Source organism: Cynocephalus volans, chromosome 13, assembly GCF_027409185.1.
Source record: "Cynocephalus volans isolate mCynVol1 chromosome 13, mCynVol1.pri, whole genome shotgun sequence".
NCBI classification, from domain to species: Eukaryota; Metazoa; Chordata; class Mammalia; order Dermoptera; family Cynocephalidae; genus Cynocephalus; species Cynocephalus volans.
In genome coordinates, this window is record NC_084472.1 from 31835656 (window position 1) to 31958202 (window position 122547).

Consider the following 122547-nt stretch of genomic DNA (forward strand, 5'->3'; position numbering starts at 1 on the left):
TCAGGGCCCTGCCCAGGGGCCCGAAGCAGGAAGAAGGGGACTGGACCCCCCATCCCACAACCAGGCATACCATGCCAGCACCTTGGGGCCTGCCCGGGGACCTGGGACATGGCAAAGGGGACTGGACCCCCCTCCCACAACCAGGCACACTGTACCAGTGCCTTGGGACCTGCCCTGGGACCCAGGGCATGGAGAAGGGGACCAGATCCCCTTCCTACCACCAGGCACATCGCACCAGTGCCTCGGGTCTACCTGTGGACACGAGGCATGGAGAAGGGTACCGGACTCCCCTCCCACAGCCAGGAACCCCATGCCAGCACCTCAGGGCCCCCCCGGGGACCCGGCATATGGAGCCTGGGACACGAGCCCACCTCCCACAACTAGGCACCCTGTGCCTCAGGGCCTGCCCTGGGCCCCGGGGCATTAAGAAGGGGACTGAATCCCCCTCCCACAACCAGGCACACCTTGCCAGTGCCTTGGGACCCACTTGGTGACCCAGGGCATGGAACTGGGGATCAAAAACTCTCCACAACCAGGCACACTGCCAGCACCACAGAGCAGGCCAAAAACATCTTCTCCATGTGGGTGGCCCACCATAGCTACCACGATAACCAAGGCTGCCGCGAAGGCAACTAGATGCCACAACCACCACGCAGATCATCTGCCAGCCACTGGAGTGAGTTGACACAAGGAGAGTCACCAGCAGAGATAAAGAAAGGAGGAGGATGTCTGTCTCCACAGAGCCCATTTCATAGTGATGGAAGAGACATCTGCTCTGTGATAGTATTGGGGGGCCTGATCATGCCTCTCAGCATTGGACAGAGCATTTGGGCAGCAAATCAACAGAGTAACCATTATTCTTTCAGAGGGAGAGAAGAAATCTAGGGTGATTAGAGGGGGGCCAGGGAGGGAAAGGGGGATGGTGAGGGATTGGACAAGGGGCATAAATAATAATTACGATTTGTAACAATATATATGGTAGTAATGTTGATTTGATCAACATATCTCAATGTTGAAACCCAAAAATATGTATAATCAATTTTGATTCAATAAAAATTAAAATTAAAAAAACTAAGAGAAGTAAAGAGAAAAATAAACCCACATTCATAGTGAAAGATTTCAAGACTCTGCTCTTGATAATTGAGAGAACAACTACACATGCACAAAAAAATGAGTAAATATATAGAATATTTAAAAACAAAACAAAAAAAACCCCAATAGTCCAAAGGTTGAACTGTGGTCTATGGGACAAATTCCACAAATAAAGTTTGGAAAACAGCCACTTTCATTCATTTATGTATTTTCTATGGTTGTCTATGATCTCTCTTGCAGAATTAAGTAGATGCAAAATAAACCATATGGCTTGCAAAGCTTGAAATATTTACTATCTGGCCCTTCATGGGAAAAGTTTGCTAACCCCTGCTATAGATCATCTCAACCTAATTAGTATTTATAGAACACTACACCCAACAATTCCAGAATATACATTCTTTTCAACTGCACATGGTACATTCACCAAAATAAACCAAAGTTGGAATATCTCTCAATAGACTTTGAAAGATTGAAATCTTACAGTGTATGTTCTTTGACCATAACTAAATTAAATTAGGAATCAATAAATATATCTAGAAAAGCCCCAAATATTTGGAAATTAAACCACACACTTCTAAATAGTATATGGGTCAAAGAAGACATCATATGGGAAATTAGAAAATACCTTAAACTGAACTGAAATAAAAAGTAACATACTAAAATTTGTGTGTTGCAGCTATAACAGTGTTTAGAGGGCAATTTGCAGCTTTAAAAATTATATTTGAAAGAGAGAGGCTGAATATCAATGACCTAAGTTCCACTTTAAGAGACTAGAGGGCTGGCCAACTAGCTTACTTGGGAGAGTATGGGGCTGACAACACCAACGTTAAGGTTTTGGATCCTCATACCTGCCAGCTGCCAAAAAAGAAAAAAAGATCCTAGAAAAAGTAGAGCAAACTAAACATAATGTAAGTAGAAGGAAAGAAACAATAAAGATCAGTGTAGAAATCAATGAAATTGAAAATAGAAAAACAATAGAAAAAAATTACAAATCATTAAATAGGGTCTTTAAAAAGATTAATAAAATTGATAAACTCCATTTAAGACTGATTAAGGGAAAAAAGAGACAAAACAATTTACCAATATCAAGAATTAGGTCTATCATGTTATTATTTGTTTCCTGTTCATTTCTTCTGTTTTTGTCCCTCTGTTTTCCCTTTCCAACCTTCTTTTGAGTTACTTGAACACTTTTTAGTATTTCATTTTAATTTTCTACTGTGATTTTAACTATATCTTTTTGTATAGGTTTTTAATGCCTTCTCTAGTGATTACGATGCATATAACAGTTTCGGGATGTACTTAGAGTTGATATTTTACCACTCCAATGGAAGGGAGAAATCTTACCACTATATAAACTCCTTTATACTGCCCCTTTATGTTATGGTGTCTGTATATTACATCTACCCACACTGAAAATCCCATAAGATAATGCTATAGTTTTTGCTTTCAACTATCAAATATACTTTAAACAACTCAGGAGGAGAAGAATAGTTATTATATTAACCAGAATTTTACCATTTGTTATTCTTCCTTCATTCCTGATGTTCCAAATTTCTTTCTAGTACCATTTCCTTTCTATCTGAAAAACTTCCTTTAGTAATTCTTTTAGAACAGTTTGCTGGCAACTGAATCTTTCTTCATCTGTGAATGTCTTTATTTCATCTTTATTTATAAAATATATTTTCACTGGATATAGTCTGCATTAACAGATCTTTTCTTTCAGCACTTTAGAAATCTTGTGCCACTTCATTCTGGTCTCCATTTTTCTGATAAGAAATGTGCACTCATTTGAATCCTATAGGTAATGCATAGATTTTCTCTGGCTGCCTTCAAAAAAAATTTATTTCGTTATTAGTTTCCAGCAATTTGATTATAATGCCTCTGGGCACAGATTTCTTTAATTTATCCTTTTGGGGTTCACTAAGGTTCTTGAATCTGTAGGTTTATATATTTCACTAACCTTTGAAGGTTTCAGTCATGATTTCTTCAGATATTCTTTTAACACCACAATCTTTTTCCTCTACTTCTTTTACCCTGATGATGTGAATATTAGACCTTTTGTATCTTCCAACAGGTCTCTGAAAATGTGCTTATTGTTTAACTGTTTTCTCTCTGTTGTTCAGACTGGATGATTTCTATTGATCCTATTTTCAACTTCACTGATTCTTTCCTAATTTATCTCTACTCCGCTCTTAAGCCCATCTGATGAGTTTTTTTTATTTTAGTTATTTTATTTTTCTATTCTAAATTTTCCTTTTTCTTCATCTTTATGTCTTCCATTTCTTTGTTAACACTTTCTATCTTCCCACTCCTTTCAAGAGTGTGCATGATTGCTTATTGGAGCATTAGTACAATACCTGCTTTAAGTCTTTGTCACATAATTGCAATATCTGCATCAATCTCAGCACTGGTATCTGTTAAATTAAGTTTGGCTTAAAGGTTTCATCAGCCACAGTGAACTGTTACCTAACTTGATGTATAAACAGACTAACATACTCTCATAATCTAACCTAATGTGCAAGCAGACTGTAACCTACTCTTGTAGCAAGTAGCTGAGTCTCAGCCAATTGCAGTCAACTGTTCTGTCCTCATTTCCAGTTTCTGTGTGTCACTTCCCTTTTTCTGTCTACAAATCCTAACTAGCCACATGGCAATGGTGGAGTTGCTGTGAATCTGTTCTGATTTGGGTGCTGCTTGATTCACAAATCGTCCTTTGCTCAAATTAAACTCTGTTAAATTTAATTTGTCTGAAGTTTTTCTTTTAACAGATGGTTCAGAGAAGTGGGATCCAAAGTAGAGCTTCCAGTGACCCCCAGGAGCATTGAGGAACCTGATGGATCTTGGACTTGACCAGCTCCATTGTGCACACAATGAGCACAAAATAGCCCCCAGCCTTGTCTTCCACGCCAACCCCAAACCCCTCCCCCCTTCCCTTTACAAGAAGCCTCATTACTTAAACAGAAACCCTTTTGCTTCCTCAAGGGTGCAGTTCTCCACCCTGGTCACATAGTTTCCACATTAGCATAATGCCCCTCCTTGATGGTATCAGCCAACCCTTGGTGCCCTATATAAGCTCTACCACCCCCACACCTGGTGCTGTCCTCCATTTTGAGGGCAGCCACAGATTGCTGTCCACTTTGGGTGCAGCCTGGCAGATTCTTTTCCTTTAATAAAGCTTGAATGGTACCCAGCATCTCAGCTCACTTTCTTTCAGAACCAAGCAAGGTACCCACAAGGACCCACTGCATCCATTGCTCTCTTGCGGCAACTGGGGATCATGGGTAAGTTCTCTCTTAGATTATGGTTTTGTTTTGTTCTTTTCCTTTTTTTATTATTTTTCTCTCTTAGATTCTGAAGTTCCATGGATTTGTGTTTTGAGCTATCCAAGTTTGAGCAAATTTTTTTATCCAGACTAGGTTTGGAAGTCAAGACAGAAACTGGACTGGGTCCAGGATAGAATTGGACACAATAATTAACTGGACTGAATTCAGTTAGAGGCCTCAGATGGCTGACTGGGCCAGACAGACAGAAACTGGATCGGGTCCAGGATCGGATTGGCTTTTTCTTGGGTGCTTAGGTACGGAAAATTTTTGGCCAAGGTAATCAAGGAGATCTCAGAGCCAAAGTCAAGATTTAAATAAGAATGGGATCCTTAATTTCTGAAGAACTGAGTTCTCCACCTTCTGGCTATGCCTACCTTTACACATATAAGTTTTAGGACCCAGAAGTAGTAAATGCATTCAAATGCATTCAAAAGTAGTAAACTGCATGGTGAAATCTGACTAAAGATCATTTAAAATTAGGGTGGAAATTTGCAAACAAACAACAGCCCACTTAAAATTGAGGGCTCCCAAATTAGGTTTATCTAGGGATGCCTACTGATGTGTAACAGTTACTAATGATTTCAACATTTTTACTGCCTCTTTTAAAAGACTCATTACAAAAGGCAAATAGAAATCTTAAGCGACTAATTGATAAGAAAAATTGAATCTGTTAACCTTTTGGCTCAGTTGCTATTGCCCCTAAAAAAGAAAAAAAAAAAAGCCAGAAAAAATGTTTATAAAAAATAGGCCCTCAGGTAAAGTAGGCTTTTTTTCAGAGCTGCCTATGCTAAGTCCAGGCATAGACAACACTTTCTTTGCCCTATTTGTTCATTAGCCCTGAACGCAATAATTTTAGCTAAGAAACAGAAGCTAAGTTTAAAAGACCTCCTGTTGAACTAAGTAGGTCTCCAAAATACAACTTTCTGGCATTCAACTGGTTATTTTGAACAGACTACTGAATTTTCTTCTAGGCTCATCTGTGTATCTCCTCCTAAAATACTGTGGTGAATTTCTATGATTTTATTTTTTCTTGGCATCCATTTTTTTCGAATCTTTCTCTGTGTTTTCTCTGGCACACTCAGACTCCTTGGGGAAAGCTTGCACTTTTTCTCTGTGCTTTCAGATGTAAATTAGCTACCTTGCTTTCTCTAAAACATGGTGAAGGCTTTGACCACATAGGGCAAACAAACTTTAACATGTTTCATATAGAGACATGATTTGAATCCAATTGTCCTTTTTCAATTAGTGAGTTTTATAGTGTATCTTTAAAAGTTTCTGTGTTTTTTTAGTGTATGAATGTATACGTTGAAAGAAAGTGAGCCAAAATGCTGGGTACCAATCAAGCTTTATTAAGGAAAAGAATCTGCTGGACTGCACTCAAAGTGGAGGACAGCGCCAGGTGTGGAGGTGGAAGAGCTTATCTGAATGGTAGGGCACCAAGGCTGGCTGATACAATCAAGGAGGGGCATTACGCTAATACAGAAGATATGCGACCAGGGTGGAGGACAGCGCCCTTGCAGAAGTGAAGGGGTTTCTGTTTCTCAGAAATCATGAGGTTTCTCATAAAGGGGAGTGGGGAGGGGCTGGGGCCATTTTGTGCTTGACCTTGCCTAAAATGGTGCTGGGTATGTTCAGAACCTATCATTCCCACCTTTTAACTACAGGGAGAAGGGAAAATGGGTGAAGGTTTCATTCTTCTGAAGCTACTTCCTGCTGGAGATGGGCGAAGATATGGAAAAAATAAAAGATTTATGTTGGTGGGTTAAACAATTAGGTGGTGGGGTATTAGTGTCTTGTGGGGAGGCTGTATTCTTCTGGGGAAGGGTCGCTGATCCTGAGGGGCTGATGTCCTCCTCCCATGAAGAATTCAGTGACCTTTTGATTGGTGAAGGCCTGAATATGTTCCTGTAAGAAACTAGAGAAACACAGAAAGAGGCAGGGACCTAGAAGAAGGATAAGTCCCACCGTGGTCAGGGGTCTGATGTGTTTTGTCCTGAAGTCCTCCCCATCACTATAGAGTGGTTTGGGTGAAGCAGAAATGTTTTTGCCAGGAGGGGGCACTGGACTCCAGCAGAATCCCCTTTGGAAAGAACTATCCAGTAGTTTTTACCCCTGTAAAAACATGATGTGGCAGTTGTCTGGTCATACATACTGTGGGAACATATGCCAGGGATGTGAATGTGTCCTGAAGGGTTCCCCTGAGGATTTGGCATAGCCAACCTGGGAAGTTGGAAAGTGTCCTTCCACCCACCAATATGGTGGTTATACATTATGAACAGGGTGTGGCATATGTCTCTGTCAGGAAAAGAAGCAGGAGAAAGGGAAAAGTTAAGCGTTCAGGGGCTGAGAGGTTGAGAAGGTGCATAGTAAGAAAAAGGAGTAGAGGGTAACCTCATTGGGAGGTGTAATCGCAGAGGGCGCCCTGCCAGGCTAATTCAGTTCCCCACTCAAGAATGTCTTCAACACTGGAGGTGGCAGGTCGGGACCAGTCTTGGAGCAGCTCCTGTGTGAAGGACGTGAAGTGGGCCTGCAAAAGGGAGAGGATCATCCTTCTTCTGGGATTGGGGAAAGAGTGCAGGTCCTGGAGATTTTCAATTTTGTGGGTCCTAAAATGCACAAAGTGTGAGGAGATGTTGGGTTGGGGGTTGAGCAGAGGGACCCCTCTGGCTTGGTGTTAGATTCTTTGGGTAAAGTCTCAGGTGCTAGTTTTACCAAGGATAAGTGATACCAAGGGGCCTTTCCTAGTACCTTTACTGCTGTGGGGGTGGTGAGAAGTACTGTATAAGGCCCTTCCCAGCATGGTGAGAGGGGCTTTGGGATTCGGTTCTTAATATACACTTGCTGTCCTGGGCTTAGTTTAAAGTCTGAGGGGGTGATAGGGAAAGGATGAGGTAATAGAAGGTTGGCTTGTTCCCTAAGATCCCTAATGAGCGAAAGAGTAGGGAGATACTGGCCTGAAGGCGATGAGCTGGAAGGGAGAGGAGTGAGAGTGAAGGGTCTACCATACATAAGTTCAAAGGGGCTGAGGCCACTGGGTTTGCAGGTGGGGAGAGCAGCTCGCAAGTGAGTGAATGCTAGAGGGAGAAGCTGGGTCAAAGGGAGGTGAAGTTCCATGGACAGCTTAGTGAGGTGTGCTTTTATGAGGTGATTGGCTTTTTCTACTTTTCCTAATGACTGAGGCCAATATGGTATATGTAAGTGCCATTTGATATGTAATGCCCGTGCTGTGAGTTGTGTAATCTGAGAAATGAATGCCAGGCTGTTATCACACTGGAGGCTGGTGGGCAAGTCAAAATGAGGGATGATTTCAGAGGTGAGAGCATGTATTAGTACTCTAGCATCCTCTGAAATGCAGGGAAAAGCCTCAATCCATCCTGAAAAGGTATCTACTAAGGTGAGAAGATAGCATGTGCTTTTGTGGGGAGGCATGTGAGTAAAGTCAATTTGCCAGTCCTGGCCAGGAGTGTATCCTCTGGTCTGGTGGGTGGGAAAAGACTGAACTTGGAGGCCACCTTGATTGGAGCAACAAGTACACAAAGGACAATTTTGAGTGATTTGTTTTAGTAACTTTGCCATGTGGGGAGAGTAATATAAGCACTAAAGAAGGCATAATAGGGGTTCATAGCCTATATGAACTGAATTATGGAGATCTAAAAGGATTTTCTCAGCTTGTGTGGTAGGGAGGACATAGCGACCAGAGAGAGTATACCAGTTGTCCTTCCTCTGTGCTCCCAACTGTTGGAGGTGTTGCATTTCTTGAGGTGTGTATTGGGGTAAGGGCATAGGAGCCATGTGAAGGACCTGAGCAGGAGAGGAAGAGTGGGGACCAGGTGATTGAGCAGCCTGTTTTGTGGTTAGATCCACCAGTTTGTTTCCCTGGGCTATGGCATCATTGGAGGTTTGGTGTCCTCTGCAGTGTATAACCCCAACCTCCTTTGGGAGTTGTGCAGCCTCAAGAAGTATCTTGATAAGATGTCCATTTTTTATGGGACCTCCTTGAGTGGTCATGTATCCTCTCTCCTTCCATATGGCTGCACAGGAGTGTAGGATGTGGTGAGCATACTTAGAGTCAGTGTATATATTGACTCATTTGTTACTTGCTAGAATGAGAGTGTGGATGAGGGCAATGAGTTCTGCCTGTTGTGAGGTGGTGTTAGGAGGGAGGGGGCAGCCTCAATAGCCTGTTAAATTTACTATGGCATAACTCGCCTGGGGGGTGGACATGGAGATGGCACTCCCATCTATGAACATGTATGTTGGGGCCACATAATGGAATGCAGAGAAATGTGTGGAAAGGGATTGAGAAAGATGTCTAAAGCCTCCATGCAATTGTGTTCTAAAGGTCGTGAGTGTTTTGTGATGAGAATGGTGGGGTTCAAGGGAGGGCAAGGTTTAAAGGAGAACTGGGAATTTTCAATGAAGGTAAGGTAGATAAATTGTAGGTGGGAAGGGGAGAGAATTGACTTGGTCTTATGGCTGAGAAGGTCTTAAAGATGATGGGGGGAATAAATGACTGTTTGTTGTCCAAAAGTTAGTTTAGAGCTTTCTTGTGTTAAAAGGGCAGCTGCCGCAAAGGCCCGTAAACAGGGACCAATCCCCAGGTTGTGGTGTCTAGTTGTTTAGAGAGGTACGCAACTGGGGAGAAAATACTCTTGCCTCTTGTCCTAAAACCCTGACCACCAATCCTTGGGTTTCAGTGATGTATAGGATAAAAGGATGAATAGGTTGGGAGGGATAGAGCTGGGACTGTGAGGAGAGTGGCTTTTAATTGCTGGAAGGGAGAATGAATGGGCTTTATGGGATTTAAGGGAATGGCATAATCCCCTTTGGCTGCCTCATAAAGTGGTTTTGCTAGCATGCCAAAGTTAAGAATCCATAGGTGCAGATACCCTGCAAGCCCCAAGAAAGAAAAGATTTCACCCTTTGTGGTAGGAGTAGGGAGTTCTGAGATTAAACTCTTGTGATCCACCATTATTTCTGTGGTGTTGGGGGGTGAGGGACTCGCAAGTAAATGACTGAAGAAGAAGAAATTTCAGCCTTGCTGGGGGACACTCAATATCCCCTAGAGGCCAGGAAATTAAGCAGAGCAAGAGTGTGGGCCTGTGAATCCTCATACGAGGGGCTACAAAGGAGGAGGTCATCTCCATATTGTATTAAAGTGCTAGAGGTTGGAGGAAGTTCAGATAAGTTTTGAGCTAAGGCCTGGCGGAAGAAATGGGGGCTATCCCAAAATCCGTGGGGCAAAACTGTCTAAGTAAATTGTTGGGAATGGCACATGTCAGGATCAGTCCTGTACTAAATGGTATGAGCCAGTAGGCTTTATCACCAGAAGGATGGTATATTAAAAGGCAAGTGGGTATGAGAGATGAGAAGAAAAGAGTTTGCATATGATGGGTTTTAAGCCTATTAGGTGTTTGTTAGCAATGGGGTATTGTGGGACGTTAGGGAAAAAAGAGGGGTTCCACAACTTAACAAGTATAGGGGAACGGTACATAGCAATGGAGGGAGAAGAAGTGTCCCATACTATGAAACTAACCTTGTCCAAGAGGAAGTGGAAGGTGGAAGCCTCAGGGGCCAGGTCTGGGGCAGCCTATAACAGGAGTGTTGTAGCTGGAGTTAAAGTGTTTAGGGTAAGGGTAGCTTTGAATTTGGAAAGGATGTCCCATCCCAGTAAAGGGGCTGGGCATTGAGGCATTATTAAAAATTTGTGTGTAAATTGGGTGTGATGTAGGGTGCAGGAAAGGGGTTGAGTGATCTGTGGGTGGTATTCTGATCTCATTACCCCTACTATTGTGATAGAGGATGAGGTTGTTTGTCCTGAATATTCAGGAAGGGTAGAGTAAGGGGCCCCTGTATTGATTACAAAAGAGATCGGCTTACCTGCTACAAGGAAATTTTCCCTGGGCTAACACATGGTGACCTCCGTGGGAGCCTCAGGTCCTGGGCATCATCGTTCCTCCTCCTGGGCAATGCCAAGAAGCTCTGGTAGGAATAGCTACAGAGCTAAAGGTTGTGGGTTAGGGACTGGACCACTCCCTCTCTGGCAAGTGGAACAGTCAACCCCCCAGTGACCTGGCTGTTTGCAGTGAGGACAGGGCTTGGGAGGGGGCCTGGGGTTAGGACAGGCCCATATCCAGTGGCCCAGTTGACCACATTTGAAGTCATTTCTGGGTGGCTTGCCCCTAGAGGCAGCCAGCTTTGGAGTGTGTGAGCCATGGATGACATTAGCCAGGAGCTGGTATTTGGCCTGATCTCTTTTGTAACAATCTTTCTTCTCCTCCTCCTCCTCCCTATTGTTAAAAACCTTGAAAGCTGCATTGAGGGGTCTTGTTGGGTCATATTTGGACCATCCTCAAGTTTTTTTTAGTTTTGTTTGTTTTTTGAATATCAGGGGCTGATTGGGTAATGAAATGAGAGTGCAAGTGGGCCATGCCTGCAAGGGAGTTTAGGTCTATACATGTGTATTTATGTAAAACCTCAGAGAGGCAGGTTAGGAACACACTGGGATTTTCAGAGGATCTCTGTGTGATATCTCTAAGCTCGTCATAATTGACCAACTTGTGAGTAGACTTTTGGAGGCGATAAATCAAGTGTGTGATCATGTTATCCCAGATATCCCGATCCCCGTGGCTGGCCTGGTAGTCCCAATATGGGTCCATGTGAGGAACGGCAATGGCTCCCACATGCCGCCTATTATTTTGAGCATGTACTTCATCTGCCTGTTGTTGGGCCATTATCCATACCTGCTCCCTGTCCTTGGGGGACAAAATAGTAGTGAAAATCATGAAAATATCATGCCAGGTGAGATCATAAGACTGGGTGAGATATCTGAATTCCTTAAGATATGTGTCCAGGTTGGACTGGAAAGATCCCAGTCATTTTTCAATTTGGGAAAGGTCCAAAAGAGAAAAAGGGACATGGACTTGGACAATTCCCCCATCCCAGCCACTTCACAGAAGGGGATATAAAGGAGCCAGAGCTTAGATAGGGTTGTTACCTGACAAAGGGGGAGAAAAAGAGGGGTTGGGTGGCCAAGGGCATGCGTCTTGAGACCAGGTAGGGGGAAGAGAGGAAAAAGGTGAAGGGGCTGGTGAAGGATCTGGAGCATAAGCAGGTCATCAGGGAGCAGAGTAGTCTGATAGATCAGAAGATTGATCCAAGTCTAGAAGAGGAGATTGAGCATGAGCTAGGAGAATTTGAGACATAGCACAGTTTTGAAAGAGAGAAGGACATGATTGAAGATAGAGGAAAAGGCTTGAACATAAGGAATTTCTCCAGCTTTTGCTGTTTTGGTGACAATAGCTGTCTAGGTCTCTGAGAGTGTCTAAATTAAGAGTGCCATCTTGTGGCCACTGGGATCCACTGTAATGAGGTGTTTGAGTTTTAATGTCTCCCTGGAGCCAAGAAATTGTAGACAGCCCAGAGGCATAGAACGTGGAGGAAAGTGGCCAGGAGATAGCCCAGAGGAATAGAGCATGAAGGTTTGGATTGTGAGGATTCCGTGTGGAGAGTGAGAAAAGAAATAGGCAGTCCTAGTAGAAGAGTGCCTACAAAGAGCATCCTCTTTGCTGTGCACCTTCTTTTTGAGAGAAAAACCACTGATCAGCTAGAGGAGCATCCTCCAATAGCTGGGGGGCACGAGAGGGGTTTGCTCAGCCAGTTGCCTGGTCTTTGGGAAGTAGACAGTAGTCATAGAGAGTAGTCAGGGGAACCCATAGAAATAGGCAGGACAGACCCACTGACTCACACTGAATTGAGGCTGATGTTGGATGTGTTGGTTTGAAATGGCAAAAGGAGAGAGTCCCAGAGGCACCCAGTTCAGCAGGTCCAGGAAGGGCAGCCAGGAGGGTAAATCAACCTAAGAGAGGGAATCATCCAAAGGTCCTGGCCTGGACCCTTCCTGGTTTTGGCACCAAAATCAAAGAAAGTCAGCCAAAATGCCAGGTACTGATCAAGCTTTATTAAAGGAAAAGAATCTGCCAGGCTGCACTCAAAGTGGAGGACAGCACCAGGTGTGGGGATGGGAGAGCTTATATGGACAGTAGAGTGCCAAGGGCTGGCTGATACAATCCAGGAGGGGCATTACGCTAATGCAGAAGCTATGCAACCAGAGTGGAGGACTGCACCCTTGCAAAAGCAAAAGGGTTTCTGTTTCTCAGAAATCATGAGGTTTTTCATAAAAGGGAGTGGGGAGGCGTTAGGGCCATTTTGTGCTTGGCCTTGCCTGAAATGGTGCTGGTTATGTTCAGAACATATCATACAGGTGTAAGCTGTATCTTGTGTCTACATGTTTTTGTGTATACAGGTATCTGCATGCTGTCTGCACGGTGCCAAATTGGCTTATAAATAATGCACACTTGAGTGGATAGATCAGGATGCTTTTCAAGTTCACATGACTTTAGGAAATAAGGCTTTTTTTAAATTGTTGGTAAAATAATATGTTTTCAGGATTTAAATTAGACATTTTTGCCTAGATTTCTTTATTGATCAAAACAAATTTATAGTATCTCTGATGTTTTAAGATCATGAAACTGTTTTGTGATTTTTTCTTAAATTTTATTTTGTCAATATACAATGTCGTAGATTATTGTTGCCCATTACCAAAACTCCCTCCCTCCACCCTCTCCCCCCTCCCTCCCAACAATGTCCTTTCTGTTTGCTTGTCGTATCAACTTCAAGGAACTGTAGTTGTTATGTCTTCTTCCCCCCACCCCCCGGTTTTTTAGTGTGTGTGTGAATTTATATATTTATTTTTAGCTCCCACCAATAAGTGAGAACATGTGGTATTTCTCTTTCTGTGCCTGACTTGTTTCACTTAATATAATTCTCTCAAGGTCCATCCATGTTGCTGCAAATGGCAGTATTTCATTCGTTTTTATAGCTGAGTAGTATTCCATTGTGTAGATATACCACATTTTCCATATCCACTCATCCGATGATGGACATTTGGGCTGGTTCCAACTCTTGGCTATTGTAAAGAGTGCTGCAATGAACATTGGGGAACAGGTATACCTTCGACTTGATGATTTCCATTCCTCTCGGTATATTCCCAGCAGTGGGATAGCTGAGTCATATGGTAGATCTATCTGCAATTGTTTGAGAAACGTCCATACCATTTTCCATAGAGGCTGCACCATTTTGCAGTCCCACCAACAATGTATGAGAGTTCCTTTTTCTCTGCAACCTCGCCAGCATTTATCATTCAGAGTCTTTTGGATTTTAGCCATCCTAACTGGGGTTAGATGGTATCTCAGTGTAGTTTTGATTTGCATTTCCCAGATGCTGAGTGATGTTGAGCATTTTTTCATATGTCTGTTGGCCATGTCTATTTCTTCCTTAGAGAAATGCCTACTTAGCTCTTTAGCCCATTTTTAATTGGGTTGCTTGTTTTTTTCCTGTAAAGTTGTTTGAGTTCCTTGTATATTCTGGATATTAATCCTTTGTCGGATGTATATCTTGCAAATATTTTCTCCCACTCTGTTGGTTGTCTTTTAACTCTGTTAATTGTTTCTTTTGCTGTGCAGAGCTCTTTAGTTTGATATAATCCCATTTGTTTATTTTTCCTTTGGTTGCCCGTGCTTTTGGGGTCATATTCATAAAGTCTGTGTCCAGTCCTATATCCTGAAGTGTTTCTCCTATGTTTTCTTTAAGAAGTTTTATTGTTGGGCCGAGCCCATGGCGCACTCAGGAGAGTGTGGTGCTGGGAGTGCAGCGATGCTCCCTCCGTGGGTTCGGATCCTATATAGGAATGGCCGGTGCACTCACTGGCTGAGTACCAGTCACGAAAAAGACAAAAAAAAAAAAAGAAGTTTTATTGTTTCAGGGTGTATATTTAATTCTTTAATCCATTTTGAGTTGACTTTAGTGTATGGTGAAAGGTATGGGTCTAGTTTCATTCTCCTGCATATTGATATCCAGTTCTCCCAGCACCATTTGCAAAAGAGGCAGTCTCTTCCCCAGTGTATAGGCTTGGTGCCTTTGTCAAAGATCAGATGGCTGTAGGTGTGTGGGTTGAGTTCTGGATTCTCTATTCTATTTCATTGATCAGTGTGTCTGTTTTTATGCCAGTACCATACTGTTTTGGTTATTATAGCTATGTAGTATAGTTTAAAGTCAGGTAGTGTTAGGCCTCCAGCTTTATTTTTTTTGCTCAGCGTTGCTTTGGTTATGCATGGTCTTTTGTTATTCCATATAAATGTCTGGATAGTTCTTTCCATTTCTGAGAAAAATGTCATTGGAATTTTGATGGGGATTGCATTGAATTTGTATATCACTTTGGGTAGTATGGACATTTTCACTATGTTGATTCTTCCAATCCAAGAGAATGGGATATCTTTCCATCTTCTTGTATCCTCTCTAATTTCTCTCAGCAGTGGTTTGTAGTTCTAATTATAGAGATTTTTCACATCCTTGGTTAACTCAATACCTAAGTTTTTTTTTTTTTTTTTGGTGGCTATTGTAAATGGGCAGTCTTACTTGATTTCTCTTTCTGCATGTTCACTATGGGAGAATAGAAATGCTACTGATTTTTGTGTGTTGATTTTGTATCCTGCTACTGTGCTGAAATCATTTATCAACTCCAAGAGTTTTTTTGTAGAGGCTTTAGGCTGTTCAATATATAGGATCATGTCATCTGCAAACAGGGACAGTTTGACTTCATCTTTTTCCAATCTGGATGCCCTTTATTTCCTTCTCTTCTCTGATTGCTCTGGCTAGTACTTCCAACACTGTGTTGAATAGGAGTGGTGAGAGTGGGCATCCTTATCGATTTCCGTTCTTTAAAAAAAAGCTTTCAGCTTTTCCCCATTCAGGATGATATTAGCAGTGGGTTTGTCATATATGGCTTTAATTATGTTGAGATACTTTCCACCTGTACCTAACTTACAGAGGGTCCTTGTCATAAATGAGTGCTGAATTTTATCAAATGCTTTTTCAGCATCTATAGAGATGATCATGTGATCCTTGTGTTTGATTTTATTAATATGCTGTATCACATTTATTGATTTGCATATGTTGAACCAACCTTGCATCCCTGGGATGAATCCCACTTGATCGTGGTGAATAATTTTACGTATGTGTTGCTGTATTCTGTTTGCTAGTATTTTAGTGAGGATTTTTGCATCTATATTCATCAAATATAGATGCTCCTGAGCATAGGTCAGGAGCAGCTTTGGCCAAGAGGAGAAACCCACTTACACTGAGAGACAGAGGGAGGGGCAGGGGATGGACAAAGGTGCAAGACACTAAGGGAGCCCCTCATTGTGCAGACTCTGTGAACTGGCCACTAAAGTTCATTCCCAACTCCACTAATGGCCTAAAAAAGTAAAAATACTCACCTTTACAGAGCACCTGCAGCTATAGGTAGCCATGTGACTCAGATTTGGCTTCACTTTCTGAATTAAAAAAAAGAGCAAAGGCTTTTGGCCTTCCATCTTTCTGCCTGGAAGAAAGACATGATGACCAGAGTGCAGGAGCCATCTTGCAACCATGAGGATGAATGAAGCCACATGCTGAGGATGTCGGAGCAGGAAGATGGAGGGAACCTGTGTCTCTGTGACCTCCCTCAGCCCAGGTCTTGATTGCCTCCCCACAGACTTCTCAGATTTCTCACTGGGGCCCCTCTGGTAGTTTGGTGACCCTTCCTAAATGACATACACTTGATGGACTCTGGTTTTTCTGCGAGGCAGAGGATGAGAAGGGCATAGGGAAGGACTGAAAATGGCTTGAGGAGAATGGGGACATAACCAAGGACATTTGAAATTGGCAACCCTTTATTTGGCTGTGCTTTTTTCCAGCATCCTTGCTGGTTTGTCTTTACAAACCGCCCTCTACCTCCAATCCCTGTAGACATTTGCTTCAAAATAATCCAGCTGGGAGGTGGGGCAGGAAAGGAGAGTGGAGGAGTGGATGGAGGTACAGATGAAACAAGACTGGTCATTCATTGACCCTTACTGAAGCTGGGTGATGGGCTCAATACACTGTTCTCACTACTTTTGCACATTTGAAATGTTCCACGATAAAGAGATATTTTTAAGGGACAAAAATGAATGAAGCTGAAAACAAAACTACTAACTACTACAGGCAGCACATGATTCATAAGTGTATATCTCACTAAGAAAAGCCTGCCAGAAGCCCAAAAAGGCAGCCCACAGTAGGGTAAGTCTACAAATCTGGGTTACCCACATAGCCCCTCTCCAGGCACTGACCCCCACTCCCGAGTCTGCACTGGCAAAGGAGTGGCTCACCATATCCCTGGCTCTGCTCAGGACCCTGAGCTCTTCTCATCCCCCAAGTCCATTGGGCTCTCCTGAACAAGGTCTGCTCAAGGGCCTGAACTTGGGCCTGACAGTGCTACAGTGCTCTCTTTTGAGCAGCTTCAGCAAACTCAAGCTGGTGAATGCTATTTTCAACTAAGAGTCCCAGTTAACACATACCCCAGACAAAGATGGATTTAAGTAAATGTGATGGTAAAATAATGCAATCATGTAGAGCAATGGCTCTGATGACTTTTGGGTGTCAGAGTGAGCAGTCAAGAAAGTACTGATGTTTCTCCAGATCGTAAAATCGTAGAAGAGTAATTCTTTTCTACATCTCCCCAGGCCTGCCTTTCTTCCCCAGCACCATCAATATTCACCATTGTATCAGTATATCAATATTCCTAATTTTTAGAAATACTGACATGCTCACGCTTGCGTGTTTGTGCCTGTAATTAACACTCCATTCTTCAAAAGAGACCCTCTGGTACAAGTTATTTTTAAATCAAAATTAATTTACCAAAAAAATTTATTTTGTCTCAATGATTCTAACAACTTAATCTTGAAGTTTACCTCTTGAGAGAAGTGGAGTGGTGCTGGCTGCTGGTGATGAGCACAGGGCGCCAGGGCTTGGGGTGGGCATGTGGGGGGCAGCACTGGATCTTGGACCACAGGCCTTCCCTGGGCTGTAGGGACCTAAGTTGCTGGGCAGGCTCCCATCCTTTTTGTGCTCTCCCACAACATTCCAGGCACATGGTGAGTGCACAAATAACACTTGAGATGATCTAGAACCACATTTATAGTTCTATCCCCTTTTTTCAGATGACTAAACTGAGGCACAGCCAAGCTGAGTAAAGTTTGTTCAAGGTCACAAAGCCAATTAGTACAGACCAGAGTCCAGATATACTAGCTGATCTTTGAACTCATCCTGCCTCTTGTTTAACTGAAAAAATTACTCCTGAGCAGGGACTACTTAAATTGCTGGATTTCTAGAGAAAGGAGAAGTGGTGCTGATGAGGAAAGGCTTGATATTTTAAACAGAGGGGTACAGTTGGACTCCTAGTGCAGGTTTTGGAACAGGAAAATGATGCAGAGAAAATTAATATTGCTGCAGAAACCAGGGCTCAGAAACACATCCTTCCCTCAAGGGCTCATGATGTGCTGGGAGGTCTGTAACAAGTGACCCATGCAAGGAGAGGACCTATGTGAAGAGCAGGGACTTCAGAGCCAGAGGGAGCTGGGTCAAGTTCCACATCAGCTGTGTGGTCTTGGCCGAGTGACTTTATCTGTTTGAGCCTCAGTCTCCTAAACTGTGAAGTGGGGATGGCAACTGTGCCTGACTTCTGGGGCCATCATGAGAACCCATGCATTCAGCAAATGCTAATTGATCCACTGTTCTGTGCCAGGCCCCTGGGCTGGGGACCCTGTACAGAACAGCAAACAGCACAGACCAAGTCCTGCTGCCATGGGTTCATTCTGGAGGAAACAGGTAAACAGTGAATGAATAAGGCAATTTCAGATACTAAGGTTACTATAACAATAAAAACCAGTAATGGCGGACAGTGACTTGGTTGGGGGGTGAAGAGAGCAATTCTTTATTCAAGTAGTCAGGGAAGGTCTCTCCTTAGAATGATGAGGAAAAGCAGCCACAGGAAGGATCTTCATTTAAAGCAGAGAACAGCAAAGGCCCTGGGTAGGTCTGCACAGGACATGTTTGAGAAACAAAGAGAAGGCCAATATGGCAAGAGCAGTGTGAAGGTGGGCAGGTGAGACAAGGTGAGGTCTGAGGCCACGGGGGTGGCTATCAAGCCAGACAGGGCCCAGGAGAGCATGAGTAGGCACTGGTGTTCCAAGTGCAATAAGGACCCTTGGGAGGCCTCTGAGCAGGATCACTCTTGTCCAAAAAATAATTTACATTTTAGGAAGGCTGCTGTCTGCCCTGTGGAGAATGGACTGGGAGAGGTAAGAGACGAAGCAGGAAAAGAAGGTAGAGGACCATGGTAAGGGCACAGGTACGAGAGGAAGGTGGCTGTGGTGCTACAGAGAAGTGGCAGAATCATGATTTGCTTCTGGTGGAGAGTTGGCAGGACCTGTGGGCAGAGCACCTGCAAACATGGGAAAGAGGAGGCAGTAAAGATGCTTGTGGGGCTAAGAAAGAAAAATTCTGGGTGGCCGGGCAGGTTGGTGGGGGAATCAAGAGTACTATTTTGGCCACTTTGCATTTGGGAAGATAAACTGCAAAGCAAGAAGAGATGCTGAGGAGGCATCCAGGTGTAGGAACGTGGTGCTCAAAGGAGAGGGAAGAGGAATGCTGAAGTAAAACGTGCTAGGAGGCAGGGGAGCATGCATGTGGGTGTGCGTGTGCTTTACTGGTCAGTGATCTAGAAACAGATGCAGCCACATTAAAAAAAACAACTTCCGAATGAGGAAGTGGCATTTCACCTATGCTATGGGGTTGTCTTGAGGATTACATGAATAATACATATTAAGATGCTTGGACAAGTGCCTGGCAGACATTCAGTGCTCATTGCATATTATTTTTATTTCAATTCAAAAGGAAAAAGACTAGTTTACCTAGTAAGTAGTTTCACATAACTTATCTGTCTCGAAAAAATATCAGATGCTCTACCTTACACTGAAGTGAAAATGTATTTCATATCGATTAAAGCTGTACACGAAAGAAATCCAAGTAGAAATGTATGAAGAAAACATGTGGATGAAAAGTTAGTTGTCTAACCTCGGCATAAAGTAGGTCTTTTTAAGCTACACAGAAAACCCAGACCCAAGAGTGAAAAGAGAGACTTGTTTGACTACATACAAAATTACGTATGGCAAAAAAAAAAAAAAATGCCATAAATCGTGCCAAAAATAAGAGGCAAGTAAGAAAATATTACATTATATATGAAAAGTAGAAAATGAATTTCCCCCAAATACAAAGATCTAGAAACTGATAACCCACCAGAAGATTTCTCTTCAGTGCAAACCACTAAGAAACACATGAAAAGCGGGTCTGCCTTCTCACCCTCCCAGTCGGCCCAGCTTTCCCAGCGGCCCTGCTGCGGGCAGCGCGTCTGCCTGGCGACGCCCAAGTCCACACAAAGAAACACAGGGTCGCGAATCTATAGGGAGTCCACGGCCGGGAGGAAACCACAACCGGGCTGTCAGAAAGGAGGGAAGCAGGGGAGAAGACAGAGACGCGGGTGGCACCCTCAGCGCCGGAGTTTGCCACCCTTGCCCGGTCAAGCTGCTCCTCCGAGCCTCAGTCGGACGCAGAACCTCGCTGCGGGCCTGAGCTGACAGAAGGGACGGAGGGGCGGGGCCCCGGGAGGGGCGAGCACCACCTCCAGGCCGGGCACGCCTGCGCGCTAGACAGGACGCGAAGAAAACCGGAACCACTCGGCCGACGGTGCATGTTTCCGGAGGGAGCGTGGGTTCCGAAGCCAAGGACGGCGACGCTGGGAAGCCGACTTCCGGCGTCTGCTTTTCTCCGCCGGGTCTGAGCAGAGAAGGAGAGGCTGCGGCGGCCGCGATGAGACAGAAGCACTACCTTGAGGCTGCGGCGCGGGGACTGCGGGAGAGCTGCCCGGGCCAGGCACGCTATCTCCTGTAAGAGGATGGGAGGGGAAGCGGGAGGCGAACGGCGAGGAGTTCCTTTGCCCCTCACGAGTCTCTTTCTTTTACAGCTGGGCCTACAGTTCGTCACACGGTAGGGAGAACACGCGTCTGTTGCGGGTTTGGCTCTAGTCGCCCCGCTCTCCTGCATGACACACGGCGCTCGGAATGATGTGAAAGAGAAGGCCGACCGACTCACACCCCTCACTTAAAAGAACGTCAGAGGCTTCTCGGTTTCGTGAATAATCCAAATTCCTTAATGCGCCTCGCCTTGCTTGACCTATTAGCGGCATTTCACACATTGATTAGTCTTCTCGAAATAGTTCCCTCACTTTGCTCCCAGATCATCACGTAGTTTCTCTTATCCTTTTAGCCAGTACGTTCTCGATACTCTTTGCTGGTTTCTCTTAATTCCCCAACCTCTAAATATTGTAATGTCCCCAGGATCCAGCCCTTGGGCTCCTTTTCCAGCTACATTCACTTCCTTGATGATAGTTTTTCATCCAGCTTCATGGCTTTTAAATACTCTACACTGAGGGCTTCCAAATTCATATACCCAGCCCAGATCTTTCCCCCAAATTCTAGACTCACGTATCCAAATGCCTTCTTGACAACTTGTTTTGAATGTCTGGTAGGCATTTCAAATTTAATTAATATGTCTAGAACCTGAGATTTACCCCCAACAAGCTCCTCCAGTTCTTCTCTTTTCAGTAAATGGTAACTGTCCTTAGTTATTCAGCCCAAAAACCTTGGAGCCATTCTTGACTTCCTAACAACCAACCCCCTCCCTCTTCCATTCCTAAGCCCATATTCCAGCAAATCCTGTTGTTATTAAAGTACGTGTATCCAAAATCTAGCCACTTCTCATCCACTACTACCACCCTGGTACAAGTCATCACTGCCTCTCTCCTGGATTACTGCCACCAGCTCCCATGCATTTCTACAGGCTGTTCTCAGCCAACAACCAGAATGATCCTACTAAAAACTATAAGGCTAGACTGTCACTTCTGTGCCACAAATGGCTTCTCAACTCGTGTAAAAGCGAAAGCCCTTCAAAAGGACTGTAAGGCCCTACATCGTAGGCCCACATTACCCCCTGACCTGCTCCCTTTTGTTCACTCAACTCCAGCCACACTAGGCCTCCTTGCTCTTCTGCTTCAGGGCCTTTGCAGCTGCCCTTCCCTCTGCCTGGAACTATTGCCTCACATATCTGCTTTGATTCCTCCTGCAAATGTCATTCATTGAAGCCTTCCCTAGTCACCCTATTTAAAATTATGGTAGCTCTATAGACACTACCTATACCCCTTTCCTATCTTTTTTCTTCCCAGCACTTAACATTTGGTTTTATGTTTATTATCTGCCTCCATGAATTGTCCTTTGTTCACCGCTGTATCTCCAGCACCCAGAACTGTGCCTGGCACTTTATCACTTAGTAAATATGAATGAATTTTACATTTGGCAGAGTTAAGTTACAAATGTGGTCCTTAGCTCTTTGTAGTGCTGTTGTATCTATAGTCCATAGCACAGTGCTCAACAGTAGATACTCAGTAAATATTGTGCTAATTGTTTTAAAAAATAAACAAAATCACAGTGCAAGTTATTTTGTGGTGTGTTAGTAAAATTGGTGAAACATAACAGCGTTTTTTACTTAAGCAGCAAGTAATGAGCAAAAGTTGGAGACTTGCCTATGTGTTGCTGAAAGGACTGAATGGATGGAATTATAGTATTTTGTAAAATAAATTATTGCCAGTTTATCTTTTTGTGAATTTTCATGTTTTTTTTTTTTTTTTTTTTTTTCCCGTGACTGGCGCTCAGCCAGGGAGTGCACCGGTCATCCTTATATAGGATCCGAACCCGCGGCGGCGGGAGCGTCGCCGTGCTGCTAGCGCAGCACGCTACCGAGTGCGCCACGGGCTCAGCCCGAATTTTCATGTTTTGAGTTTGCTTAAGGAGAATGTATATCTGCTTATATTAAATATCAGTATACTTTACATTTGTAATGTTGGCAGTTTGTTAAAGGTAACAAAATGTTGTAATTTGCTGAATTGTGAGTTTCAATTGTATAATCTTAGATGATAAGAGCACTTTTGAAGAAACATGTCCGTACTGTTTCCAGTTGTTGGTTCTGGATAACTCTAGAGTGCGCCTCAAACCCAAGGCCAAATTGACACCCAAAGTACAGAAACTTCTTAATCGAGAAGCCAGAAATTGTACCCTCAGTTTTAAAGAAGCCAAAATTGTGAAAAAGTGTAAAGACTCCAAAAGTGTATTGGTAAGATTTCAGTTCCATTATGTATAAACTAGAATTTTCTTTCACTTAAACTAAACTTGATTAAGAATCCACCTCAGTGTTAGAGAGGTATAGTAGTATATTTGGATTATTGAGATATATACATAAGTTTTTTCTAGTGATTACTTTTTATTAAGAGTACAGCTTATTTTCATTTTTCATGATTACCTAAAACTAAACATTGTGAGTTCTCAGTTATTCGCAGATCTCATTGATGAGCACAATTATTTTCACAAATTTGAGGATTTCTTGTGCTGACCAGTATGACTCCACCTGAATTGCAGTTATCACTGTATTATTTTTTCAGTTAATCATGCTTTTCTTCAAACAGCAGTACCTTATGTCTAGGTACCAGTGTCATTTCTCCAGTTATTTATTCCATGTCAGCATGTTTATTTACATGTGTGCCCAACAAAGGTGAGTATGTCTTGTGTTCATTAACATTTATTGAAAGTCTATCATGAGAAACAACACTGAGTACTGAGGTTATAAATGGAATAAAATAACCAAAATCAAATTACTTATAGTTTACTATATGGAGGCCAGTATCAGATACATTTTATATCCTGCATAGTCAGTGTTTTGCTTTTTTGTGAGGGCAGCTGGCAGGTACAGTGATCTGAACCCTTGACCTTAGTATTACAGCTTCAGTGTTAACATTTAGCAACTATTCAAGTGCTTGCTTACTGCCAGGCACTATGCTGGGCACTTATGAAATCCTGGGCACCTTAAGAAATCCTCAGATTTGTGACAACTTATGTCTGGCCCAAGACTACAATTAGTAATATCTTGGGTTGAAAGCTAAAAACATATTTAGGAGTTTACCATTATTGGACAGATAAGTACATTTTGCTGTGTCATAAAATTGAATATTTAAAGGGAAAGAGATGAGAGTATTGAAATGGGTAGAATTCACGTTCTCTTTGGAGAATTGTATTTTTCAAAAAACATCACTGCCACATATTTGGAAAATGTTCTTAAATGGAAAGATAATAAATGTTGCCTCACTGTCTTCCTGTGTTTTGCCCTCAGGAAGCTTATTACATGGTAATGTATTTTAATCAGAGGTCAGCTAGGAAGGTGCTAGGGGTGTTTGTTTTGCTGATATATTTTAATCTATATACAGCCTCTCTCCAAAAAGTATAAAGCAACTGACACTGAGAACTTTGATATATGCAGATTTCATTTGCATTTTCATCTGTTCATGAACATCAGAGTACTTCTCACCTAAGCCAGTTTGTATTAATTTGCTGAGGTGTGGCTGAATCCTGTGCACTGTGAGTTTGATATGTAAAAGAAAGGCATTTAGCTAGAAAGTGGACCATTTATTGAAAAATGAATCCTGAAAAGAAAGTCAGCCTCTAGGCTAATGATGGAAGTTAAGAGATGTGAGAATGTGATAATCCATTCGGTTATATAAATTACTTTAGACCTATATTTACAGAACTGCTAAGGGTTTGAAGTGTCCACTTAAATTTTCTGTGGTATTCTGCCATGTTTTATTGGGGAGAGGCTTGAAGTTCATCTGCAAAAATATTAAATGTCATACTGCTATTCCAAAGAACATCCTTCCAAATGTTAAAGGGTATCATCCCCAGTCTCCCTGCCAATCCTCCCCAACTAGTTTTATATTGAGAAAGTAGAGAGTATCTTTAAAAAGCTATTTTAAATTAAATATAAATGTTTAACCATTATTTTTTTTAAGTTCACAGCTAGTAAGTGATAGCCATTGATTTCTTATTGAAGGTTTTCTCATTTTAAATTTGTCAAAGTTTTGCTGCTAGATTGCAGGCTTTCCTAGGGCAGCCTCTATGTTTTTTTACCCCTGAAGTACCTGATGTATATAAGAGTTCAATGAATGTGTGGTTAACTGGATTAAATTATAAGAGAAATCATAGGACCAATATTTCTTCTTTTTATGGTAGTTGATTACATGTAAAACATGCAACAGAACAGTTAAACATCATGGTAAAAGTAGAAGCTTTCTATCAGCACTGAAGAGCAATCCTACCACTCCTACGAGTAAGCTCAGTCTGAAGACATCAGAGAGAAAGACTCCAAGTTCTGCAAACCTAAATCATGATATGTCTGGTTCCAAAGGCAAGAGCCCAGCATTGATTTTCAGGTATCTTAACTCATTTACTTTATTTGAATTGCCAGTGTTCAGCAAGCATGTCTTCTGATTTCCTCTGTTTAGTATGCATTCCCTAAATATGCCATGCAGTTCAGGTCATAGCCCCTTTTTTCCTCCACATGCTTTTCTCTCTGTCACGTACTCCCATATCTTCGACTCTCATCTCAATGCATATGACTTTCAGGTGTATCACTCACTTCCAGCCTCTCCCTGGGCCTATTCCCAGCTGTCAGCTTCATCTATCCACTTCAGCCCACTACATGCCCAAAACTTGGTTCATCATGTCCCCACAGCTAACCACTCAAACATGCCCATCCTCTCAAGTTCCATGTTCTGTGAATGAACATGCCCTTCCAGACTTTCTGACCTAAAATGGTGGGTACAGTCAACACTGGTCCTTATGGTCACTTTCTATTCTACTTCCATGATGTTTGCATCTGTTCTCTCCTTTTTCTCCCTGCTGCTGCTATCCTGGTTCAGGTCTTTATTCACCTTTGCCAAGACTACTACAGTGATTTCCTAATGGTTCCTCCTACTTCTGGTTTCAAACTCTTCTAGTCTGATCATCTGCCTAAAGCACAGACAGCTCTGATTAGCTTTTAACACTTTATTCTGTAGCATATGTATCAAATACTCCAGCATGGCTTTCCAGCCCTCACTACCTGGCACCAATCTGTCTGCCTGTTTTACTTTGCTTTAATTCATCCTATATGCCAGTCTGAACCACTCAGTATACTTTCCCACTCTAAACCTTTCCTCTCATTCTTTCCTATCAGAAATTCCTGTGAATTCTAACCAAATAGGTTAGAATTCTGTCAAATAATACAGTTAACTATGTGGCTTAGCATGTGTTTTATTTTAGTAATTCTCAATACTTTATTCACTGTGACAGTCAGTTAATTTAAATTTAATTCCACAGAAACTGTGAAAGGAATTTTGGAGTGCTTTGTTACAAAAGAAAAACTGAGTCTCGTATTCTCTAGAATGTAAAAAAATTTCAGCAGGGACTGGATTACCTCTGCTTATTGAATTGAGTTTTTTATATTGAGCTCGAAGTTTATAAAGCTGGGTAAGAATTAGAATTTCAAGTTCAGTGTTCGCATACTCTTGATTTAATTATTTTGATGTTTGGTGTGATAAAAATTCATCATAGAAGTTTTTAGTTTAATTGGATAAATGTATATAAAAGAAAATTTGGCTTATATGAAACAATTTAGTTGCATTTAGGCCAGGCTACTTCTTAGATATATGCAGGAATGGGAAAGACATTTCACATTTATCATATAGATGGAGAATCAAAAGAAAAATCAGACTGACAGACACCAAATAAAGGTTCGAGGGGATGGAACACAATCGGAGGAAATGAAATATGCACATACCAGATGGGGAATCATTTATTCATTGGATATTTTTAGAATGCCTACTGTGTGCTTGGCACTGTCAGAAAATACTGGAATATATAATTAGTAATACAAAGTGTCTGCCACATGCAGCTTACATTCTGATGGGGAAGATACATACCTAGGTTGAGATCCTTCAAGTTTTGAGAACTGAAGTTGTCTTGAACTGTGAAGAAGGAACATGTTTTTAAAGTCCTTGCTTAGAATTGTCATGAATCTTGATGTCCAGCTTAAAGGGAACTCAGACCTGACGACACTTTAATCTCATCTTTCAGGTATGAGAGAAGCTTCCAGAACCATCCAGTAAACCTCCTAAATGTTGCCTGTAACCTATTCACAGTGAGGAGATTTTTAACAAAACGGAGAGATTTTTAACAAAATTTTTCAGAGTATAGCCACTTGCCTGTATATGGCCACAAAACAAGAGTAGAAAATTATTCTAGTAGTCACCTAGGCTAAGCAGGAAGAGCACTTTTTGTCATTTGTCAATATAACCAAGTGTGGTTTTGTTTCTTTTCAGAACACCTCCATCTGGACAGTCAACACCCACTTGCTCCTCAAAGAATGTAAACAAAACAAAGAAACACTTCTCTCAACTAAAAATGTTGCTTAGTCAGAATGAATCCCAAAAAACTCCAAAGGTGGACTTCAAAAATTTCTTATCTTCTCTGTGAAGGATGGACTTTGAAAATAAGAAATGCCTTATAATGCAATTTCTTAAGCTAAAGTTAGTAAAACAAACTTTTTTTTAACTTTTATTTATTCTTTGAATACATGGATCTAGATCCAAAAGCAAACTTTTCTTGACATCCTTCAGTGTTTTATCGGGAAAATACCTCATTAGAATGAATAACTGAAACCTGCCTACCTCACGGGGTGGTTGTGAGAATCAAAAAGTATGTGAAAGTTCCTTTTAAACAGTAAAGATATATATGGACATTAAGTGGTGGTATTATTTTCTTCTCCCTTAATTAGTTTTCATTATGTCACTTACTTTCAAAAAGAAATTGAGACCTTTAGTGAGGGTCTGTTCACTCATGAAGATTTTTTCCACATGTCAATAGCCTTACTGCTAATTCAGAAGAAGGATCAAGTATATGTCATTTTCTCACAATCATCTGCATAACTGTATTAGTAAAATCTGAACATTCCTATTTTTAGTGCAAAAGTAAGTATCTGGGACATTCTTGATTATAGATGATTCAATAAGATCCTGAAATTTTCGTTTTTACAGCTTTCTATTCCTATAGTAATATTTCACCTTCAAGTGGCATTTTAATTTGCTCAACTGAAGACATTTTTTAAGTCTAAAATTATATCAGAATATAATGTAGTAATGGTTTAGCTACCTTAAATCTTTTCTGGAACATAGATATAATTTTCGGAAATGATAAGCTAGGATTATATTCATCCTGTCTTTTAAAAAGTTCTTTCAATAAATAATTAGGATACTTTGGTTTTTTGGCTGCTGGCCAGTATGGGGATCCAAACCCTTGACCTTGGTGTTAAAACACCACACTCTACCCAAATTAGATAACCAGCCACCCCTGGATAGTCTGAACTATGTTTCCAAGCCTCTCTGCTGCTTAAAAGTTTAACACTTAGGGCTGGCCAGTTAGCTCAGTTGGTTAGACCATGGAGCTGATAACACCAAGGTCAAGGGTTCATTCAGGTCCCCTTACTGGCCAGCTGCCAAAAAAGAAAAGTTTAACATTTAGATTTTCATTCATTAGGGCTTGGCAAACTGCAAAAGTCCAAAGTTAACCAGTTGGTCTTATAATTATATGAAGTGCTAACTAATGCCAGCACCAAAAGCATGGTGAAGTTCATCATTCTGAATTGGGCCAGGCCTTCCCATTGGGTCCATAACATTTAGCACAACACTTTGGTTGTGGTATCCACTTTACCTTTTTGGCTAACTTCTCACTGGAACGTTTTTCTCGAACCTTCTTGCTCTTCTCTTCACTTACCTTTCTCCCACATCACCCAGTCATAGTGAGCTCTTTGCAGTTCTCAATACATATCAGCTTTGGGCCTTTGCACGTGCTTTTCCCTTTAGAACTCATTTGGAGACTGCCTTCCACCCTAACCCAAAAGCATTATGAGGGGCCATTCTTTTATCACAGTACTGGTGACCCTGTGGTTTCCTGTTTCCAATTGTGATTCCAACTGTCTGAGAGCACTTTGCAAGCCTGAGTGATCTCACTTATGCCCCCAGCATCTAGTTTTTTGCCCAGCACATAGCACAAGCTCTGCAAATATTATTAAACTACAACATTTAAATTTGAATTCCTTAGCCCACTTGCTTCACGCTAGGTTTAGAACTAAGGTCCTTTCTGACCACATAACTGGAAAGTAGATAAAAAGTGGGGAATTTTTCACATTACTTCAACTGCAAGTGAAGGACACCGTGGATTCCTGACTTCCTTTTCTGTTTGGCAGAAGAGTTTTGGGGCATCTCTAAAGAGAATATTTAAAAATTACAGTGTGGAGGTAAAACTATAAAAAAAAACATAGGACTGAATCTTCATAACATTGGCTTAGGCAGTAGTTTTAGATATGACAACAAAAGCACAAGCAACAAAAAAAAAAAACTTGTCTTCATCAAAATTAAAGACTCGTGTTTTAGAGCACACGATCAAGAAAGTGAAAAGACAATGCACTGAGTGGGAGAAAGTATTTGCAAGTCACATATCTGGTAAGGGACCCGTGTCCAGAATTATAAAGAACTCCTAAAATTCAATAATAAAAGAGAATTGGAATAGACAGTTTTCCAAAGAAAATGGCCAGCAAGCACATGAAAAGATGCATCATTAATCATTAGGGAAATCCACATTGAAAACAATGAGATACCACTTCCCACCACTAAAATGGCAAATCACAAAGATAGAACAAGTGTTGGTGAGGACGTGGAGAAACCGGAACCATCACACATTGCTCCTGGGGTTGTAAAATGGTACAGCCACTTTGGCAATACCTTGGCAATTCCTTGAAAAGTTCAATTGAGTTATCACATGATGCAACAATTCCACTCCTAGGCATATACCCAAGAGAACTGGAAATATACATCCACACAAAACTTGTCTACAAATATTCACAGCAGCATTATTATATGCCCAAAATAGGAAGAAAAAAAAAAGTATCAGCTGTTAAATGGATAAAAAAAAATGTGGTTTTTCCATACAGTGGAATATCACTCAACCATAAAAGGGAATTACTGATACATGCTAGAACATGGATAAATCTTTAAAAACATGTTAGTTGAAAGAAGCCAGACACCAAAGACCACATACTATATGGAATGCTCAGAATAGGAAATACATGGAAATAGACCAGAGGCTAGGGGAAATGGAGAGTGAGTGCTAATGAGTACAGTAGTCTCCTTGCCTTCTGCAGATATGTTCCAAGACCCCCAATGGATGCCTGAAACCACAGATAGTACTGAAACCTTATACTATGATTTTTCCTATACATACATATCTATGGCAAAGTCTAATTAAGATTAAGTTAATCTGGCAAAACACATTGCCATCAGAACATGTTTTCCATTCATGTCTTCCACCCACAAATGTTATGCCTTTTCCATCTTAACTAAGCACTTCTCATGCTAACTTCTGCAGTTTGAGGTGCGACAGCAAAACTGGCATGAATTTCTTTTTCCTCCACAATTTCTCAGACAGAAGATTCAATCTTACTGTAGATCTCAGCAACCTCAGCATAGGATTTTCTTCTCTTTCCCTATTAAGTCAAGAGTTTTCACCTTTTCACTTAAAGGAAGCACTTTTTGGCTTCTCCTTGGCATATCCAAATTGCCAGCATCACTGCTTTGCACTTTGGGGCCATTATTAAGTGAAATAAGGGTTACCTGAACACAAGCACTGCAATATGGTGACAGCCAATTTGATAACCGAGATGGCTACTAAGCGACTAGTGGGCAGGTAATGTGTCCAGTGTGGATACACTGGACAAAAGGATGATTCATCCTGGACGAGATGGAGCGGGATAGCTGGAGATTTCATCACACTATTCAGAATGGTACACAATTTAAAACTTATGAATTATTTCTGGAATTTTCCACTTAATATTTTCAGACCATCATTAACCTTGGGTAACTGAAACCATGGATTGGAAAACCTCAAATAAGGGGGAGTTTACTGTCTGATTTCTTTTTAGGGTGATGAAAATGTTCTGGAATTAGTAACGTTTGCACAACTCTGAATATATTAAAAATCACTGAATCCTACACTTGAAAAGGGTGAACTTTATGGTTATGTGAGCTACATTTCAGTAAAGCTGTTCTTAAAAAAGTAAAAATAAACACTACTTAAAGAATTACTTAGGTTTAAATGAAAAGGATAGTCTTGTAAAGACAAGCAGCAGAGGTGCGATGTACTTTGAGCTCAGACTTGGAGCAGCTCGAACTTCGTGCCTTTCCTGAACCTCCATCCTCTTGCCATAGGGTTTGTTCATATGATTATGCATGCTACCAGCTACTGCGGTGCTTCCTGAAGACAGCTCCACCTAGCCCTGGGCTGCTTTTGTAGTCATGGGATGTGGAGCCTGGAACATGTGACCAGAGTACCACTGACCCTCTGGACTGAACCAAACCACAGAGGGATGGGGTGAGCAGAACCCTATCTGAGAGAGAAAAACAAGCCAACAAGAATGGGTGGGGAAAGGACAAGAGGGAATAAAGATAAATGTAATGTGCCTCATTAGCAACACAAAGAACTTTGGCATGACCGTTGATGACAATCAGTAGGCCAAAGTCATCGTTGATATAACCAGGTCCATGCTGTCCACTATTCCCTCCCTTTGGACATTAACTGTAAATAGGACAACGGTGACTTGAAATTTGATCCCTAGTCAGATCTTAGAACTCCAAGGAATGTTCCTAAGTGGATCATCTCTGAGAGTGGAAGTACCAGTGAATTAACTGGGACTCAAAATTTACAACTGCATATATTTGAGACATTGCTCTGCTCTAAAGTTGAGTTCTCTCATTTTCTCATTGGTGCCTCTTTTGCTTCTCTCCTGTTAGATGAAGAGGCAGCCTTCCTCCCATCTAACAGGGCCAGTCTGGCCCTCTGGCCCTGGATTCCACCCCTCCTCTGCTTCAGGGCTCTTGGTCTATGGAATATTTCTGCCTTCTTATCATCTTCAGCCTCTCCCTGTACTGGATCCTTCTTCTCAGCACTTTTTTTCTTTTAGCAAACTGTTTATTGAAATATAACACACATACAGAGAAATGCTCAAAGCTCTGATCTCAAATCTGAGCCAAGTGCCTCTTTACTGGAATTCCAAGGAGCCCCATACTTGCCCTAGCACAGCTCTTCTTACATAGGTTTCTGAAGGCCTGTGTGCCTGCAGTACACGAGCTCCGTGAGAGTTGTAACCCTGTGGTGTTAACTCAGCTAGAAAGTGTTCAATATGCTGCTATCTGTCCTGAGACTAAACTTAAAATGAAATATAAAGTTTTTTTCAGAATAAAAATCAATTTGCATATAATACTAGTTATTTGAAAAGAAAACCCCAATTTTTCTCTTTAAAAATGTTATTATGGAGACAATTTTTCAGAGTACTTGTTTTAATTACAATTTTTATTTTCCATTTTGATGTTCAAATTGTTACATTTTGGCCAGTCAGAGCTTCTTGTAAGCTGGCTTCTTTGTTCCTTCAATTCCATCAGAACTTTGAAAGCTTTCTTGCAAAGAAAATTTCCAGGATCAAGTTCATTCCCTAAGACATGGAGCAGACACTGTCCAAGAAATCCTGCTATCTTTGAGCAGAAATTAGTAGTGACATCAAAAACAGGACATTGGGGATACTTTTACTCAGGGATAGTAATGGCATTGGTACACTAGACCACTCCACAGACAGTGCTGGAAAAGATAAATTCAGTTAAAAATCATGAGTTCTCATCTTTATTTTTTATTTATTTATTTATTTATTTATTTATTTATTTATTTTTGGCAGCTGTCTGGTACAGGGATAGAATACAGCACCACACTCTAATGCTACCAGATACCTACTTGAATGTTTTAATGCTTCAACCAAATAGTATCTTTTATATTACAACTTAATAAACCACGCAATTATTCCTTTAACTTAAATTTTAAATTATGACAGAATTATTTGTTTCAGAGGCACTATGACCTACTGGTTAAGCTTGCAGTCTTTGTGGTACTGCCGTGGTGTAGAACCTGGCTGTACTACTTATTAAGTATGTAATCCTTGACAAATTCTTAATTTCTCTGAGTCTGTTTCCTTATATGTAAAATGAGAATAATAATAGTACCTACCTTATAAAAACTTTGTGAAATCTCAAAGAAGATCTTTTCCTAGAAGAGTGAAAGGCATACTACAAGTGCTCAGCCAATTTACACTATTATCATTAATCAACAAACCTATAAAATATTAATATCAACACCAATAATAAAACCCTGAATGAATAACAAGATTTAGCACTACCCTATGGTGGCTGTCCTTTGAACACATCCCACTAATGATGTAGGCAAATTGTTTTGAGGTATCTGCACAAAAATATTTTAGTGACTTTATTGACAGACTCTCTTCTTGGTCAAACTTTAGACAGGCTTCTCTGAGCCCTCTTTTCAACAAGGCCTCATCCTTGGGCTCTATCTGTGGCTTGGCTAGCCCAGTTTTAGCAAACTGTTAAGTCAGCTTAGTGAGAATTACCTGCCCTTGATATCTGATCACCCTGGCCTGCCTTTAGCAAGAATCCTTTCAAGTCAGTCAGCAAAAAATCCCCCTCCCTGTGATGTCTCCTCTTAGTAATTTTCCATCCACTGACCCCTCTACTCTGCTCATTGGCTATTACTCTCCAACTGTCTTTGACATAATGGGAACTGAGCCTTATCTTGCTCCCATGTTGAAATAGTCTTGACACCTATCATAAAAGTCCTGAATAAATTGTTCCTCACTGTTTTAACAATTGTCAGAATAATTTTTTCTTTAACAATATCAACATTTGTCTGATATATCTTTAGTTCTGTTGTTTAAGTTCAATTCAAGGCAGTTTGGTGTTCTAAGTGATACACTTACTTTAGTAGCTGCTATTACCTATGATCCTTTCTTGAGGTGGCATGAAGGTACTGGTCTGAACTATGAATTCACTTCAGGAAATGTAAAAAATCCAAGTAGTTCAATCTCCAAAGTTAAGGGGTCTTTCCAACCTCAACTGAGTTTTCCTGTAACGACTCCATGCAAAATTGTAAGTACAAGATTGATATTTACAAGTTATATGAAATAATTCTAAATCACCTTTTACTTTTCTCAAGGATGGAAATTATAGCAACACTTTTAGAACTGACATAGTCTTTTATAAATTGGGCATCCCAAAACGCTGGTTATAAATCTTGAATACAATTATCAATAGTCATTAAAGTTAACAGATGAAAAAGCATGTAATGGTACTGGTGTTTAAAGTATAGTTTTCAATATATTCAGTTCAACCTTAAGTCCTTTTTAACCTTGTCCTGATATGAAAACTTTTAAATTTATCTTTTCAGATGTGATCTTTTCAGATTAGTTTTTTAGACAATGTTTTCTTACCTTTAATAAACAATTACACACACAAACATACCAAATTAGATATTTAAATTTATAATATTTAAATAATTTTAAAAGCCCTAATTAACAATATAAAAAAATCTCTAGATATATCATTAGACTATGTTTATTTCAGATTAGTTATTTCACCATTTCATTCTGGACTTATGAAAAGAGCAGACAAAGCTCATGTGAAGATTGGGTAATGGAGTTATGTATCTATGTTTTGGGGCTTTGCTTCAATGTATCTGATTTATATTTACAGTGTATAGATCTAAATAATTCTCCCTGTGAGTAATGGCTAAGCATAGTACCAGCTACTTTTCTTCATATACCATCAGGGAAACACCCCCAAAGAGAACACCTGGTATTTAAATAGAATTGTATGTGATTAACAAAAAGAAACAAATAGAATTTTTTTAGGTGAGGTCTAAAATTTTCTTTTAACTTTTTAATTTTGTGGCCAACAGCAGGCCATAAAATTATTTATTACTAATGTAAACAGTAAAATTATTTACTAAATAAGTAAATAAATAATTTATTTACTAATGATGGTTTTTATCTTTTTTTTGAAAGCAGTTTTATGTTGAACTTCCAGTTATTAATACAAGAAATAATTCTGAATTTTAAAATCTACTCAGTCTTCTGCTATACCTTGATCTTTTTTGTCAAGAGAAATATAAAGCAGCAGCTGGGTAGCAGTATGGTTGGCTTCATACTTTTATTTTAAAATTCTAACTTGGACTTTTGGGTTTTGTGGGGAGCACACTCCTCCACTAAGATTCCAATAAGTGCTGTGTTGGTTTTTCATATAAATTCAGTAAGAATTTCACTATACTCCTGAGCTTCAAGTGGGCAACTCTAAGACACTACCTTTATGTAGGCTCAAAGTCCCAATAGGAGAAGATGGCTTACCTAAAGTATCAATGGCATACCAATTCCATTTTTTTTTTTTTTTTTAAAGATGACCGGTAAGGGGATCTTAACCCTAGACTTGGTGTTGTCAGCACCACGATCTCCCAAGTGAGCTAACCGGCCGTCCCTATATAGGGATCCGAACCCGTGCCCTTGGTGTTATCAGCAACACACTCTCCCAAGTGAGCCACGGGCAGGCCCATACCAATTCCATTTTTAAAAAACTCATAAACTCTCTAGCCATAGTCATATGTGCATTAAATATGCTAATATTCTCCCCAGGCATTTCCTTGAATGCTGCAATACCTAAATCCACTCAAGGGAGAAAAATACTCACACTAAGCCTGTTTTTTTTTTTTTTTTTCCTTTTTTTCTTTATTATTTGAAGCCTCAGTTTTATCTGTGGCAATTTGATAACCTTAATGTGTGAGCCTTCAGGCTCATGTAGGAGGAATTGCTAAGGTCAATAAAAACAGGAAAATACTCAGTTAAGCTGTGAACAGAACCCCCACTCAAGTCCTATGCCTAAGGTCCATCTTCTGTAAGATATACAGCCAAAGCTCGTTGAGGGGTGTGAAGGTTAATTCTAGATGTCAACTTGGTTAGATGAAGAAATGGTGAGAAACCTGGTAAAGCTATCTTTTCAGGTGTGTCCATGAGGGTGTTTCCAGTAGAGATTAATATGAGAGTCTGAGTGGCCTGGGTGTGAAAGACCCACCCTCAGTGTGGGTGGGAATCAGAACCATCCAATCCACTGGGGGTCTGGAGAGAACAAAAGACAGAGGAAAGAGGTGAAGCTCTCTCTCTCTTCTCTCCTCTCTTCTCTTCTTTCTCTCTCTCTCTCTCTCTCTCACTCTCCCCCCCCCCTCCCTCCTCTCGATCCGCTGGAGCTGGGATACACTCTTCTCTCCTGTCCGTGGACATCAGAGCTCGAGACTCTTCAGCTTTTGGGTTCCAGGACTTACACCAAGGACACCATCAGCTTCCCTGGTTCTGAGGCTTTTGGACTTGAACTGAGCAGAAAAATGAAAGAAAATATAGAGGAATTTGTCCAGGTGGAGAATAGGGTTCATAAGAGTTGAAATAAGGTAGATGGAAAGCATTTATTGGCTTGTCAGGAAGGCACATAATTACAATTCCTTTTGTTGGGCCAAGTCCTTTTACTCCCTCTAAAGGTTTCCCATATATGAGAAGAAATCTGAGTTAAAGCGCTGGATGCTTAAGACAGTGGTGCCTAAAAGAGATCTGGAACTAGCGTATTTACCATAATTAGCTAGAGGGCTTGTTAAAAAGACACATTGCTGGTCCCCAACTTCAGGTTTTCTGATTCAGTAGGTCTGGTCCTGAGAATTTGCACTTCTAACAAGTTCCCAGATGAGGCTAATGCTGCTAGCCTAATGAACCATTGCCTTAAAAGAAATATGCTAGTTTAAAAACAAAAGTAAGCTTTGGTCAATTCTAAAAATTGTCACTGTGTTCTGTTTCCAGTAGATAGTAAACTCTGAGAGCAGACATGCAGTTGAGTAATCTCTGTATATCTCAAAAGATTTAACACCATGCCTAAACATAGTAGAAATTCATTAAGCATTGTCTAGAATATCCCTATCAATAGTTCATTCTAACTCTGCTTTGTTGATATGAATATAAATAATAGCTTTGAATAAAACATTGGAAGTGAAGGAAGGGAATCAAATATATATTTATACACCAATATTCATCGTAGCATTATTCACAACAGCCAAAAGGTGGAAGCAACCTAAGTGTCCATGGATGGATGTATATACATATAATGGAATATTCAGCATCAAAAAGGAAGGAAATTCTGAGACATGTTATATGGATGAACCTTGAAGACATTATGCTAATGGAGTAAGTCAGTCACAAAAAGACAAATATTTTGTAATTCTATTTATATGAGATACCTAGAGAAGTCAAATTCACAGAAATAGGAAGTAGAGAGGTGGTTGCCAGGGGCTAGGGAGGTAGGAAGTTACTGTTTAATGTGCACAGAGTTTCAGTTGGGGAAGATGACAAAGTTCTAGAGATGGACAGCGGTGATGGTTCCACAACAATATCAACATACTTAATGCCAGAGTACATTTAAAAATGGTTACAATGTTTAAAGTTCACCATGTGTATATACCATTATGTATATTTTAACTAAAAATAAATAAATAATTGTGAGTAGCATCCTTCCACAGTGGTTTTAGCTGATATGTTGCTTTTTAATTTGAATACTTGCATAATGTTAATTTCACTATAACCTGACATGTTATGCAAAATGTGGACTTGGTAGAGTTGCTACACAATATACCATTGTAAGAGGCAGCATCATGTAGTGGTTAAGGAGCACAGGCTTGAAGTCAAACTCAGAGCTGGGTTTGAATCTGAACTTCAACATGTGACTTCTTTTTCAGTCACACAGAACTCACATTGTCTTCGTTTTCCATATGTCAAACTGAAATAATCAGAGTATCTATCACATATGTAAGAGATATGCGACAGGCTTAGAACCATTCCTGGTGCACAGTAAGTACCATATTTGAGTGAGCTACCACTATTATATGTTAGACTATCATTTTGCCTTGTAGGGCATTGTTTCTCAAAGTGCAGTCCATGAACTACCTGCATCAGAATCATCTGGGTACCTTGTTTAAAATGCAGATTTCTGGAGCTATCCCAAATCTTCTGAGATAGAATCTCTGGATATAGGTTCTACTGTATAAAAACCTACTATTACAGAGCAGGGAAAGTGGATAGGAATGGGAAGCATCTGAATTCAGATAAAGTAACCAGATGCTTATCCAGGATTGGCCAGAGGACTACATTTTCCAAACTTTGTTGATGGTAAGAATCACAGAAAATTCTGACTCAGTGGGTATGTGTTCTTTTTGCAAATGCCCCCAACTGAGTCTTATAAAAGCTTGGCAAACACTGCCCTAGAGATTCCCACAGATTTCTAGTATTGCCCAATTTTGCTTTAAATTCAAGGTGTGGCAAATGGGCCATGTCCAGGAAGTTCAAAGTGCCTAGTAAATCTGTTTACTCCAAAGCTGTACTAAGCAGTAGGTCACAAAAGAAGACATGGTCTTGTTCTCTACCCATAAGGAACTTACTATATACTAAATTGTAAAACCCATACTTCATTATCTTATTATCTGGAATTGCTTAAATATTTTAAATCATGAAGCAAGGCATGACTTCAAAGTTGGTCTAGAGCAGTGGTTATCAGAATGTGGTCCCTAAATCGGGTAGCATCAGCATCCAATTGTTAGAAATGTAAACCCTCCGGCCTTACCTCAGACCTACTGAATCAAGCTCTGGGGGCGAGGACAAGTCATACGTAGTTTAATAAGCCCACTAGGTAATTCTGATGCTCCCTCAAGTTTGGGAACCACTAGCCAAGTCAAGTAATCTCCTTCAGAGTTTTTCTCTACCATAACACTGCTGAATACTTCCAGTACTTTGTTTCCCTCCCAGTCCATTAATCTCTTCCCTCCTCACCCCACTTCCAATGAATCAGATTCACAAAAATAACCTACACATTTCAAAAGAACATAAAACTTTATTAAGAACATCTTAAACTGTCATCAGATACAGCCAAAGAAATAGGGGTAAACAAACAGGGAAAGTTCATCTTCCCATGTGCTATTGCCACCTCGAACATACTCACATGTGGATGGCTGGGATTACAGTTGGCAACAAATGCTCTGTATAAATTCATTAACACAATGTTCCCCTGCTATACAGAGAAGAACTGGGTTTACACTTTAAAAAGTGTTGATATAGTGTAACAACTATGAAACAAGACTACATCTTTAGGAGTTATTTCTTAATAGAATACAAAGCAGTTTAGTAGCTTTAAGTTTTCATATCATGTAAATTTTTAGAATGGAAAATTCAGAAAGGACATTCTAACTTTCCCAATTAATTAATTTGTACTTTTGAGTTTTTTCTAAGGATTTCTCAAAACCAGTTCAATTAACTATACTTTAAAAGGTGAGTTGCTCATCTACAATGACAACTGACAACCTAGTTTTGTTCTTTTAATTTTGCAAATCAAGATTACCAGGTCATCCCAGCTTTTGTTGATTCCCAAGGATTTCTTATAGAAAAACTCTGATTCAGAGTGCATGTGAAAAGAGGTACCAAAATAGCTGCATCTCGAGTGGTTTTCCTCGAGGGGGAGATTGGCTACTGAGCACAGCTGATTTTCTCAGACTCCCAGTTCCCCTTTATGGTTCTTCTACTTACTGTAGTGATGGAAAGAGCAGAGGGAGTGCCAGGGAATTTGTTTAAATAGCCACTCCAGACAGCTCTTTGCACTATTCGTGGAGAAAAAAGTGATGGTATCCATTCAAACCACAGTACCCCTCCTGCAAGTGTGGTGACATGCTTTTCTCTTGAAGGGCCAGGCCAAACTGCACTCAAGGTTGCATGATTTGCCTCAGATACACAATGGAGAAAATGCTCATGATTTAGAATTTGGTATTATAGTACCACCATCTAACCCCTTTCTCTAGAAAATTTAGTCTTCCTTTCAGAAAAGAAGACAATTTACTGCTAAGGCTTACCATGTTAACTATCATAAGGCTGAAAACATGACTTCTAAACCAGACCATATTGTTTCATGTTCAATTGGTGAGTTAAACAACAACTGAGGTTTGTAGAGGATCGGTCAAGGGGTGGGATTCATGTTTTTGAGTACTACGACATCACAAATCTCATCAAGCTCTTTAAAAAAATAATGCATTTTTATCATAAATATTTTGAGCAGATACTGGCATTAAAATCAGTATCCAAGTCAGAAGTTTGTCTTAACTGGTGAAAATATTTCAACAAACTTTGAAAAGACTTCGAATCTTCCCAGGAATACATAGTTTATAAATTAGTTTTAAATGGAAAAAAATACTTTTTGAATGGATAAATCACCACTTCAGCAGATCATAAATAAGGTCAAGATAATGAAAATAAGTTAACATACACGTGTTTGCTTTCACATTAACAACAACATAAACTAACTTGGTATACTTTCATAACAGGTATAACCAGGTTTTATAATTGTGCATTTGTTACCTCTCTCCCCCTTTGCTGAATCTTTTTCTTCCATTTCCTATACCTAGGGATGGAGGTACACAGCACAGGCAGACACCCCAATGTGAGAGACTGGCTGCCGCACACCATTTCCTTAGTTAGAGTGACATACAAATGTTGGTCGGGATCCACTATTAGTAATTTGTCAACCACATTAGAAGTTGAGCATTCATGTTTAAGCGGATTAGATTCCCAGGTGAGCTTTCAGTGGTAATGTTCACCGGGAGCCTAACTACTACTGTTTCTGGGAGAAAATGTGCCCTAAGTTCCAAAAGTGGACTAAAACACTGGAATATAAGCCATATGTGAATGGGGACTACTTATAGGTGTCTCTCTGTTTTGGAGAGAGTTCAAATTGTTAAAAGCACTGTTTCCAGAACTATTGGCTATTAAAAATAGATGTTTGCCTTCTCCTTCACATGTAAATTCATTTTAACTGTAATCTCTAATACTGAGTAAAAAACAAAGTGAAGCCATTCAGACCAGTGAGACGTAATTGACTCAAGGGATTTAAAAGATGTTTTATTTACTATCTAATTTGAATCTGCTGACAGCAAGGAAAAAAAATGTCTAATATGTAAAGCATGAATGAAAAAAATGTTTATCCTAAGTTATCGTTGAGTACAAATCCACAGCTTAACAATGTGATTTAAAAAGAAAGCAGGAGAGCATGCAACTGCTCTATCACACAGGGTCAGAAGTGAGAGGTAAAACTACATTTGTTTTGGTAACTAAATATACAAATATAAAATTTACCAGACCTACCCTGTAGTGTAGCACTGCTTAATTTCCAAATATATGGTCATTCAAAAACCTTAAGGAAACAGTAAAAATGTTTCAAGCTACTTTACTGAACAGTAATGAATATTGTGTTCTTGAGCTATGAGAGCTAAAAATACTACTGTTTTTAAAGTTATATGGCTAAGAGAATAATAAAAGTATCATTATTTCATGTCTCTTTTAATCTCACAGATGGCATTTTGCTGAAGGGATCAATTATGTTAAAAGTAGACTGATTTTGACAAATAGAAACCAGTTCCAGAACCAAAGTTGTCCTCTTGGTAGAATGTCAAAATTTATAACATTTCCAAAGCATTTTCATATTAATCTACTCAATCAAGGGAGTCCTATTTAACACTCTTTTTATTTTACATTGGCAGTTGGAATGGAACTCTTACAGTACTACTGGGGAAAAGTTCTCTAGGCTTTCATCTGACCTTCGAAGTGGCATCCATGTTTAGTGTTAAATTACTGACCTCTACAAAATAAGGAATCAAAGGCCTGGAAAGGCACAGAACCAATAATTTGGTTGGGAAGAAGGGTGAAGATCAAGTTGGAACATTATTCCCTTCTACAATCAAGTCTTAACTATACCATAATAAAGTCTCAACCAACTCTTGCTTAGTTCTTCTCCTTTAGGAACTACATAGTATACAGTGGTTAGATACTGAGGAAAATAAACAAAAAACAATTGAAAATACACACAGAAATAGAAACATGGAATTTCTCACAAGGCCCTGGATCAAAAAAATTTACAAAAAGATCTTTCGAAAATAACCAGTATTTGTGAGCTTATTAATACACAGCGATCATCACTTTGTTTAAACTAAGTCATGTTACCTTACCAATAAAATAGTAAACTAACCAACAATTTAAACAATTTTATAAATTACTTGTCATTTCTTTTTTGTTAGTGTTACTCTCTCAACAATATACAAAAATAACACTACAAGACTATCCATCTAACCTTTCTCCATCGCTTGCAAAGTTCTGGGCCCTGGATAGAGACTGGTCATCAATCTTCGCTGTAGATATCTCCCGCAAAGGGCAGGTGCATATGGCTGCCAGTGACATTGGGCAATCGAGATAAGTCTGGCAGGCTCTGGATCCGGGACCTGAGTTCTTTGCGCACCAGGGAAACTCTGGCTAACTTGCGCTTGTATTCCTGTAACATCAAAACACTTTCATTAGCACTGGGAGGTTCAAAGGGCTATCCAGCTCATGCACTGAATAAAATCTGGTACTATATTCAATTAATGCTGAGTAAAAAGAGATTATTCCAATGTGCGGGTTTTAGGATCAAAGGAGGTGCTTTGAAAATATATAACTAGGTAAGATCTATTATTATTATAAAAAACCAAAATCTTCAACTGCTGTTTCACACCTGTAGGAAGAAGAATAACATATTAATATGCTTAACCTCAGCAGATAAAAAAGATTACATATTTATTTTCACAAACCTAAACTGAAATTTAGCATTTTTTTCAATTGTGAATGTTGGCAACAAACTATGGGAGTGTTATAAGTACCTGTAACTTCATCTCCAATAGAAACTGGTTGCTTCATATTACATTCCAGATTTTTACAGCTCTCTGAAATATTGGTTACTTTTACCATTACTTTTAAATTATGGTAATTAGACCCTCCTGTAAATGGTATTCAATGTATTAATAAAGAAACATATTATTGCACAAATTTTATTATTTTGATAACTGTACTTTAATATAACTTGTTTCCTTTGTAATGTTATGCATTTTAGTTTCTGCATTTAAAAACATTAACTTTGATGGCTGGCCAGTTAGCTCACTTGGGAGAGTGAGGTGCTGATAACAAGGTCAAGGGTTTGAATCCCATTAACAGCCAGCTGTCAATAAATAAATAAATATATATATATATATATATAAACATTAACTTGAGTAGGAGTCCACAGCTCCACCAGACTGCAAAAGCAAAAAAAGGTTAGAAAACTATGGGAACAGTAGCCCAAGGAATCAAAGACTGGAAGTATATCAAGATCATCTTTGGCTTTGAGGGAATAGCCCATTTTCCGTAGTTGGAATGTCTCTTTTTAAGTGAGGGTTCCAGACTTCTACATGGGGAAGTAGAGGATCCTTCTATACCCCATTACCTAGTGAAAGTAGGGCGTAAAGCAGGGAATCTAGAAATTACATATTCTTCCTTCTAGAAAGACTAGAACCCTTTCCCTCCCTCTGACCAAGACATCTCATAGATGAGACAGAGCACATGAGTAATAAGGTTTACATTTTGTGTAGACAGCTTACCAACCAAGAGCCCCTTTGCACCAGTGTATCTCAATCCTGGCAGCACATCAGAACTACCTAGGAAACTTCTGAAGAGAACTCACTCTGATTTTTCAAAGGAACTATAGACCCCACTGCACATCAATTAAACAAGAATCTCTGCAAGTGGGCCCAGAGCATGTGAACTTTGTAAAAAGCTCCCAAAAGGACACTAAGCATAGCCAGAATTGTGAACCATTTCTTTAGTTTTTTCTTAAAGAAAATGTAACTTTATTATTTTTTACATTCTAGGATGTTGTTGCAGAGCAGTTGGGAGGGAGGGGGAAAGGGGAAAGGGGAAGTAAATGGGATGAAAGGAGGAGGGAGGAGGAGGGGCAGTATTGAGGCCTGTGGCACCCCCTCATCCCCACATGGGAGACTGGGGGGCTTCCAGCGGTGGCTTGGTCATTGCCAGGCTGGGTGCACATGTCGGGGGTGTGCGGCAAAAGCCCTCATTCCCCAACCGTACCAGCTCAGGAACCCAGGGCCTTCTTGCTGCAGCTTGGTGGTTATCACTGGGCTGGTTGCACATGTTGTGGGGGGCGTGACTGAGGCCTTCAGCCCCAGATCAGGAGAGCCCGGGGCGCTTCCTGTGATGGTCACCTCTGGGCTGGCTGTGTGTGTTGGGGGGGTGTGGCCAAGGCCCTCGTCCCCCACCCTTGGGATTGGTTGCGGGTGTCAGGGGGCACTGCTGAGACCCCTGGCCCTCCCCTTTTTCTGGCTTGGTAGCCCAGGGGACTTCCAGTTCTTCTAGGTATTATCAGGTGTTCTCTGGTGAAATGAGACCTTTACTAACTGTGCTGCAAACACTTCCCATTGGACGGGCCATGCACTGGTTCCTTGTGATGACTCACCAGCCTCTGAGTGTTTCCTTTCTTTCAGTTGTTGTGGCTCCTTGCTCCTATGTGTGTCCACAGGAACCCTATTAGTGGTCTTGCTGGCCTGGGGGCCTTCTCCCCTGCCGCCTCCAAGCAACTTCATCCAAAGGGCACAGCTGTGACTTTTGCCAGCTCCTGCTCCATGCGCTCAGCAGCTCCAGCCTGGACATGGCAGGGGCTCGAAATGGTCAGAGAGGTTTTTTCTTTCTCTCATCGTGGCTTCTCCCACCTTCATGCACTCTGTAGTTCTCTCCTCCTCCTCCCCTAAGCTCTAGCAGCCTCCGCTTGGCTGTTGTTGCTTTTAATAGTTGTAACTTGGTTGATTTGTGGGAGAGAGTGACACTGGGGACTGTCTATTCCACCATCTTGACCAGAAGCCAGCTGAAACTTCTTTTTCTGTTTACAGTTTTAATGCCCAGGATGAAATAAAATAGTGAGGTTTCTTTGTATTATTGAACCTCCTCTTTTAAAATATAATTACATCTGGTAAGGGATTTGTCAGAATTAGTAAAACCCAACTGCTCTAAGGGAATGAAGAGAGGGAGAAGGATTCTAATGCACAGGGAACTGGGCACATGGGCAGACAAAGCAGGTAATGTTGAAATCTAGAAAAATACAAGGATATCCCTGGGCCCATGAGAGAGGTGTCAAAGTTTGCCACGTCCACATGTCTTTGCATTTCCAATCTATCACGAAGGTCAAGATGTAGTAAAAGATAGTTCAACAGGGATCTATAATCTCAAGGTATGATTTTTTCCCTCTTTCTCTCTCCCCTCCACCAGTGATACACATTGGAACACCAGGTAGGTTTCAACCTGGTAGCTCAGAGTGGCAATACAAAAGATAGGCAATGGGGTATTTCACATTCTAGATGCATATTTCTCAGTAGGATCTTGTTATACACCTCCACATTTAGCACGCGTTTCTTCTCAGAATGCAGTGGTATGATAGAAAACACACATCTCCATCTGCATCACATCTGTGAACCCCACTGTTCTTAGGTGACTCACTCTTGAATAATAATACCTAAGGCACTTTGGAGTCAGCCTGATATATTCAGATACTGTTCATACATGCTCAAAGGGAATTTACTCTCTGCTCCTCTTGGAGCTAGATGTTTTGGGAAATGTCATACGTGCCCTTAGTGGTCATTACTGCCCACCCAATTTCTAGTTCCTAGCAGCCAGCTAGGCTGTTTGTCAATTATTAAGACTTATCTTAACTCTTTGATTCAAATGATATTTGGCAACTGAAAGCCTTCAGCCAGTTGGTATATACTGCAAACAAAGAATCAGTAAAAATAAACAAAAGCTGCCATTTATTAATGGCCAGTATATGCCAGGCATTAAAACATGAAATCATTTAATCCTCTCAATAATCCTATGAGAAGAGGAAGGGCCCTTCATAGGCCTATCCTTCAAATCATGAACAAAAGAGAACAAAATACGAACAAAAGTAGTAGTCAAATGCTTTCTGCTTACTGTCACAGTCAGAGTTTCATTCTATTCTAACAATAGAGGATTTAAATAGTTGTGGTAAACTGCCTGATGTTAGCCTGAAAAAGAAACCAGATGAAACTTTATACCTCTCTGACTGTATGATCCAGGCCATAGTCCTAAAAGTTTTAAATTGCCTCACTTCTTGGGGTCTAGAAGAGGCCCCAAGATTACAAAGCCTAGTTCTTATGGCAATGATGCTTACAATATATATTTATTACTTTGGTCCTTTTTTTTTTTTTTTTTTTTTTTTTAAAAGATGACCGGTAAGGGTATCTTAACCCTTGGCTTGGTGTTGTTAGCACCACGCTCAGCCAGTCAGCTAACTGGCCATCCCTATATAGGATCCGAACCTGTGGCCTTGGTGTTATCAGCACTGCACTCTCCCAAGTGAGCCACAGGTCGGCCCAGGTTCTGATGTACAATACTATTAATACTTCCCTTAGTTCAGAACCATCACTACACAATGTATGTAAATTCCTCTTTCAAAGCTTTTTTAAAAAGTGTTGTGACTGCCCATTTACTCTCCTCTCTGACCCACACGACTGTAAGTGTTGTGATGGCACTCCTGACATATGACAGGTGCATATTTATTAAGCGCTGCGAATACATCGCCGAACAAAACAGATTAGGTCTCCTGCCTTCACAAAACTAACATTTCAGGGGGAGGGAGGCATAAAAATATAAATATTATTTCAGATATAAAACCAACAAAGAAAATAAAATTAGGCAATAGGAGAATAAATAGAGCAATGTGGGAGGAGGGGCTAAGGCAGTTTTACAAATAAATCAAAAAAGAGGGGATCAATGGCTCAAAATTTTTCTTTTCTTTTTTTTTTTTTTTCTTAAAAGATTACCAGTAAGGGGATCTTAACCCTTGACTTGGTGTTGTCAGCACCATGCTCACCCAATGAGCTAACCGGCCATCCCTATATGGGATCCGAACCCATGGCCTTGGTGTTATCAGCACCACACTCTCCTGAGTGAGCCACAGGCCGGCCCTGGCTCAAAAATTTTAAGTTTCAGAACCCCTGATCTAGAGGAGACTGACTTCCAGAATGACAGTGTGAGGAGCTCCACTGACCTGCTCCCCAGTGAAATATGAAAACTAAAAAACCACAACCACCATTTAAAGCTTCTGGAAATGGTCTTCAGGGCAAAAAACAAGTGAAGAAACATCTATTCAAGAAAATCTATGAAAACTCAATAAGAATGGCAACAGCGTGTGGTACCTGAACCAACACTGCTCCTTCTCTCACCCCTCCCAACTCAGCAAGGCAGAGACTCCACTCCAGACTACTGCAGCCAAGCACAAAGGAATGACTCTACAAAACTCCCAGTCAGAGGGCTTCATTCCCAGAAAGAGCAGAACAGCAGCATTTTTCATCCTGTCCCCAGCTATCTGGTGCTGAAGCTAAGTCCCAGGCTACAGCAGTTAAGAGCCTGGGGGATCACTTCTCCTGTCCAGCCCCAACAGCCGTTCTTCCTTGGATGTGCAGCATTGAGAACACTGGGGCCCTGATAATCCCTCACCCCTAAGTCATAAGGTGGTGGTTCCATGCCAGGAGAGGAAAGCTGAGACAGCTTCAGGCTGCTGTACCCCTCCCCTTCACAAAGAGCTCAGCTTCTAGAGTGGGAACATCACTCAGAGAAAAGCTTGCCATTGTACCCACCCCCAGTTTCAGAGTCCTGACTCACAGATCTGGTCTGAGGGAAGAAAAATGCAGTAAAATGGATACCTCCTAATTTCAGAGTAGAATAAACACGAAGCAATCCACAGAAACATCATCTAAAAAGTATGGAAAGTCAAAAAAAGAGAAAATCTTGAAAGGGGCAAGAAAAAAACAACCATATTCCTTAAAAGAAAACCCCAGTATTAACAGCCAGCTTCTCAGTAGAAACAATAGAGGGGAAAAGACACTAAGATAAAGTGCTCAAAGAGCTTCCCACCAAGAATCCTAAATCCAGAAAAGCTATCTTTCCAAAATGAGGGCAAATGAACAACTTTCCCAGATAAACAAAAACTGAGGGAATCTGTTGCTAGCAGAACTGCCTTACAAGAAATAATAAAGGAAGTTCTTCAGGCTAAAAGCAAGTGACCCCAGACAAACAAAGACCACCAGTAAAGGTTATTATTATGAATTGAATGTGTATCCCCATGCTCCCAAATCCATATGTTGAAGCTCTAACCCCCAATGTGACTGTATGTGGAGATGGGGCCTTTAAGAAGGTAATTAAGGATGAGGTCATAAGAGTAGGGCCCTAATCCAACAGGACTGGTACTGTTACAGGAAGAGAAAGTGACATCAGAGCTCTCTCTCCACACACAAAGAGGAAAGGCCATGTGAGGGCACAGTGAGAAGAGGAGAAGACAGACAACCGCAAAGCAGGAAGAGAGGCCCTCACCAGGGACCAACTCTGCCGATACTTTGATCTTGGACTTCTAGCTTCCAGAACTTTGAGAAAATAAATTTATGTTGTTTAACTCACCCAGTCTGTGGTATTTTGTTATGGCACCCTGAGCAGACTAATATAGTAATTATGAAATTATAAAAGACTGTCTAGATGCATATTTTTCTCCTTTCTTCTCTTAACCTATTTAAAAAATAATTATATGAATATATATTAATGTACTCTTGGCCTATTACAAATAGGAACATAACGAATGTGTAATGTTTTTGCCAATACCAGCACAAAAGGAGATAAGTAGGAGAAATACAGTGTTAGGTAAGGAAATGACTACAAATGGTAAAGTAATAATTATAACAATGTATTGCTGGGTTTGTAACATCAATAGATGTAATATGTGTAACAATAATATCACAAAAGGAAGTCATATATAGTTATATAGGAGTAATGTTTCTATATACCACTGAAATTAAGTTAGTATAAATCTGAAGCTGATTCTGATAAGTTTAGACATATACAGTAACCCTAGAGCAGCCATTAAAAAAAACCCTCAAAATATAGTGGCTTTCCCACCATATGCTTCACGTACTACAACTATAATCCAACCCTTCAAGAAAAGTACCATTCATATCCATTCCTGAATAACTCAGTAATTATCCTTAAGCAACTCAGAATACCTGCTCTCCAAGTTCTTATACGAGAATTCAATAGCAAATGGGTTGTAATTTCATATTTGAAAAAGGTTTACTTGGAGAACTTCATATTTGAAGTTTATTAGACTCCCACTTAAGTGTGGGCTGTCTGTGGTGACTGACTTCCAAAGAGTACAGTATGAAAAGAGGAAAAAAAGACTAACTTTACAGTAGTGAAACCTGACAAACAATACCTAAACGAGGTGATCAAGTTCACAACGCTGGTAAGTCATGTTTATACTGTAGTATGCACCCTTGATGTGAGATGAAAATGGCACTCTACTTCTGTGGTCTTCCTCCCCAAAACACATAACTCCAGCCTACCTGTGAGAAAAACATCAGACAAATCCCAATTGAGGCACATGCTACAACCAGCAGACCTCAACACTATCAAGGTCATCAAACATGAGGAAAGTCTGAGAAACTGTCATAGCCAAGAGAATCCTGATAACTATAATGTGATCCTGCATGGGATCCAGGAACAGAAAAGGGGCATCAGGTACACATTAAGAAAATCTGAATAATGTATGGCCTTTAGTTAATGGTAATGTATCAATACTGGTTCTCTAATTAGTGAACCACTATTAGTATCATACTAATGTAAGATGTTAACAATAGGAAAAACTGGATGTGGAGTATATGAGAACTCTTTGTACCATCTTCATAGTTTTTCTGTAAACATAAAATTATCCTAAACTAAAAAGTTTATTTTTAAAAAAAGTCTAATGGACAAATAAAATATTTTCAAGCTATTATTCAAGCTATTTTGCATACATTCTTAATATTCACAAAAATCCTGTAACATAGGTATAATGTCTCCATTTTATAGATGAGAAAACTGAGGCTTTAAAAACTGAATGTAAATTGCTCAAGATTCATTAATACCAGACACCATATAACATACTATTCATCAAATTTAATGAATTATAAACTAATAGATCTCAGTTATTCCTGGTCAAATGATATAACATTCAATATTCAATAAGATGATACAACAAAAAACTATTTGAGATGTTTTGCAGAATAGCATTTTTATTAAATTATCCACATTGTGATGTGGATTGGGTTAAAATTATCGCAGATCTATAATTAAAGATTCCAAATAATATATGGCTATAAAGTTATTAAAAAATAATATATCAAATTCTGTACTCTTAAGCCCAGACTGAACACAAAATTTTCTTGAACCCAAATATGATACAAATTCCTATTTTAAATCTTTTGCTCAAATTATTTCTTCCTTATCTGTTCAGGATCCTTATCCAATTTCTTTCCACATTTCAAGTGCCAGCTCAAATCCCAAACTCTCCATTGAAACTTCCCCAGTTACTTCTTCCACACTGAACTTTCACTACCACTTTTTGACCATGTAACGATGTACTACTTTGACATGCTATTGATTATTCATGTATTACACATACAAGATATACTTTTTAAAAAGTGATGAATGAATGAAATGCCAAAAAAAAAAAAAAAAAACAGGCAGGGGTGGGGGGAATTCTAATCATTTGAATGGTTAAAGCACTTTCACATACATGTATATACATATATATTTCTTAAGATATTAAACACTCATAAGCAAGAGAATATAGACTTTTTATTCATACAATGACTTAGCTACATGATTTTAAAAATTATTTTTGGAAAGAGGAAGATGTAACAAAATGAAGAATTTACCAGATTGTCTTTTCTACTACAAACAAATTAAGACCATTAAAGAAGACCACCTTTGCACCTTTTTTCTCTACAAATTCTGCTCTTCTTTTCATGTTATCCAATGCTGGTAAATCAATATCTATTTAAAGTTTTTAAGCTGAGGCACAACATAAAGTCCATAACTATTAAGTACATCCTTCAATCATTATATACATGAGTATGTGTGTATCCACCTATGCAGCCAACACTTGATCAAGATATAGGCTTTTTCAGAACCCCAGGCTTCCTCATACCATCTCTCCCAACTTTTTACCACTATTTTCCACACATCAATTAGCTAAGTGCCATCTTTCACAATGTCTTTACCACATGAGTCACCTATACTATTATTTACTCAATATTTCTACTTAAATCAACTCACTTTCTAACAGATCTTTAAGAAATAAAATGCACGAAGTCACAGGTTCATTGTGCTAGTTTTGATTCTGACTCACACATCAAATTAAACCTAACTAGGGGCTGGCCAGTTAGCTTAGCTGGATAGAGCGTGGTGCTGACAGCATCAAGGTCTAGGGTTCAATCCCTGTACCATCCAGCCACCAAAAAAATAAATAATAAAATAAATGTAATTATTAAAATAAATGTTCTCTGGCAGCACGTGGCATGTGTGCGTTTCGGAACCAATGCTTTCTTTACCTTATTCTTCTCAACTCTGTTGGCGGGAGTCCCTTTATGTCTCCCCCACTATTCTTATTCAAAAAGGCCCATATTTCAGTCCATAATTTACTGATTTACCCTTTACTTGCCAGTGTCATCACTGCCACCCTAAAGCTTGCCATCATCTCAGTATTTTGCAACCCACAAGTCAGTTCTTTCAGTTCCAGCTTCATACCAAGGCTCACTTCCACTGGTCATATCCAAGCCCTCCATTCTTCAAAATTTTACTCACATGTTATAGTCCAGGTAAATTTTCACTTTGTTTAAAAACCCTTCCCCTGGGCCGGCCTGTGGCTCACTCGGGAGAGTGTGGTGCTGATAACACCATGGCCACGGGTTCGGATCCTATATAGGGATGGCCTGTTGGCTCACTGGCTGAGCATGGTGCTGACAACACCAAGCCAAGGGTTGAGATCCCCTTACCGGTCATCTTTAAAAAAAAAAAAAAAAAAAAACCGTCCCGTCTCTGCCATCCTTACTCCAGCTTCCCAGCTGAAACTATCTCTGTACTGTTTTGTTTTTTCTAATATATGTATATGTTAGTCTGTCTTGTCTTCCCAAGGGCAGAAGCCTTCTTTACACTGCCACATTTCATCACTTATGAATTAGGTGTCATTTGCCTTGTGTGCACTGCAAGTGGGTTAGAGCTGGCTTGAAATCTGAACTACCATTAGAAGAACTTTTCTTTACAGCTGAGTATCCAAATCTTATATATTTTGCAAGACCTACATTAAGACCAAACACTGCCACTTTTACTACTCTAGCCTCAGGCTAACTTCCTGTGATATGTTAATATCTCAGTTATTTCCTATGTGTCCCCCCCAAATTATCTAAGTCTCAGATGCTTCCTTTATAAAATGGAGTTATCTATTTTACTGGGCTGTGGGGCTTAAATAAGTTAATGTGGAAGTTTTCGAATTATGAATTGTTACATAACTGCAGTTATCATTCTGGGATGGTATTGGAATCATCTTGCTGTAAGAGCTACGAGAATAAATTTCCTGAAATTCATAGTTCTTATTCATTTTAGGGCTGACCCAGACATTGTTATAAAATTTTAGTTGTTTTAACTATTTCTGAATTTAAATATTCAAAGGGCTACATTTTTCTTGCAGATGCTGATAATTCTGCTCTCCTTTTTCATACATAATTGTGACTTTCAAAAAAAAAAAAAAAACTTGGAGAATTTCAACTGCATCCACATAGGGATCTTTAGTGGCTGAATAAAGGCCGTGACCAATTCTAAGCATCATGCCTACTCTGTTACAGTCTGATGGCTTCCTACCCACTTCCGGAGAGACATAAGCTGTAGCAGATAAGAGGACTGCACCAAACAGGAATCCCAATCCTGATTCTAGTGAGCTTACTGTGTGACTTTTGTAAGGAAGCAAGTATGAACATAGTCCAGATTTCAGAATGCTCTAAAGCAGGCTTACGTAAGTCACTCTCTCTGTTTCATTTTCATCTGTAAAATCAATCTCTAGAGTACCTTTCAAGTTTAACAACATGAATAGGCTGGGCAATACCCAGTTTAAAAAGATGTACTAGGATTTTTTTTCAGCACAGGAAAAGTGACATCCTAGAATGATGGTTAAAGACTACACCCCAAACAGTATTTCTTAAAGATGAAGACAGTGGTGTAGTATTCCACTATGACACCTCTATCCATAGAATTGCAGAAGTTACATCTACGCAAACATCCAAGCAATTTACTTTATCTCTGTGACTCCTCTCTCTCTCTCTCTCTCTCTCTCTCTCTCTCTCTATATATATATATATATATATAAAATCTCCTCAGCCTGAAATCCAATTGCTTCAGTTCTGGCTACTTCAAATTTATCTATTTTATCACTCTTACCAGTTTTCAACTAAGTATTTGAGAATTAAAATAAGTGGGTTCCTGAGTCAGAACAGAGTAATGTTGAAGGTAAAGCTAGTTATCTTCACTCAAAAGTGATATTGAGACATAATCTTCAGAATATATTACAGAAGTACTTAGACTGATGATACTTTCAAATTCTGATTCCTTTCATTCTCCAGCAAACTCCTAAATGGTTTTGTTCTTTGATATGTTTTTCCTCATGTCCTTTGCGTCCCTTAAGAAGTTAACATAAAAGTCTTTCTTAAGGCCTTCAATATAACTATTAAGAAGCTTTGATTCTTATTTTTAGAATCCACCATAATTTACTTCATTTTGTTTTGCCCTGGAATTGGGGCTCTTCCCTAAGTTATACAGGAAAACTTAATTGAAGTAACAATCAAGATTTTAAAAATAAATATAGTTTTTAAAAACAGGACAAGAAATTCCATGACTCCAAGGAGTTTCTGCCACTGTGGCAATTAGTCAATTCTATTACCATTCCCAGAAGACAGAGTGCAAAGCAGATAAAGATCTCAGTGGTTTGCCCTTACTTGCCTTCTAGAAAACAAATGCTCAAATTTAGCTTGGTATCTAATTCTGGAATTGATACTTTTTTGTAAATATAAAATCCAGCATATAAAATACTTTCTCATTTCTTTTCACGTATTATCTTATACCTCAGATCAAGCTATCATTTTTTCCTTGACTGTCTGTAGATTAACTTTTACCTTTTAGTGTGAATTACTTTAGTGTAAATGAATGTCATCTAACAAACTCTTACTTCCTTTAGTTCATTGCAGGGCTTGACTATAATTCTCTTAACAATTCTATTACAGCAAAGTGTCATTAGCCTTCTAGACTGTTAACGAACGTGTGGAAAAAGACAATGTTTTACCAGGTTTTCTGCAAAAAACCTAATGCCTAACTGGATATCGACTAGGTTTTAAAAAACCAATAATGCTAAATTGTTATGAGGGTAGATAATGTAATATAATGAGATTTCATCTAACACACTGTGATCCTAACCAAATATCTACTGCATTTTTCATATGCTTACTAAGTACCAACCATTGTCCTAAGTGCTCCATTTAATCTTCACAGGTAGAGATTACCGGCCATGCATTACAGATGATGAAACTAAATCACAATTAACCGCTGATTAAGAAACTTCACCCAAAATCAACAGATAGGGGTGAAAAGGGGCTCAAACATATGCAGTTTGGCTTCAGAATTCTCATGCTTATCCATTATGCTACCCCGCCTCTCATATCCTGGAATGATTTTGAGGATGGGTATTCTAAGTATGTTACCCAACTGAAAGCAAGCTACTTTATATAAACTATAGGATCACCAAAGTGACAGAACTGTCATGTCCCTAAAACTCAAAATCCAATAAGGAAACAAACTGTGACTTCTATCAGGTAGTCTAATTCTATCATTAAAACATCTCTGGCATTCCTAGTAGTGGAGGGATTTGTCATTTTCTCATGAGTAATGGCATATGGGCCTCGAGATGAATGTCTTCAAACAAGAATAGCAGCAATAACAGAGAAGACACAAGAGAAAAGAAGACATGGATTTAGTCCAATCAGGAATGGTGACCAACATTTCAGGAAACTGAACCTACTGATAATTATCAGTTTTGACCCTGAGCTCTTGTAGAGGGAAGACGGGTGCTTAAACCAGGAGCTGACAGCTTATAACTGGCTATTTCCCTATTAAGCAACTTCAGAATCAAGCAGGGAAAAGGAATTTAAAGGAAATTACGTATAATGATCTATTTTTCTAATGTACTGATATTTAAATAAGAAAGTTGACTTAATCATGTTACCTGTAAATTATTTCCATTTTCTTTGTGAATTTATAGCCTCACAAACCCTTGTATATACAGTTACTACAGTACAGTTACTAAAGAATCACACGATCTTGGGGTCAAAAATGTCATCGAATCTGGTGTTTCCCACGTCGGGTGTCCCATGGAACATTATTCCACAATGTTTTAACAAGCAGGCCAGAGAATAAGAGGTTTTGGGCTTATGTTTGGGAGTAAAAATAGGATTCTTTGCAACAGCCCTGATCAGATCCTCAATACACTGATATTCAAAGTGAAGCTCCAAAAGTAGTCTGGTTTGCAATATTCCTCGAAACCATCGAAACACATTTTTGCTGAACACTTACCAACATCATTCAGATCTAATAGTTTATATACAGAATGCAGTTAGGCAAACACTGGGCCCAACGTTTCTCTTCTCCTTGCATCCAGCCTCTTCTTGACCACCTCCAGCAAACTCATTGCTTATCCTCCACTTTTGATTAATCTCACTGGATACAGAATTCTAGGTTGGTGGTTTTTAATTTGAACACTTTTGGTTCACCCTCTCTTGCTTGCAAGGTTCTGCTGAGTTCACTTTTATCTTTGTTCCTCCATAGATAAGGTATTTTCCCCTCTGGCTTCTTCCAAGGTTTTCTGCCCTTTGAACATGATATGGCTAAGTATAGCTTGTAGGTTTTTTGGTATACTGCCTGTTGTTCTTTGAGTTTCCTGATCAGTAGTTTGTCATTAATTTTGGAAATTCTTGGCCATTACTACTTCAAATATTAATTCTACTTCATTCTCTCTCTGTTAGGCCAAGCCCACGTATGTTACACCTTTCCAAACTGTCCCACAATCCTTGGATGTTCTATTTGTGTTTTTTGTTTTGTTTCAGTCTGCATTTCAGTTTGGGAAGTTTCTACTGATCTGTCTTCAAGCTCACCAATTCTTTCCTCACCAGAGTCCAGTATACACTTTGAGTGCCCATCAAAGGCACTCTTCATTTGCTAGTGTTGTTTTTATTTCTAGCATTTACTTTTGATTTTTTTCTCAGCATTTCCACCTCTCTATTTACATTACCTATCTGATCTTGCATGGTGTCTACTTTTTCCGTTAGAGCCCTTAACATATTAATCAATCATTTAAAATTCCTGTTCTGATAATTCTAAAATTTGTGTCTTATGTGAGTCTGGTTCTGATGATTGTTTTGTCCTTTCAGACTGTTTCTCGCCTTTTAACCCACCTTGTAAATTTTTACTGAAACCTGAACATGCTGTATCAGGTAACAGCAAGGTAAATATATCTGTAGTGTGAGGTTTTATGTTAACATGGCTAAGAGTTAGCCTGTGTTTAAGGTTTGCTAGAGACGCCAGAGACTGAAACTCACTACTTTATTAAATAGCCCTTTCACATTAGGCAGTTTTAACTGGCAGAACAGTTTTGTCACCTGTAACACATCCATTGATCCTACTTCTGCCCTTGGAAGGAAACTCAATTATTCTTTCCTGACAACTTTCAAACCACCTGAAGACAGATATTCATAGAAATTATATGCATCCCCAACTCTGAACTCCTCAGTTCCCTCAACTGTTCTCTAAGGTATTATGTTTCCATTTCCTCTGTCATCCTGGCCTCTGTCTTTGGATACACTGTGGCAAGCTAATTTATTTTGCTAATGTGGAATCCAGAGTTGAACACAAAAATCCAGCTGTGGTTTAACCAGCATGCAATGAAATAGAACTTCCTTCCCATTATTCTGAACGCTTAGTTTATCAGTGTAGCTTAACACAATATTAGCGACATCATCATGCTGATTAATAGCCATTTACGATCAGTACTTTATCCCATGCAGTGATGCTGAGCCAGGTCCTGACTATACTAATCCAGTTAGCTTGGGAACATCTAAATGTAGGAATTTATGCTGGAAATTTTTAGGCAGAGAAAGGGGACAATAAAAGCAATGCAGTGTTTCACAGGGATCCCCATTCAATTTGCACTGGTCAGGGACCAGTGGGCTAACCTGTCAAGAACATTAACTGATAATATATCTTAACTGTGGGGTAAGTGAGTTAATCAAGGGTGAGTTTCAGAGAAAGCCCTAAATCAACTTACAGCTGTAAGCAAATTTGTGCACATATGTGCATTTTTCAAAACTGCCAGCAATTCAAAAAAGATTAAGAACCTACATGTTCTTCTCTTATTCTATAATCTGCCATTCTGATGTTTCACGGACACACGCTTTTTTTTTAATCAGAAAAAACTAAACATATGTAGCTACATTCCCAACAGTCATGTAACTAAAATATAGAGATTAGAATTAAAACATGTTTACTGTAGCACTAACAAAAGTTATCAAAATTTATCAAGTTTACTGGTAATGAGTTGCCTGCTTAATATTTGTGCGTTTCACTGTATGTAAATTATACTTCAATTTTAAAATGCATTATATGTACTAATCCTACAATACTCCCAAGAATATTACTTTATATTGGAATAAGACACCTTGATTTTAGAAAGGCTCCAAGAATGGAACAGGCTTTGCTCTGAACCAGTTACTTTCTCCATAGCCTGACTTAAATATGACCAGATTTGGGGGATGCTTTACAAAGAATTCCAGCTTTAGGAAGTTAAGCGGATTCTATGATATTATGTCAGTCTCAACGACATAAGGCTCTCCTTAAAATTTTGATTGATATAACTGCTTAAGAAGTTCACATTTCAAATAAGTGGGTGTGTGCAATAATATCAAAATTGTCAATACTTAAATTCCAGCTCTAACAGAAATAACTTCAAAAGCTAGGAGGGGTAAATACATTAGATGACTCAGTTACCAATAATACCTCTCTACCAATAAATTACAATGGCACACTGAAGGAACTGGACTTAGGCAACAAGGACTTTTATTAGTCAAATAACTTTGGATATTTTTTACAGTAAATCCTCCCCCACCCCCCACATCCATTTGTCATGTAGATCTAATTCTTTCAAGAGGTCCAACAAGTATAACTTATTTACCCCCATGTGGATAAACAGACCTTTAAAAAAAAAAGTTCCACTCTTGTTTAAAATAAAAAACAACAAAAGATAACAATAAATGCTGACTACCTAGAATGTTAATTTTTTTTTTTAAATCACTTTCACAAACATTTTTTAAAAGATAAAATTGCGTTTATGCAACTATTTAAACAAGAAACAATGTGGAACAAATTACATCAAAATATCAATAATGGTTGCTTTCAGTACTTGGTGTAAATAAACCTGTGAGGTGAGGTTTTTCTTCTATTTTTCAGTATTTTCCGGATTTTCTTATAAGCATGTATCGTTTTTATGATGGGAAAATTCTTAGAATAAAAAGGCAAAGAAAGAAATTTTAAATTCTCCATATTGCTTTTATATGTTGAATTAAACTAAAGTACTCAGAGTACCCAACTATGAGATAGGAAATAGAGAAAAGTCAAAGGCACTGAATTTTAGAAATAGAAAAGTTCTTATAAATCATTAGGTTTGAAATCCACATAGCATACAATTTGTTCAAGGTCACACAATAAGTTCTAAAACCCATGACTACCAATTCCCAACTTATTATTTTACTCCATATTCCATACTCACTGAAAACTAACCAAGACAGACATCTAAGTAGGATGTAAATTTGTACATACAAGATGGCTACAACTATTTTCTTCTTTTACAACTATGTTTACAGTGACATTTTAAATCTGATTTTTTAAAAAACTAAATGAAAAATGTCCAAATGTGATTAGTTTTTTAAATGGTATTTTAATGTATTTTTCAAATTTCTCTTGAAGACAGTATGTTAACACCTCTATGTCTCAGTGCTCTCATTTGTAAAATAGGTACTCTTTTAGTAATAGCACCTACCTCATATAGTCGCAGTTATCAATAAGTTCAGGAAAAGTACTTAGAACAGTGCCTTCACAAAGAGCTTAATTAGTATTATCTTCCTTACAATGCAGTTTAAGTGCAACAGCAGGGTTTCAGGTTGGGTATAAAGACTGGTAATTTTTCACCCATGTGGTATATGGAAATGTTTCCTTTATGCAGTACTGGGAAGTTTCATTCACTCAGGAGACCTAAGAATTCTGAGAATCTCAAAACTATTAAGTTATTGGAGGCTTCAAGGGCAGCATTTCCTCATGAAAAGGAATTTTTTTATCCCATTATGAGCATAGACGCCCAAATGAAAAGAAATGATGCTCAGTGATTAGTCAGAAAGTGACAACACTGAATTACACACAGAATGAAACTAGCAGGCCAACCCTGAACTGACTTCATAGAACTCAGGCTAGTTCACTAGCACTAAACACCCAGATGCTTCAGTCCATCATGCAGATGACATATTCTAAGACAGATGTAGGTAGGGAGTTGAGGAAAAGGGGTCATCTGGCATATGTGATCCCACTTGCTGGATGGGGACACAACATAAAATTCTGACAAGAATGAAGAAAGCTGTGCTGTTTGCTCCTTTGATCTTATTTCCTCTTCCCAGTTTTTTTTCTGGCCTTTCTTCATCTTTTTTCTCTCTTCTTTTTTGTCTTTCAATTTTTGTTCCCTTGCCTCATCCTGTATTCTACTACCAAAGGTAACTCTTAATAATTCCATAATTCACAACTGTACTGTGAAATTTTCAGCATTCTGAATTATCAACAAGGCATCTCCAACTTCCACACAAAGTCCACTTTAATATGCTATACACCAAAAATCCTAAACAGCTTTTCCAATGTCAAATGCAGGCTTCCATACATTAGCTAGCAAAGAGGTCTAAGCTACCCCCATAATGATGCTACTGTCGGTTATTTCAGTTTTGTATAGCAGGGTCTGTGGAGTTATGTGGGTGCTGATACTTCTGACAATCAACAGGATAGAAATTAGATATGCTGAGTCGCAAATATTTAGGTCTACTCAGACACTCACTGGATTTCAGCTGGCTGACTATGCGTTCCATGTTAAAAGAAAATGAGAAGATAATTTTATGATTCTGAATTGGTACTCAGCATCAAAAAATTCCAGTGATCCAAATATAAAGGAAATTTCATGGATTTGAAGAAGAGGACATTGCTTCCTTATATCTCATGAAAAAGCAAGAGATGATAATTGTTACATATCTTTTGCTTGACAGATTAAAGTTCATGAGAATAAGATCACAATCAAAATCAGCATCACAATCTCCAGCTCAATCCAGTAAAAACTAAATCCTTCTCAACTTGCTCAGTTCCTCCTGACTACTAAATGTTATTCCTATTTAGCTGAGAAAGGATACATTATTTTAAAACTGTACTGTCTATATTTAATAAGTTACCTATGATCTTACTAAGTTTGTATTTTTAATAATAATGGGCTTAAAAAGCATCAATAACTACAGTAAGGAATTTTGTAATTTAAAAAAAAAATCTCTAGGGGGAAAAAAAAACTGCCCCCATGACTCTCACTGATTTCGATACATAGAAATTTTGTAAAATTTATTTTTATATGCATTTTAAAAAATGAATTATGTGCAAAGGTAGAGCACTGCCTTACTACATTGTTTGAATTCAATCAGCACAATTCCAGTTTTCCAAAATCTCATGAAGTATCTCACTTGTTCCACTGTTCCACCCTTACCTGCTCTCATTTCACAGCCATTATGGCTTTGCTGCTGTTGCTTATATTGTTTCCTTGTTTACTTGTCTAGAACTCCTAAACATTCCTTTTCTGATTAGAAAAAAGTGGAGATATTCTCAGACACAGCTGTGAGGACAACCTGTTTTCTGACAGCTACCAACTAAGGTGGAAGTGGGAAGAGGAAACTGCCGATGTTTAGACATTTTCAGTAGTGACTTCACATTACTATGACTGCTCTATCAACTTTTTCCTAGGGGGAAGTTCTTCCCTCTGAGCTTGCTATCTCATTTGTCTTTCTGAAAATGCTTGGTGCTTCCAGTGGTACAATCATCTTATTTAACTACAGACTGTATGTACAATCTAGTTGGGCTGTCAGTAAGATGGACAAGATCCAACACAGGTTATTCCACCAACCGATTTTCCACATATAGATGATCCCCATCACACCTGGCCCTCCTTAGCCTTCAGGGGGCACAGCCCTTTTCCTCTGCTCCAAGCTCCAATACAAGCAGACACCACTGCTACCTGGCCCAAGAAAGGGGGATGCACAAGAGTTGACCTTCCTCATTGTTTCCACTGCAGTGCCCTTAGTCACTGACTGTTGTTCCAAGTTCTCACCTCTGGCATGGAACGCTGTGTAAATGCTCCCCGCCTTTAAACAGTACATGCCAGTATGTATATTCTTTCTTCAATTCAATCCTGTCAATATTCCATCGTCTAGAAATATGCCTTTTCTGGGGTACCCATAGCATTCCCTCTCTTACTGGAAAAGAGATATTATATATATATCACACATTATAAATAAAATTTCTTCATTTCCTATATGACTATTTTTTATATATTCCTATTTATTTTATCCATACCTATCTTTTTGGCAATCTGTATCAATCATTATAAATAGAACTTTCTGTGACAATGGTAATGTTCTGTATCTGCACTACCCAACATAGTAGCCAAGAGCCACATGGGGCTATCAAGCACTTGAAATGTGGCTACTGCTAGTGAGGAACTGAATTTTAAATCATACTTAATTTTAATTTAAATAGCACATGTGGCTAGTGGCTACCTCCTGAACAGTACAGCTCTATAACTCCACATTTCACCTTTCTCCAGTCCTCCATTTCATCTGTTTCTCCTCCATTTCATTTCTCTCTCTCCATTATATGTCTTTTATATTTACATAATATATGTGACATAATACATTAAATATATTTACTCATCTTTATTACAGTTATATGATAAAGACAGAATATACTAGATTTTATATATTTATTATATTCTAACACATTCTCTTTTCTATAAGTTCTAAGAGGACAGAAAAGCTGCAATTCAGTCTAATATTTTAAAACAGAAGTCAAGGGTGGAATATCTATCCTGCTTTGGTATTTACTACAAAAGAGGGAAAGTCTACATCAGTAAAGAAAACAAGGTGAACACCACACTTACAACTGAATGTAAGTTTCTTTACCTAATCAACCATATTCCAGAATACTGGAAGGAAAATAAAACACTTTAGACCAATTTTATTTCTGAAACAACTACTTCCAAGAAATCATGAAGAACTACCAAAAGGGTGAACAGCAAATATTTTACCTAATTGTGAAAAGAGGTGACTCCATAAACAGCAGACAAGCAGGCTTCATTCAGATAAGCCAAAATCTCAAAAACACGGTTGAACATACTGTTTTTAAAAAATTTGGGAAGCCAGCTGCAATCACTGAGATATCAGACTATAATGAGCAAAATAAACACTCCCTCTCTGAGAGGACTACTGTGCTGCAGATATAAAAATATTACAGACATCTGACACTAAAAAGGGTATCCCTATAAAACAAGACATAAATTTACTGGTTAAATGACAGATATATTCCAGCTAGACAACCTCCAAGTTTGTTTGTTTGGGGCTAAAACTTCTGAGGAACATATACTGGGCACGGTTTTAAGCACCAAACTCAAATAACCATATAAAGTAGGTACAATTATCATCCCTATTTTACAGACAAGGAAACAGAGGTACAAATGCTTAGCCCAATGTCACTATGCTCGTAAGTGGTGAAGCAGAAGTGAAACTCAGGCAATCTAGTTCGAGTCGCCACTTTCTACCACAAAGCTAAACTGTCTCTCCAAGGATTTGCTGATTTAAAACCAAAGTTAATTGAGAAAAATTTCTAACCATAGGCCTCTGTTTCTGGTTTTATCTCCTCAATATATAAGAATATTTTTAGTAATAACTCAGAATATATCCTTAAGAAATTTGCCGAAGACACAAAGCTAAAAGAGCCAAAACAAGAAATGACAAAAGTTTAAAAAAAAAAAACTCTTCAGACTAAAACACTGTCTCAACAATATAAAAAATATATATTTCTATATATTTCTAAAACTAATTACATTAAGAATCTGATAAACAACTCCAACGTTAAAAAAATGTTTGAAATAGCTCTAAAAGTAACACGAGCAAAAAAATGCCAATGCTATACTGCCAAAAATATGTACACTGCACAAACAAAAAAACTCAGAGCCTAGAAGTAAAAACTAGTTTATATACAGCAAAAATGAATACCATAATTTACGCCATAGTAAAGATTTTACATTAGTCTTCCCCTTATCTGCAGCTTCTTTTTCCACAGTTTCAGTTACCCAAGGTAAACCATAGCCCAAAAATATTATACGGAAAGTTCTAGAAATAAAAAATTCAAAAGTTTTAAATTATGCTCTGCTCCAGTAGCATGATAAAACCTTGTGCTACCAGCCCAGGACATGAATAATCCTTTTGTCCAGCATATCTACATTGTATATATTAACCTCATACAATGAGATTTTATAGGAAAAAACAGTACATATAAGGTTCAGTCCTATCCAGTTTCAGGCATCCACTAGAGGGTCTTGGAACATATCTCCCGTAGATAAGGGGGGGACTACTATATTTACTGGAATTTATTTAAATAGAAAAAAGTAAAGATTAATTATATATTTCACTGTAATTTATTTACTTTGCTTACTGAAATGATCCTTAGTTCCTTTCTCAGAGGCCATTACTTCTACTAAACATATACTTTCAAACATTTATTTCCCTAATTCCTAAACCCACAGATTAAAAAAAGTAACCTAAAAGTGGGGAGAGAAAACACTTGGTAGCAATCAAAAATATAAGAAGCTAACCTACAAAGCATATATTAATGTTTATAAAAAAATAGACAGCAGGCTAAACAGTACATTACATTTACATTCAATAGGTCCAAGCACACCTGTAAGACTTTGCCAAGCTCTGGAGACATGAATATTTTGTAGTCCTTACTGACTTTTCATACTGCTGACTCTACTCCAAATCATTATAACAAGGCAAGCTGTGCCTGCTGTGGCTCCCAAAGGCACAGGGAGGATCCAGGGACTACAACAACAGAAGAGGTACCGGATGGTGTGGCTGGTGAGCTGACAAAAATAGAGGCAAGATTCCAGTCAGGTCTGGGCTGACTCAGCAAACTCACCAAAATCTGGCACTAACATCTCCTGACTCCCAACTCCTTCCAGACTTGCCCTGAGTTGTAGAATCTGTAAACTGGCCAAATAAAGATAATAAATCCCTTTCTTCAATAGAGACCCAAAGAAATCTGACAAAAGTCTCAGCTCCCAACATTAAACCAGCAGATTTCTCATGCTATAAGGAAGAGGTACAACAAAAAACAGCAGCAACAACAAAAGACCGCACGAAATAGTAAAGAAAAATGAAAGAAGTGAGGAAAAATAAGAAAAAAATAAGCAATGTGGAATAAAGATTCACAGTGGTTTCTGAATATACATATAATAGAAATTTAAAGAAAAACTATAAAAAAAATTGAGAAACAAAAATGAAAGACAACTTAGGTCTTTCCAATAAAGGGGCACATCAAATATCAAGTCAATTAAAACCAGTATCCTAGGTATGAGCTAGTCAAAGTTTTAAAAGTGTAGGATAAAAGAAACAAACTGCAATATATAGGCCAAATGAAAAAAAGATATTTAGCTAAGCTGTTGTTCACAGGTGAGCAGAAAGGAAAGCCACTCTCAGACATGTAAGGACTTGCACTATTTTTGTTGCTCTTCTGACTTCTATGTTTCTGTTCTTTTTTTTTTTTTTTTTTTGATGTAGTTGACTGGAATACATTTTCAAGTAAAATTTTTAATGACATAATACATGAATAGTGGTAATGAAACAATAAAACATTTCAAAAATATGACTCCAATGAAAGCAAGTACCTTTCTATTAAAAATAAAAACACATTTGGCCCATCAAGAGACTATAAGAAAGTATAGAACCCATAAGGAAAAGAAAGTGATAAAGGGCTATTATTTCAAGTCATAATTTTCAATATCAATAATAGGTTGTGGATTTTATCTTCCTGTGACTTTTTGTGCATTCCACATTTTCTCCTATGCGTGAGTATATATACACATATACATACACACATATATAAAAACATATACACACTTTTGAGAACTTCTTAAATGAAAGTGCATATTATAGCGATTGTCCAGAAAAAAGGAAAACATCACTAGCAAAACAGTTATGTTCCCTTTACAACAGAACCTTTCGAGCAGAGGCTAGCTAATCTATCTCATCTTTCGAGAAATACTCTAGAATCATTTCCAATACTGGGTAGGTTAGATGATCTCCGAACTCTTTCTAGTGCCAGACTCAAACACATATCATCAACGTAAAGCTGTATCATCACTTCACAATTAAAACAAAACAAAACAAAACTTGATTTAAAAATGGGCAAAGGACTTGAAAAGACATTTCTCCAAAAAAATAAACAAATGACCAGAAAGCCCATGAAAAAGATATTCAACATCAGTAATTATTAGTGAAATGCAAATCAAAACCACAATAAGATACCACCTCTTACCTATAGGATGGTTACTATCAACAAATACAGAAAATAGCGAGTGTTAGAACAATGAGAAATTGGAACCCTTGTGAAATATTGGTAGGAATGTAAAATGGTATAGCAGTGTGTAAAACAATGTGGTTCCTCAAGAAAAATTGAAAATAGAGCTACCATATGATCCAGCAAGTCCACTTCTGGGTAGATACTCTACAGAAAATTGAAAACAGGGTCTCAAAGATATTATTTGAACACCAACATTCATAGCAGCAGCATTCATAATAGCCAAGAGATGGAAGCAACCCAAATATCCATAGATGGAAGAACAGACAAACAAAATCTGGTAAACACACTCAATGAAATATTATTCAGCCTTAAAAAGGAAGGAAACTCTGACACATGCTGAAACATGGATAAATCTGGATAGTATTTCTGCTAAGTGAAATAAACCAGTCACAATGACAAATACTGTGTGATGTCACTTATATGAGGAACCTAGAGTAGTCAAATTCAGAGACAGAAAGATTGGTGGCTGGGCAAAAGGGGAAAATGGGAAATTGTTATTCAACGGTTTTACAAAGTTTTAGTTTTGCAAGATGAAAAATGTTCTGGGGATAGGCTGCACATTTGTTAAATAATGTTAATGTACTTAACACTACTCACCTATAGACTTAAAAATGTTTAAGATGGTAAATTTGATGTTATGCATATTTTACCACAATTTTAAAGAAATAGTAAAAGGGGAAAATAACTATACCATCCCTTTAATTGCACCCCAAATCTGTCCTACCAACTAGTTTCTTCTAGATTACTGTGCAACTTAAACCATCTGATAAAAGGCCAAGAGAAGAAAAACTTATAAAATAAGGGCTTCTGATACTTATGGCCAACTGTCCTCCACAGATCTGACCCATGAATTTACATCAACCATATGCAAGGGTTCCCATTTCCACATCCTCTTGTCATCAGAGGATGTTCCTTTGTTTTCTTAAATTGTAACTGACTTAAGCATGAAAGCCATATCTCCTCATTGCTTTAATTTTCATTTTTCTTTTACTCATAGGAATTTATGATAAGCAAAGTCTCAGTTGAAAGGTGATCTGGAGCAATGTTTTTAAACAGCAAGAAACTGGAAGAAACATAATGCTAAAAAAATAGGTAGCTGGTTAAAGAAATACTACTTCTGTAAAACAATATAATTTAGGTTTTAAAATAAAATTTTAAACCATGTGAAAATGTTTTCAGTAAATGTGCAAAAAAGGCAATTTATGAAATACGTGTGCAGTATAATTCTATCCCTCCCAATCTTGTCAAAAGCTATTTAAGGGGTGACAAAATTTTAGGTGGTATCTGGGTGTGCTTATTAACGGTTTCGAAACCATGATGAGTACATACTACTTTTGCAATTAAAAAAAGTTCACTGCTACTTCCCACTAGTTTTTACTGCCCAGCATATAAATTTTTCTGCTTAAGTCCTATCTGGTCTCTCTATTGCAAATCTCTTTCTATTCTAATCCACTCGACAACTACCACCATGTTTTCAAACACTGCCAATGTCACTGCTCCTCTCTGCCATTTGGACTGTTATAACTATGTGCTCGGCCTGCCATTCAAGTGCCCTCCACAACGCAGTTCCAGTGTACTTCTCAATGTCATCTCAATCCTAAGACTCTCTGCTGCTACAGTAACAACAAATTGTAGCAGTAGTAGTTGTCCTTATGTTATTAAAGACTTCCTTTACTTCAGACGGAGTGTAATTGCTTACATGCGTAATTCCTTTAACCACCACAACGCCTCTCTTGACAAGTATTACTATTATCATTTTCATTCCATAAATGAAAATTGCCCACAAAGGGTTAGACGATCTTTACAATTGCAATGTAATTGTAAGGGGCAATTACAGCTTAAATTCCGCTTTTTAATATACCATAATGTAAAAGAACGAACACTGGCTTAAAGACTGATTTCATTTGTGGCTCCGGTTCTCCCATTAGATAGCACTGTTACTCTTTACAAATTCAGTACTTATGCACTGCTGCGTATTGTTCACTTGTTATTCATGTTATTCTCACCTATTAAAGTTACTCTCCTACTGAAGGAAAAAAGAGCAGACAAAAAATAATTTTAGGGCCGGCCCGTGGCTCACTCGGGAGAGTGCGGTGCTGATAACACCAAGGCCCCGGGTTCGGATCCCATGTAGGGATGGCCAGTTAGCTCATTGGGTGAGCATGGTGCTGACGACACCAAGTCAAGGGTTAAGATCCCCTTACCGGTCATCTTTTTAAAAAAAAAAATAATAATAATAATTTTATAATTTCGAAATGGTCATTTACTCCTTTACTCAAAATGCTCAGCTGCAGTTCTAGAAACTGCGTGCCTTGAACACAGAGCCCACACAGTCTTTTTAAGTACTGGACTGCTGGGCCGAGCCCGTGGCGCACTTGGTAGAGTGCTGCGCTGGCAGCGCGGCGACGCTACCGCCGCGGGTTCGGATCCTATATAGGACTGACCGGTGCACTCACTGGCTGAGTGCCGGTCACGAGAAAAACAAAAAACAAAACAAAACAAAACAAAAAAAAAGTACTGGACTGCTAAGATGACTTAAAAATTAACCAATTATGCTGAATATAATTTTCTTCAAAAATTCCAAATATCTTTTAATCATTTCTATTTATTAAGGTATCATTCTTCCCTAATTTAATTACAAAATAAATTACCAATTTAAAATATAAATATAGACCTCTTGCAGATTACATTTGTAGTGGCATTCATTAACTTATCTATCACTTGAAGGCTTAATATCATTTATTCATCCAACAAAAAAGCTGCCTATCAGGAGAAAGGTACTGCTCTAAACACTGAAGGCAATAAACATGAAAAACAAAATACGGTTCTTCATTTCATGGAGCTCACATTCTAGTGGCAGGTATACATGATAACTAAGTATACAAAGTTTTAAATTGTCAGATAGTGATAAGTACTATGAAGGAAAAACAGGAAAAAAAAAAAACCCAAACTGACAATGTAGTACAGTTGGGGAGCGGGAAAAGGGAGAGAGTAAGTGGAACCAAATTAAAGAAATAAAGGACTCTGAAGAGGTGACATAGGAACATAACCTGAATGAAAAAGGAATCTGCTAAGTAAAAATGAGGAGGCAAGAGCATTCCAGTCACTCTTTGCAATCAGCAAAGCACAAACCCTGATGCGAGAATATGCTTCATCTGCTTGAAGAATAAAATGCATGCCAGTGAGATGATAAAAGATGAGGTAAAATGGAGACTCGTAACTAGGGATCTCATTGATGTCATAGGCCATATGAGTTCAAAATCAGATCCTAAAGTGTAATGGGAAACATTGGACAGTTTAAAACAGGGGTGTGATATGACTTGATTTCTTCTTAAAAGATCCACTGGCCACAGTTGACGTAGGAAAATATGAGAGGGAGCAGGAAGATCGGTTATTAACAATCCAGGCAAAATATGACCACCACTTAGACAAGGGCTATTTGGCATCAATTACGAAACACATATATTTCTATTTATTAAGACTTATAAGAAGTCTTCCATTTATATGATATATCAAACTCATGTTTATCTGTTCCCTCCAAAAAAGCCACTAAAATAATAAAACAATTTATAAAGGCAGAAACCCACAAAGGCAGAGGAAAGGGGACCACAATACACAGACATCAAGAAACACTTGGAAGATGGAAAAAAACTGCAACAGTGGATAATGGCTAAAAGTAATGCAATTCATCCTGAGGAACTCCAGACAGGCTCAGGATTTTAGGTACCAGTCTCCCTGAAATATATTGTTGAGTCTTAAGGTTGACAATAAAAATTAATTGAAAAGCTTTACATAAAGTGTTAAAACCCTTATCCCAAGAGCCAAAAAATGGGTGATAAGAAATTGACCAAAACAAGACCTGCATTAGGAATCCAAGTCACAGAGGTAAGAGCACTGTTCTGAAAACAGGTGCCCCATGTTATTTACACAGCAAATTTTCAGTGTTTTTCTCTGGAGAACACAAATGGCCTAGGACAGAAGATCTATAGATAATATTTAAGAATCACCAAAGAAGACAATGACCTAGTACAATCTTATTAATAGTCATACTGGTTAACAAGTGTAAAGACTTTAACATGAGTGAGTAATTTCATCTTCAGAAGTTTATCACAAGAAATGCTATAGGTGAGCGAAGAGTTAACTAAAGAGATGTTCACTGGAATACTGTTTATAATACCAAAGCAATGGAAACAAACAGTCATAAAGAACAGAGCAGTTAAATAAATTATGATACATCCGCACATTAAAAAGAAAAACAATGAGATGGTAAGATGCATATATTACATGAAAAGGAAAGGATATAAAATAATACCGCCAACAGAGCTAAGTCTTTTGCTTATATAGATTTTTTCCTATGATGAAAATAGATTACTTGCATAGTCAATAAAAATAATTAAAAGTTTATATGATTCCTGAAAAAATTGGATAAATTAACCATAAAAAACATTTTAGACAATATTTAGATCTCAAAAAATAACATAACTACTGAAAAATTAGAAATATTTGTTTCTTTTCTTTTTTTTTTTTTTTTTGTCTTTTTTGTGACCAGCCGCACCGCGCTCAGCCAGTGAGCGAACCGGCCATCCCTATATAGGATCTGAACCCGCAGCAGGAGCGCTACTGCGCTCCCAGCGCTGCACTCTCCCGAGTGTGCCATGGGATCAGCCCGAAATATTTGTTTCTTTGAAAAATCCATCTTATCAAAATATTTCTAAGTTTAAATAAAATAAATATGATTTCAATGGAAAAACAGAGTAAAATAATTATAAAAAATAAATGAGCCAGATAAAAGACTCTCTAATCAGTTCTCCATATTCTTGCCACTATGTCACTGAGTAACATTTGTAGTTTGATAAATTAACAACCATCAAAATGATACATTCAGATAACACTTTCAGTAACAGAGTTTTTAAACTTGCATTTTCAGTACTGTATATTTAAAACAATCTTATTTCCTATGTTAAGAGAGCATGACATTAGAAATTCCTAATCATTTAATGTCTCAAGTAAAACAAAATTTATATTATGCATTTAAAAGATTAAAGTTAAACTTTATTTCTGAAAACCAAAATTTTTATGAAAGTATGCATTCTTGAATCACCTGGAAAATACTGTCTAGCAAAAAAATGTTGCCTTTTAAATATTAAGCATGAGCTGGCCAGTGAGCTCAGTTGGTTAGAGCATGGTGCTGATAACAAGGCCCAGGGTTCAATCCCTACACCAGCCAGCAAAAAAAAAAAAAAATTAAGCACGAAGGCAAAATATGTGAAAATAATAAACATGGGGGAGAAGAGTAAAAATTAGTATATGCAATAATCATGAACAGTTAAAATTATAAACACAAACAATACTAAAAAGTAATCAAAATCTACTGTATAATTAAAAGTTAGACAAATGGGCTAGTAGAACAGAAAAGGGACTACATTCCCATGTATATCATACATGTATATACAGGAATTAAGTATGACAGAAATGGCATTTTACAACAGTAGTAAAAGATAAACTGAGTCATTAATAATCAGTAAGTTGTGAAGAAATATTTTACTCTCATTTTTGAACAGTTAGATCCCTATATCATGCCCTAAACAAAAATTCCAATGGATAAATTATCAGGAAAAAAACTACAGAAAAATAGCAGAGTATTTTTATAGTTATGAATTAAGAAGGCCATCTTAAGTATACCTAGAAAACCCAGAATCTACAAAAGCAAAGACAAATATTAAGACGTAAAATCAGAACCAAATAGAAAAATGGAAGCAATTTGCAGAAATTAAATGGCTAATTAATATTTTTAAAAGATTACCAATCTGAGTGGACCAAAAAAAAAATGTTTAACCTATCAGATATGCAAAAATTAGAGAGATTACCAACATTCAGTGTGGGTGAGGTTATGTAGGAAAAGATGCACTCATACAGCAAGAAGTTTTAAAAGGCAAAACCTTTTGGAGAGCCTGAGTACATTATCAACATTTCAACACACATTCCCTTTGACCTAGCTGAATTCTACTGGGAATCAATCCTACAGATACATCTGCACAACTATGCAAACCTGCATCATAAGGATGTTTTCTGTAATACTACCTACAATGCACAAAATGTTATAATAATAAATAAAAGCAACTGAATGGAGGCAACCTGACCCCATCAGAAGACGGACAGACTTAAATAAACAATAATCATACAATGAATACTATACACTCCCCTTTTTAATGAGGTAGTTCTGAATATACTGACATAGGATTTCAAAAGATAAACACTTGCCCTCTCTGACATGTTTCTGTATTCCGACTTACAGAACGTGGAACTATGATTTGATTTCTTCTTTAAAGAGCCATCAGGGGCCAGCCCATGCCTCATGTGGGAGAGTGTGGTTCTGATAACACCAAGGCCACGGGTTTGGATCCCTCTATAGGGGTGGCTGGTTAGCTCACTTGGGAGCGCGTGGTGCTGACAACACCAAATCAAGGGTTAAGAACCCCTTACCAGTCATCTTTTAAAAAAAATTTAAAAATAAAGAGCCATCAAATTATGATTTGCAATTTTCTGTTGAAATCTGTTCTATAGACTAGTAAATGTATTTTCAACGATGTCTAGCAATTTAAAATAGATCAACATATTACGAAATAAATAGGGACTTTATAAAAAAAAGCATGTTTCCTTGCAATAATTGTATCATGAAAAAGAAGTATTCAAAAGTGAGCAACAAAGGCAAGACATTATCTTATTAAATACAGAAGAATTTCTGATCTCTATATTGCCACCTCTCCAAAAATATCAAAATCAAAATGTCGTTTTAATTACCCTATCCATGTATACTTTCCAAAATAATACGCGTGAACAATAGTTTACACAATATTTCCAAATTCTGAATGGTAAAATGATTCCTACAGCAAGTCATGAAATATATTTTATAAATATAAAATAAATTTATTAGTCTAACAGTTATCTGCCTAATAACCAACTAAAGTTACTCAGAAGTTTAAAAAATAATGATTAACAATTCCAAAATTTTTAAAAACACTTGTTTTCATTCATTACAAATGCTTTAATAGTGCCTTCCTTAAGAAATATGAAATAAGCCAATTCCTGAACTGATACTTTTATGTCCCTTCTCAAAAATAAGAGCAACTAATGGCACATCAAAACCCAATCAATCACAGCTAATGTTTAAAGATGCATGATAACTAAAAACCATTTGATGATATTACAGCTGATTTGGAAAGTATAAAACTTCACCTCTCAGTCTCAACTTCAAAGCAATGCCACCTACTTGGTACAAAAAAATGTCTAAATATCTCAAGTCATTTTCACACTTTCTGACAAAGAAATCACTTATTTCTAAATGATAACTTCTAAGTTTACACAGAATTCTAAATATTTATTTGTAAAAAAAAATGTTGAACGTAATTGAGGTGGTTTCTTTATAATATAAAACACAGTTATGCTGAAAAATAATAAATAAGTTCCTAAAACATACATTTCAGGACTGTGATTATATCTCTGAGAAGGGAGGAAGCAGGAGTGGAGAAATAGGGCTGTAGCTTTTGTTGTAATCTTACATTTCTTTAAGTAAAAATAGGAAGGAAATACATCTTTTTGATGAAGTGCACTGACTCTGGAGGCAGATTCCCTGAGTTCTAAACAATTCACTAGCTCTCTGTGACCCTGGGCAAGATAACTAATTTCTCTGTCCCTCAGTTCCATATCTGTAAAATATGGATAATAATATATTCTGCTGTATAGGATTAAATGAGTTGATTATGTGATATGCCTAGAATAGTATGGACACATGGTAAGTGTTATCATTATTATTAACATCAGCCTCACCATCTATGACTATCAGCAATGAAATCTGGCTGGAAGGCAGGGATAGGGGCGTGGTTGGTATCTGGTATATTCTATTTTTGTAACCAGTGATAAATGACCAACACCATAGGTGATAAAGCAGTATAAAGTAAAATAAGAAAGTTTCAGTCTTCTACTCAGTTTTCAAAAACATGAGACAATACAGGCTTTGGAGTATGATATTTATTTTTAGCAGGAAGAATATGCTAATGGTGATGACATCATTAGAAGATACGCCCATGTCCAATATCTGCAACAGAAGCTCAATAGAAGTTAAAGAAACCATACTAAAAGACTAAAGACAAAAATTGTATAACATTACTTACCCTTAACTCTGGACAATAAAATAAGTAACAATATGTTTAAGATTGAAGTTCCAACACAAGATCAAAAACTGGCAAGTAAACTATCAAATTCATCTTTTTAACAATTTTCACCTTTTCTTTTCTACACAGAAGTGGGCAACCTCCTTGAAGGTAGAACATAGTGCCAACAACCATCCTCTAAGGGTGTTTAGTGAACAGAGGAGAAGCAAATTAAAAAGGAGTATTGCTAAATTAAGAGCTGAGAATTTGAAGTGGGAATAATCAAGTAGCTACTCTCGTAGGTGGCAATGACAATCCAATCTACAAACCATTTTTGGCACAATTAGTGATTGCTGAACCAAGAACTAAATGCTAATAAATAAAGACAACTTAGTAGAGGCCCCATGACATATCTACAAATTTACAGTGAACTGTCTGTAAATAAATGGATCCAGACAAACTAGAAATTCTCCTATATGCTATTAGAATAAAAAATTGTTAGAACAATAAACAATTTAAATAAGAACTAGTGAACTGAAAGATTCTTTTAAAATAAAACCAAATCTGGCTCATCTACCCCTGATGACGGCTACTCTAATCAAAGGAAATATGAGAATGTTTCTTTTTATTACCTCCTATACCCCCAGACTTCTCATTAACAGTATCAATCATTACTAAACTTAAAGGAGCAATGACTTTCTACCTAAGGGTATGAGCCTGGAGGTGGGGCAGAATATGTTAAGCATCAGAATCAGGGGTGGAATAAGGGAAAAATTTGAAGACGTAATGCTATACCTAAAAGACTGCATGTACTCAGAACAGGGATTAAATAAATCCAAAAACAATTTACTGAAGTTAACATCAGACTTTATACCAACTGCTATTTTCCTATTATTTTTGTGCTTGAAGATAACAATTTAAATTGATAAATTATTATTGCATGGAATTTCACATGCATAATTTAAAAATCCAACTGATTCTGTTAATTCCAAATTTTTAAGTTTACTGAGGCAGATTGATTTGGTTCAAGTTGAAAGAAATCCATAAATGCAAGGAGAAGCTTACCCTGGGCCACTGTCTAAAAAGATCTGTGTTCAAAAAATTGAAAATGTGCAGGTACATTAAGATATTTTAAAATTACTACCAAAAAGTAAATGAAATAAGCACTAAAAAAGGAAAAGGTTACGCACTTCCAATTTATGTTCTTTCTCTGCAAGGGCTTCCTTTTGACAACGAAGAAAATCTGCTAACATTCGAGTGAGTTGCTTCCTATCATCTATTTCTGCTGCCAGTCTGCCATTGTAATCTGCCAGCAACATACAAGCATCCTCTACCATTTTAGAAAGCCTTTCTCCAGACTCTTTATCTAAGAAAAGCACAGGATAATAAAATTATTATACAACAAAAACAATGACATGCTGTTCTCTCATCCTGATTCCCCCAAATGTTCCAATCATGTTTTCTTTTCTTACCTGTTATTTTATCTAGTAGGGACACTTCTTGGACTTCAACGGGCAAAGAAGCTATCCTCTGATGAACTGCTGCATCACCTGAAGCTGCATTTTCTAGATCTTGTAATGCTCTAACGAGATCTAGAGTCTAAAAAGTTACACAGCTTCAGAACCAAAATAAATGAAGTTTAAACAAATCCAAAGAATTGAAATTTTATATTCCTTAATCCTTATGGGCTATTCACAAGTTCAAAATTTCCAATATAAACTGCTTTTGAAGACAGCCTATTTCTTTTAAATATTAAAAGAAAGAAGCTACACTACGTTAGCTGTAGTGTAAATATAAATGATAATACACTACATCTGAGGAGATCCCACTCTACTGGTGAAGACAGACAGTGTCAAAGTAATTATACAATTATTAAAATGAGGTAAGTGATTGATTTACATGCCAAATACATCAGTGGTAAAAGGATAAGAAGGCTATAACTTCAACCTAGGGAACACAAGTAATGCATATGATATACTGATTATATTATCGTTGCACAAGAGAAGATTTTTTTAAATGCTAAATTGGATATTGGGGGAAGGGGGATACTAATCATCATCTACTCCAACACAGGAGAGTCTCCTAGGCTCCATTTCTAAATGCTATATAATTAAAGCACAAGAGAAATGTAGTTTTGGAATATGTTCAAATATGATATCGTCAACTATCCTATGATATGTTAATAAGATTACAATATTACAAAATTCTGTATATCTGATGACTAACATTTACATATTGCTTAGCCAATATGCAAATTGTTTTATCATTATAATGTTTTAGTCATACTGTTTTCACAAAAGCTATAATTAGGAGGGAAGAGCAATCAGTATATTTCAGTTGCAAAATTTTCATACCAGCTATAGTTAGGAGGGAAGGGCAATTCTTTGCCAGTGATTTCAAAATTTATAATGTCTATAATGTTATTCCAAAGAAAATTATTACATTTTCCCACCTCATCTTTTTTGTCTTTCTTTTTTTATTATCTAATACTAGATTAAGGTACACTACAAAATTACACATATACTTTAAAAATAGAGGATATCACTAATTCTGTACGTATATTAAGATGACACTGACTGCCAGTTACTAATTTTTCTTTAAACTATTCCCTAACAAAAAATGTGTGGGATCTAACACATAGCAAATGATCAGACAGTTAAGAATAAATAAACCAAATAAGAAATATACTATACTAAGTGTACTTTTAATTCATAAGAAGTATGTTTAAAATCCCAGAAATTGGGGCTGGCCCATGGCTCACTTGGGAGAGTGTGGTGCTGATAACACCAAGGCCACAGGTTCAGATCCCTACATGCGGATAGCCGGTTAGCTCACTTAGGAGAGCATGGTGCTGACAACACCAAATCAAGGGTTAAGATCCCCTTACCGGTCATCTTTAAAAAAAAAAAAAAGATCCCAGAAATTATAAGATATATTGCCTCTACAATGAAAGTGAGCTTAAGAGCAACAATAATTACTGGGAAGCTTGTTTCTCACAATGCCCCACCTAATTGATATAAAATATTATTGTTTAATCAGCCTTTGCAAGTTCTAAAATTTTCTGTAGTTCTATCAAGAAAATTGGCTTTATGATCTTGACAGTGCATGCATGCTTTAACCACAACGTGGTCTCATCACACCTTCACATTCCCACATGAGTTAATTCTGAGTTCCCAGTGGCAGATCAAGCACCAGATAAGAAAGCAAAGCTGTCCGAAACAACACTAGCCTGGGACTTCCTACTAGAAGAGCTAGAACAGAATGAAATGAGTTTAACCAGACACTGAGAAGAGAGATTTTAGCCATTCTTATAAAGAATGACATAAATAAAATGATGTCTACAATGCTGAACCACTGAGAATTAAACAGCACAACTAATCTGAAAACTGCCATCATAAAACAAAAAGCAATACCATTTATCCAAATACTAGGGAAGAGTCAGATGGTTAGTCAAGAATATGCCTAAAAAGTGCAACTGTGAGGCTGCTCTTTTATCAGGGAGAGTGCCCAATCATATATTCAGAACTCAGGTAAAACACTGTTCATGGAATCACAATGGGGCTCTTAGCACAAATTTTGTCATGAGTTATCACCAAATAGGAAGACATATAACATGGAACAACATCTGGTTGTTCCAAATGTTATGTTCTTACCACTTTTCTATTCAAGCTCTTGTCCATGGTGACCAGCAGGCTTCAACATTCCTGTCATTGAGCCAACAAATAGGTTGGCTCAGGTCCTGGCTGAGAGCCTTAATCTGATTCTTTCTGCCTCCCTAGGACTAAGACTGATATACATTCCACAGTTCTAGGTAGTAAATGACTGTACTTTTCTTTCAGGGGTAAAGAGTCTCTCCCTGTCTCTGGTTTCTATGGTGTTTCATGGCGGAAAGAGTCCCTCCCTGCCTCTAGTTTCATACAGGGAGTTTAGGTCCAGTCCTCTAACTCCCATGGAGCACTGTTAGTTCTCATGACCCTAAAAAATACTAATTTCTCGCAACCCACGTCTGCTTCTAGACCAGAGCTCAGCAGGAACCAGGTTCTGGCTCACACATGGAGTTCTGCTTCTGTACCATTTCTGCCCATGAAGATATTTACCTTGTTTAAAGAGTATGGCTATGTCTCCGTTTTCGCCTTTTAAATTTTATCTGTCCCTCCTATATGTTTGAAACCAGAAGGAGGAAGCTTAAAGGCTCAACACCACTTAAAAGTTCAAAATGTCTTTCTGGAATTCATCTGATGGTTAAGGAATGCTATACTGTGCCAATCTGGGAGGACATGGGCTATTAAGATAATGATTCTAACTTAGCTATTTTTCCAGAAAACTGCATGGTTCTATACAGTTACATAAAATTGTATGACCATATACTTGTCACTCCAACACTCATTTTTACATGTTTAAAGCAAAAAGACTTAAAGCAGCAGTGTTTATCTCTAAAAATGGAATATTTAGAGTACTTAAATCATACAACAAAATAGCCTTATCATATAATGTTTTATTTTAAAAAGAAATGCTTAAATGGTGCACACCTAATCACATGTAATTAAACTCAACAATCAGAAATCTCCTTTCTATGCAAAATGATTTCTATGTGAAATATACAATACACAATATACTACATTAAAATAAGTAATTTGCTAACCAGAAAGTAAGAAATATTCATGTAGCTTCTTTCTTGTCCCCAGAATTAAAATAAAAATCATATTATGGAAGTAAAACATTGAAATTAATAAAGCTCGGTGGCCACATGAAGTAAAATAAAACTAACATAACTCTCTTAACAGAAAAACTTCTACCTGTGGTGGTTCACTTGGAGATCCCAGAGAGGAACAGTTTTCATTTTCATCCACCTTTATCTGCTCATAAGTTCGTTTCCTAGGCTTCTTATCACCATCTGAATTGAAAGAACATTTAAGTTTAAATAAAATAATACATTTTTTGTTTTTGTTTTTGGCGGCTGATGGGTACAAAAGAATACATTTTAATGAAGAGAGCAGGATAAGAGATCAATATTATATACTTACACAGAGCTTGCTTAAGTTGTTCTAATACATCATTTTCATAAACAGACCTTTCTTCCCAAATAGATAACACTCTCCCAAGGTGCTTCTTACAACTTTCATCAGTTTCACTAAAGAAAAAAATAATAAATTATTAACAGTAAAATGGTACAGTGCTACGAAAAAGGTAACGGTGATTTAAAATACAATCATTCATTCATTCTCTGGAAAAAAATTGTCCAAATGTTTACACCGTACTTCCCTTAAAGAGCTTATAAACATATTATTAAACAAAAAAATCATAAAAAGCTACAAAAATTTTAGTATTGGCTATGAGGAGTTTACAAAGAAGATGCTCCTAACCTAATGGGGGCTAAACATGAGGCTAAAGGAGAGTTCTAATAGGTGCCTTTTAATTTATTTAACAAATATTTATTGATTAAGGCACTATCTTTGACATGGACGTGCAGATGGAGCTTTATGGCAGCTGTTATTTACAAGTAACACAAAAGAGAACAAAGTGCTAAAGACAGGCATGAGAGAGAGACTAGCCCAGTTTAAAAGAGCCCAGGAAGAGTATTTGAGGAAGTGATAGTTAATCTGAGCTCTGAAGATTGGATACACAGGAAATGGGAAGCAGACTACTCTCAACCATTTCCTACCTCCTTCACCACTACCACTGTACTATATACTGTGCCACTATTACCTCATGCCTGGATTTTTGTTAATAGTCCTCTCACTGACCTCCCAATCTCTATTCTTTCACTCTGTTCTCTACAAAGCATCCTATTAATGTAAATCAGATTATACTGCTCTCGATCCTCCAAGAGCTACCAATCGTACCAAGAATAAAACTAAAATCCTTACCCTGGACCACAAAGCCCACATGTTCTGCTTCCTGGCATTCTCTCAGTCCACATTCCCTAATACCTTCTCCAATACAAATCTCCTTGCTGATCCTCAAACATGCCTAGCACATAGCATCTCATTGTTTCTGCCATGTATTCTCTTTGCCTGGAATTCTTTTCTCCTAGATAGTCAAATGGCTCATTTCATACCTTCCATTAGTCTCTGTTCAAATGCTACCTCCCCAAAATAGTTGTTTTTCATCTCATCATATAACTGAGTAACCTCATACCCTTTAGTTCTTTCCCTGCTTTATATTTCTCCATAGTATGTCATCTGATAGTATAATATATACTCATTCATGTATCTATCTAGTTATTACCTTTTCATCCACTGAAATGTAAGCTCCATTAGAACAAAACTTTGTCTTGCTCACTATCATATCCTCAGGGACCAGTACATAATAGGCAGTCAATAAATATTTTGTTGGATTATAGGGAGAGGCAACATATAAAAAAGCCTTAAGGCAAAAAGAACTAAAACAGGTTCAGTTAGCTTAAACAGTAGACTAAAGACTGTGTGGAAGAAATGTGAGACAGGAATCTGGAGAGTAGGCAGTGCCATGAAGGAACATCTAAGTCTTGCTCAGGACTTTAAACTAGATCTTTAAGACAACTGAGAACCACTCAAAGGCAAGGGAGTGCTATGATCAGCTCTGTAACTCTGGCTACAGTTACCTAATGGTATTAAACAGTACTAGACATTATCGAAATTATACAGAAAACATATTATGATAACCAGTAGGGAAAGAAATCTAAGGAATTGAGGGAATATATACTATATGGGATATGGGGAGTGAAGGCGAAAGAAAAGTTAAAGATGACACCTAATTTCTTGATGAGCATCTGGATAAACGGAGCTGCCATTCACTGAGAGAGTGAAACCTAAGGGAAGAGCAAGTCTGGCAGGAAGCAAAGTCATGAGTTCAATATCAGACACAATGAGTTTGAGATGTCTGGGATGCAAACAAATAGAAATGTCAATAAGCAACCGGACATACAGGTCTGGAACAAAGAAAAAAAATCTGGACTGGAGTGTAAGATTAGTCATTAGGGTATGGATAATAACTAAATGTGTGCAGAGTATGAAATCACCCAGAGAACAAGTAAAGAATATGGCCCCAGAAGAAGGCCTAGGACTTAACTCTAAGAAATGCCAACAACTAAAAAGATGGTAGAATACCTAAATTGAAGGGTAAATAATATTTATTTAAGAAAACAACATGTAGTGTTTCACACTGTAATTTTTTAAAAATGTGTCTACTGTGACTAAAACTGCAGGGCATTTTCATCCTTATATCATTCAACACAGATCATCATCATTCACCACTGAATTCTATAACTTAGACCGATTTAATAGACTACCCCAATAATGTCTGCCTAGTAATCTATCAAATATTTGTATATAATGTTTGCAAATAAGAATTTAAAAGGCCATAAACCAAAGTATAGACTTCTACCCTTGGAATTTTCTGCAAAATTTTCAACAGGTTTCCAATTATCTTAAATAAATATTCTTTATTTCCAAAGCACTTAAAAATGCTATGACATATACCCAAACACTAGAAAGCCTTAAAATCATTATAGGCAATATGACAGGAAAAGATACTAAGTGAATCCGGAAATATTGGTTCCAAGACTGATAGCTTTAAAATTACACAAATTTTCAATTCAGTACCTTCATTCATTCTTAGTGAGGTTCATTCCAATACAGCAGTTGCTTTTGGTCTCTTAAAGGAAAGCTATAATTCAAGTACTCCAAATACCCACACCTTAGCAACAGTTCAAAAACAATTTTCCTCCACACAAGCATTTAACACATTTACAAATCCCATTTAGAGGTAAATCTTTTCAAAGGAAAGCTTCAAAGAAATACAATCGTTTTTATTTTAATGGCTTATGGCAAATTTTAGCAAAAGGACATATGGTGCATTTAAAACAGATTACCTAATACCCAAAACAATTATCATACCTTGAAACATGCTTAAAAGCCTCCACTATAACTGGTGCAAAATCTTTTGTAAACTCCGGCCCCTTCCTTTTGCTGTTCTGAATGACATCATTGGCTAGGTAGAGAAAAGTAAGCTTCCTGTTTGGTTTGGCTGAAAAATAAAAAAAGATTTAAAAATCTACTTAAAATATCCTCACTTAACTTGGACAAACTTTCTCAATACCTGAATTAAGCAGTTTGAGAACTACAATAAACTTACTAATCTTTATAAATCATGTTCAATCCTTGTTTCTCATTCTACTACCAAACATATCAAGACACTGCTGCTAAACTCACCAGGATGACTACTCTAGGGCTTCTGGAGATCAATCATGTGAGGAAAAAAAGAAAACCCAAGAAGCAGAGGTAGGTCAACGATAGATCTTTCTGTCTCCTTGTAGTTTCACTAAGACACAAAGACGTCCTTGGTTCCTAGTCTTATCACCAGTCCCAAACTAATCATTTTTATACACTGAAATCCTCATGTCTGTGTAAAAATGCATCTGTGACTCTATCCTGTATTAAATTTTATCAAAAACGATTACAAACTATATGAAATATAGTCATTTAAAATAAGATGGTGATTGGTCATGTTATTAAGATGGCACCCTAAATCCTAAATTGAATTTAGGATTGTTTTAATTACACATGTTGATTCAAAATCATTATTAAGCCATTGTAAAACAACAAAAGAGTACGAAATGTAAAACAGGTTGAAAGAGACTGCACTTCAATCAATTAGATATTTTTTGTTTATGTAATAAATATTTCCCAAACTAACAGATAAAATGTTAGGGAGACCAAACGGGCAAAGTTTAGATGTTTCACCCTTTGGATTACATGGCCTTAAATAACGGAGTTCATCTTGACAAAAATATACCCTTACTAAGTATACTCTAAGAGCATAGTCATTCTTACAAGGAAGTAGAGAAGATTTTTAAAATTGTGGGCCAGAGTATATTTTTACTGGTTATCACGTTAAGTAGCATAGTAGTACTGAATATGACTCAAACAAGATTCATATACATGAGGAAAATTTAGTTTTGAACATAATCTTTTATAGTGACTATTTTCATAATATAATTTTACTAGAATTGAACTTCTTGAATCATTCAATGTAGTACAATTATATTCAGAAGCATCATATCTTGTGGCATCCATAGTACAATGGTGTAGGGGACTTACGGTCAGGACCAAACGAGTACACTACTCATGTGGGCTAGTTTATTGGATTTAAGACAAAAATCTTGATCAGGCTGCATTTGTTCCTCTAGAATTAGATACTCAATTTATAAATTAAGCATTCAATATATTAAAAAGCCACTTTCGGGTTCACATCTTTCTTGAGAGTAAACTACAAATCCAACCTTCTCACAATAAACTATCAAATACTGAATCACAACTGATCAGACTTTAAAAACCTGTGCCAATTCACTGTATAACCTTATTTGCCTGTCTAAAGTTCCTGCCCACCACTTTTCATGCTTTTGAAAGTCACTGGCATGGAATAAAGATAAGGAAGACATAGCAATAAGAGACCAACTTCTGATTCTTCATGCTCCTTGGTTAGATTAAACCACAGTGTATAACTGGTTAAGATATCAGACCATCTCCCATGAAGAGGATAATAAGGGCAACTTTCTCAACCTTCAGCCTTGTCTCTTATTTACCTACTTCCACCCTCTCAATCCCACACATAGAAATGACTGGTATTATTTACTCCAAGATTTTGCCCTTTCAATATCAAATGAATTCAGAAACTCGAATTTTTATTTTTACCTAATTGGCAGACTGCCTGTAGTACTTTCACATGGGTACCTGAACCAATGGGTTCCTTTTCCTAGTAATGATAACATTTATTTAACTTTAACTGTGTGTTAAACACTAGCCTAAGCATTTTACATATATTATCTAATTTAATGGGAATAATGTAAGAAACTTTCATTAACCCCATTTGGCAGGTTAAGCAAACAAATGTCAAAAAGGTTATCCGCCCACAGTGAAATAGCCAGGAAGGGATCAGCCAGGACTTAAACCCAAAAAGTCTAATGGCAAAGCTCTCCCACTTAACTAGAGTATGCCTTCTGTCATAAATGAAAGAGGATGTTAACTTTTGAGGATATTAAACAGCAACTCAAATCAAAGCATTTTTGAATGTCAGCAGCATTATACACAATAGCCAAAAGGTGGAAGCAACCCAAATGTCCATCGCTGAATGGATAAACAAAATGTTTGTAAATAAAATAACAGAGTCATTAATTGTTATTAAAAGAAACATACAGATAAAACAGAAAGGTCAAACAAACCATTTCATAATCCCTTAAAGAAATACCTCTGTTGGAAACAATATAAGACTAACCAATGGGTCTGACCTAGTCAATTCCCACGTTTCTGTTGTTCACAGGGTCCCATCCAAAGACATCTATTTTGCAAATATTCCATTCATTTTAATTCATTTTTTGGCAGCTGGACAGTATGGGGATCCAAACCCTTGACCTTGCTATTAGAACCAACTGAGCTAACCAGCCAGCCACTCATTCCATTTAAATAGCATTTAATTAATGTCTGCTTATGTGCCAGGGACTGTGCTGAGCACAGAATAAAACTAACCTTTCCATTCAATCAGGAGTTTGCAAGGTCCATACAAATTGGCACATGAAGGGCTGGCTGGTCAGCTCACTTGGTTAGAGCATGATGTTGACAACAACAAGGTCAAAGGTTCAGATCTCCTTACCAGCCAGCTGCCAAAAAAAAAAAAAAAAAAAGATACCAAAATTGGCACGATTGGTCATATCACTAAAATGCTAGCTCTTTTTTCATTTATTTCTTCTCTCTACTAATATATCACACCAACACAGAAGCAATCCTAAGTATTATACCGTGTGTCTGTATGTGCGTATACTGCTATAATTGTACCAATGAAGTATTAATCAAATAAGCACCACTCAACATTTATATTATGAAGTACCATTTTCTTATAGCATCCCTCCCTAAACTAAATTTTAAGTTCCTGTAAGTAGTAAATATAGCCCTTGTCCTGGGGTCTAGTATATAAACAGTTACACCTGAAAAAAGAAAAAAAAAATCTGGCTGGCTAATATATGAGAACATAATATTAACTGAAAAGTTGAGCATTTCCCCCAAAAAGGGTATGGTAATACAAGTACAGTTTATCACACAAGAAATGGTTACATAATATCTCACAAACAACTGAAATAAAAGAAAGATCAATTACCAGGTTTCAAAAAGAAATCAGAGTCTGGGCTATTAGATAAACAAACAAATATGAAACAATCTTGGCCAGTGAAAGGACTAAAGAAATGCTATTTAGTTTCTCTTGTTCATCACCAGTTCATAAACTAGTTTTACTTGTTCATAATTAGAAAGTAGTAGGAACATTATTTTCTTATATTGTAGAGACCCTATGCCTATTCATTTTTATATGATGCAGAATACCATTTCTAAATTAATCACCCATTTTTATGAAGATTGAATTTACAAGTACAGTAGATGATAATGCTAAAATCTTACTGTGTTATCTATAAGAATCATCTTTCCAAGAGAAGCCTTCCACATGCAAAGGAGCAGCAAGAAACTGAATAAGCAACTACACAGGGGTCTTTAAAAAGTTCATGGAAGGATTCATATCATCTTTCTTTTTTATTTTTTTTTATTATACATACATATGAGGTACAATGTTGATTTTCAATAACTGTGTACAACATGTGGTGGTAAGATCAGTATAGATAGCTTATTCATCATTACAAAATCCAATCATTCTTCGTGTCCGTTGACCAATTCCTCATTAGCCCCCTTCCTTCTCCTCCTCCCCTCCCTTTTATCACCTCTGGTTTTCTAAAATTTCAATGTATTACTGTGATTGTTGTTTCTTTCTTTCTTTCACTCTGTCTCTCTTTATTGTTTGTTTATTTATGGATTCAGCTCCCAGTTATAAGTGAGAGCATGCAGTATTTCTCTTTCTGTACCTGGGTTGTTTCACTTAGAATAATTTTCTCCAGGCTCATCCACATTGCTGCAAATGGTAGAATTTCATTCTTTTTTATGGCTGAGTAGTATTCCATTGTGTATATGTACCATAATTTCCTTATCCAGTCATCCATTGATGGATGTTTAGGTTGGTTCCATCACCTAACTATTGAAAATAAAGCTTCAATAAACACAGGAGTGCAGTTATAACTTTGACCTGATGTTTTCCAATCCTCTGGGTAGATCCCAAGTAATGGGATTGCTGAACCATATGGAAGTTCTGTCTGCAGTGATTTAAAGAACCTCCATACTGTTCTACATAATGGCTGTACTAATTTACAGTCCACCAACACTGCAGGAGGAGTCCTCTCTCTCCACATCCTTGCTAAAATTTGTTATTCACTGTCTTTTCTACAATAACCAGTCTGATTGGGGTGAGGTGATATCTCAAAGTGGTTTTGATTTGTATTTCTCTGATGACTAGCGTGTTGAGCATATTTTTAATAAAACTGTTGGCCGTCTGTATGTCTTCCTTTGAGAAATGTCTATTCAGCTCCCTTGCCCATTTTTTTAAAGAATTATTTGGTTTTTTTACTGTAATGTTGTCTGAGCTCTTTGTATATTCTGGATATTCATCCCTTGTCAGATGCATATTTTTCAAATATTTTCTCCCATTCTGTAGGATGTCTTTTCACTCTATTGTTTCCTTTGCTGTGTAGAAGGCTTTTAGTTTGATACAATCCCATTTGGTTATTTTTTCTTTTGTTGCCTGTGCTTTGGGGTTATTCATAAAGTCATTGTCCAGTCCTAAATCCTGGAGCATTTCCCCTATGTTTTCTTCTTGGAGTTTTAAAGTTTCAGGACTTATATTTAGGTCTCTAATCCATTTTGAGTCGATTTTGGTATATGGTAAGAGGTACAGATCAAGTTTCATTCTACAAATGGATATCCAGTTTTCCCAGCACCACTTATGGAAGAGGCAGTCTTTTCCCCAGTGTATGTTCTTGGTGCCTTTGTCAAAGATTAGTTGGCTGTAAATACATGAGTTAATTTCTGAGTTCTCTATTCTGTTCCATTGGTCCACATGTCTTTTTTTATGCCAATACCATGCTGTTTTTGTTACTACGGATTTGTAATACAGTTTGAAGTCAGGAAGTATTACGCCTCTGGCTTTACTTTTTTTGCTCAGGAACTAGAAATTAATAACAAATGAAATCTTGAACAGCACACAAATGCTTGGAAATTAAACAACATGCTTCTCAATGACATATGGGTAAAAGAAGAAATCAAACAGGAAATCAAAAAATTTTTCAAAATTAATGATAATAACAATACATCATACCAAAACCTAAGGGGAAAGTTTATTGCAATAAATGCTTACATCAAGAGAATAGAAAGATTTCAAATAAACAACCTAACTTTACAACTCAAGGAACTGGAAAAACAAGAACAATACAATCCAAAAGTTAGTAGGCATAAAGACATAATTAAAATCAGAGCAGAACTAAATGAAATAGAGACCAAAAATACAATACAAAAGATCAATGAAACAAAAAGTTGGTTTTTTGAGAAGATAAACAAAATAGACAAACCACTAGCCAGGCTTACTAAAATAAAGAAGAGAAAAGACCCAAATAACAAAACTCAGAAACAAAAAAGGGGATATCACAACTGATACCACAGAAATACAAAGAATCATTAGAGATTACTATGAACAACTATACACCCACAAATTTGAAAATCTGGAGGAAATGGATAAATTTCTAGACACATACAAACTACCATGGTTGAGCCAAGAAGACAAAGAAAAATTGAACTGACCAATAACAAGCAAAAAGGTTGAAGCAGTAATCAGAAATCTTCCAAAAAAGAAAAGCCCAGGACCAGATGGCTTCACTACTGAATTCTACCAAACCTTTAAAGAGGAATTAATACCAGTTATTTCCAAACTACTCCAAAAAATTGAAACAGAAACCATTCCCCCAAACTCGTTCTATGAAGCCAGCATCACCCTGATACCAAAACCAGACAAAGATACAACAAAAAAAGAAAACTACAGGCCAGTAACCTGTAGATTCTAACAAGATCTTTCCTTCTCTGTCCATGGCACTATGGAGAAGAAGACATGTTCATATGGATAGATAAGTAGTTGTAAGGCAGAAACTGCTTTAATGTAGTAATTTTCTTTGCCACAGAAAGTATATAATGAACAGTTTGTTTTTGAATGGATTCTATCTGTCCTAGACAGGACAAAAAGTTCAGTCAGACACAGCTGGCTGCTTCTCAATAGCTGAGGTGGGAGAAAAACGGATAGAGCTGATGTATTCCCGTACCACTGCCAGGACACCTCAGATTTTTGGCAGCCCACCCCTTCAAAGAGTTCAGGTTCACATTTCAAATTACCCATACAATTGATCCTGTCTCTTCTTGCCTAAAATCCTTCAAAGATTTTCTATTGTTCTCCAGATAACATTTTAAATCTTTAATACAAACCAAAGGCCTCACAAAGTCTATCTCCATCCTCTACACTACTCTTTGCATCGAACACTAATATTTCCCCAACTTCCCCAACTTCTACTGCCTTACTCCGTTTTCATGTTACTATAACAGAATAACTGAAACTGGGTAATCTGTAAAGGACAGAGTTTTATTTGGCTTATGATTCTGGGACAGTTGCATCTGAAGTGGGCCTCAGGCTGCTTCTACTCATGGCAGAAAGCAGTAGGCAGCTGGCAGGTACAAACAGATCACATGGCGAGAGGAAGCAAGAGAGAGAGGGGAGGTACCAGGGTCTTTTAAACAACTAGCTCTGGTGGGAATTAATAAAGCGAGCACTCATTCACTACCCCCACCTCTTAGGGAGAGCATTAATACACTCGTGAGGGATCGCCCCCATGACTCAAACAGCTCCCAACACTGCCACATTGGGGATTAGTTTGAGGGGGACGACATGTCCAAACTCTATCACCTACCATCCTTCGGCCCTCAGTTAAATGCGCTCCTCTAGTTTTTCCTGACCAACCAGCCCCCATAGGTTACACAGCTCTGGTATGCTCTGTAGCACTCCATACTTTTCCTGTGGCACACTTATCCTAATACAATTGTTTTTATTTAATGTAGTGCTTGCCAACTAAACTAAATTCCATTGAAAGCAATGTCTCATCTACCAATCTACAGAATCAAGCCCAACAGCTGGTTCATAACTTGCTCAGTATTTACTGAATGAGTAAATTTCGGCCTACATCTGTGGCTTTAGTTACTTAGTTTCTGGTCATTAACATCACCCAGCATAGCTCAGTGGGTAACACACGTAAACCCCAACAACTTCAAATTCTGATTGTGAAAGACAAATTTTCTTAGAGCTGTAGCTACTCCTGAATATTTTCAATGTACTGAGTCCACTACTTTCATTTTCCCTCTTCCACTCTAGAGTTCTTACAAATCAATGACCTACAGAAAAATGGGCAAGACATGTAAATAGGAAGTTCAAAAAAACCCCACAGTGTTAAATAATTAAAACCAACTACCATTTTCTACCTACTAGATTGACCAAGATGAAAAGTCTGACACTAACTAAAGTTGTCAAGAATATGAGTAAGATTACTATGTTTAGATAAGTTCAGACATCTGAAAAATGGTTTAAGAATAAATTAGTGCATCCTCTTAGAATAATTTAGCAATATCTATGAAAAATGTAAATGCAACCATTTAAATAGTAATTTGTTCAAGAAAGCAACTTAGTCTCTTGCCAAGATAGCATAGTACAGTGATAGGACCATAGGACTTGTTGCTAGGCTGCTTCTATTTGAATCCCAGTTCTTTAACTTATTTCCTATGTGACCTTAGGCAAGTTACTTCCTCATCTGTAAAACGAAAATAATAGGACCTATCTCATAGGGTTAGGATTAAATATGCAGGCATAAGTATTATATAAGTTTCAGCTGCTCATGATTGTTTTCCTAAGTAAAAATTTAAATGCAAAATTTCTATTTTTCAGTGTGATCTTAAAGGGCCACAAAAAAAACCCAAAAAGTAAATATACGTACCTCTTCGACCCTGCAAATTTCACTTCTAGAAATTTATCCTATGGATATACTCTCACAAATGCACAAAGAAGTTACTAAGGACATTCATGACAAGATGGAGATGACTAAACAAATAATGGCACATGCATACAATCCATACATTAGTATTCAGAAATGAAAAAGAGCTTTACATACTGATATGGAAAGATATCTAAGACATAGTGTTAAGTTACATACACCCAAACAGTAAACAATAGATAGCTGCACCTTTGGGGGAAATCAAGAAAGATTCTGAAAGATCAAAGAATTAAGTCATAAAGGAGAAACACATGAGTTACATATTAAATGATTAACTTGAGTGAATATGCTGAAAAGAGCTTCAGCATTGTGCTGAGCTGGTATTCCACCAATAAACTTTGTGCTGCCGGTGGATTTATCCAGGAGAAATTTATCGTTTCAATGCTGGATACACACACATGCACACACACACGCACACACACACACACACCCAGACAAAGGAACACCTTTCCCATCCTAAAAGGCCAAAAAGGCCAAAATTCAAGTTCCTGAATTTTCATAAATGAAATAATTTTGAAAACCTTGATTTCAGTATGTATATGCAACAAATAAATTCTACAAATTCTGAAAAGAATAAACTTCATCATGGACCATTATCAGACCACTATAAAATACAATGTCAACTAGAAGAGTTCTGAAACAATACACATCAAAGCCATTTATTCTTGCTTCTGGAACAGGATTGAGACTAAAACTTGTTTGCTCTTTTAAGAATGATATTGAAAATATAATATTGACTACAGTTTCCATGACCTGGGTACTGTTCTAAAAGTTTATCATGTATCTCATTTAACCTTCAAAACAACCCTACAAGGTAAGTAACACCTATTTTATCATTTAAACAATTATTAAAGTAATTAAATGCACTCAAAGAAATGCACTCAAATCAATTAGCACTCTCAAGACCCATACTATAGTCCCTAAAAAACATTTCACCAGTAATAGCAGGAAATACACAAAATGCACCTAGCACATCTTGTCATGTTAGAAAAAAAGCTATTTAAAAACTATCCAGAGGACACAAGCAACGCTCTGAAAGGCTGTCACTGCTCTAAGTGGATCAAAAAGAATACTATTATGACAATGTGGTCTGAAACACAAACATAAAAATCCATGAGCTCATACTGACACCTTAAAAAAATAAATAAATAAAAAGAGGCTGCCAAAAAGGTACAAGAGGGAAAAAGTATTTATCCTGTTTTTCCTGTATGAACTATATTTCAAAGTAACCAATGGTAGATGAAGTAAAGTTCCTAGAGGACAGATGCTCAAACTTGAGGGTGCTTTAGAATCACCTAGAAGCATGTTAAACACAGATTACTGGCTCCTACCCATATAGTTTCTTTCTGGGGTAGGACCTAAGAATTTGCTATCCAACAAGTTCTCAGGTAATATTGATACTGCCGGTCTGGGAATCACACTTTTCTGAACTACTGTTACAGAAGAATTCTGGACAATAAATGCAGAAAGAATGAAAGAATTAGACATTCACAATTTTGCAGCAAGCAACCATTATCTGTAGCTGCTAAAAATCACTGGGTGAGAGGTGATGAAGATCTTTATAACGGATGATTCACACTTATAACAACTGATCAGTCTTATCCTTAAACATAAAACAACTAGATATTATCGGTCTCCTATTGTGACACACCATGAAGTGTACAACACAGCCAGAGAAGTTTTCCTTGGGAATAACACCATGAAGATGGAATCAGCCAAATGCATAACCAGAGAAATTCTAGTCCATGTGACACAGACTCCCCCAAAAATAAACTGTATGAAAAGAAGAGGGGATGAGGGAATGTAACTAAACAGACCTGTTAACCAAAAGTCATGTGTGGAAATTGTTGGATGCCATTTTGAACAATAAGTACACAGAGACATTTTTTAGGAAATCTGGGATACTGAACATGAACTGGGTTTAAAATAATCCAGAGTCACAGTTAATTTCATTAGGTGTGATAGAGCCCTGATGATTATATTAAAATTTTTAATTTATGTATTATAAATACACACTGATGTATTATGGTTAAAATGGCTTAATGTTTGGTATTTGCTTTAAGTAACCAGGACAAAAAGGAGGTGGCGGGGTGATTAAGACAGACGAAAACATAAAGATATAACATTAATAATGTCAAAGAAGGATGATTGGTTCATGAAAGTTCAGTATCTTGTCATCATTACTTTTGTGTATAATTTTAAAAGTTCATCATAAAAAGTTAATTAAAATACTAAAATAAAAGTTGAACACAGATAGTGAAATATCCCTTCATCTCTTTCTCCTCATCACAGATAAATATGGGTTAATAATTTAGTGTGTGCATCCTTTTGGAGGCATTTTACATACATCTGCAAACATTATATACTTTTTTTTTTTTTTTTTAAAGATGACCGGTAAGGGGATCTCAACGCTTGGCTTGGTGTTGTCAACACCACGCTCAGCTAGTGAGCCAACCGGCCATCCCTATATAGGATCCAAACCCGTGGCCTTGGTGTTATCAGCACCGCACTCTCCCGAGTGAGCCACGGGCCGGCCCTAACATTATATACTTATATACACAGATATAAACATACATACATAGGATTTTTTTCATAAATGAGATCATGCTACGTGTTTTACAACAACCTTCACACTTCATATATCCAAGACATTTTTGTATTGATCAGCAAATATGTTACCAAACTCTTTTAACAGCTTCATTCCTTTTAATAGCTACTTACTCACATAATATATAGGTTGTTTCAAATATTTAATACTTTTTTTTTTTTTTGACAGGGAAGGGGATCGTAACCCCTGGCTCGATGTTGTCTGCACGACGCTCAACCAGTGAGCACATTGGCCATCCCTATATAGGATCTGAACCCGAGGCCTCAGCGCTATCAGCGCCGCACTCTCCCAAGTGAGCCACAGGGCTGGCCCGAAATATTTAATACTTTTTATCTTTGTAAACCTTTGCAAGTATTTCTATAGGATACATTTTGAGAGGCAGATGTGATAGGTTAAAAGTTATGCGGTTTAAATTTTGACAGACATTGTCAAGTTGTCTACCAAAAAAATTGTTGGAACTTCCATCAAGTGAGAATGCTCATTTCCCTGCATCATCAACTTGATACTATTAATATTTAAAATGTTTGCCAATCTTTTAGAAGTAAATGACAATGTTTTTACCTGCAATGGCCTGATTACCAATGATCCTGATTTCTTAGTCATTTCTTTTGTGAACTGTCTGTTCATATTATGTTGCTCACTTTCTACTGAGATATTATCAATTTATAAGACTGCTTTATATGTTATGAATATTAGCTTTTCCCTGTTTTAGATATTGCAAATATTTTCTCTGAATCTGTTGCTTAAAACTGAAATCTGATATTTTACATATTCAGAGATTTTATAATTTTCTGTAGCCAAAACTATTTCCTACATAAATCCTGGCCTATATCTTATTTAGAAAGTCCTTTTACAATCTAGGATTAGAAATAATTATAAATGTATAACATATTTTTCTTTCATGCTTCCACAATTGATTTTTTTAATGTTATATCTTTTATTCAACTGGAATTAGTTTTATATATGGTATTAGGTAGGATTTTAAAAATCATTTGTTAATATTCTATCCCTTTTCCCATGGCTGTAAAGTGCCTAATTTACCATATGCCTATATAAAATGGGTCTCCTCCTAAATTTCTATTATGTTCCATTCATAAATATTCTTATTCCTGTACCAACATCATACTGCTATAATTACTTTACAGACTGCCTGGCTACCTAAAAAAGCACATGATTTCCATTATTGTTTTCCCTTCAAAATCACCTTGGCTTTTCTTCCACATTTACTTTTCCCAAGGATCTTTAGAATTAAATTTCTTGCTAAAAAACAATTCCCTTATAGATTTCTCTGAGTTTACAGATTAATTTGAGGATAATTCATTTCTTTACAGTAGACTTTTACTTTGCAACTTTACATACTACTGCACTGTTTTAAATTTTACAACAAATGTATATTTTTAAATTTATTTTTTAATTGAAACATAATTGATTATAATATTTATGGGGTACAGAGTTGACAGTATTTGTGTACAAAATGTGATGATCAAATAACAAATGTATATTTTAAACAAATAAAAAGTGAAAATGAATGTTCAACATAATTATATTAAAATAAACCCACTAAAAATACTAATACAACATGCTAACCAGAAAGTATTCTGTAATATCAAAGACAAGAAAATACTAATAGCAAATAGTAGCCTAAGCATTATTCCAAATAATACATCCCAATCCCAATATAAACAACAATCTGTAGGGGACTTCTGCTTCTGGGAAGATAGAGCAGACATACTTTTCCCTATTCCTGCTGCTAAGTGTAACTACAAATCCTGGACACCATATATAAAACAAATATAAGAAAGAAAATGGCAGACTGGCTAGAAACCTTGGGACCCAAGGCATAACATGGGGGTGAGTTCCCTGGGTTGTCTCTTTGCCTCACATACCCCAGGTTTGGAGTTGAAGAACCCAGAAATTCTAACAGGTGCTGATATTAGAAGCTGTCAACAAAAGCCTTCCCTCTCTCTAACCAAAGGGAAAGGGGCGCCTAGCAAGACAGAAAACTTTTAGACAATAACATCCGTACTCCAAACACCACAGAAAAAAAATTGTGGCCCCACCCACACGAGCAAAGGCTAAATGGGAAGCCTAGACTTTCACCCTTGAAAGATTGTAATGTAATGGACACAACACCTCTACCTGGGTGGTGTCCAAGAAGGCAAAATAGGGAGCCTAAACTTCTACCCCAACCTAGCAGTAAGAAGCAACTCCACACCAGGGGTATGTCACAGGAGACCTAGTGGAATGTTAGTACTTTCACCATGGCCCAGCAGTAATGGGGCCACGTACTCCCTTCTCTCTTCCCCCTCCCCGTGGTGTCAGTGGAGGCCTAGTGTACAGTCAGAAGTCCCACTTGCACCCAACAGTAACAAAGAGTACCTCCCTCCTTCCCTCCCTGAATGGGGCAGTGTTAAAAAAAATCCAGAGTCTCAAAACATAATCCAAAAAAAATCTATGGATCAATCAAAAAATCACTCATCATATTAAGAACGAGGAAGATCTCAAATTGAATGAAAAAAGACAATGAATAGATGGAAACACCAAGAAGACAGAGATGTTAGGAGCATCTGTCAAGGACTTTAAAGCAGCCATCATAACAATCCTTCAATTGGCACGTGAAAATATGGTGAAATACAACATATTAAAATCTGTGTAAAATAGCTGAAGCAGGTCTGAGAAAGAATTTTTTTTTTTTTTTTTTTTTGTCTTTTTCGTGACCAGCACTCAGCCAGTGAGTGCACCGGCCATTCCTATATAGGATCCGAACCCGCGGCGGGAGCGTCACTGCGCTCCCAGCGCCACACTCTCCCGAGTGCGCCACGGGCTCGGCCCTGAGAAAGAAATTTTTAACATTAAATGCATACATCAGAAAAAGCCAACAGTTTCAAATCAATAATCTATGCTCTCACCTCAAGAACCCAGAGAAAGAGCAACAAAATAAACTCAACCAAGCAGAAGAAAGGAAATAATAAAGGTAAGAAAAGAAATCAATGAAACTGAAAACATAAAAATTGAGATACAAAAAAAAGAAATCAATGAAACAAAGAGCTGGTTCTTTGAAAAGATCAATAGACCAATAACAACTGAAAAATCTCTAGAAAGAATGACAAAACAAAAAGAGAAGACAAAAATTATCAATAAGGAATTAAACAGGGATATGTCACTACAGATCCTAAAGACATTGGAAGGATAATAAGGGAATACTATGAACAACTCTAGACATATAACTTGACAACTTGGACAAAATGGACCACTTCCTCAAAAAACACAAGCTATCATAACTCATCCAATATGAAATAGTTGAATAGCCCTATAATAATTTAAGAAAATTGAACTTACAATTTTAAAACTCTCCCCCAAACAATATATCCAGGTCAGGATCATTTCTGCCAGAGACTTATACCAAATGTTTAAAGAATTTTTAAAATTCTACACAATCTCTTTCAGAAAATAGAAAAGGGAATACATCCTAATTCATTTTATGAAAACGATATTGCTATTCTGATATCAAAATCAAACAGTTCCAAAGAAAGGAAAACTACAGACTGACGGCTCTCATTACTATAGATGAAACTATCCTAACAAAATATTAGTAAATAAAATTCAGCAACATATAAAAAGAATTATATAGCAAAGATAAGTGGAATTTATTCCAAGGATCAAGCTGGTTTAAGATTAGAACATCAATTGATGTAATATATCATATTAAAAATGGCTAAGGAAAACAAATTGCATGATCATATAAACTGGCAAAGAAGCTTCTGACAAAATTCAACAACCATTCATGATAAAATCTCTCAGAAACCAGGAATAGAGGGGAACATCCTCAACTTGATAAAGAGAACCTTATGGGGGGAAAAAAAAAAACCAACCTACAGTTAATATTATATCTATGGGAGAACAGTTGAATGCTTTCCCCCTATAAGATCAGGAACAAGGCAAGGATGCCCACTCGCATCACTTTTCTTCAACACAGCACTAGAAATTCCAGCAAATACATTAAAGGCAAAAAAAAAAAAAAAAAAGGACGACAGACAGACATAGAGATCAGAAATGAAGAAATAAAACTGTCTCTATTTGCAGATGACATAATTATCTACATAGAAAATACCAAGGAAGGGCCAGTCTGTGGCTCACTTGGGAGAGTGTGGTGCTGGTAACACCAAGGCCATGGGTTCGGATCCTTATATAGGGATGGCCAGTTAGCTCTCTTGGGAGAGCATGGTGCTGACAACACCAAGTAAAGGGTTAAGATCCCCTTATCGGTCATAGTTTTTTCTTAAAAAAAAAAAAAGAAAAAGAAAAAAAATACCAAGGATTCTATGGAAAACAGACAAACAAAAAACTCCTATAACTAATAAATATTTATCAAGGTCACACAAACAAGATAAATATTTAAAAACCAATTGTATTTCAATATATTAGGATTGAACATGTAGACAGCAAAATTTTAAATACAATATAATTTTAAATTGCTCAAAAAAAATTGAAGACCATGTAAATCTAATAAAACATGTATAGGACTTGTATGCTAAAAGCTACATAATGCTGATGAAAAACATCAAAGATCTAAATAAATGCAGAGATATACCATGTTCTTGGATTGCAAGACTCAACAAAATAAAGATGTCAATTCTCCCTAAACTGACATACAAGATTAAAACAACTGTTATCGAAATTCCTGCAAGATTTTTTTATAGGAATAGACAAGATTACTCTAAAATTTACATGGAAAGGCAAATGAATTAGAATAACTAAAACAATTTTTAAAAAGAATATAGGGAGAGGAAGCAGTCTACCTGATTTCAAGATATTATACAGCTACAGTAATCAAGACTGTATGGTATAGGCAGAGTGACTGATACATGGATTAATGGAATAAAATAGAGAACCCAGAACTAGACCCACACAGATACAACCAAGTCATTTTTGACAAAGGTGTAAAAGCAATTCAATGAAAAAAAGACAGCCTCTTCAACAAATGGTACTGGAGCAATTGAACATCCACAGGCAAAAAAATTAACCTCAACCTAAACTTCACATCTTATTCAAAAATTAACTCAAAATGGATCAAAGAACTAAATGTAAGAGCTAAAAGTACAAAACTCTTAGAAGAAAACACAGGAAAAAAGCTTCATGACATTGGCTTTGGTAATGATATCTGGGCTAAGACACCAAAAGCACAGGCCATAACAAAAAAAGATAAACTGGACTTTAACAAAATTAAAAACTTTAGAGTATCAAAGGACATTATTAACAAAATGAAAAGCCTACCCACAGAATGGAAGAAAATCAAACATGATTTGCAAATCACATATTTTCTAAGAGATTAATAGCCAGAATATAGTTTTTAAAGAACTCCTGCAACTCAACAACAAAAAACAACCCAATTCAAAAATGGGCAAAGGACTTGAGTAGACATTTCTCCAAAGAAGAAATACAAATGGTCAATAAGCACATGAAACAAAGCTCAATGTCACTAGTTATTAGGGTATGCAAATCAGAACTAAAATCAGATACGAGTTCACACCCATTAGGATGGCTATTACCAAAAACAAAAAACAGAAAACAACAAGGGTTAGCAAGAATGTGGAGAAATGGGAACCTATGTGCATTGCTGGCTAGAATGTAAAATGATGCAGGTGCTATGGAAAACATCCAGTATAGCAGTTCATCAAAAAATTAACATACACAATTACCATACGATTCAACAACTCCACTTCTGAGCCTGTACTCCTAAAGGATTGAAAGCAAGGACTCAAATAGATATTTGTACACCCACGTCCATAGCATCATTATTCGCAATAGCCAAAAAGTTAAAGCAACACAAGTTGTCCAATGACAAATGAATGGATAAATAAAACATGGTATGTACATACAATGGAATACTACTCAGCCTTAAAAAGGGCGGAAATTCCAACACATGCTATAATACAAATGAACCTTGATGATGTCACACAAAGCGAAGTAAGCCCATCTCAAAAGAACAAATTGTACAATTCAACTTATATGAGACATCTAGAGTAGACAAATTCATACAGACAGAAAGTAGAAGTGGTTGGTAGAGGAAAAAATGAGGGTTAATGTTTAATGGATAGAGTTTCAGTGTGGGAAAATGAAAAAAATTCAGAAGATGAATGGTGATGATAGCTGCAAAACAATATGAATGTACTTAATGCCAATGCACTGAACACTTAAATGGTAAATTTCATATTACATATTTTTTACCACAATAAAATGAAAAAAAAAAAGTAATATATTCAAGGGTCATGATTTAACAAAATTAGTAATTTGTACTGCTTCAATGAGCACATAAGTCAGACAGCTTTTTTTATTTAATTGCTAGTGTGTGGTGTGAAAAATACAATGATTACTAATATAGTTTGATGTGTCTGCCTTAATTAATGATCATGTGCTACCAGTTTTCACCCACCTTTGTTTTTGCACTGTGAAGATATATGTCAACATCATGAAAAGGGACAAAAAAGCCTTAGTAGCATTATGAAAATAATTATGACCTTGTGAACCCAAACACCCTTAAAAGGGTCTCGGTGATCCACTGCGGTCCAGTGACACTTTAAGGACCACTTTTCTAAGAATGGATGAGAAGAATGAAACAATATGACAGAAAAGGGTGGAAATTATTCAAGTCTTTCTCAACCAGGAAAATATTTACATAAGCAGGGTTCATCATTTGGCTCAAGATGTCAGAAGTTCCTAAATATATTTTTAAAAGAAACAGCAAAACATTCTGTAATACCACTTCTAACTCTAAAAGCCTCAAAATTTACATAACTTTCCAACTTTCATTCAATAACTCTTTCAACACATATTTACTGAGGTGTCTACTATATGCTAGCTTCTGAGGGAATAAAGGAATAGGCTTAGTCCTCCAGCAATAAGAAACTTAACACAGAACTATTGAAATACGATGTGATAAATGTTAAAATAGCACTAAAAAGTACTAGGGAAATGACACCATGGAAAATGCCAGAGTAGGGAGAACTAGTGAGTTTGAAGATAAGACAATTGATTGAGTTTGTGGAGTAGAGAGAAAATGCAGAAAAATGAACACAATCTAAGGGACCTGCAGAATACCAACTAACTGACAAACATATGCATTATAAAAGTCACAGGAGAAGAGACAGAGAAGGATGAAGAAAGAATATATGAAGAATAAAGACTGAAAATGCCAAAACTTGAGGAAAGACATGAATCTACAGATCCAAGAAGCTTAACGAACTCCAAGAAGGATAAATTCAGAGACCCACACTGAAACACACTGTAATCTGGCTGTAAATGATAAAGACAAAGACAGAATCTTGAAAACAGCAAAAAATGAAGTGACTGTTGTATACAAGGGAGCCTCATTAAAATTAACAGCCAATTTGTCATCAGAAACTATGGAGGCCAGAAGATAGTAGGACAACATATTTAAAGTCCTGAAAGAAAAAAAACTGTCAACTGAGAATTTTATATCTGGCAAAAACTGTTCTTCAAAACTGAAGAAGAAATTAAGATATTTCAAACTAAACAAAAGCTGAGGAAGTCTGTCACTAGCAGACCTGGCCTACAAAAATTGCTAAAGGGAGTCCTTGAGGCTGAAATAAAAGGACACTAGATAGTAACTACGAGCCTAAGAAATAATGAACACCAGTAAAGGCAACTGCCTAAGTAAATATAAAGCCAATATTACTGTATTTGGGGGCTATAACTTCTCAGTTTTTTTCCCCGTAAGATTTAAAAATCAAATGCATAAATTTACTGACTGGTACACAACATAAAGACAGGAATGAAGCTGTACAGGAACAGAGTTTTTGTATGCTATTGAAAATTAGGTAGTATCAAATAAAACTAGACTGTTACAAATTTAGGATGTTAATTGGAATTTTATAAAAAGAACCCCATCTCAAAAAACAGGACTGGGGAACATGAATGGGTGAACATCTAATTCTTCCCAGAGAAACTACAAAACTGCAGAGAGGAATTATCACAAAAGCTCAGAGGATAGGGAATGGAGCAGAAAAAGGAAAAAGAAAGAGTACGTAAAAGCACACGACACATTAAAGTGCAAGGTATTTACACCATTTTTTTAAATTGAGGTAAAACTCTCATAAGGTAAAATTAACCATGTTAAAGTATACAATTCAGTGGCATTTAATGCATTTGTAAGGTTGTATAAGTATCGCCTCTATCTAGTTCCAAAGCATTTTCAGTACCTCACAAGAAAACCCCGTACCCATTAAACCCCATCCCCCTCCATTCATCTTCTCCCTCCAGCCCCTGGAAACCACTTCCTGTCTTGCTGATTTACCTATTCTAAACATTTAATGTAAATGAAATCATACAATATGTGATCTTTTATGTCTGGCTTCTTTTACTTTGTATAATACTTTAAAGGTTCATCCACACTGTAGTATGTATCAGTACTTCATTCCTTTTTATAGCTGAATAACATTCATTATATGGATATACCACTTCTGTTTATCCATTCATCCACTGATTGACACATGGCTTGTTTCCACTTTTTGACTACTATGAATAGTCCTGCTATGAACATTCTTGTGAAGTATTTGTTTGAATATCTGTTTTCAATCCTTTTGGATATATACCTAAGAGTAGAATTACTGGGTCATATGGTAATTCTATGTTAACATTAGTAAGAACAACTGCTGGGTGAATGAGTAGACACAGAAGATCAGCTGGGAGGCTACTAAAAAAGTGCTAGTGAAAGATGAGAACCTGGCGTGAAAAAGGAGAAGCAAGAGAGATGTTACCAAAAACAATAAAAAAGCTGAAGGTGAGTCATGTAATGAAGAGAGGGGTTGAGACAATCTTGAGGTTCTGAACTCAGGTAACTGGTGGATAGTAATGCCTTTCACTGAAATAGGAAAGACAGAAAAACCAACAGGAAAGAGGGATGGAAGTGAGCAAAGATAACCTAACAGGGTTACTTTGTGCATGCTGAGTTTGAGATGCTCAGGAAATATCATTTAGCCACTGAAACTGGGGCTATAGAAGAGGATTACTGAGTTGGCATATTGATGACAGAAAGTAAAATAATACCATCTAAAGCATCAAATTAGAAACAGAGGACTCTAACAGAGGGTTAGAGTGTCATGCTGCTAACTCCAAGGTCCAAGGTTTGATCCCTGTACAGGCCAGCCTCCAAAAAAACAAAGAAACATATTAGTTAATTTACTGATTAAATACTAATAAGTTTAGATAAAGTGCTCAGATTACTTTTACTTAGGGTATTACTCAGAGTTCTCCAGAGAAACTGAACCCGTATTGTGTGTTGTGGTGGGTGTGGGTGGGTGTGTGGGTGTGTGTGTGTACAGAAAGAGATTTATCATTAGGAATTGGTTCCTGGGATTATACAGGCTAACAAATCCCAAAATATGCAGCTGACAAACTGGAGACCCAGGAGAGCCAATGCTGTAGTTCCATTCCAGGTCCAAGGCCTGCGAACCAGGAGTTCCAATGGTGTAGTTCTGGTCTGAAGACTGGCAGGCTGGAAACCCAGGAAGAGCAGCCAATGTTTCAGGTTGAGTCCCAGCTTGAGTCTGAAGACAGGAAAAAACCCATGTCCCAGCTCAAAGGCAGTCAGGCACATGGAGATCCCGATTACACACTGGAGAACCAAACTTTTTGTTCTATTCAGGTCTTCAACTGACTGGATAAGGCCCACTCACATTAGGGAGAGCATCTGCTTTATACAGTCTATCTATTCAAATGCTAATTTCATCCAGAAACATCCTCACAGACACATCCAAAATGTTTGACCAAATGTCTGGGTATGCTGTGAAGTCCAGTCAAGTTGATATATAAAATTAACCTATGATAGTGGTATTCAAGATAATACTTCATGATACTCTACAAAGAAAACTAAATTTTTGGATAGTTTCACAAAAATAAGGTCCTTGACTACCCAAACAAATTTAATTTGTTTTGAAGAATAATCTATAAAATAGAACAAAGTATAGCTTATGATTTGTGCAAAGGCTAAAGATACAAAGGTGATTTGCTGGATTAAATGTCTAAGGCTTTTTTAAAGCATTCTCTTGAAGGAGAAAGATGTTGCTTGAACTGGACCAAAGAGTGGCATCACGAAAACCAACCAATACAAACCATTTTCCCAATTTACAGGAAAAAACTGATATAAATTTTTTTCAGTTTTAAGTCTTTTTTCATAATGTGACTTAATCCTTTAACACTTCCTTCTATTAGCCTACACTAGAATCAAATAAGACACATTTAGCACAAAGTTAGACAATTATTTTGGGAGCTGGCCAGAACAGGGTAGACAATTACTTTAAACTTAAATGTGCATTTCATGATACTCTTCACAGAGCTTTTAAAAACATCATGAAGTGACTGACACCCGAACAAGTCTGAGAACCACTTATTTAAAAAATTACAATCAAGACAAATTTAGAATAAGAATGCACAATATCAGCCTAAGAAGATTTGTCATCATAAAGATGTGAATTCGGGGCCGGCCCGTGGCTCACTCGGGATAGTGCGGTGCTGATAACACCAAGGCCCCGGGTTCGGATCCCATATACGGATGGCCGGTTCGCTCACTGGCTGAGCGTGGTGCTGACAACACCAAGTCAAGGGTTAAGATCCCCTTACCGGTCATCTTTAAAAAAAAAAAAAAAAAAAAGATGTGAATTCGCTTTAAGTTACTGTAAAAATTAAAGTGTTAACCTCAAACATACCAAAACATTTTTTTTTCTGGCAAATGACAAATTGATTCTAGAGTGTTTACAGAAAAACATGACAAGAATACACAAGTAAACTCTGAAAAAAGAGCAGAGCAATTGTGGCGGGGGAGGGCAGGGGGAACAGGGATGTACTTTGAATAGGATGTACATGAAAACATAATAGTGTGAAAGTGATGCATGAGTAGACAGACCAATGGAACTGAATGACAGTGTAAAAATATACCTTAATACATATGAAAACTTAATTTATAATAAAGGAGACACTTCAAATGGGTGGGGGTAAAAGTGAACTTTTTTAAAAAAATGGTATGATATACTAATGCCTATCACTTCTATCAGGGTCTCTTAAATCACCAGCAGAAATCATTAAGAAAATACTAGAATATTTAGTTACAAATATATTTATAAATTGTAACAGAAAAACATGACACATTCTAAATGTTCATCAATATAATGGTTACATAAATTATGATGCAGGAGGCTGACCAGTTAACTCAGTCGGTTAGAGGGTAGGGCTGTACACCAAGGCCAAGAGTTCATATCCCAGGACTGGCTAGTTGCCAAAAAAAAAAAAAAAACTAAAAAAACTTAGAAGCATCCATAAAATAGAATACAATTCAGGCATTTTTAAAAATGAGGCAACAACATATGTACAAATACATAATCTGGAAGATAAATTGAAGGACTAAAGCAAGGCACAGAAGTCTATAAAATACTCCGCCATGGGTCTAAACAAGAAAGAGAAAAAGAAACTGCAACATATGTAAATGACTGTATATACACAGAAATAGAAATTCTGGAAGAATACATAAACTGTTAACAGACTGATTCTAGATAGGGAAAATCGGTAGGTAGGAAAGAGGAATAGAAACGAGCCTTACTCTTCTCTTTAGAGCTTTGTATGCCTTTTGAATGTATTATGCGCATGTTATTACCTACTCAAATGTGAGTGTGTGTGTATTTTTTTAAAATATACCTTGAAAATCCAAGCATTTAACACAAGCATGATAACCCCTTTTTAAAAAAAAATTTCTCAGTTGTTATAGATAGAAGAGACTAAGGAAAAGCTATAAAAAGGAAAGCAAGACTAATAGGCACCTGATAGCAGCCACAAGCTATGCTACAGAACCAAAAATAAGCAAAAAACCTAGATGACAACAAGGTGACTAAATAATTCATTATTTTAATCCTCAGTGCATTTTTACAAACAAAAAGATTAGAATACATCTTAAATCACTTAAAGTTCTTTCCAGACATAAAACACTAAAAGTTTATCTAAAATGTGTATTATCCTGCCTAGTTCCAAAGCCTTATGAACTGAAATGTTTTATAGTGTCAAATAATGTTGTTATATATAAGATCACATTCAAATGATTAAAGCAATAGTAAAAATTAGGTCTATATTATTTGTACAGCTACTAGTAAATTCTACTCATACTAAAAATCTTAAATCAAATAAGCCTTCTCTGATTACCTAAATTAGGCTAGGTTCACAATTATATTCTTCCTTTGTATTACTGTGTAGTTACTACTTTAGGAGACTCCACTTCCCTGGCTGATATGTAAATTCCATAAAGACAGCTACGTGTCTTTCTATCTGCTGAATCATCCCTTAAGTCTACTCACAGAACAAGAAGCTCAATAATTATTTCCTGAATAAAGGAAACCAAGAGAAGAAACTTCTACTTGTATAATTCAAATGAAAAATTCACTTTATCAAAAACAAACCAACAAAAACCTGTAAAATTACAGATCACAGATTTTTCTGTTTGATTTTTGCAGTTGGCCAGTACAGGGATCCGAACCCATAGATTGTTTAATGCATGAGTACACCTTTATTTTTATTAGAAACTTAAATGTAATTTGCTTAACCAGCAGCAAAAACATTAAATCATCAATTTTTAAAAAGCTTTATGTCATAGGAAAGAGAACCTAAAGTAAATTATAAGCCAAAGAGAAATTTCACAAATTCAGTTTAAGTTTTCAGGGGAATTAATGTTTTCGAGGGAACATGTCTGCTTAAGGCAAAGCAATGCATTGTAGTCTCCTGATCTAACTACCAATTCACAGTAAATAGTTTACAGAGTCTTGGAGTTCTGCAAGACCCCTTCATAGGGTCCATGAAGACAGAACTACTTTCACAACTATGTCAAGATACTATTTGCCTTTTTTCACTCTCATTCTCTCACACTTGCATATACACTGGTATTTTCCAGAGGTCATGTGATGTACTGTACAGCAAGATTAAATGCAGAAACAGATATGAGAATCCAGCTGTCCTCCATTAAGACAAACATAAAAATTTGCAAAAATGTAAAACAATTTGCTCCTTTCTCTAATTTTTTTAAAAAATAATTATTTTTATTTAAAATGCTATTTTATGTTAACAGGAAATCAATTTAGTATTGTAGTTTTAAAATAAATTAAATAATTATTAAATAGATATTTTTTAATGTTTCAATTTCTGATGTAGTAACTACCAACAGATGTATAACCCACATTAAAGAAAAGATCAGGAATCTTCAACACTATTTAAGAGAGTAAAGGGATCCACAAACAAGAAAGTCTGAGAAATCGCTGATCTAGAATGTCTATGGAATAACCAGTTTGGTTTTTTCAAAGAATACATTTAAAACAAAAGACAGAGGGAACCCATAGCTATAAACAGACTTAAGGTATATAGTAATCAATTGCAATGAATGAAATTTACTTGGATTCTGATTCAAACAAATGGCTAAAAAAAAAAAATGTTGAGATCATCAAGGAAACAAATACTGACTTGATAGCTGGTGATATTTTAAGAAATTAACTTTTTTTTTAGGCGTTAACAAAGACTATCACTGTTGATGCTGGGTGAAGACCACATGGCAGTTTGTACTTGTTTGACATTTTCCATAATGAGTTATTGGTTGTTTTTTTTTCAATCAGCCTGCTGACTGATAATTAAAATCTGCCACTAAAAAAAAGTTACAAAAACCACTTTTTTCCCCCCATAAGACTAGTCAAGTACAATGGTAAGAAGGGAGAAAGAGTAGAACAAGCTGCAAAAATCACTTTGTATTAGATCCTTTTAAGTACAAGAACTTAGAAAGTGTAAACACTGTCTACTTACTTGTTCAATTCTAACTAAAAGAAAAACAAGTAACAGTACCAGACAACATAAAAGCCACTGAGTTGTCAATTCAAAATGGAATCTCTTCATTTTAAGGGTTTATATTGCCACACGTTTTTGAAGCAAATGAAAAATGTTCTTTGACTTTTCTACTTTTCTAAAACAAAATAAATCAGAGCAGCTGAGAATATACAGTACTTATTTTAGCACCTCTTACAAATCTAAAGCTGTATTAATGAATACAAATTTAATTCAACAAGTATTTATGAACCGTCAACAAAGGTTCTGGAACTACTGGGGCTATGAAAGCTAAAAACTGAAATAGGAAAACAACAACCTAAAGGAGCCCACTATCTACTCCAAAAGCAACATATAACCCCCCCAACCTATAATACAATACAAAGTGATAATTAGTTACCTGAAGGATGAAAAAAGTGCCGATTTTAACAAATGATTGCAAATAGAAGGAAAATCTAAACTTTAAATAATTATTTTAACTATTGCTAAATTTAGGAAAAACAGTAGCAGGGATTCAAAAGCTGAACATTCCCAGGTTTGGCTCTTTGCACCTGAGGCCTCAGCACCTTCACATATTCCCTCCCAACTGGTTCAGAAAGGTCTTTTATTAAATGTCACCCAGGCAGAGATGATTTCCCTCACCACCCTAACTACTTAAAGATTTCCTCCTTCAAAGGACTAACACAACTTGTATTTACAGTTTTTTTGTTTACTGTTTGCCTTTCCCATGAGACTATAAATTCTATGAGGGCAGGGAGGAACTTTGTTTTCTCTAATAAATAGATATAAATACAATAGACAATAAATACAAGGTGAATTAACACACATAAAAGGGTTGAGCAACTTACAGTTTTATTGAGACACAAATATGAATAACATGCAAGAGGCTGGTATGAAGGATTCGATCGCTAGAATAGTGAGGAAAGTGACTCTAACCAAACTGCAGAGAACTTCCCCATTATCTACCTCATTTTCCACAACCCTTGCAGATTTTTTGGAGGGGTGTGTAGAAAAGAGCCCAACTGTCAGTGTTGGTCTGTAAATTCAGGTACATTCATGGTCTACATATTTTTGTAGCAACGACTGTAATATATAACTTAATTAATGATGTAAATTAATAGTAAAACTGAGTCATTTACAGTTTAAAACAGTCACCTTCAAAGGACATTGTTAAGAAAGTGAAAAGACAATCCCCTGAATGGGAGAAAATATTTGTAAATCATGGATCTGATGTGGTACTTTTATCTAGAATACAGAAGGAACACTTAACGACTCAGTATTAAAGACAAACCAATTTAAAAATCAGCAAGGATCTAAATAGACATTTCACCAGACAACATACAAATGGCCAATAAGTATATGAAAATATGCTCAACATCATTAATCATCAGGGTAACACACATCAAAACCACAGTGAGATACTACTTCATACCCATTAGGCTGCTATAATCAAAAAGACAGACAATAGTAAGTGTTGACAATGATGTGGAGAAACTGAACCTCATACACTGCTGGTAGTGCTGCACCAAAAATGGTGCAGCCACTGTGGAAAATAGCCTGGTGGTTCCTCAAAAGGTTAAATATTGGGTTTCTACATGACTCAGTAATTCCACTCCAAGGCATATATCTAAAAAAATGAAAACATATCCCCAAAACACTCATACACCAATGTTCCTGGCAGTATTATTCATAATAGCCAAAAAGTGGAAATAACCCAAATGTCTATTAACTGATGAATGGATAAATTCATTCAATGAAGTTATTATTTTTTGGCCATGAAAAGCAATGAAGTACTGACACATGCTACAACATAGATGAGCCTGGGAAACATTATCCTAACTAAAAGAAGCCAATTGCAAGGCCGAACCCGTGGCTCACTCCGAGAGTGCGGCGCTGGGAGCATCGAGGCCGCAGGTTTGGATCCTATATAGGGATGGCTGAGTGCGGTGCGGATGACACCAAGCCAAGGGTTCTGATCCCCTTACCGGTCACAAAAAAAAAAAAAAAAAGCCAATTGCAAAAGTTTGCATATCAGATAATTCCATCTATATGAAATGCTAAGAACAGGCAAATCTACACAAAGTAAATCAGCAGTTGCCTAGGGCTGGGGAACATAAGGGGATTGGAAGATGATGGCTAAAAGCCATGGAGATTTTTTTGATAATGAAAATGTTCTAAAATTGGTTTTGGTGATGATTTTACAACTCTATGAATACTAAAAACCACTGAAATGTATGGTATGTGAATTAATCTCAAAAGAGCTGTTAGAAAACAAAAACAAAATTGTCACTTACATTTTTTATTATACTTTATTGCATTTATCAGGAAAATCATATGCCACTTGGTTCTTCATAAATGCCTTGGGGTTTATCCTTCCAAAGACAAATTCTCTTTCTTTAAAGGAGACAAAGATAAGGAAGGTAGAAAAGGGGGAGAAACCTTCATAATAGAATGATGACCACGTCTGACATATATAATTTTACCTATTCATTCCTGTATTCTGAACAGTAATTTCTCCTACTATCACATTTTTGTCTTCTACTTTTAGAAACTAAAGAATGCCTAGCTTAACACAAAATGTTCGAACAATTTTCCTTATTTCATTTCTCGATTTAGTATATTTTTTTAATTTGATCAATTCATTTCATAAATACTTATTTTGCAGAGATAATGTGAGGATTCAAGATATCAAGATAAAATGGCTAAACCTATGCCTGGTACTCTCTCAGTAAGTGACTGCCATTATCATTATGTTACAGGAGATGAGGATACTGAGGCTGATGAGCAAAACTGAAAGGAAGGGTGAGGACACAAAGACTATGTCCTACAAAGGCAGTCATGTGTCAAAGAGAGGAAACCCTTGGCAGACCAACCCAAACCACATGAGAATGGCAGCATCAGTTCATCATCAGCATCACCATCACTATCATCACTATCACCACCATCACCACCTTCCTCCTAAAGCATCTACTTATATGCCTTTAATTTTTCTAATTATGAAGCATTTAAATATATGGAAACATCCCTGAACCCAGATAACAGCACATCTTACCATTCTCCCACATTTGTACCAATATTTTTTAAAATATTAGATAGCGCAGATCTCATTTAATTTCCTCTCTCCCTATGGTAACCACTATCTTGGAATATGGTGTTAATTATTACTATACGTTTTAACTGTAACTACGAAGGTACTTCAAAAAGTTCATGGAAAAATGCAATTAAAAGATAACACAAATCTTTCCATGAACTTTTTGAAGTATCTGCATATAGGTATCTGTAAACAATAGAGTGTTGTTTTGCATATTTTCAAACTTTACCAAATGGCACACTGGTCTATAGCTGGCTTTCTTAGCTCAATATTTTGTCTGTTGTCTTTCTTTTCTTTATTTTTATTTATTTTTTGGTCCCTGGGTTCTGAATCCTTGATCATCAGCACCATGCTCTACCCAATGTGTTAATCAACCAGCTCCTGTTTGCTGTTTTTTTAATTCAGGTATGTTGTTTCATGTAGCTCTAGTTCATTCATGAAAATTGTTGGACAATATTACATTGCATGAATATCACAATTAATTTGTACATTCTCTAATGGAATGACTAAATTGTTTCCAATTTTGTTATTACAAGGCTGCAATAAACATAATTCCTTTGAACATAGTACTCATATCTAGGATACATTTCTAGAAAGAGGAATCACAAACCCTAGATCAAGGTACGGTTTCTTTCAGCAAAAGAATATATACTGTACCTTCAACTTTTAGGGGTTGCCAAGTTCATTTCCAAAATGGTTATACCTTTTTACACTCCCACCAAGTGTAAGAGTTCCTGTTTCTCTTTGTCTTCAACAATTCTTGACATTGTTATACATTTTAATTTTGCCAAGCTGATGAACATAAAGTGGTACCTCACTGGTTTATTTTTCCTGATTAGTAAGACTGAGTATCTTTTATTGGCCTTCCAAGTTTCCTCATGTGACATGCCTATACACAATACTGCCATTTTTCTATTGATTTGTAATAGTTAAGATAATTTGGGTATCAATCCTTTATTGATTATACAGGTTTCTAAATGCTCTTTCAAAAAAAAAAGGATAAACCTGTTGTTGATTTTGAAATCTAGTACAATGTAGAAGCAAAGCCAATTCCTGACTTCTCAAAGTTCACAACTACTTTCCAGACCTTTTTATCAGTGTTTCTCAAACCTTTTTATCCACTCACAGTAGATGAATTTCTTGTTCAGAGCCAATACACACACTTATACATAAGCTGAAAAACAGAGCTGCAAAATTAATTTCTTTTAAGAGATGACATTTTCTTAATCACAAGCAAATACAAGACAAGATCAGTTTGTCTTCATCCTATACAGCCAATGCCATATTTTGGCTCTCATGTTAACACAACATACAGCTTTTATATGGGTCAATAAGCAAGCAACTATTTTGATTAATTAACGGATTGTTAAAACCCTTAACACTTAATAAATAACCATCGTATCCATCAGGATGTTTGAAACAATAATGAAAAGTACCCACTCTACCCAATGAATTAAGAATTAAGGTACAGACAGACTAAGCACAGGAGATTTTTTATTTTCAGTCGCACTAACATACAATCAGTTCTTTACAGATAAAGTCGCTCAGTAGAAGTGAACTGATTCTGGGTATTTTAGTGACAGACTCAAAACGTTTACTTTGTTTACAGGCGCACTATCAATTAATCATGGAGCAGGAAGGGACTTAAATAAAGTCACTTATAATCTAACTACCTCATTTTCATTTTTCTTTTTCTTTTTTTTTTTTTTTTTTGTGGCTGGCCAATACTGGGATCCGAACCCTTGACCTTGGTGCTGCAAGGCAGGGCTCTCACCAACTGAGACAACCGGCCAGACTGTAACTACTTCATTTTCAGGTGTGAAATTTGCAATCCAGAAGTTGTAAGAAACTTGTCCAATCTAGATCTTCCAAAATCTACAAATTCAGGGTTCTTTCCATTGCATCACGTATCTTCTTATTTTAGACTCCCCAGTTCTGAAACTGATTCTTCTATAAATTTTACAAGACGAGGTTGATGTGTTATAGATATGATGAAAGTAACTCCCAAACCCACACCAATCTTTTCCTTTCCACTTCCCTACCTTTTCCCTCTTCCTATCCTCCATTATAATCCACGGAGTGCAAAAAAATACCTGATTGCCTAAATTACTGGCCCATAATTGGGTATGGAGTCCCAAGCTCCTGCTACTGTTTTCGTTTTAAATTAATCGAAGTTTTTAAATATATTGTTCATTCCTTTATTCAATACATACCTACTAAGCGCCGACTTTGCGGGCAGCGCGGTGCACGCTGCTCCTCCTAGCCCATGCACGACCGCGCGAGGGCACCGGGACAGCTCTTCCGACGCCAGGGAGCCGGGAGCAGGTGGACCCGGGGGCACGAGGGAACCGGCCGGGTGGCAGGGAGCGGCCGAGAGGCGCGGGCGACTCACCTTTCCGCAGCTCCCGCTCCCACACGGTGACGATGGGCCGCGAGTGCTTGCGGTGGTGAATGAGCCACAGAGACAAGGTCTGCACGCTCTGCTGCGAGTTGCTCAACTCCGACAGCTTCTTCTCCAGCGCCGCCTCAGAGAAGGCGGACATCCCTCCGAAACCAAGTTCACGCCGTCCCACGCGGTGGGGCCGAGGGGAGGAGAATTTCGCCGCCTTCGTCGCGGCCTCGCCCCCTCACTCCACCCTTCCCCACGCCCTCACCACCACCGCCGCCGACACATCCGAGACCGGCCGCAACCCAGCAAGATGGCGTCCGGCCGGCAGTGACGTCACGGCAGACCCACGTCCCGCCCCTCCCGCCACAAGCCCTGGGAAGAGGCGCGGCCGACAGGCGGGGCTGCCGGGCGGAAGAGGCGGGGCCGGAACAAGCGCAGGGGGAGGTGGGGCGTGCCGCCTGGATCAAGCTCGGAGACTGCAGGAGGGTTTAGTGGGCCTGGAACCCACCAAAGGGAAACCTGCCAAGTAAGCAGTGTTACGGATCACTACATGGACGTGTAAATTGGTATAAATTACTGCAGCCACTTCGAAAGGCTATTTGCATGATCAATTACATTTAAAAATACACCTTCCCTGCAATTTCCCTAGTTGCTATAGATGCTAGAGAAACACCAGCGTGTTTGCACCAGGTGCTGTGCTATGTGTTTGGTCCAACACAGTAAAAGTGAAGTTGGGGCATTCACAACAGGTAAATGGCTAAATTATGATACATCCATATCACAGAATACACGCAACTGTTTAAAGGTGGATTAATCCCATATATGATGGGGTTTTTTTTAATTGCATAAGAAAAAGCACCGTATACTTGTTTTTTAGATGTATTCTATATGAATTCACAGGTATGTAAACGCATGGCAAAAGGTCTGGAAGAATACACACCACATTAATAGTGGTCTCAGGGAGAGTATCAGAATTTGGAGCCCTTAGGCTGTGTCCATTTGTTATCATTTTTTACTAAAAGAATATGTTAATATATTACTTATAAAGTTAAAAAATTAATCTCAGAAATTTCATAATTAATCCAGCACATTTGACATTGTACTTGTCTTAAATATGACAATTCACAAAGGAAACAAAAAGATGGACATTGTCACATTCTAAATGGTAATACAAGAAACTTCCAGAAAGATACATTTAAAAAAGCAGAAATTCCTAATCCGTCTTTTGAGAAGCATTGTTCAGGAACTTTGCACCAAGTAGGCATCAAATACGGTTATTTGTCCCGTCACTACAGCTTGAAGTTCAAAGATAGCTCGAGGTGAGGTAACTCTTTTTTCTCCTCCACTATCTCTAATATCTATTCCTCTCTCTACATTCTTCTCTTCCTCCATTGTACAAACTTTTGATTACTTATCTACTTAGCCTAGTTTTTAACTTTAACTTAGTCTGAGTTTAACCTATATATCTACGGAAGACCAAAATGTATCTTCAACACAGTTCCCTTCCATGAACCCTGCAGCTGCAAAAATTGCTACTCATCATTTCCCAATTTGTCTTCACCTGAGATTCCAATTCTTCCATTAACTGTCCCTGTCTTTATCTCAATTCTATTTGAACTTTAAGGACTACCTTAAGTTCCAGCCTTCTTTTCTTTCCCACTTCTCTCTTTCAGTTCAAATGTAAGATTTCTTCCTGTGTTGTTTACTGATTTGAATATCTTATTTAGCACTTATACTACTAGTCTATGTTATTTATAATTTAATGTAATATCTATTCTCTCTCCCCAGTTAGATTTTGCTCTCAATGACTCAGTCAAAGACCAGCTCTTCTCTCTTCCTTGGTCCACAGTCTGATTTGGCTATACCTGCTCTGGGCTTCCCTAGCATTCTGTACACAAGTGTACCATGGCTTTTGGCTCTAGACTGTTAGATCTATATTTATTCACATTGTTACTTATTGTTGTGTTTTCACAATATTGACGGCAGTGCTGGAGAACTATGCCTTTAGATATTTATGACTTATTTTCATATCTTGTCTCTAAACTGGAAAGGAGGAGGTAAAATGATCTCTATTTATAGAAGACATGATCTTATATACAGAAATCTTAAAGAACCCACGAAAAACTATTAGAGCTAATAAACAAATTCAGCAAAGTTGCAGGATACAAGATGAACACAGAAAAATCAGTTGTATTTCTATACACTAGCAATGAACAATTTGGAAATGAAATTAGGAAAACAGTCCCATTTACAATAACATCAAAAAGAATAAAATACTGAGGAATAAATTTAACCAAGGAGGTGCAAGATCTACAAATTATTTGTGAAAAATCAAAGGCCTAAATAAGTTCAAGGACATCCAGTGTTCATGGATTGGAAGACTTAATAGTGTCAAGGTGACAATATTCCCCAAAGCAATCTTCACAGTCAGTGCAATTCATATTAAAATCCCAATTGCCTTCTGTGCATAAGTGGAAAAGCTGATCCTAAATTTGATGTGGAATTGCAAGGAATCTCAAATAACCAAATCAATATTGAAAAAGAAAAATAAAGTTGGAGGACTCACACTTTCTGATTTTAAAACTTCTTTCAAAGCTACAGTAATCAAAACAGTATGGTTTATTATCCAGCCTTAAACAGGAATAAAATAATAATACATGCTACAAGATGGATGAACCTCAAAAACATTATTCTAAGTTAAAGGAGCCAGACACAAAAGATCAAATATTGTATGATTCCATTTCTATGAAATATCCAGGATAGGTAAATCCAGAAACAGAAAGTGATTGCTAGAAGCCAAGGGGAGAAGCAAATAGGGAGTCACTGATTAATGAGTGTTTTTTTGGGGGGGTGACGAAAATGTTTTGGAACCAGATGGAAGTGATGGCTGCAAAGCATTGTGGATATCTTAAATGCCACTGACTTGTATACTTCAAAATGATTAATACTATTTAAATTTTACCTCAGAACTAAGAAAAGAAAAGGAAGTCTAATAAGAATAAGGTTTTTTTACATTCTCTAAAACTATTGTGAATGCTCTTATGTTTTCCATATTTTGGATCAAAGAAAGGAAAACTGACAAGCTAAAAGAGTTCAGTCTTTCTAAGTTAAATAATGTCTAATGTATAACTGTATTAATATACAAATGTTTCAGTAAAGCTGTACTCAGGTTAAAAGAAGCATAAGAATGTTCATGTACACAGACTGCATGATAAGAGCCTACAGAAGATTTTAGTTATAGGTTTCCAGGTTTAAATATTCTTGTCAATTAATGACATATATAATATATTTTATGAACTAAATTAAAGGCCTTGGAGATTTTTAAAATATTCTCACTATCTATAATATGTTAATACTCTCAGGATAATCATAAGTTAATCCTCAATAAAGTGTTCTACTCTTCTCTATTCTGATAATGCTGCTAAATATAATAAATTAGGGAAGCCATTTAGTCTTATCACCAGGAGCTATGAATTACCACTGTCCTTGCCAGCATTCTAATCAGCTTCTACATGATCTTAGACCAGAAGCTTTTCGGTTCTGGAGATCAGAGAAAAATCTTAATGGAAAGGACTTTAACAAGTGCTGTTATCAACTTACACAACATAAAATTCCAAGGTGTTGATATAATATTGGCCTCTCAAGGTGGAACATATGCTGTCTTAAAAGAAAAATGTTGTACTGACATTCCTAAGAGCTTCTCTATGAATCTTTTTTTTTTTTCTTTTTTCTTTTTTTTGGAAAGTTTAATATTACTAAAATGTTCCAGGAAACAAATAAAGAAGTTAGGAGATTAGGTACTCTGGCTAATACTCCCAAACATGTAAATAGTGCCTTACAGCCATTGTCACATCAGATAATTCAAAAACTCATCTTTCAACAAAAGGAATATGAAGTACTGACGTTAGTTGAACCAGAGATGATATTCTCTACAAAACCTTCTGATCGATGGAATCTTAACAATGGATCTGAATTTCACAGAATAATGTATCCTGCAGGCTGACTTCATCTGCTCTTGGTTAAAATAAGGAACTGAGAAAGTAAAAAGATAATCCCGGTTACTGACAGCTAGACTATAATGTTCCTAATGAAACATAAACTATTCTCATGGTATATAAACAATAATTAGACAAGCCCATTCCATGACTGGAGAAGAGCAAGACAAAGTCAAGGCCACTCTGAAACCACTGAAGTTGCTAATACAAGAGGGTTTGAAAAAGTTCAGAAAAAAAATGAAATTAAAAGATATGTACATCAAGGGCCAGCCATGGCTCACTGGGGAGAGTGCAATGCTGATAACACCAAGGCCATGGGTTCGGATCCCGTATAGAGATGGCCAGTTAGTTCACTGGCTGAGCATGGTGCTGACAACACCAAGTCAAGGGTTAAGATCCCCTTACCAGTCATCTTAAAAAAAAAAAAAAAAAAAAAAGATGTACATCAAACTTTTTTTGTGTGTGTGACCGGTAAGGGGATCGTAACCCTTGGCTTGGTGTCGTCCACACCACGCTCAGCCAGTGAGCGCACCGGCCATTCCTATATAGGATCCGAACCCGTGGCCTCGGTGCTCCCAGCACCGCACTCTCCCGAGTGAGCCACAGGTTCGGCCCTGTACAGCAAACTTTTAACGGTGGTTAGCTCTATGGGTATGAATACAGGTAATTTCTTCTTTCTAGTGTATATATTTAAGTATGGTTTGAAATTTTTACCACAAGCATGTGTTTGTTGTAAAATGAGAAAATAATAAGTATATTTTTATTGGAGCAGAGGAGGAATCTCAACTGGTTCCTTTTGCCTGTAAGATAAAGACCATCTCCACAATATAGCATACAAGGCTTGTGTTAATCCAGTTCTACCGTTCTCTGCAGCCCCACTGGCCAAAGCTCCCTTCACTGTGTTCTTGAGCCTCCAACAGTACCAAACTTCTGTTTCTCCAGTCCTACACTATTCCACGCTCCACTACCCTTTAGCCATTAAATATGCAAACAACATCCTTCCTGCAACCTTTTAACCTCCTCTACCACTAAAACAAAGAACTTCCTTTTAAAAATTGACTTGAATAGACAGATGAATGGATAAACAAAATGTGGTACAACGGAAAATAATTCAGCTATAAAAACGAATGAAATTCTGATACATGTTATAACACGGGTGAACCTTGAAAACATTATGCTAAGTGAAATAAGGTGAAATTTGTGTGATTCCACTTGTATGAGGTACCTAAAATAGGCAAATCCATAGAGACAAAAAGTAGAATAAAGGTTACTAAGGGCTGAGGGTGGGAGGGTAGGAATAGGGAGTTATTGTTTAATGGGCACAGACTTTCTGTTTGGAATGATGAAAAGTTTTAGAAATAGATAGTGGTGATGGTTGTGAACGTACTTAACTGCCACTGAGTTGTACACTTAAAAATGGTTAAAATGGTAAATTTTATGTGATGTATATTTTATCACGATTAAAAAAAGAAAAACTTTATTTGAATTTTTATTATGAAAAATTTCAAGAATATACCAAAGTTAAGAGTATAATGAACCTCCATGTATCCACCACCAGTTTCAACAATTATCAATTCCCGGCCAAGCTTCTACCTTTTCACACACCACCCCCTCACTGGATTATTTTGCAGCAATTTCCAATATTATATCATTGATAAATACTTCAAAACTTTTTTCCAAAATAAATTAAGCATTTCTTTACCAATGAATTCCTATTCTTTTTTCAAAACCCAACTCAGACATCACCTTCTCTGTAAAACCTTTCCCCATTTCCCTTAGAGTCAGTATGGCCCAACCCTCCCTACATGTACTATGACTCTTTACCCCTCCCTCTAAAATGAGGTTTCTCAATATGGGCACTATTAACATTTTGAGACAGATAATTCTTTGATGTGGGAAGTTGTCCTGTACATTATAGGATGCTTAGCAGCATCTGGGCCTTTACCAACTAGATATAAGTAGCAAACTCCTCCATTCTTTGTGACAACTAAAAATGTCTCCAGACATTTCCAAATGTCTCATGGGGCCGAGATCACACCCCATGAGAACTACTTCAAAATTTCCCTGAAGAACTGTGTTACAGATAACTTGCTTCCATGCCTATCCTCACTTCTAGACTATGAAATCCTTAAAGACTGGACAGCTCCTTCCTCAGCTTAGTGTAGCCGGTGTCTTAGTGGGAACTTCATAGAAAGCACCCTGGGAAGGCGAAGTGAGCTTTGGCAGATCCTCAAGAAATCCAAGACCACTAGTTCCAGCCTTCCAGGCAGTGCCTTAGTCACTTCTACAATATCCCAGTCCACTATCCCTCCAGCCTCTACTGAGAAATCGAATAATTGAAATTCATCTCTCTGCATGGGGGCTCATTTTGTTAAAGTTCTTAAGGTGAGCTGAAACTTGCTCACTCTCTAACTTTATCCATTGTCCCATCTCTACTCTTTGAATTCTTATAAAATGAGCCTAATTTTACTTCCACATGACAGCCCTTCAGGTCTATGAATATCACCATTATATTCATTCAGTGAGTCATTTAACAAATACATACTTGAAAAAGAGAAAAGCAACCACTGACATGGGGTACTGGCCTGGCTCTGTTAGCTAGCCCTTGGTGATGTTAGGAGCTGGCTTGGCATTCACAGAGGCCATAGAACGTAAACAATCTCGTACAACACCTACATCGGACAAGGCCACTCTAGATCTTGATAAAGTGAGACAAAAAAACAAAACAAAACAAAAAGACCACTTCATAAATCTAATCTAAGCACACACAAAAAAACCAAGGTCACTGTGTAAACCACAAAAATACCAAACATCCCCCTCTCCCCACCAATATATCTGTCGTTTCTTTGCCAATTATATCCTTAGCCTTGCTCTCTTCTTCCCTTTTTCTAGATAAAAGTCATTAAGACACTCAGTCAGAGGGCCAGCCCGTGGCTCACTCGGGAGAGTGCGGTGCTGATAACACCAAGGCCCCAGGTTCGAATCCCATATACGGATGGCCGGTTCGCTCACTGGCTGAGCGTGGTGCTGACAACACCAAGTCAAGGGTTAAGATCCCCTTACCAGTCATCTTTAAAAAAAAAAAAAAAAAAAGACACCCAGTCAGAGATTTATTTCTCTTCCTGGAAGCATCTAATCCAGAGCAAAGCCCCACTTCCTTGAAACTGCCCCAAATCACCTAACGTGAGCCCAAATGTTCCTTGCTAACATCCTCTTACTGAGCCGCCCCATGGTTTCCCCTGTTGTACATTCTCCCTCCTTGCAACAAACCAAAAACCCACCTTGTTCAACTACAGGTATGTTCCTGGTCTGGTGGTCGTTGCTGAAGGGCACTGACATCCTGAACACCTCATATGAGGCAGGCAGTAGGGATACAGCAGTGAATAAAACAAACAAAAATGCCTGCCCCTCACAGAGCTGACACGGTGGTGAAGAATGAGCCACATACGTTACGTGTAATATGGTGTGTCAGTTATGCTACGTGCCATGGGGAAAAGTAAAGCAGGAAAGCGGGGGATAAGTGTTATAATTTTTGAATTAGGTTAGCTAAGAAAAGCCTTACTGCGGCGACACTGTAAGATCTGAAGGAGGGGAAACATGAGCCATGCAGCTATGTTAGGGTGTTCAAGCAGAGGGCGTGGCAAATGTAAAGGCCCTAGGACAGAAGGGTGCCTGGTGTGGCTCAGGAACAACGGAGAAGTCACGTAGCTGGGGTGGGGTGGCCAAAGAGGACAGTGACGAGACAGTAAGATGAGGTGTGGAGAAAGAATGGTCACACGGGGCCTTGGGAACCGCTGCCAGGACTTTGACTTTTACCCGGAGTGAGATGGAAAGTTGATGGAAAGTGTCGAACGATGTGGTCTGACTGAAATGAAGACACTCTAGGTGCTGTGTTAGAAGACAAAGGGGACGGCATGGAACACGGGCGGAAGCAGGAAGAGCAATTACTGGTATCACAGGAAGTGAGGAGCAGGCAGGTTCTGGATATAGTCTGAAGGTAGAACAGGCCAGATTTACTGGTATGGGGGCAAGGGGGAAAGAGAGAAAAGTCAAGGAAGATGCCAACATTCTCAGCACAAGCTAATACTGGCAGGCTGGAGTTAACATTAACCGAGACAGGGAAGATGGTGGGAGGGCAGGGTGTGGGGATGGGAAAAAGAACAGGAATTAATATTAAATTTGCAATTACAAATGAAGATGTTGGGTAGGCAGTTCAATAGATAAGTCTACAGTTCAGAGGAGAGGTCTGGGCTGGAGTTATAACTCTGAGTGTTTGGTTGTAGACAGTAGTATCTAACATCGTGAGACTGGATGAGGTCAACAACTAGGGGAGTGCAGACTGGCAGACAAGGTCAAGGACTGAACTCAGGTCACTCTGATGTTTAGAGGTCAGGAAAATGAGAAGAAACGAGCTAAGAAATATCCAAAGGAGCAGCCACTGAGATAGTAGGAAACCAGTAGTGTGAAATCTTGGAACCCTGAAGAATGGATTTGAAGAAAGGAATGATCAGCTATGTCAAATGCTGCTGACGGACTGGATAAGATGAGGTCTAAGAATTGACTATTCAACTTGGCACTTCCCTGGGCCTTTTCTTTTCAGGAGAAACATCTGATTCCTTAATTTTTTTGGTAAAGTATCACTTTCTAATATACCATGTAATTTACCTATTTATCTTATTTCTTGGCTACCTGTTCTCTCTAGAATGAACACTCCGTAAAGGCAGGGTTTTTGGCTTATTTTGTTAATTAACAAAACACTGCATAGAACAGCATCTGGTCATAGCAGAGCTCTATAAAGATTTGTTGAATGAATGCTTTTCAGACCCATCACAATTATGAACATGTTCATTTGGCAATATTTCTCTAAAATGATTGAAATTTGGCTATAGCATGGTACTGATAATACCATGGTCAAGGGTTCAAATCCCCTTACTGGCCAGCCACCAAAAACCAAAATAAAATAAAATAAAATGATTAAGGTATGTTCTAGCCAAGTCCTGGAATACTAAGTTGGTTCTCCTTTGTTCAAAGCCTGGCATTTTATGGTGCAGCCCAGCAAGCCCAACCTGTTTGGCAGGCATATCACCTAGCTACTTCATGTCTCTCTATCCGGAGCCATGCACTTTTCCTGTGAACTGAAGAATAAAATCCATAATCAGACAGCCCATCATACCTCAGGATATGTGCCCCATCTCTAATGGTGGACTCACATGTCTCAAAGGAAATGGAGAAAAAGGACATCAGATATCAGACTGGGAAATCTCTTTTAAGATAGGGATGCCCAAGCTGAACTCCCAAATTTTTCAACCTTGGTAGGCAGGAGTTTAAACCTCTTGTGAGGCATCAACTAGCTCTGGGACTTACATCAAATCAAGTAATCTCACCGAACTTCATTTTCTTCATCTACAATACAGACCTAGTAAGGTCTGTATTGTAGGGTTGTTATGAGGATTGAAGAGAATTATGTAGAAGACTACAGTAGACTTTACTAATACTATTTTTCTTACTTCATCACCCCTTCCCATTTGCCATATGTTTTCATCTAAGGTAAAGTGGGACTAAGAAGCTTATTTGTTAAGTTAACAACATTCAGTAAAAAAGAACTACAATATTTGTCCTCTTGTGTATGGCTTACTTCACTTAGCATGTTTTCAAAGGCCTATCCATCTTGTAGACAATTATATTTTTAAATTCCATTTTTCTGTATGAGTGAGATTGAAATCCTGCAATATGTAACCTTTCAGCTGATGAAAAGCCATTTGCATCTTTTCCCATTTCCTCTCAGTTCGTGTCTGTAGTCCATTCTCCCTAACTAAGAATAGGAAATACCTTTACATTTATTCAAATATTTAGGTCCAACATTTGAAATTCTCTTCTCTTCATATAAATCTTGCATAGTTATGTTAAATTAAGGTAGTTCTTTAAATTGGCATTAAAAAAATAACTAATAATTGAACTCGAGAGGCATCTTTCCAAGTTACAGTCATCCTTTCAATTTGCAAAATTTGAAGTTGCATTAAAATTCCACAAGGTGGCAGCCTGGTTCCATTAAATTGGGCTTACTGCACTGATTAAATTCTGGTTTACTACACTGATTAAAATACATTCTAAATATTCCCAATATTGGCATCCCCAAGTACAAAAAAAAAGATTTCTAAACCAACATTGGAAATCTATGAAGGCTTTTTCTCACAGGAACAACTTAACAAATGATGTTTAATTTTGTAAATTAGTTTACAAATCATTTCACATTAAAGTAGTTATAATAGAGTCATGGAATTTTATACTTAAACAAAAGAAATAATTTATTTAATTATATAATTCTTGCCCAAATGCAAATATCTTTATCTTTGGTTTAAAAAGACACAGTAATATGAATGTAAAATGGTGCCATTGATGTAGAGAACAGTATGGCAGTTCCTCAGAAATTTACACATAGAATTATCATATGATTCATCAGTTCCACTTCTGGGTATACCCTCCAGAGAATTGAAAGCAGGAACTCAAACAGGTATTTGTACACCCACATTCATCTCAACATTATTCATAGTAGCTTAAAAGTGAACACAACCCAAGTATCCATCTACAGATGAACGGACCAAAAAAATGTGGTCTACATACTCAATGGAATATTATTCAACTTTAAAAAGGAATAAAATTTTGATACATGCTACAGCATGGATGAATGAACCTTGATGACATTATGCTAAGTTAAATAAGCCACTCACAAAAGGACAAATAGTGTAAGTTCCACTTATAGGAGGTACCCAGAGTTGTCAAATTCATAGAAGTGTAGCAGAATGGTGTTTGCCAGGGGATGAGGAGTTATCGTTTAATGGGTATGGAGTTTCAATTTCAGAAGATAAAAGAGATCTGGATATGGACGGTGGTGATGGTTGCACAACAATGTAAATACACTTAATGTCACTGAAATGTACCCTTAAAAAATGGTTAACATGGTAAATTTTAATATTGTATATTTTACTACAACAAAAAAAGATGCTCAAAAAAATAAATTCAAGTGGAGAAATTTATAAAGAATACTAAAGTCCCCCCCTTTACTGTATATCTTTACAAAATATAAGTACACACCTACATCCATGTATAAATAACTCAATATTATAAATTGTATCAATCAAATAGCGAAAAATCTACTTTACTCTTTAAAAAAAAATTTAACATACAGGAAAATTTACCTTTTTTTGTGGTAGAGTTCTGTGAGTTTTATTTATTTTCTATTTTATTTTATTAATTTATTTCTTGTGTGTCTGGCCAGTCTGAGTTCTGTGACTTTTAATACGTATATAGATTTGTGTAACACCACCAAAATCAGCATACAGAATAGTTCTATTACTCCCCCCAAAACTCCTTATGCTACCACTTTATAGTCACACCCTCCCCAACACTAATATTGGAAAACGACTGATCTGTTCTCCCTATCATATTATCTTTTCCAGAATATGTAACCTTTTGAGTCTGCCTTCTTTCACTTAGCAAAATGCCTTTGATACTCATGAAAGTTTTTGCCTGTATCAATAGTTCATTCTTTTTAATACCGAGTAGCATTACATTATACAAATAAACCACACTGTTGTTTTCCCATTCAACTGTTGAAGGACATTTGGGTGGTTTCC

General features: G+C 37.5%; 2 protein-coding genes across 2 annotated transcripts; one reads left to right on the top strand and one right to left on the bottom strand.

Annotated features, from left to right (window-relative positions):
* Positions 1-20129: 20129 nt before the first annotated feature.
* On the top strand, positions 20130-27038 carry C13H18orf21 (chromosome 13 C18orf21 homolog). Its single transcript, XM_063077227.1, has 5 exons — positions 20130-20275; positions 20353-20375; positions 22354-22553; positions 24497-24696; positions 26626-27038. The coding sequence occupies exons 1-5, from the start codon at positions 20199-20201 to the stop codon at positions 26777-26779; spliced, it is 654 nt and encodes a 217-aa protein (XP_062933297.1). The 5' UTR covers positions 20130-20198; the 3' UTR covers positions 26780-27038.
* Positions 27039-38137: 11099 nt separating this feature from the next.
* Positions 38138-111210, bottom strand: RPRD1A (regulation of nuclear pre-mRNA domain containing 1A). Its single transcript, XM_063077184.1, has 7 exons — positions 110922-111210; positions 80863-80992; positions 78010-78116; positions 77782-77879; positions 74458-74584; positions 74176-74351; positions 38138-41631 (listed from the first exon to the last, which is right to left on the bottom strand). The coding sequence occupies exons 1-7, from the start codon at positions 111070-111072 to the stop codon at positions 41482-41484; spliced, it is 939 nt and encodes a 312-aa protein (XP_062933254.1). The 5' UTR covers positions 111073-111210; the 3' UTR covers positions 38138-41481.
* Positions 111211-122547: the final 11337 nt, after the last annotated feature.

What these genes read in the sequence shown, in the direction of transcription:
- C13H18orf21 (XM_063077227.1), top strand. Translation starts at nt 20,199, where the DNA reads ATGAGACAGAAGCACTACCTTGAGGCTGCGGCGCGGGGACTGCGGGAG. An exon ending in GGCCTACAGTTCGTCACACG is followed by an intron (nt 20,376 to 22,353) that starts GTAGGGAGAACA and finishes GTATAATCTTAG; the next exon opens with ATGATAAGAGCACTTTTGAA. An exon ending in AAGACTCCAAAAGTGTATTG is followed by an intron (nt 22,554 to 24,496) that starts GTAAGATTTCAG and finishes TTTTTATGGTAG; the next exon opens with TTGATTACATGTAAAACATG.
- RPRD1A (XM_063077184.1), bottom strand. Translation starts at nt 111,072, where the DNA reads ATGTCCGCCTTCTCTGAGGCGGCGCTGGAGAAGAAGCTGTCGGAGTTG. An exon ending in GGAGCGGGAGCTGCGGAAAG is followed by an intron (nt 80,993 to 110,921) that starts GTGAGTCGCCCG and finishes TTTATTTTTCAG; the next exon opens with CCAAACCAAACAGGAAGCTT. An exon ending in GCTTTTAAGCATGTTTCAAG is followed by an intron (nt 78,117 to 80,862) that starts GTATGATAATTG and finishes TTTTTTCTTTAG; the next exon opens with TGAAACTGATGAAAGTTGTA.